Here is a 144,179-nt window from a genome sequence, read left to right on the forward strand (position 1 = left end):
TGCTTTAACCAACATGATCGGATGATTAAGCGTTGTCATCACTGATAGAAGAACACCTGGTTCTCAGTAGCTTAGCATAGCTGCAGCAGGGTTCTCATTGCTATAATGCCTCAAGGTTCTTTGGATTCAAATCTAAATGTATATATTTAGTTCGTTTCCTCTTGTATTTTCTTGAGAGGGATGTTACACCTTGAAATGCCAACCTTGTCCAGTAGGTGTCATCGGGAGTAAAGGGCACCACATGCACAAGTGAATCCAAGCTTGGGGGTTATTTCATGTTTCCATTAGTTATTTCATGGTTCCTGTTGGTTTCGGAGGCTTCAACAGTAAAGAGTTGACATGACCCCTTTAACAGTTCGGACTGCTAGTTTGCATTCTATCTGTCTATGTTTTCCTTAGAGCTGACAAAATGTTATCGAAATTGACAAGTCTGGCTTGTAGGTCGATTTAGTATGTTTCAGAAACTAACTTCATTTTCGTAAAACTCCCAAAACATTTATATAAATTCTATTAAATTTTTAAAGACTGCAAATGAGATATCAACACAATGTCAAAACTGGAGTCTTCGGACAATCCCTCCCACCACGGCTGTATAGAAACAAAGAGATAAAAAAAATCACATTTCTGTGAAATGTATCTGGAAAGTGTTGATTCATCGATGCCCAGTTGACAGAGAAGCAGTGCAACCTGCGCTCACTCGCTCCCATGAACACAGCAATGGAAACATCCAATCACCCAGCCCTTGGCACAGGACACTTGCCGAAGAGAGGTCTGTTACTTCCAAAGACAGGATGAGGCCTCAGAACACCTGGAAGCAGGAGAAGGAAAAGCAGGGAATGGATACCAGTGCATGGTTTGAGCCCTGTTGATGGAGCAGTAAAGGTGAAACTCTCTTTAACTTGGACGCACACTCTCAAGCGGACAGGAGACCTGGGATTGAAGGTGATGCGCTGAGTGTTAAAAGAGTGCACAGCAGATGCTTAGCTGACAGAACTCAAAGATTCCAGTGCAAAATATCCCCACAGTTGATTCTGAGACCAAGATCCGAGCTGCCAATTTTGAGGTAGCAGAGGCAGCGTTCAGGGAGGGATAGGGCTACGGATGATGGCACACGCTGAGTCTCAGGGATCTGGAGTGCGTTGTGGGATGTGGTGGGTAATATCAAGAGAGCAAACCGACCTGGGACCCCAATGAGCAAGCAACCACCCTGGCGTGCGCAGTTGAAATTATCGATATGTCCCATGGCCACACCCAGTGCATCTGCAGGACCAGAGACCAATTTGGCATTTTGCCAATAGAGCATGTGTGGGGCTGAATCAGAGATATTGTGCATCGGGTCTGAGGGATCCAGGGGGCCTTGGGTTTGAATTCAGAATGAAAATCTTTAGGATCTGCTACATTCATAACCTGGGCTGAGATTATGGTTTGGTTTGAGGCACAGGATTTGCAACAGCTCTGTGGTTGCATTCGTGCACCCGTGCCACAAGGATGAGAGGACAAGGAAGTGTGGTCCAAGACCACAGCGTGAGAAGAGGAAGGATTTCCTTCAGTTTATCTCTCAAAAGCGAATGCTACATTTTGTATGGCACCGGCACGGTTCGGCAGCGAGGACACCAAGTTCAGGCTGCGGGATCATTCCAGCAGGCCCTGATGTGTGACATCCATAGATATGCTTCCACTGGTGTTTCTGCCGACAGAGAAGCTCTTGGAAGTACTGGTTTCAGTGGGACATTCCCGTGGCACTACAAAGCACAAGCGCACACACACTCTGCCCTTCTGGAAACACTTCAAAATAACATAGAGTAGAATGCAGAGCTGAGAACCTTTAGATGCTCCATTTCCACCAGAGGAAGTGTCCTGTGCTCTTACAGATTTGTGAGATAAGCGTAATCAAAATGAGGTTATCCTAATCGAAATAGTATGGGGAGTTCATCACATCAAAGGCAACACCAGCAATTGGAGATAGACCAGTCAACACACACAGGAACAGGACATGGCATCAAAGTCTAGGAAAATTTTTCCTCAAAGAAATCCCATGCAATTGTGTAGAGCCAAGAGTCTAAAATTTTCACTTAACAAAGCCCTAGAAGTCTACATTAGATACCTGAAATTACCTGACCAGTAGAGATGAAGAAATACAGTAAAAGGAAAAGGAAGATCCATTTTCAGTTCCAAAGAGATTGAAGGCCCTAAAGATAAGCTTTCAGACAACTAGACTGCAAAACGCTCTCCAGAGCAAGTATTGAAATGGAGTTGAAGGAAACACTGAAGAACAACAGTGTCTCAGAATCACAAAAGGCAGAATACCAGAAAAGGGGAAGAGAAAGCCTAAAGACGAGCCAAAAAATATCAGAAAACTCAGTGGATGAGAAAATATCAGGGCTAAAATTCCGTCCTAAGCAGACTAGATATTGCAGAGGGACGCGTGAATGACTTTGAAGACAGGGGAACAGAAATCCCTCGGTCAGAAGCACACATAGGAAAGCAAGTGCAAACCAATGAAAACATTGCTGTTGAATCCTGGTTGAAGACAAGGCATGAAAGACTAAAATTCGAAAGAGTCCCAGATGGAAAAGCAAGAGATAAAGAAACAAACAATGTTTGAAAAGTTATGTGTAGAAAAATCAGACTGAAACTTGCTGAAAGCCAAGATAGTATCATCTAGGCGAATTCAGGAAGTACACAGCGTCCAAAAGAGGTGGAATACCAATAGACTTAGCAGCAGCTGTATGATCCAAATCAACAAAGTTCATGAGCATCCCAGTGATTTAAAATGCACCTGGAGGAATGCAACATAGTCACAAGAGAACCTCCAGAGGGGTTTCAGCTGCTATCTCAGCAGTAATATTGCAGGACAGGGAGGAGTGCCAGGACATAGACCATAGCTTGAATGGCAAAATGCTGCCATCTAGGGTAGCCTATGCCACATGACCACCATTTCTAATAACAGCAGAGCTAGAGAATGCCACAGACCTGCAAATCTTAAAAGAATTAATCAGTTCGAAAATTATCCTAAAAGAAAGGTTGAGAATTCTCCCCTGAAGGGATAAGCAGCAAGATGAAATGGAAAGAAGAAAACCCTTACTGGAAATGCAAGAAGAGCATGAGTGGAAAAGAAGAAACAAGAAGAAAGCAAGGAGGACATCAAAACCCTAAAGAAGGGAGAGGGAAGCAGGAAATCATAGGGGAATGGAAGCACTATCTTAAGGGATTCAGCTTATATGACTCTCTGTTGGAAGCAAACGGAGAGATGCATGGCCTGACGTGTTTGCAAAACAAACGAGAAGCAGACCAAGAAAGAATCAAACAAACAAACAACAAAAATAGGGTAGGGGATCATGACTATTCAAAAGAAATTACTCAAGGTGATGTCAAGGATCATTCAGTACGCATCGACCCAGTATCGCGGCTTGAATGTACTCAGCACACCTGTATTCGGAAATCAGAGGCGTGCATTTATATTCGTAAATATTGATTCATATGAGCATATCGTGACCTAACCCAAATGCCGATTTGGAATCCAATGGATTCCTAGTCCGTGATATAGACTTGCAAGTCTTCCAACAGGATGAATGAATGCCATATTCTACACTACGTCGAGAAGAAATGGCACAAGCCTATAATAAGGAAAAGTAGCTCCGCAAAAGTGTACTAAGATCAAAAGAGACAGGCAGTAAAGTGCACATTGGGGATTGTATCATTCCTAGGAATTTCAGCCCCCTTGAAACAAATGGGTAGATATCCCGTGAATGCGGGTTTTTCAGCAGAAATCAACTGACGGCTATGTATTGCGGGTGTGCCCAAATTACAGGAACAATAGATTCCCTTAGTGTGTCTCTGTGTACCGTGAACTGTTAGAAAGTTTAAAGACGTGTGAAACATTCAACTGAAAATGGACACACTTGCCTCCGTTGCTACAGTGCATACAGATCTGAACAAAAGGAAAGAGGGAAGAACAAAGGCCCATGGTACGCTAGTGGGTAGAATCACATTTACCTTAGGAACCTCTCGTCGGATGCAGCCCCTCCCGCAACACTGACAAGATGCAGCAGCCATTGGGGATGGCACTTAGCCGTTGGATTCCAGGTGGAATGTTGGTGTGTACCGCGAGGCTTGTTGTGGCTGGTGGATCATAGGTAACCGGGCAGAGTTCTGTGGGTGGATCAGTGCGATGGAGGGGCCGCCACCCTCTGTGGAGCTTGGCTTATTTCTTTGGTCCGGGAAGCTGTGTCAGTTCGAGATACTGCTGCTGCCCAAAGACCTGAGCTCACGGGTCATTTTCCAGAATCTGAAAGGGCAGACAGTGGAAGATCTGCCAGTCTTCAGCTTACTGGAGAGGCTCCGAGGTCCTTTCAGACTTGCCCAGTCCTGTTGAAGTCGACTTTATGGGAGACACGAAGAGAAGCTGGCCGAAAATATGGCTGCACGGATTGAGGAGAGATGCGAACACATTGATGAGGGATGTTCTGCTACAGTAGAGAATACTGGCCTGGAGACAGCTGTTGAGGATAGCAGGCATTCATGAGACATATTGATCCTCGCTGATACTAGCAGAAACATACGGAGGGCCAACGTGGACTGGAGGAAGTTCCTCAATTCTCTGCTCCAAGAACGGGTCCAAGATCCCTGACGTCTAAAAAGAAGAGATGGCAGAGATGATAAAAACGCTCATGTTCTTGAAAGAGGTCAGATAATCCACACGACCCAAGGGGTAATTCCAAGCCATTAAGATCAAAGTGCACAAAGACCAGGTAAGCCTTTTCCCAGGTTTGGGCCTAGCTCTTAAGCACCTGCTCTTCCCTCCCATCCACTCAGGCATCCATTTAGAGGGATCAGTACCTGAGCTGCAATGAAGCCAGTAAGAGAAGAGCAAGCCCCTCCTAGAATCACAGTTCCTCTAGCTTCATCTTCTGTGAACAACAGGGAAACCCATAAAGGTCAAATACTCTCGTATGAAATAGATAGGAATTGAATCCTTAGCTCCCACAAAGAAATGATGGCCTTCCACTAGATTCAGCAAATGCTGGGTTTATGTCTTCTCTGGGGTGAAGGGAGTGTGGTAAGTGAGGGGAATCTTTGACTGAACTTGAATCTGTATTAGGCCTCCGTTTTTCAAGACAGTCTAGGTAAATATTAGAAGTCAGATAGTGAACTGAACTGTAAAAGTCGCCAATGACATGAAAGACACAGCTTATGTGGACCGTCTTTCAATTGAGTCAAGCCCCCGGGGGCAATCTATCATGGGGTTGCAGACTTGGTTGCATTCAAGTGCTTTAACCAACATGATCGGATGATTAAGCGTTGTCATCACTGATAGAAGAACACCTGGTTCTCAGTAGCTTAGCATAGCTGCAGCAGGGTTCTCATTGCTATAATGCCTCAAGGTTCTTTGGATTCAAATCTAAATGTATATATTTAGTTCGTTTCCTCTTGTATTTTCTTGAGAGGGATGTTACACCTTGAAATGCCAACCTTGTCCAGTAGGTGTCATCGGGAGTAAAGGGCACCACATGCACAAGTGAATCCAAGCTTGGGGGTTATTTCATGTTTCCATTAGTTATTTCATGGTTCCTGTTGGTTTCGGAGGCTTCAACAGTAAAGAGTTGACATGACCCCTTTAACAGTTCGGACTGCTAGTTTGCATTCTATCTGTCTATGTTTTCCTTAGAGCTGACAAAATGTTACCGAAATTGACAAGTCTGGCTTCTAGGTCGATTTAGTATGTTTCAGAAACTAACTTCATTTTCGTATAACTCCCAAAACATTTTTATAAATTCTATTAAATTTTTAAAGACTGCAAATGAGATATCAACACAATGTCAAAACTGGAGTCTTCGGACAATCCCTCCCACCACGGCTGTATAGAAACAAAGAGATAAAGAAAAATCACATTTCTGTGAAATGTATCTGGAAAGTGTTGATTCATCGATGCCCAGTTGACAGAGAAGCAGTGCAACCTGCGCTCACTCGCTCCAATGAACACAGCAATGGAAACATCCACTCACCCAGCCCTTGGCACAGGACACTTGCCGAAGAGAGGTCTGTTACTTCCAAAGACAGGATGAGGCCTCAGAACACCTGGAAGCAGGAGAAGGAAAAGTAGGGAATGTATACCAGTGCATGGTCTGAGCCCTGTTGATGGAGCAGTAAAGGTGAAACTCTCTTTAAATTGGACGCACACTCTCAAGCGGACAGGAGACCTGGGATTGAAGGTGATGCGCTGGGTGTTAGAAGAGTGCACAGCAGATGCTTGGCTGACAGAACTCAAAGAATCCAGTGCAAAATATTCCCACAGTTGATTCTGAGAACAAGATCCGAGCTGCCAAATTTGAGGTAGCACAGGCAGCGTTCAGGGAGGGATAGGGCTACGGATGATGGCAAACGCTGAGTCTCAGGGATCTGGAGTGCGTTGTGGGATGTGGTGGGTCCTATCAAGAGAGCAAACCGACCTGTGACCCCAATGAGCAAGCAACCACCCTGGCGCGCGCAGTTGAAATTATCGATATGTCCCATGGCCACACCCAGTGCATCTGCAGGACCAGAGACCAATTAGGCATTTTGCCATTAGAGCATGTGTGGGGCTGAATCAGAGATATTGTGCATCGGGTCTGAGGGGTCCAGGGGGCCTTGGGTTTGAATTCAGAATGAAAATCTTTAGGATCTGCTACATTCATAACCTGGGCTGTGATTATGGTTTGGTTTGAGGCACAGGATGTGCAACAGCTCTGTGGTTGACTTCGTGCACCCGTGCCACAAGGATGAGAGGACAAGGAAGTGTGGTCCAAGACCACAGCATGAGAAGAGGAAGGATTTCCTTCAGTTTATCTCTCAAAAGCGGATGCTACATTTTGGATGGCACCGGCACGGTTCGGCAGCGAGGACACCAAGTTCGGGCTGCGGGATCATTCCAGCAGGCCCTGATGTGTGACATCCATAGATATGCTTCCACTGGTGTTTCTGCAGACAGAGAAGCCCTTGGAAGTACTGGTTTCAGTGGGACATTCGCGTGGCACTACAAAGCACAAGCGCATTCACACTCTGCTCTTCTGGAAAAACTTCAAAGTAACATATAGTAGAATGCAGAGCTGAGAACCTTTAGAAGCTCCATTTCCACCAGAGGAAGTGTCCTGTGCTCTTTCAGATTTATGAGATAAGCGTAATCAAAATGAGGTTATCCTAATCAAAATAGAATGGGGTGTTCATCACAACAAAGCAACACCAGCAATTGGAGACAGATCAGACAACACACACAGGAACAGGACATGGCATCAATGTCTAGGAAAATTTGTCCTCACAGAAATCCCATGCAATTTTGTAGAGCCAAGAGTCTAAAGTTTTCACTTAACAAAGCCCTAGAATTCTACATTAGATACCTGAAATTACCTGACCAGTAGAGTTGAAGAAATACAGTAAAAGGAAAAGGAAGTACCATATTCAGTTCCAAAGAGATTGAAGGCCCTAAAGATAAGCTTTCAGACAACTAGACTGCAAAACGCTCTCCAGAGCAAGTATTGAAAATGGAGTTGAAGGAAACACTGAAAAACAACAGTGTCTCAGAATCACAAAAGGCAGAATACCAGAAAAGGGGAAGAGAAAGCCTAAAGACGAGTCAAAATATATCAGAATACTCAGTGGATGGGAATATATCAGGGCAAATATTCCGTCCTAAGCAGACTAGATATTGCAGAGGGACGCGTGGATGACTTTGAAGACAGGGGAACAGAAATCCCTCGGTCAGAAGCACACATAGGAAAGCAAGTGCAAACCAATGAAAACATTGCTGTTGAATCCTGGTTGAAAACACGGCATGAAAGACTAAAATTCGAAAGAGTCCCAGATGGAAAAGCAAGAGATAAAGAAACAAACAATGTTTGAAAAATTATGTGTAGAAAAATCAGACTGAAACTTGCTGAAAGCCAAGATAGTAACATCTAGGCGTATTCAGGAAGTACACAGCGTCCAAAAGAGGTGGAATCCCAATAGACTTAGCAGCAGCTGTATGATCCAAATCAACAAAGTTCATGAGCATCCCAGTGATTTAAAATGCACCTGGAGGAAAGCAACATAGTCACATGAGAACCTCCAGAGGGGTTTCAGCTGCTATCTCAGCAGCAATATTGCAGGACAAGGAGGAGTGCCAGGACATAGACCATAGCTTGAATGGCAAAATGCTGCCATCTAGGGTAGCCTATGCCACATGACCACCATTTCTAATAACAGCAGAGCTAGAGAATGCCACAGACCTGCAAATCTTAAAAGAATTCATCAGTTCGAAACTTATCCTAAAAGTAAGGTTGAGAATTCTCTCCTGAAGGGATAAGCAGCAAGATGAAATGGAAAGAAGAAAACCCTTATTGGAAATGCAAGAAGAGCATGAGTGGAAAAGAAGAAACAAGAAGAAAGCAAGGAGGACATCAAAACCCTAAAGATGGGAGAGGGAAGCAGGAAATCATAGGGGATTGGAAGCACTCTCTTAAGGGAGTCAGCTTATATGACTCTCTGTTGGAAGCAAACGGAGAGATGCATGGCCTGACGTGTTTGCAAAACAAACGAGAAGCAGACCAAGAAAGAATCAAACAAACAAACAACACAAATAGGGTAGGGGAACATGACTATTCAAAAGAAATTACTCAAGGTGATGTCAAGGATCATTCAGTACGCATCGACCCAGTATCGCGGCTTGAATGTACTCAGCACACCTGTATTCGGAAATCAGAGGCGTGCATTTATATTCGTAAATATTGATTCATATGAGCATATCGTGACCTAACCCAAATGCCGATTTGGAATTCAATGAATTCCTAGTCCGTGATATAGACTTGCAAGTCTTCCAACAGGATGAATGAATGCCATATTCTACACTACGTCGAGAAGAAATGGCACAAGCCTATAACAAGGAAAAGTAGCTCCGCAAAAGTGTACTAAGATCAAAAGAGACAGGCAGTAAAGTGCACATTGGGGATTGTATCATTCCTAGGAATTTCAGCCCCCTTGAAACAAATGGATAGATGTCCCGTGAATGCGGGTGTTTCAGCAGAAATCAACCGACGGCTATGTATTGCGGGTGTGCCCATATTACAGGAACAATAGTTTCCCTTAGTGGGTCTCTGTGTACTGTGAACTGTTAGAAAGTTTAAAGACGTGTGAAACATTCAACTGAAAATGGACACACTTCCCTCCGTTGCTACAGTGCATACAGATCTGAACAAAAGGAAAGAGGGAAGAACAAAGGCCCATGGGACGCTAGTGGGTAGAATCACATTTACCTTAGGAACCTCTCGTTGGTTGCAGCCCCTCCCCCAACATTGACAAGATGCAGCAGCCATTGGGGATGGCAGTTAGCCGTTGGATTCCAGGTGGAATGTTGGTGTGTACCGCGAGGCTTGTTGTGGCTGGTGGATCATAGGTAACCGGGCAGAGTTCTGTGGGTGGATCAGTGCGATGAAGGGGCCGCCACCCTCTGTGGAGCTTGGCTTAGTTCTTTGGTCCGGGAAGCTGTGTCAGTTCGAGGTACTGCTACTGCCCAAAGACCTGAGTTCACGGGTCAGTTTCCAGAATCTGAAAGGGCAGACAGTGGAAGATCTGCCTGTCTTCAGCTTACTGGAGAGGCTCCGAGGTCCTTTCAGACTTGCCCAGTCCTGTTGAAGTCGACTTTATGGGAGACACGAAGAGAAGTTGGCCGAAAATATGTCTGCACGGATTGAGGAGAGATGCGAACACATTGATGAGGGATGTTCTGCTACAGTAGAGAATACTGGACTGGAGACAGCTGTTGAGGATAGCAGGCATTCATGAGACATATTGATCCTCGCTGATACTAGCAGAAACATACGGAGGGTCAACGTGGACTGGAGGAAGTTCCTCAATTCTCTGCTCCAAGAACGGGTCCAAGATCCCTGACGTCTAAAAAGAAGAGATGGCAGAGATGATAAAAACGCTCATGTTCTTGAAAGAGGTCAGATAATCCACACGACCCAAGGGGTAATTCCAAGCCATTCAGATCAAAGTGCACAAAGACCAGGTAAGCCTTTTCCCAGGTTTGGGCCTAGCTCTTAAGCACCTGCTCTTCCCTCCCATCCACTCAGGCATCCATTTAGAGGGATCAGTACCTGAGCTGCAATGAAGCCAGTAAGAGAAGAGCAAGCCCCTCCTAGAATCAGAGTTCCTCTAGCTTCATCCTCTGTGAACAACAGGGAAACCCATAAAGGTCAAATACTCTCGTATGAAATAGATAGGAATTGAATCCTTAGCTCCCACAAAGAAACGATGGCCTTCCACTAGATTCAGCAAATGGTGGGTTTATGTCTTCTCTGGGGTGAAGGGAGTGTGGTAAGTGAGGGGAATCTTTGACTGAACTTGAATCTGTATTAGGCCTCCGTTTTTCAAGACAGTCTAAGTAAATATTAGAAGTCAGATAGTGAACTGAACTGTAAAAGTCGCCAATGACATGAAAGACACAGCTTATGTGGACCGTCTTTCAATTGAGTCAAGCCCCCGGGGGCAATCTATCATGGGGTTGCAGACTTGGTTGCATTCAAGTGCTTTACCCAACATGATCGGATGATTAAGCGTTCTCATCACTGATAGAAGAACACCTGGTTCTCAGTAGCCTAGCATAGCTGCAGCAGGGTTCTCATTGCTATAATGCCTCAAGTTTCTTTGCATTCAAAGCTAAATGTATATATTTAATTCGTTTCCTCTTGTATTTTCTTGAGAGGTATGTTACACCTTGAAATGCCAACCTTGTCCAGTAGGTGTCATCGGGAGTAAAGGGCACCACATGCACAAGTGTATCCAAGCTTGGGGGTTATTTCATGTTTCCATTAGTTATTTCATGGTTCCTGTTGGTTTTGGAGGCTTCAACAGTAAAGAGTTGACATGACCCCTTTAACAGTTCGGACTGCTAGTTTGCATTCTATCTGTCTATGTTTTCCTTAGAGCTGACAAAATGTTACTGAAATTGACAAGTCTGGCTTCTAGGTCGATTTAGTATGTTTCAGAAACTAACTTCATTTTCGTATAACTCCCAAAACATTTATATAAATTCTATTAAATTTTTAAAGACTGCAAATGAGATATCAACACAATGTCAAAATTGGTGTCTTCGGACAATCCCTCCCACCACGGCTGTATAGAAACAAAGAGATAAAAAAAAATCACATTTCTGTGAAATGTATCTGGAAAGTGTTGATTCATCGATGCCCAGTTGACAGAGAAGCAGTGCAACCTGCGCTCACTCGCTCCAATGAACACAGCAATGGAAACATACACTCACCCAGCCCTTGGCACAGGACACTTGCCGAAGAGAGGTCTGTTACTTCCAAAGACAGGATGAGGCCTCAGAACACCTGGAAGCAGGAGAAGGAAAAGCAGGGAATGGATACCAGTGCATGGTTTGAGCCCTGTTGATGGAGCAGTAAAGGGGAAACTCTCTTTAAATTGGACGCACACTCTCAAGCGGACAGGAGACCTGGGATTGAAGGTGATGCGCTGGGTGTTAGAAGAGTGCACAGCAGATGCTTGGCTGACAGAACTCAAAGAATCCAGTGCAAAATATCCCCACAGTTGATTCTGAGAACAAGATCCGAGCTGCCAAATTTGAGGTAGCAGAGGCAGCGTTCAGGGAGGGATAGGGCTACGGATGATGGCACACGCTGAGTCTCAGGGATCTGGAGTGTGTTGTGGGATGTGGTGGGTCCTATCAAGAGAGCAAACCGACCTGTGACCCCAATGAACAAGCAACCACCCTGGCGCGCGCAGTTGAAATTATCGATATGTCCCATGGCCACAGCCAGTGCATCTGCAGGACCAGAGACCAATTTGGCATTTTGCCAATAGAGCATGTGTGGGGTTGAATCAGAGATATTGTGCATCGGGTCTGAGGGGTCCAGGGGGCCTTGGGTTTGAATTCAGAATGAAAAGCCTTAGGATCTGCTACATTCATAACCTGGGCTGTGATTATGGTTTGGTTTGAGGCACAGGATGTGCAACAGCTCTGTGGTTGACTTCGTGCACCCGTGCCACAAGGAAGAGAGGACAAGGAATTGTGGTCCAAGACCACAGCGTGAGAAGAGGAAGGATTTCCTTCAGTTTATCTCTCAAAAGCGGATGCTACATTTTGGATGGCACCGGCACGGTTCGGCAGCGAGGACACCAAGTTCGGGCTGCGGGATCATTCCAGCAGGCCCTGATGTGTGACATCCATAGATATGCTTCCACTGTTGTTTCTGCAGACAGAGAAGCCCTTGGAAGTACTGGTTTCAGTGGGACATTCCCGTGGCACTACAAAGCACAAGCGCACTCACACTCTGACTTCTGGAAACACTCCAAATTAACATAGAGTAGAATGCAGAGCTGAGAACCTTTATAAGTTCCATTTCCACCAGAGGAAGTGTCCTGTGCTCTTTCAGATTTGTGAGATAAGCGTAATCAAAATGAGGTTATCCTAATCAAAATAGAATGGGGTTTTCATCACAACAAAGGCAACAGCAGCAATTGGAGACAGACCAGACAACACACACAGGAACAGGACATGGCATCAATGTCTAGGAAAATTTGTCCTCACAGAAATCCCATGCAATTGTGTAGAGCCAAGAGTCTAAATTTTCTCTTTACAAAGCCCTAGAAGTCTACATTAGATACCTGAAATTACCTGACCAGTAGAGATGAAGAAATACAGTAAAAAGAATAGAAGTACCATTTTCAGTTCCAAAGTGATTGAAGGCCATAAAGATAAGCTTTCAGACAACTAGACTGCAAAACGCTCTCCAGAGCAAGTTTTGAAATTGGATGTGAGGGAAACACTGAAGAACAACAGTGTCTCAGAATTGCAAAAGGCAGAATACCAGAAAAGGGGAAGAGAAAGCCTAAAGACGAGCCAAAAAATATCAGAAAACTCAGTGGATGAGAAAATATCAGGGCTAACATTCCGTCCTAAGCAGACTTGATATTGCAGAGGGATGCGTGAATGACTTTGAAGACAGGGGAACAGAAATCCCTCGGTCAGAAGCACACATAGTAAAGCAAGTGCAAACCAATGAAAACATTGCTGTTGAATCCTGGTTGAAGACAAGGCATGAAAGACTAAAATTCGAAAGAGTCCCAGATGGAAAAGCAAGAGATAAAGAAACAAACAATGTTTGAAAAGTTATGTGTAGAAAAATCAGACTGAAACTTGCTGAAAGCCAAGATAGAATCATCTAGGCGAATTCAGGAAGTACACAGCGTCCAAAAGAGGTGGAATCCCAATAGACTTAGCAGCAGCTGTATGATCCAAATCAACAAAGTTCATGAGCATCCCAGTGATTTAAAATGCGCCTGGAGGAAAGCAACATAGTCACAAGAGAACCTCCAGAGGGGTTTCAGCTGCTATCTCAGCAGCAATATTGCAGGACAGGGAGGAGTGCCAGGACATAGACCATAGCTTGAATGGCAAAATGCTGCCATCTAGGGTAGCCTATGCCACATGACCACCATTTCTAATAACAGCAGAGCTAGAGAATGCCACAGACCTGCAAATCTTAAAAGAAATCAGCAGTTCGAAACTTATCCTAAAAGAAAGGTTGAGAATTCTCCCCTGACGGGATAAGCAGCAAGATGAAATATAAAGGAGAAAACCCTTATTGGAATTGCAAGAAGAGCATGAGTGGAAAAGAAGAAACAAGAAGAAAGCAAGGAGGACTTCAAAACCCTAAAATGGGAGATGGAAGCAGGAAATCATAGGGGATTGGAAGCACTATCTTAAGGGAGTCAGCTTTTATGACTGTCTGTTGGAAGCAAACGGAGAGATGCATGGCCTGACGTGTTTGCAAAACAAACGAGAAGCAGACCAAGAAAGAATCAAACAAAAAAACAACACAAAAACGGTAGGGGAACATGACTATTCAAAAGAAATTACTCAAGGTGATGTCAAGGATCATTCAGTACGCATCGACCCAGTATCGCGGCTTGAATGTACTCAGCACACCTGTATTCGGAAATCAGAGGCGTGCATTTATATTCGTAAATATTGATTCATATGAGCATATCGTGACCTAACCCAAATGCCGATTTGGAATCCAATGGATTCCTAGTCCGTGATATAGACTTGCAAGTCTTCCAACAGGATGAATGAATGCCATATTCTACACTACGTCGAGAAGAAATGGCACAAGCCTATAACAAGGAAAAGTAGCTCCGCAAAAGTGTACTAAGATCAAAAGAGACAGGCAGTAAAGTGCACATTGGGGATTGTATCATTCCTAGGAATTTCAGCCCCCTTGAAACAAATGGATAGATATCCCGTGAATGCGGGTGTTTCAGCAGAAATCTACCGACGGCTATGTATTGTGGGTGTGCCCATATTACAGGAACAATAGTTTCCCTTAGTGGGTCTCTGTGTACTGTGAACTTTTAGAAAGTTTAAAGACGTGTGAAACATTCAACTGAAAATGGACACACTTCCCTCCATTGCTAGAGTGCATACAGATCTGAACAAAAGGAAAGAGGGAAGAACAAAGGCCCATGGGACGCTAGTGGGTAGAATCACATTTACCTTAGGAACCTCTCGTCGGATGCAGCCCCTCCCCCAACACTGACAAGATGCAGCAGCCTTTGGGGATGGCAGTTAGCCGTTGGATTCCAGGTGCAATGTTGGTGTGTACCGCGAGGCTTGTTGTGGCTGGTGGATCTTGGTAAACTGGCAGAGTTCTGTGGGTGGATCAGTGCGATGGAGGGGCTGCCGCCCTCTGTGGAGCTTGGCTTAGGTCTTTGGTCCGCGAAGCTGTGTCAGTTCGAGATACTGCTGCTGCCCAAAGACCTGAGTTCACGGGTCAGTTTCCAGAACCTGAAAGGGCAGACAGTGGAAGATCTGCCTGTCTTCACCTTACTGGAGAGGCTCCGAGGTCCTTTCAGACTTGCCCAGTCCTGTTGAAGTCGACTTTATGGGAGACACGAAGAGAAGCTGGCCGAAAATATGGCTGCACGGATTGAGGAGAGATGCGAACACATTGATGAGAGATGTTCTGCTACAATAGAGAATACTGGCCTGGAGACAGCTGTAGAGGATAGCAGGCTCGAAAGGCATTCATGAGATATATTGAACTTCGCTGATACTAGCAGAAACATACGGAGGGCTACCGTGGACTGGAGGAAGTCCCTCAATTCTCTGCTCCAATAACGGGTCCAAGATCCCTGACGTCTAAAGAGAAGAGATGGCAGAGATGATAAAAACGCTCATGTTCTTGAAAGAGGTCAGATAATCCACACGACCCAAGGGGCAATTCCAAGCCATTCAGATCAAAGTGCACCAAGCCCAGGTAAGCCTTTTCCCAGGTTTGGGCCTAGCTATCAAGCACTTGTTCTTCCCTCCCCTCCACTCAGGCATCCATTTTGAGGGATCAGTACCTGAGCTGCAATGAAGCCAGTAAGAGAAGAGCAAGCCCCTCCTAGAATCAGAGTTCCTCTAGCTTCATCCTCTGTGAACAACAGGGAACCACATAAAGGTCAAATACTCTCGTATGAAATAGATAGGAATTGCATCCTTAGCTCCCACAAAGAAACGATGGCCTTCCGCTAGATTCAGCAAATGCTGGGTTTATGTCTTCTCTGGGGTGAAGGGAGTGTGGTAAGTGAGGGGAATCTTTGACTGAACTTGAATATGTATTAGGCCTCCGTTTTTCAAGACAGTCTAGGTAAATATTAGAAGTCAGATAGTGAACTGAAATGTAAAATTTCCAATGACATGAAAGATACAGATTATGTGGACCGTCTTTCAATTGAGTCAAGCCCCCGGGGGCAATCTTTCATGGGGGTGCAGACTTGGTTGCATTCAAGTGCTTTACCCAACATGATCGGATGATTAAGCGTTCTCATCACTGATAGAAGAACACCTGGTTCTCAGTAGCCTAGCATAGCTGCAGCAGGGTACTCATAGCTATAATGCCTCTAGGTTCTTTGGATTCAAAGCTAAATGTATATATTTCGTTCGTTTTCTCTTGTATTCTCCTTGAGAGGGATGTTACAACTTGAAATGCCAACATTGAACACTTGGTGTCATCGGGAGTAAAGGGCACCACATGCACAAGTGAATCCAAGCTTGGGGGTTATTTCATGTTTCCATTAGTTATTTCATGGTTCCTGTTGGTTTCGGAGGCTTCAACACTAAAGAGTTGACATGACCCCTTTAAAAGTTCGGACTGCTAGTTTGCATTCTATCTGTCTAAGTTTTAATTAGAGCTGACAAAATGTTACCGAAATTGACAAGTCTGGCTTCTAGGTCGATTTAGTATGTTTCAGAAAATAACTTCATTTTCGTATAACTTCCAAAACATTTAAAAATATTCTATTAAATTATTAAAGACTGCAAATGAGATATCAACACAATGTCAAAACTGGAGTCTTCGGACAATCCCTCCCACCAAGTCTGTATAGAAACAAAGAGATTAAAAAAAATCACATTTCTGTGAAATGTATCTGGAAAGTGTTGATTCATCGATGCCCAGTTGACAGAGAAGCAGTGCAACCTGCGCTCACTCGCTCCCATGTACACAGCAATGGAAACATCCACTCACCCAGCCCTTGGCACAGGACACTTCCCGAAGAGAGTTCTGTTACTTCCAAAGACAGGATGAGGCCTCAGAACACCTGGAAGCAGGAGAAGGAATAGCAGGGAATGGATACCAGTGCATGGTCTGAGCCCTGTTGATGGAGCAGTAAATGTGAAACTCTCTTTAACTTGGACGCACACTCTCAAGCGGACAGGAGACCTGGGATTGAAGGTGATGCGCTGAGTGTTAGAAGAGTGCACAGCAGATGCTTGGCTGACAGAACTCAAAAAATCCAGTGCAAAATATCCCCACATTTGATTCTGAGACCAAGATGCGAGCTGCCAAATTTGAGGTAGCAGAGGCAGCGTTCAGGGAGGGATAGGGCTACGGATGATGGCACACGCTGAGTCTCAGGGATCTGGAGTGTGTTGTGGGATGTGGTGGGTCCTATCAAGAGAGCAAACCGACATGTGGCCCCAATGAGCAAGCAACCACCCTGGCGCGCGCAGTTGAATTTATCGATGTGTCCCATGGCCACACCCAGTGCTTCTGCAGGACCAGAGACCTATTTGGCATTTTGCCAATAGAGCATGTGTGGGGCTGAATCAGAGATATTGTGCATCGGGTCTGAGGGATCCAGGGGGCCTTGGGTTTGAATTCAGAATGAAAAGCCTTAGGATCTGCTACATTCATAACCTGGGCTGTGATTATGGTTTGGTTTGAGGCACAGGATGTGCAACAGCTCTGTGGTTGACTTCGTGCACCCGTGCCACAAGGATGAGAGGACAAGGAAGTGTGGTCCAAGACCACAGCGTGAGAAGAGGAAGGATTTCCTTCAGTTTATCTCTCAAAAGCGGATGCTACATTTTGGATGGCACCGGCACGGTTCGGCAGCGAGGACACCAAGTTCGGGCTGCGGGATCATTCCAGCAGGCCCTGATGTGTGACATCCATAGATATGCTTCCACTGGTGTTTCTGCAGACAGAGAAACTTTTGGAAGAACTGGTTTCAGTGGGACATTCCCGTGGCACTAAAAAGCACAAGCGTACTCACACTCTGCACTTCCGGAAACACTCCAAAATAACATAGAGTAGAATGCAGAGCTGAGAAGATTTAGAAGCTCCATTTCCACCAGAGGAAGTGTCCTGTGCTCTTTCAGATTTGTGAGATAAGCGTAATCAAAATGAGGTTATCCTAATCGAAATAGTATGGGGTGTTCATCACAACAAAGGCAACACCAGCAATTGGAGATAGACCAGTCAACACACACAGGAAAAGGACATGGCATCAATGTCTAGGAAAATTTGTCCTCACAGAAATCCCATGCAATTGTGTAGAGCCAAGAGTCTAAAGTTTTCACTTAACAAAGCCCTAGAAGTCTACATTAGATACCTGAAATTACCTGACCAGTAGAGATGAAGAAATACAGTAAAAGGAAAAGGAAGTACCATTTTCAGTTCCAAAGAGATTGAAGGCCCTAAAGATAAGCTTTCAGACAACTAGACTGCAAAACGCTCTCCAGAGCAAGTATTGAAAATGGAGGTGAGGGAAACACTGAAGAACAACAGTGTCTCAGAATCACAAAAGGCAGAATACCAGAAAAGGGGAAGAGAAAGTCTAAAGACGAGCCAAATAATATCAGAAAACTCAGTGGATGAGAAAATATCAGGGCTAACATTCCGTCCTAAGCAGACTAGATATTGCAGAGGGACGCGTGAATGACTTTGAAGACAGGGGAACAGAAATCCCTCGGTCAGAAGCACACATAGGAAAGCAAGTGCAAACCAATGAAAACATTGCTGTTGAATCCTGGTTGAAGACAAGGCATGAAAGACTAAAATTCGAAAGAGTCCCAGATGGAAAAGCAAGAGATAAAGAAACAAACAATGTTTGAAAAGTTATGTGTAGAAAAATCAGACTGAAACTTGCTGAAAGCCAAGATAGAATCATCTAGGCGAATTCATGAAGTACACAGCGTCCGAAAGAGGTGGAATCCCAATAGACTTAGCAGCAGCTGTATGATCCAAATCAACAAAGTTCATGAGCATCCCAGTGATTTACAATGCGCCTGGAGGAAAGCAACATAGTCACAAGAGAACCTCCAGAGGGGTTTCAGCTGCTATCTCAGCAGCAATATTGCAGGACAGGGAGGAGTGCCAGGACATAGACCATAGCTTGAATGGCAAAATGCTGCCATCTAGGGTAGCCTATGCCACATGACCACCATTTCTAATAACAGCAGAGCTAGAGAATGCCACAGACCTGCAAATCTTAAAAGAATTCAGCAGTTCAAAACTTATCCTAAAAGAAAGGTTGAGAATTCTCCCCTGAAGGGATAAGCAGCAAGATGAAATGGAAAGAAGAAAACCCTTATTGGAAATGCAAGAAGAGCATGAGTGGAAAAGAAGAAACAAGAAGAAAGCAAGGAGGACATCAAAACCCTAAAGATGGGAGTGGGAAGCAGGAAATCATAGGGGATTGGAAGCACTCTCTTAAGGGAGTCAGCTTATATGACTCTCTGTTGGAAGCAAACGGAGAGATGCATGGCCTGACGTGTTTGCAAAACAAACGAGAAGCAGACCAAGAAAGAATCAAACAAACAAACAACACAAATAGGGTAGGGGAACATGACTATTCAAAAGAAATTACTCAAGGTGATGTCAAGGATCATTCAGTACGCATTGACCCAGTATCGCGGCTTGAATGTACTCAGCACACCTGTATTCGGAAATCAGAGGCGTGCATTTATATTCGTAAATATTGATTCATATGAGCATATCGTGACCTAACCCAAATGCCGATTTGGAATCCAATGGATTCCTAGTCCGTGATATAGACTTGCAAGTCTTCCAACAGGATGAATGAATGCCATATTCTACACTACGTCGAGAAGAAATGGCACAAGCCTATAACAAGGAAAAGTAGCTCCGCAAAAGTGTACTAAGATCAAAAGAGACAGGCAGTAAAGTGCACATTGGGGATTGTATCATGCCTAGGAATTTCAGCCCCCTTGAAACAAATGGATAGATGTCCCTTGAATGCGGGTTTTTCAGCAGAAATCAACCGACGGCTATGTATTGCGGGTGTGCCCATATTACAGGAACAATAGTTTCCCTTAGTGGGTCTCTGTGTACTGTGAACTGTTAGAAAGTTTAAAGACGTGTGAAACATTCAACTGAAAATGGACACACTTTCCTCCGTTGCTACAGTGCATACAGATCTGAACAAAAGGAAAGAGGGAAGAACAAAGGCCCATGGGACGCTAGTGGGTAGAATCACATTTACCTTAGGAACCTCTCGTCGGATGCAGCCCCTCCCCCAAGACTGACAAGATGCAGCAGCCATTGGGGATGGCAGTTAACCGTTGGATTCCAGGTGGAATGTTGGTGTGTACCGCGAGGCTTGTTGTGGCTGGTGGATCCTAGGTAACCGGGCAGAGTTCTGTGGGTGGATCAGTGCGATGGAGGGGCTGCCGCCCTCTGTGGACCTTGGCTTAGGTCTTTGGTCCGGGAAGCTGTGTCAGTTCGAGATACTGCTGCTGCCCAAAGACCTGAGCTCACGGGTCAGTTTCCAGAACCTGAAAGGGCAGACAGTGGAAGATCTGCCTGTCTTCAGCTTACTGGAGAGGCTCCGAGGTCCTTTCAGACTTGCCCAGTCCTGTTGAAGTCGACTTTATGGGAGACACGAAGAGAAACTGGCCGAAAATATGGCTGCACGGATTGAGGAGAGATGCGAACACATTGATGAGAGATGTTCTGCTACAATAGAGAATACTGGCCTGGAGACAGCTGTAGAGGATAGCAGGCTCGAAAGGCATTCATGAGACATATTGAACCTCGCTGATACTAGCAGAAACATACGGAGGGCCACCGTGGACTGGAGTAAGTTCCTCAATCCTCTGCTCCAAGAAAGGGTCCAAGATCCCTGACGTCTAAAGAGAAGAGATGGCAGAGATGATAAAAACGCTCATGTTCTTGAAAGAGGTCAGATAATCCACACGACCCAAGGGGCAATTCCAAGCCATTCAGATCAAAGTGCCCCAAGCCCAGGTAAGCCTTTTCCCAGGATTGGGCGTAGCTATCAAGCACTTGCTCTTCCCTCCCCTCCACTCAGGCATCCATTTTGAGGGATCAGTACCTGAGCTGCAATGAAGCCAGTAAGAGAAGAGCAAGCCCCTCCTAGAATCAGAGTTCCTCTAGCTTCATTCTCTGTGAACAACAGGGAACCCCATAAAGGTCAAATACTCTCGTATGAAATAGATAGGAATTGAATCCTTAGCTCCCACAAAGAAACGATGGCCTTCCGCTAGATTCAGCAAATGCTGGGTTTATGTCTTCTCTGGGGTGAAGGGAGTGTGGTGAGTGAGGGGAATCTTTGACTGAACTTGAATATGTATTAGGCCTCCGTTTTTCAAGACAGTCTAGGTAAATATTAGAAGTCAGATAGTGAACTGAACTGTAAAAGTCGCCAATGACATGAAAGACACAGCTTATGTGGACCGTCTTTCAATTGAGTCAAGCCCCCGGGGGCAATCTATCATGGGGGTGCAGACTTGGTTGCATTCAAGTGCTTTACCCAACATGATCGGATGATTAAGCGTTCTCATCACTGATAGAAGAACACCTGGTTCTCAGTAGCCTAGCATAGCTGCAGCGGGGTTCTCATAGCTATAATGCTTCTAGGTTCTTTGGATTCAAAGCTAAATGTATATATTTCGTTCGTTTCCTGTTGTATTTTCCTTGAGAGGGATGTTACACCTTGAAATGCCAACATTGACCAGTAGGTGTCATCGGGAGTAAAGGGCACCACATGCACAAGTGAATCCAAGCTTGGGGGTTATTTCATGTTTCCATTAGTTATTTCATGGTTCCTGTTGGTTTCGGAGGCTTCAACAGTAAAGAGTTGACATGACCCCTTTAACAGTCCGGACTGCTAGTTTGCATTCTATCTGTCTATGTTTTCCTTAGAGCTGACAAAATGTTACCGAAATTGACAAGTCTGGCTTCTAGGTCGATTTTGTATGTTTCAGAAACTAACTTCATTTTCGTATAACTCCCAAAACATTTATATAAATTCTATTAAATTTCTAAGGCTGCAAATGAGATATCAACACAATGTCAAAATTGGAGTCTTCGGACAATCCCTCCCACCACGGCTGTATAGAAACTAAGAGATTAAAAAAATTACATTTCTGTGAAATGAATCTGGAAAGTGTTGATTCATCGATGCCCAGTTGACAGAGAAGCAGTGCAACCTGCGCTCACTCGCTCCCATGAACACAGCAATGGAAACATCCACTCACCCAGCCCATGGCACAGGACACTTGCCGAAGAGAGGTCTGTTACTTCCAAAGACAGGATGAGGCCTCAGAACACCTGGAAGCAGGAGAAGGAAAAGCAGGGAATGGATACCTGTGCATGGTCTGAGCCCTGTTGATGGAGCAGTAAAGGTGAAACTCTCTTTAACTCGGACGCACACTCTCAAGCCGATAGGAGACCTGGGATTGAAGGTGATGCGCTGAGTGTTAGAAGAGTGCACAGCAGATGCTTGGCTGACAGAACTCAAAGAATCCAGTGCAAAATATCCCCACAGTTGATTCTGAGACCAAGATCCGAGCTGCCAAATTTGAGGTAGCAGAGGCAGCGTTCAGGGAGGGATAGGGCTACGGATGATGGCACACGCTGAGTCTCAGGGATCTGGAGTGCGTTGTGGGATGTGGTGGGTCCTATCAAGAGAGCAAACCGACCTGTGACCCCAATGAGCAAACAACCACCCTGGCGTGTACAGTTGAAATTATCGATATGTCCCATGGCCACAGCCAGTGCATCTGCAGGACCAGAGATCAATTTGGCATTTTGCAATTAGAGTATGTGTGGGGCTGAATCAGAGATATTGTGCATCGGGTCTGAGGGATCCAGGGGGCCTTGGGTTTGAATTCAGAATGAAAAGCCTTAGGATCTGCTACATTCATAACCTGGGCTGTGATTATGGTTTGGTTTGAGGCACAGGATGTGCAACAGCTCTTTGGTTGACTTCGTGCACCCGTGCCACAAGGATGAGAGGACAAGGAAGTGTGGTCCAAGACCACAGAGTGAGAAGAGGAAGGATTTGCTTCAGGTTATCTCTCAAAAGCGGATGCTACATTTTGGATGGCACCGGCAAGGTTCGGCAGCGAGGACACCAAGTTCGGGCTGCGGGATCATTCCAGCAGGCTCTGATGTGTGACATCCATAGATATGCTTCCACTGGTGTTTCTGCAGACAGAGAAGCTCTTGGAAGAACTGGTTTCAGTGGGACATTCCCGTGGCACTAAAAAGCACAAGCGCACTCACACTCTGCTCTTCTGGAAACACTCCAAAATAACATATAGTAGAATGCAGAGCTGAGAACCTTTAGAAGCTCCATTTCCACCAGGGGAAGTGTCCTGCGCTCTTTCAGATTTGTGAGATAAGCGCAATCAAAATGAGGTTATCCTGATCGAAATAGTATGGGGTGTTCATCACAACAAAGGCAACACCAGCAATTAGAGATAGACCAGTCAACACACACAGGAACAGGACATGGCATCAATGTCTAGGAAAATTTGTCCTCACAGAAATCCCATGCAATTGTGTAGAGCCAAGAGTCTAAAGTTTTCACTTAACAAAGCCCTAGAAGTCTACATTAGATACCTGAAATTACCTGACCAGTAGAGATGAAGAAATACAGTAAAAGGAAAAGGAAGTACCATTTTCAGTTCCAAAGAGATTGAAGGCCCTAAAGATAAGCTTTCAGACAACTAGACTGCAAAACGCTCTCCAGAGCAAGTATTGAAAATGGAGGTGAGGGATACACTGAAGAACACCAGTGTCTCAGAATCACAATAGGCAGAATACCAGAAAAGGGGAAGAGAAAGCCTAAAGACGAGCCAAATAATATCAGAAAACTCAGTGGATGAGAAAATATCCAGGCTAACATTCCGTCCTAAGCAGACTAGATATTGCAGAGGGACGCGTGAATGACTTTGAAGACAGGGGAACAGAAATCCCTCGGTCAGAAGCACACATAGGAAAGCAAGTGCAAACCAATGAAAACATTGCTGTTGAATCCTGGTTGAAGACAAGGCATGAAAGACTAAAATTCGAAAGAGTCCCAGATGGAAAAGCAAGAGATAAAGAAACAAACAATGTTTGAAAAGTTATGTGTAGAAAAATCAGACTGAAACTTGCTGAAAGCCAAGATAGAATCATCTAGGCGAATTCAGGAAGTACACAGCGTCCAAAATAGGTGGAACACAAATAGACTTAGCAGCAGCTGTATGATCCAAATCAACAAAGTTCATGAGCATCCCAGTGATTTACAATGCGCCTGGAGGAAAGCAACATAGTCACAAGAGAACCTCCAGAGGGGTTTCAGCTGCTATCTCAGCAGCAATATTGCAGGACAGGGAGGAGTGCCAGGACATAGACCATAGCTTGAATGGCAAAATGCTGCCATCTAGGGTAGCCTATGCCACATGACCACCATTTCTAATAACAGCAGAGCTAGAGAATGCCACAGACCTGCAAATCTTAAAAGAATTCAGCAGTTCGAAACTTATCCTAAAAAAAGGTTGAGAATTCTCCCCTGAAGGGATAAGGAGCAAGATGAAATGGAAAGAAAAAAACCCTTATTGGAAATGCAAGAAGAGCATGAGTGGAAAAGAAGAAACAAGAAGAAAGCAAGGAGGACATCAAAACCTTAAAGATGGGAGAGGGAAGCAGGAAATCATAGGGGATTGGAAGCACTCTCTTAAGGGAGTCAGCTTATATGACTCTCTGTTGGAAGCAAACGGAGAGATGCATGGCCTGACGTGTTTGCAAAACAAACGAGAAGCAGACCAAGAAAGAATCAAACAAACAAACAACACAATAATGGTAGGGGAACATGAATATTCAAAAGAAATTACTCAAGGTGATGTCAAGGATCATTCAGTACGCATCGACCCAGTATCGCGGCTTGAATGTACTCAGCACACCTGTAATCGGAAATCAGAGGCGTGCATTTATATTCGTAAATATTGATTCATATGAGCATATCGTGACCTAACCCAAATGCCGATTTGGAATCCAATGGATTCCTAGTCCGTGATATAGACTTGCAAGTCTTCCAACAGGATGAATGAATGCCATATTCTACACTACGTCGAGAAGAAATGGCACAAGCCTATAACAAGGAAAAGTAGCTTCGCCAAAGTGTACTAAGATCAAAAGAGACAGGCAGTAAAGTGCACATTGGGGATTGTATCATGCCTAGGAATTTCAGCCCCCTTGAAACAAATGGATAGATGTCCCGTGAATGCGGGTGTTTCAGCAGAAATCAACCGACGGCTATGTATTGCGGGTGTGCCCATATTACAGGAACAATAGTTTCCCTTAGTGGGTCTCTGTGTACTGTGAACTGTTAGAAAGTTTAAAGACGTGTGAAATATTCAACTGAAAATGGACACACTTCCCTCCGTTGCTACAGTGCATACAGATCTGAACAAAAGGAAAGAGGGAAGAACAAAGGCCCATGGGACGCTAGTGGGTAGAATCACATTTACCTTAGGAACCTCTCGTCGGATGCAGCCCCTCCCCCAAGACTGACAAGATGCAGCAGCCATTGGGGATGGCAGTTAGCCGTTGGATTCCAGGTGGAATGTTGGTGTGTACCGCGAGGCTTGTTGTGGCTGGTGGATTCTAGGTAACCGGGCAGAGTTCTGTGGGTGGATCAGTGCGATGGAGGGGCTGCCGCCCTCTGTGGAGCTTGGCTTAGGTCTTTGGTCCGGGAAGCTGTGTCAGTTCGAGATACTGCTGCTGCCCAAAGACCTGAGTTCACGGGTCAGTTTCCAGAACCTGAAAGGGCAGACAGTGGAAGATCTCCCTGTCTTCAGCTTACTGAAGAGGCTCCGAGGTCCTTTCAGACTTGCCCAGTCCTGTTGAAGTCGACTTTATGGGAGACACGAAAAAAGCTGGCCGAAAATATGGCTGCACGGATTGAGGAGAGATGCGAACACATTGATGAGAGATGTTTTGCTACAGTAGAGAATACTGGCCTGGAGACAGCTGTAGAGGATAGCAGGCTCGAAAGGCATTCATGAGACATATTGAACCTCGCTGATACTAGCAGAAACATACGGATGGCCAACGTGGACTGGAGGAAGTTCCTCAATTCTCTGCTCCAAGAACGGGTCCAAGATCCCTGACGTCTAAAGAGAAGAGATGGCAGAGATGATAAAAACGCTCATGTTCTTGAAAGAGGTCAGATAATCCACACGACCCAAGGGGCAATTCCAAGCCATTCAGATCAAAGTGCACCAAGCCCAGGTAAGCCTTTTCCCAGGTTTGGGCCTAGCTATCAAGCACTTGCTCTTCCCTCCCCTCCACTCAGGCATCCATTTTGAGGGATCAGTACCTGAGCTGCAATGAAGCCAGTAAGAGAAGAGCAAGCCCCTCCTAGAATCAGAGTTCCTCTAGCTTCATCCTCTGTGAACAACAGGGAACCCCATAAAGGTCAAATACTCTCGTATGAAATAGATAGGAATTGAATCCTTAGCTCCCACAAAGAAACGATGGCCTTCCGCTAGATTCAGCAAATGCTGGGTTTATGTCTTCTCTGGGGTGAAGGGAGTGTGGTAAGTGAGGGGAATCTTTGACTGAACTTGAATATGTATTAGGCCTCCGTTTTTCAAGACAGTCTAGGTAAATATTAGAAGTCAGATAGTGAACTGAACTGTAAAAGTCGCCAATGACATGAAAGACACAGCTTATGTGGACCGTCTTTCAATTGAGTCAAGCCCCCGGGGTCAATCTATCATGGGGGTGCAGACTTGGTTGCATTCAAGTGCTTTACCCAACATGATCGGATGATTAAGCGTTCTCATCACTGATAGAAGAACACCTGGTTCTCAGTAGCCTAGCATAGCTGTAGCAGGGTTCTCATAGCTATAATGCCTCTAGGTTCTTTGGATTCAAAGCTAAATGTATATATTTAGTTCGTTTCCTCTTGTATTTTCCTTGAGAGGGATGTTACACCTTGAAATGCCAACATTGACCTGTAGGTGTCATCGGGAGTAAAGGGCACCACATGCACAAGTGAATCCAAGCTTGGGGGTTATTTCATGTTTCCATTAGTTATTTCATGGTTCCTGTTATTTTCGGAGGCTTCAACAGTAAAGAGTTGACATGACCCCTTTAACAGTTCGGACTGCTATTTTGCATTCTATCTGTCTATGTTTTCCTTAGAGCTGACAAAATGTTACCGAAATTGACAAGTCTGGCTTCTAGGTCGATTTAGTATGTTTCAGAAACTAACTTCATTTTCGTATAACTCCCAAAACATTTATATAAATTCTATTAAATTTTTAAAGACTGCAAATGAGATATCAACACAATGTCAAAACTAGGGTCTTCGGACAATCCCTCCCACCACGGCTGTATAGAAACTAAGAGATAAAAAAAATCACATTTCTGTGAAATGTATCTGGAAAGTGTTGATTCATCGATGCCCAGTTGACAGAGAAGCAGTGCAAACTGCGCTCACTCGCTCCCATGAACACAGCAATGGAAACATCCACTCACCCAGCCCTTGGCACAGGACACTTGCCGAAGAGAGGTCTGTTACTTCCAAAGACAGGATGAGGCCTCAGAACACCTGGAAGCAGGAGAAGGAAAAGCAGGGAATGGATACCAGTGCATGGTCTGAGCCCTGTTGATGGAGCAGTAAAGGTGAAACTCTCTTTAACTTGGACGCACACTCTCAAGCGGACAGGAGACCTGGGATTGAAGGTGATGCGCTGAGTGTTAGAAGAGTACACAGCAGATGCTTGGCTGACAGAACTCAAAGAATCCAGTGCAAAATATCCCCACAGTTGATTCTGAGACCAAGATCCGAGCTGCCAAATTTGAGGTAGCAGAGGCAGCGTTCAGGGAGGGATAGGGCTACGGATGATGGCACACGCTGAGTCTCAGGGATCTGGAGTGCGTTGTGGGATGTGGTGGGTCCTATCAAGAGAGCAAACCGACCTGTGGCCCCAATGAGCAAGCAACCACCCTGGCGCGCGCAGTTGAAATTATCGATGTGTCCCATGGCCACACCCAGTGCATCTGCAGGACCAGAGACCAATTTGGCATTTTGCCAATAGAGCATGTGTGGGGCTGAATCAGAGATATTGTGCATCGGGTCTGAGGGATCCAGGGGGCCTTGGGTTTGAATTCAGAATGAAAAGCCTTAGGATCTGCTACATTCATAACCTGGGCTGTGATTATGGTTTGGTTTGAGGCACAGGATGTGCAACAGCTCTGTGGTTGCCTTCGTGCACCCGTGCCACAAGGATGAGAGGACAAGGAAGTGTGGTCCAAGACCACAGCGTGAGAAGAGGAAGGATTTGCTTCAGGTTATCTCTCAAAAGCGGATGCTACATTTTGGATGGCACCGGCACGGTTCGGCAGCGAGGACATCAAGTTCGGGCTGCGGGATCATTCCAGCAGGCCCTGATGTGTGACATCCATAGATATGCTTCCACTGGTGTTTCTGCAGACAGAGAAGCTCTTGGAAGAACTGGTTTCAGTGGGACATTCCCGTGGCACTACAAAGCACAAGCGCACTCACACTCTGCTCTTCTGGAAACACTCCAAAATAACATAGAGTAGAATGCAGAGCTGAGAAGATTTAGAAGCTCCATTTCCACCAGAGGAAGTGTCCTGTGCTCTTTCAGATTTGTGAGATAAGCGTAATCAAAATGAGGTTATCCTAATCGAAATAGTATGGGGTGTTCATCACAACAAAGGCAACACCAGCAATTGGAGATAGACCAGACAACACACACAGGAACAGGACATGGCATCAATGTCTAGGAAAATTTGTCCTCACAGAAATCCCATGCAATTGTGTAGAGCCAAGAGTCTAAAGTTTTCACTTAACAAAGCCCTAGAAGTCTACATTAGATACCTGAAATTACCTGACCAGTAGAGATGAAGAAATACAGTAAAAGGAAAAGGAAGTACCATCTTCAATTCCAAAGAGATTGAAGGCCCTAAAGATAAGCTTTCAGACCACTAGACTGCAAAACGCTCTCCAGAGCAAGTATTGAAAATGGAGGTGAGGGAAACACTGAAGAACAACAGTGTCTCAGAATCACAAAAGGCAGAATACCAGAAAAGGGAAGAGAAAGCCTAAAGACGAGCCAAATAATATCAGAAAACTCAGTGGATGAGAAAATATCAGGGCTAACATTCCGTCCTAAGCAGACTAGATATTGCAGAGGGACGTGTGAATGAATGTGAATACAGGGGAACAGAACTCCCTCGGTCAGAAGCAGACATAGGAAAGCAAGTGCAAACCAATGAAAACATTGCTGTTAAATCCTGGGTTAAGGCAGGGCATGAAAGATTAGAATTCATAAGTGTTCCAGATGGAAAAGCAAGAGATAAAGAAACAAACATTGTGTGAGAACTTTTCTGTAGGAATATCAGACTGAAACTTGCTGAAAGCCAAGAAAGTGTCATCTATGCATATTCAGGATGTACACAGCGTCCAAAGTAGGTGGAATCTCTATAGACCTACCAGCAGCGGTATGATTCAAATCAACAAAGTTCACGAATATCCCATTGATTTAAAATGCACCTGGGGGAAACAACATAGTCACAATGGAACCTCCAGAGAGGTTTCAGCTGATATCTCGGCAGCAATATTGCAGGACAGGGAGGAGTGCCAGGACATAATTCACATCCTGAATGGGAATATGCTGCCATCTAGGGTAGCCTATGACACATGACCGCCATTTCTAATTACGGCAAACTAGAAAATTCCACAGACCGCCAAATCTTAAAAGAATTCAGCAGTTCAAATCTTATCCTACAAAAATGGTTGAGAAATCTATCCTGAATAAAAAATCAGCAAGGTGAATTGGAAAGAAGAGACCTTTATTGGAAATGCAAGAGGAGCGTGAGTAGCAAAGAAGAAACAAGAAGAATGCAAGGAGGACATCAAATCCCTAAATTTGGGAGAGGGAAGCAGGAATTCATTGGTGATTGGAAGCACTATCTTAAGTGAATCAGCTTATATGACTCTCTGAAGCGAACCGAGAAATTCATGGCCTGATTTTTTTGCAAAACTAACGGTATGCAGACCAACAAAGATTCAAACAAACAAACAAACAAGCACCAACTGTGTATGGTTGGCTGACATATACCAAAGGATCCATGATTATTCAAAAGAAAATACTCAAGGTGATGTCAAGGATCATTCAGCACGCATCGACCCAGTATAGCGGCTTGCATGTACTCAACACACTTGTATTTGGAAATCAGAGGCGTGCATTCATATTCGTAAATATTGATTCTTAAGAGCATATCATGACCTAACCCAAATGCCGATTTGGAAGAAAACAGAGTCCTAGTCCGTGATATAGACTTGCAAGTCTTCCAACAGGATGAATGAATGCCATATTCTTCCCTACGTAGAGAAGAAATGGCATAAGCCTATAACAAAAACAATTAGCTCTGCAATAGTGTACTAAGGGCAAAAAAGACAGACAGTAAAGTGCACATTGGGGTTGGTTTCATTTCTAGGAATTTCAGCCCCCATGAAACAAATGGATCCATGTCCTGAGAGTGCGGGTGTTTCAGCAGAAATCAACCGACGGATATGTGTTCCGGGTGTACGGATATTATAGGAACATAAATTTCCTTTATTCCTCTGTGTGCTGTGAACTGTTAGAAAGTTTAAAGACGTGTGAAACCATTAACTGAAAATGGACACACTTCCCTCCGTTGGTACTGTGCATACAGATCTGGACCAAAGAAAGAGGGAAGAAGAAAGGCCCATGGGATGCTAGTGGGTAGAATCACATTTACCTTAGGAACCTCTCGTCGGATGCAGCCCCTCCCCCAACACTGACAAGATGCAGCAGCCATTGGGGATGGCAGTTACCTGTTGGATTCCAGGTGGAATATTGTTGTGTACCGCGAGGCTTGTTGTGGCTGGTGGATCCTAGGTAACCGGGCAGAGTTCTGTGGGTGGATCAGTGTGATGGAGGGTCTGCCTCCCTCTGTGGAGCTTGGCTTAGGTCTTTGGTCCGGGAAGCTGTGTCAGTTCGAGATACTGTTGCTGCCCTATGGCCTGTGTTCACGGGTCAGTTTCAGAAACTTTAAGAGCAGACAGTGGAAGAAATGCCTGTCATCAGCTCACTGGTGATTCTCCTAGGTACTTTCAGAATTGCCCAATCCTTTAGAATTTGACTTTATAGGAGACACGAAGTGAATCTGGCAGAAAAGATATCTGCACGGATTGAGGAGAGATGCGATCTCATTGATGAGATTTGTTCTGCTACAATGAATAATACTGGCATGGAAACAGCTGTAGAGAATACCAAGCTTGGAAGACATTCATGGACATATTGAGCCTCGTTGATACTGTCATTAACATGTGGAATGTGAACGTGCACTTGAGGAAGGTACTTAATTCTCTGCTCCAAGTACGTGTCCAAGATTTCTTCCATCCAAAACATAAGAGAAGATAGAAATGATAGAAGCTCTCATGTTCTTCGAAGATGTCTTGAAATTCCAAACGTTCCACGGGGCATTTACAAACCACTCAGACGACCAAGCACCAAGCCCTGCTAAGCCTTTTCCCAGGGTTGTTCCTTGCTCTCAAGCACTTGCTTTTCCCTCCCCTTCACTCAGTTATACATTTCAGAGAATCAGCCCTTGAACTGCATTGAAGCCAGTAGGAGCACAGGAAGACCCTCCTAGACTCAGAGTTCCTCCACCTTCACATTCTGTGCAAAACAGTGAAGTCCTCCATGGTCAACTACTCTGGACTAAAATAGGTTGGTTTGAATTCTTAGCTCACACTGTGAAATGATGACCTTCCCCCAGGTTCAGATCATGCTGGGGTTATATCTACTTTGGTGTGAAGGGTGTTTTGTAAGTGAGTGGATTCTTTGCCTGAATTTGAATATTTATTTATCCTCAGTTTTTCAAAACAGTATTTGTAACTATTATAATTCTGTTATTGAAATGAAGTGTAATTGTTGGCATAGATATGTAGTGACACATTTTTTGTGGACCATTTTTCCCTTCAGGCATGTACCGGGTGCAAATATGTGGTTGCCATATTTGTCAGGTTTAATTGTGTTTCTCAACATAATTGGATGATTAAACATTCTCATCTTTCATAGAAGAGCACATGATTCTCAATAGCCTAGCAAAACTTTTGCAGTGTTCTCGTATCTATAATGTCTCTAAGTGCTATTGAAACCAAGCCTATATAAAAATACATTGTTTGGGTTTCTTTGTGCTTTCCTAAATAGTAATGTTGCCCCTTGAATCGCCAACATTGACCAGTATGTGCCATTATTAGGAAAGGGCACCACATGAACAATGGAAACCCATGGTTGTGGTTGTTAATGATTCTAAGAATTATTTCATTTTTTTTCTTAGTGTTGGAAGCACCAAGAGAAAATTGTTGACCTGCCTCCTTCATGACTTTTGGCTGCTAATTTATATTTTCTGTGTATTTTTCTTATTTGGGTATTTCAAGCTGAACCTAAATATGGCAACTCTGTCTTGTAGTTAGATTTAGTATATTTCTAAAATTATCTTTATTTTGATACACTTCCCATAGTATGTAATTCAATTCTGTTAACTATTTGAAAGTCTGCAATGGAGGTATGTACACATTGTCAGACTTGGAATCTTTGAAAACATCCTTCCACCATTGATATAGAGAAAAATATCTAAACAAGGATCAAGTGTCTGTGAGTTATGTCTAAATTGTGTTAATTTATCTATGCCAAACTGGCAGAGTACCAGTGCAAACTTCGCTCACTCTCTCCCATATATACAGCAAGATAAACATCCACTCTCCCGGCCCTTGGCTCAGGATCCCTGCTGAATAATGGCCAAACATCTCTTACTTCAAAAGTCAGAAAGAATTCTCACATAACCTTGAAAGAGTAGAAGGCAAAGTAGAGAATGGAAATCAGTACAGGTCCTGACCTTTGGTGAAGGAGCAGTAAAGGGGAAACTGTGTTTTACTGGGATGCACACTCTAAAGTGGACAGGTCATTTAAGATGGAAGACGATGCGCTGAGGGTTAAAAGAGTGCATAGTGGACGTTTGATTGACATAACTGAAAGCAATAATCACAAAATTTCTCTGCAATTGATTCCCAGACCAATACTCCATCTGCCAATTTTGAGTTAGGAGTGCCTGTGGAATCTGTGTGTTAGGGGTGTGGCTGATGTCACAAATTTATTCCCAGGGGTTTGGAGATTGTTTTGGGCTGTGGTTGGTACTATCTAGAGAACAGATCTGCCTGGGTCCTCTCTTAATATTAAATCTGCTGGCATATGTGTTGTGGATTAGCTTAGTAACCCAGGGACTTTGTCACAGTCTTTTCACATCCACAGTATAACTGCTCATTTTCTCCATAAAGGAGAAATGGTCTCAATCAGAGCCATCTTTATCTGGTTTCTAGAATCCAGGGCAATTTAGTGTTGAAATAAGATTCTATAGCTAAAAGATCTGCAACTTTCATAGGCAGGATTGAAATTTCTTATTGTCCAAAGCAGAGGTTTTTGAAATGCTCCATGCTTGCCTTTGAGTTCCCATGCCTTATTGACAAAAGTTCTTGGAGCAGAGATCTGATGAAAAATAGGAGAATTTGAAGCCTTCCCATCAACCTTGCCTACCACATGCTAATGCAACTATAGTTGTGGTGCTGACCCAGTACTACACTAAGGACCCAATTGTTGCACTGCAGGATTGTTTCAGCAGGTTCTAATGCGTGACATCATTAGATTTGTTTCCACTTTTGTTTTTGTTTGCAGAGAACCTGAGGGAACCCATTATAAAATTTTGACTTTTCCGTGGCAACAGTGAGGACGAATGCACTTTCATGAGTGTGTATTGGAACAATTCCCTCTCCACATATCCAGCCTGCAGCCCAGAAACCATTTGGAAACCTCTATTCCAGCAAAAATTAGTAGTCCCAGCACTGTCAGAGCTATGATAAACATTTAACCAAAATGACACTCTGCTAACTTTACTAGAATAGGTTATATTCACCACAACAAAAACCACAGTAGCAATCATAGATATAACAGGCAACAGACACAGAAGGAATGCATGGCATCATTACATACCAAAAACAATCCTCACAGCATTAAAACTAAATGGGCACAGAAATGATTTCACTTACAAAAGCCGTTCAAGTCTATAATAGATAACTGATAATCCTTAACCCATAGCGATAGAGAGATATAATAAAGTTAAAAGAACTATTCCAAATTTTCAGAAAACAGGAGTCTCCTGAAAGAACATCCAATGTATTAGACCCCCAAAATTTAATAGAACATGACTTGAAAAGGGAGGACATAAAAACATTGAAGGAAATCTTGAGTCTATGAATACAAATGCAGGCTAGTATAAATGGAAAGAGAAACACTTTAGATGAGCCAAATATAATCAGAAAACTCAATGGTGAGAATAGCTAAGCTAAAGACAGTCCAAATCGGACTAGATAATGCACAGGAACAAATAAATGACTTAGAAAACAGGATAACCGCAATCACTCAGTCAGAACACGGCATAGAAAAGCTAGTGAAAACCAATGCAAGCAATGCAACTGAAACCTGGGATAAGAGAAAACATACCAGTGTATGACTCATAGGGATCCCACATGGAAAAGAATAAAGACAAATGGTTTGAAAAGGTATTTGAAGAAATCAGACTGAAATTTTCTTAAACCAAATATAGAACCGGCTATCTCAACACAACAAGCACAGAGTGTCCAAGCATAACGAACTCCAGTAGGCCTACGACAATATATATTCTAATTTAAATGGCAAAAATTGATAATAAGGAAATGATTCTAATTGCACCAAAATAGAAACAAGTGTATTGCAAGAGAACTTTTTAATGTCTTCAGCTGATTTCTCAACAGATAGATTGGTATTTTTTTCTTCCCTCTTTCCTTTTGTGTTGATCTCTATTCCAAGAACTGATGAAAGGCAGATTCCTTCAGTCTAAACAAGATGAATGGGCAGAGATTCTAAAAGTGTTCAAGTTCTTGGAAGAGGTCATCAGAATCAACACATCTCAAGGGTCTTTTTCAGACAATACAAGAGACCATGCACCAAGCCCTGTTTATCCTTTTCCCAGGAGTGGGCCAATGTATTAAGACTTGCTGTTCCTTCACACTAAACCAGCCATGCAGGTATACCCTCAGTCTGCTACTGCAGGAGAATTAGATCCAGGTCCAATTTTACCAATACTGTAGGGAGAACCTGAGCCTGCTACTGCAGGAGACACAGCACTGTGTCCCATTTCACCAATCTTTCAAGGAGACCCTAAGCCTACTCCTGCAGGAGACTGAGAGCCGAATCACATTCCACCAGCTGCGTAGGAAGACCATCATGCCTTCACTTGCAATGGATCCAGGAATGTGTCCAATTACACTAGCCTTGTAGGGAGACCTTGAGCCTGTTCCTGCAGGAGAAACAGATCTCTGTCATTTTCCACCATCCCTCCAGGAAGATGCAGGGCCTCCTCCTGCAGGAGACTCAGGAATTGGTCCAATTTTTCACCAGTCCTGCAGGAAGACTCTGAGCCAATTCCTGCAGGAGACCCAGGACTGGGTCCCATTCCATCAATCATGCACTAAGACCTTGAAGTGGGTCCAATTCCACTAGCCTTGCTGGGTGACCCACAAGCCTGATCCTGCAGGAAAATTAGAGATATGTCATATTCCAGAAGCCCTGCAGGAAGACTGAAAGCCTGCTTCTGCAGGAGACCCAGGAATAGGTCCAAATACGCCAGCCTTGCTGGGAGAGCACAAACCTGATCCTGCAGGTGATACACAGTGAGGTACAATTCCAACAGCCCTGCAGGGATATCCTGAGGCCACTTCAGCAGGAAACACATGACTGGGTCACATTCCAATACCCCAGAAGGGAGACCGTGAGCCTGCTACTCCAGGAAACCCAGAACTTAGTCCCATTCCACCAAACCTGCAGTCAAACACTAAGACTGCATCTGCAGAAAACACAGTGCGGGTCACATAACACCAGCCCTGTAGTGAGACTACAAACCTGCTCCTGGGGGAGACCAAGCCATTCACAGAGAATATGAGCTAGCTCCTGCAGAAGAACAAGAGTTGTGTGACATTCTACCAGCTCTGCAGGTAATCCATAGGCTTGCTCCTGCAGGAGACAGACATCCCAGTCCAATTCCATCAGCCTCTCCAGGGAGAACCCCAGCCTCCTCCTGCAGGAGAGCCAGAACTAGATCCCATTCCACCAACCCTGCATGGAAACACTGAGCTTGCTCCTGCAGCATACCCACAGCCAAGTCATATTCAACAAACCCTCCAGGGAGACACTGAGCCTGCAATTGTAAGAGACCCAGGACTGGGACCAATTCCAACAGCTCTCCAGGGAATCCCTCACCTGCTCCCATAGGAGACTAAGAGCCATCAGTTCTGGTGGGGTCCCTGAGCCTGCATCTGCCAAAGAACCACAGGGTGGAGTCATATTCCACCAGCCCTGCAAAGAGAACAGAACCTGCTACTGCAGGAGACACAGGACTAGGTCCCATTCCACCAACCTTGCAGGGATATCCTGAGCCTTGGACCAAGGAATGGGACAAATTCTGCTAACCTTCTAGGGAGACCATGAACTTCTCCTGCAAGAGAACCAGAGATGGGTCATATTACAGTATTCTTCCAGGAAGACCCAAGGCCTGCTCCTGCAGGAGATGCAAGAACAGGCCCAATTCCACCAGCCTGAAGGTAGAGTCCAAATCTGTTCTGGCAGGTGACCTAGAGAAGGGGCCCATTCCACCAGCCCTGCAGGGAGACTCTGAGCCTACTACTACAGGAGACCCAGGAATGGGTCCCACTAAACCAACCCTGAAGGGAGACACAGAATCTACACTTGCAGGAACCACAGAGCCAGGACACATTTAATCAGCCCTGTAGTGATCCCTGAGCTGGGACCAATTACACTATCCTTGCAAGGAGACTCTGTGCCTACTCCTGAAGCAGAACCAGTGATGGGTCATGTTCCAACAGCCCTGCAGGAAGACCTGGAGCTGCTTCTGCAGAAGACTCAGGACAGGGTCTGATTCCACCATCCCAGCAGTGAGATAACTAGCCTGCTCCTGCAAGTGACCAAGGTCTGAGTCATATTCAACTAGCCATGCAGGAACGACATAAGCCTGCTGTTGCAGGAAACTCAGAACCATGTGCCATTCCAGCAACACTGCAAGGAGACTCTGAGCCTGCCCCTGCAGGAAACAGAAACCCAGTCACATTCCACAAGCCCTACAGGGATACCAGAGCCTGCACATGCAGGAGACCCAGGCCTGGGACCAATTCTACCAACCCTGTGGAAAGACCCTGAATCAGCTCTAGCATTAGACTAAGAACCATGTCACATTCCACCAGCCCTACAGGTAATTTATCAGCCTGCAACCTACACCTTCAAAAGACCCAAGAATTGGACCAATTCCAATGGCACTGCAGGGAGACCATGAGCCATGTCCAATTCCACTAGCCCTTCAGGAAGGTCCCAAGCCTACTCCTGCAGGAGAACCTGAGATTGGTCATGTTGCAACATGAGCCTGCTCCTCCAGGAGACCCAGGACTATGTCCCATCCACCAGCCCTGCAGGGAAACCCTGAGTCTGTCCCTTCAGGAGAACCACAACTGGGTCACATTTCACTAGCAATGCAGGGAGACTTAGAGCCTACACCTTCAAGACACCCAAGAATTGCAACAATTCCAGCAGCACTGCAGGGACACCATTAGCCAGGTCCAATTCCACTAGCCCTGCATGTAGACCCCGAGCATGCTCCTGTAGGAGACCCAGCACTGGGTCTCATTCCACAAGGCTTGCAGGGAGAAACTCTTCCTGTTTCTGCAAGAGACCAACAGCTGAGTCACATTTCACCAGCCCTGAAGGGAGACCCCAGTACTGCACCTGCAAAGGACCTAAGACTGGAACAAAATCGACTAGCCCTTTAGGGGACCCTGAGCCTGCTTCTGAAAGAGAATCAGAGATGGGTCATATTCCAATAACCCAGCAGGGACAGTCCAAGCCTGCTCCTGCAGGAGTTATAGAGCAGGGTGAAATTGCAAAACCTTGCAGGGACACCCTGAATCTGCTGCTGCAGGAGAAAAATGATGGGGTCTCATTCCACAAGCCTTACAAGGATACCCTGAGCCTGGTCTTGCATGAGATCCTGAGGTGGCTCCTTCAGGAGACCCAGGACTGTGTCCCATTCTAACAACCCTGCTGGGGAACCCGAGCCTGCACCTGCAATACACACAGGACCGTGTCACATCCCACCAGCTCTGCAGACTGTAGGACTAGCCCTACAGGTGACCTAGAGCCAGGTTACATTACCAGTCCTGCAGGGAGACCCTGAGCCTGATTTTGTAGCTCCTCCTGCACCGACACACATACTTCTATGAGGCCCAGAGCCAATTCAGGCATCACCACCCCTACAGGCTGAGATGTCTCTGCAACCACCAACACTGTCATCTAATTCTAAGAATCAACCCACTCCCAGACCCGAACTTTACGTCCCTTCTCCTGGCATTATTTTTGTTTCTTTTTTCTGTCATTTCCTTGTTTTCTTTCATGTCATTTAGAGTACCATCTATTTTTATGTTTTAAGCTTACCATAATAAAATTTAGATGTTTTTTCCATTTTAAATTGTGCAATTCAGGAGCATTAAGTGCATTCACAATGCTGTGTAACCATCGTCACTGTCTAGTTTCAGACTGTTTCTTTCCTCAAAATAAAACCCCGTATCTAAAGCACACATTCTCTTTTCTCCCTCCCCCAACCCCTGACAAGCTCTAATCCTCTTTCTCTCTGTGTGTCTTTCCCTACACTGGATGTTCCCTATCAATTAAATCATACAAAAGATGGCTGTTTGTGTCTGCTCTCATATTTTAACAAGGGATTGGTGTTTTTTTTTTTTACTTGAAGTAGCATTTTGGTTATTTCAAAGGGAAATACAGGTGGATTAAAGATGAGATGTACAAAATGAATATTTTTAGTAACTATGTGCATAATCTCGAGATAGGCACTGCTATTCTTTGTGTGAAACCAGAGCCAGGAGGGAGATGCTTAGCTCTTCCTGTGGCAAAACATAACCTAACAAAATAAAAAATAATAATAATAATCAAAATCCATGAAAGACAAACCACAACATGGAAATATCATTTTTCATAACCTAAAGTCAGAGAAAGGTTTCACATCCCTGTGGTCCAAAAATATCTTGAAACACTGTGTTCTAAACAGAAACAGAACAAACACATGCAATTCCAACAAGAGGCAATGCAGGTGGCCAGTGTATATTAGAGATGCTCGACCTCGCAAGTGACAATGCAAGATGTTCACACTTCGGAGACAGCATTGGTCAATATCACACTGGCAGGCCTTTAGCCTGGTGACAACCAGCTCTAGTGACAACATGAGGAGACAGAGGCCACAGTAGATCCCCTGGAGGGAAGAGTGAGCAGACTATCCTCTCTGGGAGAACAGTATGCAGGATGCATCACAGATCCACATGTGCACCACTTTTCGAGCAGTGCTAATGCTTACCGTTGATCATACTAAAATTCTTGCACAATTTTTCAAAGATGTCTTTTCAAGGATGTTCATCACAGTCCTGTTTAAACTACTAGGGAAATGGAAGCAACACTAATGTTCATGAAGAGGGGGTAGGATTCATCAGTTCTGGTTCAGATGGAGGAATGATTGTTGTGCAGCTGGAAAAATGAGTGCTAGGTCTTTACCTGATGTCAAGGAAGCCCTCAGTTTGGATGCCTGTTAATCCATCATCTACATCCAAGATGCCATCTCTATGACCATATATGTGTCAAATCATCATAGATGTAAATGAATCTTGTGGTGTGTGAGACACAGAGGCAGAGAGAATGAGAGAGATAGAGACTGAGAGATGGTCACCAAACCATTAATGACGGTCACTTCTGGGAGTGGGATTTGCAAATCTCTGCACTTTTCCTTTAGGCAACATTTCAAGCCTTTATAATGTATCTATGTTGTTTTACTAATTCTAAGGTATTAAAAGCATATGTTACTTGAGATTCATTCATATTTCATCTATAGAATAAAGTTTATTATTTTTATTTTAAAATATTTGTTACAAGTACAATCAGCATTTATGAGAGTAAAATGATAAATTCTAAAGAATTAAGAATCAGATAAAGAACAAAACCTTTTGGTGACTCAGACACAGGCCAGCTATTTGGCAGTAAATGGCAGGGTGGGACAGGTTTCTCCAGAAGGTTGTGTATGTTCTGTATCAGCATCCAATAGAGGCAAGGAAAAATTACAAGACATGTACGCTGAAAACTACAACAGCTTGTTAAGAGTAATTAAGAAAGACCTAGCCCTATTTTAAAATTTGAAGGAGCCAAAATGGCAGAGTAGACAGACTCACAGCTTGACCTCTCCCACAAATACGCAAAAAATTACATCTACAAAAACATTGAATTGCACAGAAACCTCCTGAACTCTGGTAGAGTGTCTCTTATTTTGAAATACAGGAAGATTCTCACAAAATATGGCAAGGAGTAAAAAGAGAAAAGAAAAATTCAGTGCAGAACTGATCCTGCAGGGAAAGAGTAGCATAGGAAGAAAGGCACACTCACACTGGGACACAACCTCTCTAGCTGGGAGATCAGCTAGGAAAGAAGCAGAGCTTCCAAGGTTTGGAGGAGACAGTGGCAACTGCATGGCACGCAGAACTGGGGAAAACTGACACAGAGGGTCCCTGTGATGACCAGCCCTAGACATGAGCTAGCAGGGATGAGCCAGAACTGGCTACTGGAGTCAGTGAAGAGCCCAGGCAGAGGGCTGGGTCACACTGCAGAGAGGCAGCCTCAGGAAACTAGAGGGCAGTGTGAGCTCTGGCTGTGTGTGTGTGTGTGTGGAACAGAACAGACTGAAACTCTCATAAAAAAGCACCAATGTTGGTATAATGGGGGAGGAATGAAACACAGCTGTGCCAAAGTCACTTTCTCCACTTGGCTCCATTGTTGGTGTGTTCTCATGAGAAGAGAAATGGGGCTTGGTGATAGCCAACACTGCTGCACAAAGGCAGAGCTGAATGTTGACTCCATACCCTGTGCCATTGCAACTTCACAGGCAGGACTGAGATTTGTTTACAGCCCCAGGCAGAGAGGGTGGATTTGCTGTATCTGGTCACTTTGTGGATCCACACCTCTGAGACTTACAGGCAGTGAGTGGAGTTCTGACTCAAGAAGGGTGGCCAGTGAGGGTATTTACAACAGGGTGGTGTATGGTTCCATATGTGGGTGCGGGATTAGGGTTTGAGCTGAACCTGTAGTGGACCACAAATTCATGTGTGTGACTGCACACTTGCTAAGGCAGGTCCAAGGGACTGACACTGCTGGATCTGCACTGATGTTTCCTGGGGCTCAGAACCTGAGGGGCACCAGAGTAGGTGGCTGACATTCCCATAGCTAAGGCAGGGATAAAGCCAACATCAACAAATAGTACTTTGTAAGTCTGCATAACAAGTGACAGGCAACACCACAGAGAGAACTCCCCAGTGAACATCTTCTGCCTATTCTTCTTCACAACTGAATTGCTCCAACCCTGCCTACTACATATCACAGCTCAGAAACGGGTCTAAAAGTAATACATAGAGCCAGAGAAATATAAGTAAAATAAAGAAGCCGAGGAACCACTTTCAATTAAAAGAACAAGAGAAATCCCCTGAAAGAACAATCAGTAAAATAGACTTTGATAGTCTACTAGACTTCAAAAAGGAAATGATCAACTCACTGAAAGAAATAAAAGAGACTATCAATAGAGACAGAAAACTTTAAAAAGAAAATTTAAACTATAAAGAAGAGCTAGTTAAAAATAGAAAATTCAACTACAGGCAATCAAAAGAAGACTAGATAATGCAGAGGAATGAATAAATGGCTTAGGAGACAAGATAAAAGAAATAACCCAAAAAGAACAGCAGACAGAAAAGTCAATAAAAACCAATTAAAGCAAGATAATATAAAGTGTGCCAGCCTATGCATAATGGTGAGTCCCAGAAGGAGAAGAAAGAGAAAGGGGGATTGAAAAGTTAGTTAAAGAAATCATGACTGAAAACTTTCCAAACCTTAAGAAGGAAAGAATTATCCAAGTACAGGAGGCACACAGGGTCCCAAACAAGGAGAAACCAAACAGACCTACACCAAGACATATTATAGTTAAAATGGTTAAAGTAAAATAAAATATTCTAAAGGCAGTGAGAGAAAAACAAAGTGTTTGTTACAAGGGAGTCCCATAAGAATTCAGCAGATTTCACTACCTAAAATCTTCTGGCCAGAAGGGAGTGGCAAGATGTATTCAAAGTCCTGAATAAGAAAAAGGCTGCAAACTAGGATATTCTATCTAGAAAAACTATCCTTTAGAACAGAAAGAGAGAAAGATTTTCACAGACAAGCAAAAACTAAAAGAATTCAGCAGTACTAAATCTATGTTAAAAAACAATTTGAAAGTTCTAATCTAAATAAAAAATAAACAGGAAGCTATAGAAATTAAGAAACCATAATTGGAAATGCGATAAATACAGTGAGTTGCAAAGGAAAACATGAGGATATAAATAAGTCAGTAAGTCAATAAAGAAAACAAGAAGGCAAACAAGAAAGAGAGAATAGCAAAATCATGAAAGGTGGAAGAGGAGAGCAAGAGAATATATATTTTTTCTCTTTTTATTCTTTTTTCTCTTTGTCTTCTTTCTTTTTAGGATGCACTTGAGCCCACATGACTATCAACTAAAACCAAACAGATGAAGTAAGGGGTTACCATACTTGAATGACAAGATAACCACAAATCAGAAGTATATAATAGAGTCATAAAACCCAAAAAGAAACCAAGCTAATAGAAAAGGAATTTATCAAACCACAAAAATAAAAATAATTAAAAGAAAGAAACAAATAATTACCAAAATCAACTGGAAAACAAATTTCAAAATAGCAATAAACCCACATCTATAAAATAGCTACTATAAATGTCAATGGACTAAGTGTTCCAATCAAAAGAAAAAGAGTGAAGGAGGAGGAAAGATGGTGGAGTAAAAAAGATGCTCAGAGCTCACCCTCTCCCACAAATTCACCAAGAGTGACATCAACAGACACACCCACCACCCAGAACACCTGCTGAACTTTGACAGAATATTGGCTTCTTCAAAAGATAAAATTTTCCACAAATCTGGTGGGAGAACAGGAGAAAAGAAGAAAAAGGAAAATAGTTCTGGACCATTCCAATGGGGAGGGAGCTGCAAAGGAGGAATAGCATTAATACACTGGGTCTCTCCAACTCCAATGGCCAGTTCAGCAGGATGGAGATGGAACCTCAGAGGCTCAGATCTGTATAGAATAGACTTTGACTGACAGAACTTAGTTAATGGGGCACAAAGGGTCCCAACGATCCCCAGCCCTAGATGCGAACCAGCAGGTGTGGGATGGGACAGGCTGCCTGAGTTGAGCAGAGGACTCGGGCTGACTCTACAGAGGAAACCTTGGGGGACTGCAATGTTCTGTGTGCCATGGCTGGGAGAGTATACAGAACAGCCTGGGTCCCCCATAAAATAAAAAAAAAAGGCAGAAAACACTGCTGGTGTGCCCTGGGGGGAAGGGTAGCCATAGCCTTTGTGTCCGCAGACCCACAGTGCCATTATTGGAGACTTCTTGGGAGAAGAGAGTCAAGGCTCAGCCATAGCCACTATATTTTCTGGTGCATGGTTCCCAGGTAGAGGAGGGGTCAAAACCCAAATCCCTACCTAGGGGCTCCACAACCTCATAGGTGGGACTGAGATTTGTTTACAGTCCCAAGAAGGGACCATTACACACCGATGCTTCTCTGAGTTGGCCCTTCCAAGACAAATGCACAAGAAGCAGTGTTCTGGAACAGAGCAGGGGTGAAGGCTAGTGAAGCTGTTTCCTCTGAGTCCACTTACAAAGCATGGACCTAATGCGGCAGGGGAGCTACCTGCCAACTACCTTGCACAAGTGTGGTCCTGGGACCAGGCATCTGGTGGGGGGTGCAGACCACCCATTTAATGATGCTGGGACACAGACCAGGGGCACGACTAGACGGCCTCTGGAACCAGCAAGTGGAGTTTTCACAGCAGGATATGGGCAGGAGTGTGACAACCACAGGAAAAAAAGGAGCTCCTGCTCAATAGCCAGGGCAGATTCAGGCCACCAGAACACCAGCCACACCACCAACAAAGGGGATAACAGGCAAAAGGCGTGGAAGGAAGACTTGGCAACCACCCATAGTTAAAAATAACCTTATGACAAAATTATTAAGAGTGTATATTCTTGCAGAAAGGCCAAGATAGTGGAGTAGAAGGATGCTTGTATCTTATCCTCTCCAATAAATTCACCAAGACTGACATTCACAGACACACCCATCCACTCAGGATATCTGCTGAACTTTGATAAAACATTGCCATCTTCAAAAGACAAAATGTGCCACCAATCTGGTAGGAGAAAAGGAAAAAAGAAGGAAGAAAATGCAAAATGGCTTGGGGTTGGTCCTTTGAAGAGGGAGCAGCAAAGGAGGGATAGTGCTGGTTGACTGGGTCTCCCTCTTTCCAACGGAGAGGTCAGCAGGATGGACAGGGAACCTCTGAGGCTCAGATGTGTACAGAACCACCCTTGACTGACAGAATTAAGTTAAATGGGCACAAAGTGTGACAACAACCCCCAAACCTAGAAGTGAATCAGGGATGGGAAGGGACAGGCTGCTGGATCCAGGCAGACTCTGGATGTCTGTACATAGGTAACCCTGGGGGACTGCAGTGTGCTGTGGACAACTGCTTGGATTGTATACAGATCAGAACAGCCTGGGCCTCCCATAAAATAAGAAAAAAAATAAAGCAAAGCAATATTGCTGGCTTGCCTGGGGGAAGGGGTGTTTCGTCCTTTGTTTCTGCTGACTCATGGCAACATAACTGGTGATTTCTCAGAATAAGAGAGATGAGGCTCAGCCACAGCCATCATATCCACCCAGGCAGACATGGGGTTGAAACCTGAATATGTACCTGGCAGTTCTGCAACCTCATAGGTGGGACTGAGACTTGTTTACATCCCCAGACATATAGGACGTTTCTGTCCTGGTGCCTCTACGAACTCACACCTCTAAGACAAATGAACAAGGAGCAAAGTTCTGGCAAAGAGCAGGGACTAGGGCTGGTGTGGCCATTTGCCTCAAGCCCACCCACAGAGTGTGGAACAGATGTGGAGTGGGGAGTTGCACTGAATATGGGAGCAACCAACCCAACTATTGTGGAGGACTGCTGCACCTGGACACGGCATTGGGAAGGGGCACAACCTGCCCACCTACCATGCAGGAGTGCAGCACCAAGATGCAGCACTGGGAGGAGAAGTGACATGTCTACCTACAGGCACTGGGAGCAGCACAGACCAAGGGTGTGACCAGAGGGTCTCTGGAAACAACGAGCTGAGTTCATGAAGCAAGGAAAGGGCAGGAGCTGTGACAACCACAAAACAAAGAGGAGTCCCTATTCAATAGCCAGGGTAGGCTCTGGTTAACAGGTTAATGGCCACATCATTAACCAAAGGGATAACAGACAAAAGGCACAGAAGTAAGACTTGGTAACCACACATATTTAAGGACCTCTTGATAAAATTACTAAGGGCACACAATCTCCACGGGAACATACTCTTTTCTTTTTCTGTTCCATTTTCTTTTACTTTTTAAATGTTACTTCTTAAATATTTTTTTATTTCTATTTTTAATCCCTTTTAAAATTTTCTTTTAAAATACTTTTATTATTATCTTTCAATTTGTCTAATTTCATTTTTATCCTTGTTTTGTTCTTCTATTGTGATTATACTCTGTTCTCAAATATATTTTCTTCCTTTAATATTTTAAAAATCCATCCCAACTCAATTGTTATCTTGTTTCAATATGTTCTTCTGTTATTGATTATACTGCTTTTAAAACTAATTTCTTTGTGCTTAGTTTTATTTCTGCATCCATTTTATATAAATAAGTAAACTCTTAAAAGACCACAGTAGATAATTTATACTCCATAAGCCATAGTGCCACAGAGATATAAGCAAGATAAAAAAGCAGAGAAACCTGTCTCAATTAAAAGAACAAGATAAACCCCCTGAAAGAACAATCAATGAAATAGACATTGATAGTCTACTAGATGATTTCAAAAAAGGAGTGATCAAAGTACTGAAGAAAGTAAAAGAGATTGTGTATAGAGACAGAGAATATGTCAAATAACGAAACTGAAACTCTAAAGAGGAGCCAGTGAAAATTGGAAAACTCATTTGCTGAGATGAGAGCTGAGGTAAAGGATGTAAAATGTAGGCTGGATAATTGAGAGGAATGAATATGTGACTTAGAAGACAGGACAACAAAACAGCTGAGAGACAACAAATAAAAACCAATGAAAGCAATATAAGGGACCTATGGAATAACATAAAGCATGCCAACCTACTCATAATGGGGGTCTCAGAAGGAGAAGAACAAAGGAGATTGAAAAGTTATTTGAAGAAATCATGACTGAAAACTTCCCAAACCTAAAGAAGGAATCAGATATCCAAGTACAGGAAACACAGAGCGTCCCAAACAAGGAGGACCCAAACAGACCCACACCAAGACATATTACAATCAGGATGACCAGGGTTGAGAATGGGAAATGATTCTAAAGGCAGCAAGAGAAAAACAAAGAATGAGATACAAGGGAACCCCCATAAGACTTTCAGCTGATTTCTCTACAAAAACAGTAAAGGCCAGAAGGGAGAAGCAAGGTATATTCAAAGTCCTGAATGAAAAAATGATGCAGCCTAGGATACTTTATCCAGCAAGGGTATCCTTTAGAATAGAAGGAGAGATAAAGAACTTCACAGACAAGCAAAAACTAAAAGAAGTTAGCAACACTAAAACTATGCTAAAGGAAATATTGAAAGACTTACTCTAAATAGAAAAGAAGCAGGATGCTACAAAAAGGAGAAAACCATAATTGGAAAGGTGATTGCTACAATGAATTACAACAGAATAAACATGAAATCATAAAAGAGGGCATCTAAATCATTAAGGGTGGGAGAGGCGAGCAAGAAAATATACAGGTTTCTCTCTCTCTCTTTCTCTCTGTCTCTCTCTCTTTTTTGTTCTTGGTAGGATGGGTTTGAGCTTATATTACTATCTGTTTAAAACAAACAGATATAGTAATGGGTTAATATATGTACAAAGTAGGGTAACCACAAGCCAAAAAGTTACAATAGAGTCACAAAACTAAAAAGACACCAAGATAATAAAAAGGAAAATTATCAAACCACAAAAAGAAAAAGTAAGGAACAAAGAGGAAATACAAAATGAACTGCAAAACAAAGTTCAAAGTGTAATAAACACATTTCTATCAATAATTAATATAAATGTCAATGGACTAAATGCTTTAATCAAAGGACATAGAGTGCAGAGTGGATAATAAAGCAAGTATCTACAATACGCTGTATAGAAGAGACCCACGTTAGGGAGAAGGACACACATAGATTGAAAGTGAGAGGATTGAAAAAGATATTCCACACAAATGGAAATGACAAGAAAGCAGGAATATCAACAGTGATTTCAAATAAAATAGACTTTAAAACAAAGATTATAAAGAAAGATTAAGAAGGACATTTTATAATGATTACAGGAGTCATAGATGAAGATATTTCACTCATTAACATATATGAACACAACATAGGAGCACCTAAATACATAACCGATAACAAGAAAATACTAACAGATAAAAAGGGAAAATTTGATCGGAACACAATCACAGTAGAAGACTTTAACAATCCATTAACATCACTGGACAGATATTCCATACATAAATTTAATAAGACAACATAGAAATTAAATGATACAATAGAACAATTTGTCTTGGGTAATATTTTCAGAACATTATATTTCCCTAAAATAGAACATACATTCTTCTCAAGTGCACATACCACATTTTCTAGGATAGATCATATACTTTGTCACAAAAGAAGTATTAACAATTTGAAGAAGATAGAAAATATTTGAAGCAACTTTTTCTGACCACAATACCATGAAACTAGAAATGAACTACAGAAAAATAAAGGAGAAATAAATGACAGTATGGAGGTTAAACAACATACTACTTTAAAAAAAAATGGGTGGATGATGAAATCAAAGAAGAAATAAAAAACACATTCAGACAAATGATGATGAAAACACAACCATACAGAACCTATGGGATCCAGAAAAGGCAGTGCTTAGAGGGAAGTTTATAGCGAGATAATCAGGTCTACCTCAAAAACGAGGAACAACTGCAATAAACAATCAAACTTACCACCTAAAAGAATTAGAAAAAGAAGAGCAAAAATAAGAAAAGTAAGCAGAAGGAAGGAAATAATAAAGATCAGGGAGGAAATAAATAAAATAGAGATATAAGAAACATTTGAAAAAATCAAGCCAAGAGATGGTTTCTTGAAAGAGTAAACACAATTGACAAAATTATGTTCTATGCTGGAAATTGACACAACAATGCAAACTGACTATAACTCAATAAAATAAAATTTAAAAAAATAAATATATTAACAAAAGAAAAAAGAAAAGGTAGTTTCTACTCACCAGACTGGAGGAGGGGACTGCAAACCATGCGGGGTCACACCCCATGGGAAAGCCTGGGGTCAGGATCGGAGGAGCAGGGTTCTGTGGACATGATCTTCACAGGGTTTCTGCAGGAGGGGAGTGTGAGGCATGTGAGCAGGCTGAGGACTGGCCATTTGAGTAAGTTCATGGGCTCTGGGGTGGAGGGGCTCCCCCAAGTTTCTGGACTTGACTCTGGGTGAGTTGGGCAGGTGGACAGTGGCTCAGTGTGAGTCCAAGTCCAGTGGAGGAGGTAGTGAGCTAGATCTAGAAGGACTCCTTCTGGGGTGGGAGGGCCCACAAGGGAGGCAGGAGGCCAAGTCCAGGTGACTGGGAACAGGGTGTGTCCTGCATAGGGCTGCAGGGCAGATGAAAGCATCCAGTCTACAGAAGGTGGAAACACGGTCCATACAAGGGCTCAGCTCAGATGTCACCTCCTCAGAGGAGCCTTCTCTGCCTGCACAGTCTACAGGGACAGCCTCCTCCACGCACATCTCCCCAGCAGACACCTGCTCCATTTCCTGCATAGCATTCAGGACACGGGCCCCTGCTCCGTACCCAGCCATGGTTCCGCTGCCCTGAGGAAAAGCCCTCACAGGAGCCATAAAGCCCTACACGACCTGGGCCCCACCTCTCTGTCTCCTCTGGCACCACTGTCTCCACCTGGCCCTCTTCTCCTCCACTCCTGCACTCCTGACTTCCCCCAGCCCTATGTGCTCTCCAGAGCACAGGTCCCTCCTAACATGCTGTGTGTGCTCACTGTGTCTAATCCACTGTATGCCTCCCACCCAGGTCAGTATCCAGCACACAGTAGGGCTCAGTAAGTAGAGAATGAATGACTCTTACCATGACTGCTGGGAAGGCTTTTGTCTGTGGCCTACAGTGATCACACACCAGTCACACAATCTCTGAGGTCCTACTGTGTGTTGGGTGGGTTCCAGATACCGGGCACAGCAGGTAGTGAAGCAGTCAGGTCTCCATCCTCATGCAGCACACAGCCTGGTGGGGGACACAGAGAAAATTAAGTAAAATATACACAATGTCCGGAGGTGATATGTTCCATGGAGAAAAATAAGGTCAGGGAGGACATTTGAGCAGATTCCTGGAGGTGTTTAAGAAGCAGGCGGAGAGAGATCCTGGCTGAAAGAGCAGCCATCCCAAAGGCCCTAAGGGCAAAGTGGGATGTATGTGGAGGGTCTTAGTTATCCGTGTGAGTTCTTAGTCCTGCCTTGAGTATGTATGTTGCTTTCATTTGTAAACCTTGATTTCACCTTTATAGCAAATTAACCTGCATCATCAGTCTGCATAATTTAGATAACTCTGTTCCAGGTGTTGTGGGCACAATGGCAGGCTAATTACTTGGGTTGGTAAAGAATTTCCAGCGTCTGAGAAGGGTTTAGGAAAGTTCAATAGGGACACTGCTATAGGCAACATCAGGCCACACAGGCAAGAGGTGCCTACACGAGCGCCAATGTTCAGTGTGTGGGGTCTGTTATTGGGGGGGTGCTGTGTACACAAGGAGGAGGGGGCTGCATGATCAATTCATGCACAGGTACCTGGTTGGTTGTGAGATCTGTCAGGGGCTTCTATGAACAAAAGGCTTTACCACTTTAATAAGGGAAGGATGTGAGTTCTCTCTTCCTGGGGCAACGAGGTTTCATAGGGTAAACACACAGCAAGAGAAGATGTTTTATAGCTTGTGGAAATGCAGGTGTGCAAAGGGTCCTGCAGTGGGGAGTGGGAGGTAAGGGGCCACTGGGCTCTAGGCACACAGAGAGCCCATGGGTGAGGGTGTATGACTCTGAAGAGTGCCTGCTGGCTTCACACCAGGGACTTTATGTGGAAAGAGGAGAATCTAGGTTATCGGCACATGTCTACTCAGTGACCTCCCTAAGCCTAACTCTGTCAGGCACCAGGTGGCTATGAAATGAACATGAAGGTCCCCACCCTGAGGACCCCAATGAATGAACATCTTGATATCCTCAAGCCCCTTCCCCTGCACCACCGCCCCACCACATCTGGGTCTCAGGCTTTGACTCTGACATCAGTGGCAACTTCGTTCCCTACATCCAGCTCATTTGGACATCTCTGTGATGAGCTGTTCCATGTCAGCAAGCCCCAAACTGAGCTCTGCCTTTACCCCATGATTGCTTCCTTCCTGTGAAGCCCCTCGTGAAGGAGCCACCACTAGCAGGATCCTACAGCTCTGAGGTTCTGCCTTCCCCACCCCTCTGATGTCTCCCAGCCCATGATCCCCTCTGGAGGTCCCTATTATCCTCTCCCTCCCACTTCATTCTTGGGCTGCACACCAAATCCCTCTTCACAATCTCCCACAAGACAGGTCCAGGTCCACTTGGGGACACTGAGGTGACACAGGCGGGTGTTGCTGGGAATGAAGAGCAGGATACTTTAGCAGAGGAGAGGAAAGGGCTCCCAATCCACCAGAACGCATGCTAAAGTGGTGGCAAGACACCCATAAAGGGTGAGGCAGGCATCACACTGCAGCCCCGCCCTCTGCTCCCCCAGGGTGCCCTGTGTTTCCTGCTTTGGCCTAGGGGACTCCCCCCTCACTCTCTGTTAGAGGGGTGCCCATTCATTCATTCACACCCTCATTAACCATGTACATGGGTCCTGCTCAATGCCAGGCCTCAGCTAGATGACAGCTCATCCTTGGGGACACAGCTCAGATCTTACCTCCTCCATGAAGCAGTTCTGGATTCCCACCCCCCCTGAAGCTCCTCTGGCCTCAATTGAGACCACTAGGGCTGTGACCACACTCTGATTACATCCTAAATCTGTGATCTCTGTGAAAGCCCTGGGCCCAATGTAGAAAGAGACTCAGAAAAATGGGGTCAAAACGGGCTCAGAAAAATGTTACTAGTTCTCTATTACAGAGAAGGGCACTGAGCAAAGAGAGGGCAGTGTCCAACCAAAGCCACAGAGGAGGGTCTCAGTGAGCCCTCCCATGGCCCTGTTACTAGTTCTCTGCTACAGATGAGGACACTGAGCCACAGAGAGGGAGCAGAGCCCTGCTATAGCCTTGGCCCCACGGCCTGTGTCCTTTATGACTAGCTCCATGCTGCCAGCAGGGGTGTGGGCCTGGAATGGACGTTGAAAGCAGCCTGACCCCCAGGCCCCCTTCATACACAAAGTCAGTCTCAGGAACACCCCTCAAGACCTACCCTATACCCCTGGGATTGGGACCTGATTGCTGTTCCTGGAAGCTGTCTGGGCTTCCCTGTGAATTGTCCCAGGAGATGCTTGGGACAGCCACAGTGCCCCTGAGGCTTCCTGTCCCCAGCTGAGCAGCTCTGGTCCCCTTGACTGTCCCTGGCCCAGGCCTGATTACACAACGTTTTGGCCGGGTAGCCAGCTGTGGAGATGAGGAAATGGGGGCAACATGCAGATACATGCAGAGGTTCAGGTATTCACTCAACAATCACTGATTCAGGCTTTGCAATGTGGCTGGCCTGGGCCCAGGCCTGGGTGCCCAGTAGTGAATACAGTCAACCCCTTGAGCCTTCTGGGAAAGCAGTCCTCAGAGAAACGGGCCCTCAGTGCAACCACCCTGCTCCCCATGAACAATCACACTGAGATGAGGCTGCGGCCATGGGTCCCAGTGGTGGATGAAGGGAGGAGGAAAACCCAGAGTGGGCACTGACCATGAGCCTGGACACTGGAACCAGATAACCTGGGCTCTGTAATCTGGGGTAGTCACCTCACCTGTTCTCTCTGTGCCTCAGTTACTTCTGCAGAAATGGGTGATAATGCCTGTCCCTGCCCCACAGATTCATGAGGAGTCAGTGAGCTTCTCTGAGGCGTGTAGGACAGTGCCTGGCTATGGGTCAGGATCCTGCTCACCTCACAAGAGTCTGTCCCACTTTAAAGATGATAAAGTCAAAGCTAAGGGGGTTATGAGACCAGCCTGGGCTAGCCCCCTTCTCATGGTCTGCTGTCCATGTCTCCTGCTTTTACATCATACCTCTGCCCCCATATCCACCCAGCAAAGTAGGTACTGAGAATCTGAGCAAATCAGAGTATGAATGGAGGCACACCCTCTCCCCATCTTGGGCACTTGTGGTGGTGGGCAGGTTGGGGATATTGGGCTTCTCCAGACTGTCCAGGAGGCCCAGCATGTCAGTCACCTCATTTCCACTCAACACGGAGTAGGTGTGTGGCCAAGGGCCAGAGGGCGCTGGAGTAACCCAGGGTGAGTGGATGCTAGGTAAGTGTGGGAGGCACAAAGTGGCCCCTGGAAGACAGTGTCCAGGCAGCCAAGGTGCGATGAATGAGGGTCCCCAAAAGGGGCAGAGGACAGAGTCCAGCCTGGACACCACCCCCTGCTGGACCCTGATCTGGGGTGAGAATTGGGACAAGCCAGTGCCCCTCTGGGACTCTACATCCAGCAAAGAGGTGAGGAAAAGTTAAGGTGACCATGCTCCCTGTGTGAGGGCGCTGCTTCCAGGATCCTGGATGTTCCATAGACCCTTGTGAAGTGGCTGCTGTTTGCAGCCCCATGTGGGCAGAAGAACTGAGGCAGGGAGGACAGAGTGACTCAGGACAGAGCTAGGATTCATCCAGGAGTGTGTGCTGAGCCTCTTGCTAAGAGCAGCCTCTGGGCATCATGGACTCAGGAAGTGTCTTGTCGTCCCTCTTAAGGCTCCTGGCATGTTAGGCAGGAAAGGTCCCAGTGCCCATACCTGGGTCTCTCTGGGTGATTCTGACATGTGGGATCTTGATGGTCCTGAGAAAGGAGAGAGAATGTGGGCTGGGCGTCAGGTCTGCATCAGACCCTAATGATGCCCCTAATGTTGTGTGACTTGGAAACTCCCTGACCTCTCTGTGCCTGGCTTTCCAGCCCTGACTCAGAGGACTGCTGTGATTGGCACACAGTAGGACCTCAATCAGAGGAAAAAGCCAGCCCTTCCCCAGGAACCTCTCCTCTTACATTCCCAAAGCTAAGCCCATGTTCCACACATCACCAGAGCTGAAACTTGACAAACAGGGCAAGTGAAATCCAGCAACTCCTCCCTCCTGCCTGAGGCCCTTCCCTCCTCAGTGACAGTGGGTCAGAGCAGGTCTCTGCATCCCAGAAGTCTGAACTGAGCCTTGTGACCTGAAGGAGTCCCTGTTCCACAGAACTTTGTTTCCAGGTCCTTCCAACAAGACACAAGAGTACCTGGTCGGTGTCTTAGCTGCAAGGTCCTCCCTTTGCAAATTGCCCCATCACATCCGGGCTAGATGATGTGAGTTCCAGAGCACATGACCATCCAAATGATGACTTCAGGGAAACATCCCTGCCCACACTGCACTCTTCAGAGCCCACCTTCTAAACTAAGGGGTAGTGACCCACGGTTGTGCACACTTTTATCAGAACACAGCCCTCACCCACCCACCATTGGAAACACGTGAGAAGCAGAGATTCCCAAGTGCCTGGACCCCTGTCATCCAGAAAGCAGAGGGTAGGATAACAGACAGAAGGGGAGAAAGTACTTTCAGACTATATATCTGATAAGGGGTTAACACCCAAAACATATAAAGAACCCTTACAATTCAACAGCAAAAAACAAGCAATCTGATTTAAAAAGTGGGCAGAGGAACTGAATAGACATTTTTCCAAAGAAGGCACACAGATGTCTAACAGGTACATGAAAAGGTGCTCAACATCACTCACCATCAGGGAAATGCAAATCAAAACCTCAATGAGATACCCCCTCTCACCTGTCAGGGTGGGTGTCATCAAAATACAAGTGATAACAAATGATGGTGGTGGTGTGAAGAAAAGGGAAACTTGTGCAATGTTGGTGGGAATGTAAATTGGTGCTATCACTCGAGAAAAGAGTAAGAAGTCTCCCCCAAAATTTAAAATTAGAACTTCCATATGATCCAGCAAGTCCACTGCAGGAAATATATCCAAAGGAAATGAAATCACTATGTCAATGAGACAACTGCACCCTCATGTTCACTGCATCATTATTTACAATAACCAAGATATGTAAACAACCTAAGTGTCCATCAGCAGATGAATGGGTACAGAAAACGTGATGCATATATATGTATATAAAATGGAATCTTATTCAGACATTAAAAAAGTGAAATACTGCCATTTGTGACAACTTGGGTAGACCTTCAGGGTATTATGCTAAGTGAAATAAATAAGACAGAAAGACAAATACCTATGATCTCATTTATATGTGGAATCTACAAAATAAACCGAAACACATAGAAACAGAGATCAGGTTGGTGGTTGCCAGAGGTGAGTCAGGGGGTGATTGAAATTCGGGAAGATAATCAAAATGTACAAACTTCCAGTTAGAAGATAAAAAAGTCCTGGGGACATAATGTACTGCAAGGTGACTGTAGTTAACAGCACTGCGTTGTGCATTTGTTAGTTAAGAGAGTACCTCTTAAAATTTCTCATCACAAGGAAAATAGTGTGTCACTATGGGTGATGACAGACGTCAAGTAAAGTTAATGAACTGATCATTTCACAATATGCACATGTAACAAGTCATTATGCTGCACACCTAAAGCCAACAAAGTTAGTGAAAATTGTATCTCAGGAATACTTATGTCAGGAAGCGGGGGTGCGAGCCTGGACTACCTACTGCAGGAACTGCCTTTGCCCTCCAACAGCAGAGGGTGGTAGTTGTGACAGAGACTGTAGGTCCCTCAAAGCCTAGAATGTTTACTGTCTGGACCTTCACAGGGAACGAGTGCAGACCCTGCCCTGGAAGACAGTGGTCATGGCAGCAACAAAGGCCTGCCTGTATGCAGGCTCAGCCCAGACAGCTCCTGTGCTCTGCTGTCACCGCATTTACTTCCCTCCACACCCTCAGAGGGAGAGGCTTCAAACTTCTCATTTTACACGTGAGAAAACTGAGGCTCATTTGCTCTGAATTGACAAAGTGGTGGGGGAAGCTTTGAATTCCAGTGTTCTGATTTCAAAGCCACATCTCAGTCCTGATTTTTAGAAGTTGGAGGTCCAGGCACTGGGGACCCTCCACCTTCCTCACTTGTAGTCGTACTCCAGGGCTGCCACCCCCAAGGCCTCTGGGTGAACACATTTAATCCGCTTACTCTGCACCAGCTGAGCCCTTGGCTGCCAGTCTGTTGTCACTGCCTGAAACCAGCTGAGGTTTTACAAGTGAACCATCACCCCCTGCCAGCCCACCTGCCCTGCCATGTGGAGAAGACCCCTCCTAGCCTGGACATTCTAAACCCTTAGCTCGCACATTTGCACAACTGCATCAAAAGGGCCCTACTCCCTGTGTGGAGATATCGACAAGGGGAAGGGAGGGGAGTTTGGGGTGGCCGCTTACTGTGAAGGTGACACATGACAGAGACATGTTCATGTCCATAATGGCACTGAATTTGAAGCTTAGAACATGGTCACAGCGAGGGGTAAAAGCTGAGAGGCTACAAGGCTGCCTAGAAAGAGGCTTGACTATTGAATTGTAAATGTGTAATTTAATTTAAACTTTAGCCCCCTGGGTGATAAGAATTTGCCCCTAAGGCCAGAATTGGCCACCTGACCCCTGGGAACCCCTCAATTCCAGGATGTAATCATCTGAGCATGGAGGGGGCTTAAATTGGAGTGCTGTCCTCTCAGTCATGGTGCACCTGCCCACGTGTGCACCCATGATCTGCAGTGCTCACACATCAAGGAGGTCCAGGTCATAAGGAAGGGATGACAGACTGTGAGGTCACACGTGTGCCCCTGCAGGGGTGAATGTTGTATAGAGAAGAGCCCCCCACTCTCACCTCCAGGAGGGGTGATGGAGGGAACAGGACTCCTGAGCCCCTAGGCTTAGCAAGCATCCTGGCTGAGGGTGGGGAGGCTGTCCACTCCAAAGTCATAGGTCAGATGGTAGATTGGGGTCCCACCCCCACATCTCACCAGTGAGAACGTCTAGTCTGTTTTCTCTGTAAACTGGAACCCAGTCACCCTCACCCTCAGAACTGGGGGCAGCCTGTGTAAATTACAACACAAAGCCCTGGGCTGTTTCAGGTGCCCGGGGGTGTCCAGCCCCCCTAGGCCCGGCAGGTGGGAGAGGAGTGGTGTGGGTTAGCAGGTGTGACAGCAGAGTTGAGACTTGGCTGAGTGCATGCACTCTAATATCCAGGAACTGGGAGCTACCAGTAGCATATCTTTTCACTGAGGCCATGTGTACTCTCCCTTGTCATTTACAATCCCCTGTTTGAACAGAGGCCTCTGGAGTCTATTTGCCACATTGTTGCCTGTCACCTCACTGTTGCAGTTCCAGGGTCTCCATTTAGCCAGCTTGAAGGAATAGTCAAACTTTTTCTTAAAACCAGTGACAGAAAACCAAAGTGGCTTTAAGAAGCAAACAGGGCAGGAGAGAATGACTTACCTAACTGAGACGTCCACAGGGAGATAGCTTCAGGCAGGTCTGTACCTGGTGCTCAGTGACATCAACAAAAGTCATCCTTCCCCACCTCTGGGCTCTGCCACTGGTGTCATCTTCACATGGCTCTGCCTTTATAAAGCAAGATAGTCACCAACTGCCACAGGCTGACATCACCACCCCTCAACTCCCAACTGAAATAGAACTTCTCTGCTCCCAGGATTCCAGCAACTAGGCCTGACCTCCGTGGAGCCTGATTGGGCTGGTGCCCAGCCTTGAGCCAATCACAGTGGCCAGGGAGGATGGAAAATTCTGATCGGCCAGATCAAGGCCATGTGACCATCCTCTTCAGGAAACCTGTGAGCTGTTCACCTGTTTCCAGCTTGGGAGAGTGTGATGTCTCCCAGAGGATTCTGCTTCTAGCACAACCTGCTGGTGGCACAATGAGCTGGAATGAGCCTGTCTGCTTGGTGACAAGTGACAGGTCACTTAGTGGTTCCTTGCTCCAGGGAGGGAGGCATGTCCACACAGTATTGGGGCTTCAGAGCCAGAATGTAGTAGAAAAGCCTCCTGGTCTCCCAAAAGGTGGGAAAGTGAGCAGTGACACTGGAAAGGCACTCCTCTCTGTGGCCCTTGGCTTTCTCCTTGTTACAGTGGAGAGTGCAGTGCTGCCCCTGACAGCCCACTTCCCTGCTTGGAGGCCTTTGCAACAGGTTAAGAGTGCTTGGAAAAGCCCATTTATTCTGAGGAACTGTTATTGCTCCTGGTGGGATTATTATTTTCATGTCACTTGTGAGGTGGGCCCTGAGGGGTCCCTGATCTGGGGGCACAGACACCCACACAAACTTGGCCCAGTATTGCTGTTCATTCAACAATGTCTTACCAAGCACCTACTGTGTGCCAGATTCCCAGGGTAGAGCAGTGATGTTGACAGCACAGGTCCCTGCCTCACCTCATCTCTGCATCCCAGGTGGGGTCACCAGAGTGAGAGTTCAGGAAGCAGAGGATGTGGCCGAAGCCTTGTGGGAACCCCTGGGTTTTTCTCTGTGCTGAGGACACAAGCAGCACACCGATTGTGGGACTCAGTACCCGCAGGACCCAGCATTGATGGGTAAAGGAGAGGGGCATTTCTACAAGCCCATCCTCACTAACCCCAGGCTCTGGAGGGCAGCTCCAGTCTGCTCAAACCCAGGGGGCATCTTCCTCCATCCTGATCACCCTCTGGTATTACTCCCCGCTCAGATGCAATTTTCCCTGTGGTAGCTACACTCAGAATATGTGTTTGTTTCTCTCCCATGTGGTTAAGTGGACTTCAGATGCATGATAGCGATGGAGTGGCTAAGCCTCTGGGCATATTGCTGGGTGACCCCTGGAACTTGCTGCACATGGTGAGCTCCCTTCTGCCAACCAATGGGCCAGGCCCCACCACTGTTCTGTCTGTTCTACCTCACTTAATCTGCACAGACACTCTGTGCGGGACATCCTGTTATCCCCCAAATCTGCTGACCGTGGGTGGACAAAGCTTGGGTTTGAGAAAGTTGCCCAGGTCACATGGTTGACAAGTGCGGAGCTGGGGATTTGCACCCTGGTCCCAGGAGTCTGGATCATGGAAAGGGCTGGGTGGGGCAGCTTATTGCAAAGGGAAGTCCTGCCCAAGCCCCTCCCATGAGAGCCCACCCAACAGCACATCTAGGAGAGTCAGCATTTCCTGGACCAGATGGACAGAACCTCAAAACTTCTTTGCAGATAGTTTCCATGTTCTTTTGCAAGCACAGAAAGGCCGCAGACCAGGGAAGGATAAGGCCAAGAGTGTTTTCACTGGGGAGAGTGAAGGACAAGTGTGAAGACACACAGCACTCCCAGCAGCCCTCTCGGCAGAGCCTGCCACTGGGTGAGCAGCTACCGTGACTACCTACCATAACCCTGTGAGGTTCATGCCTGTACAACTCTGCCTGTGAGAAGAGCAAAGTGAAGCTCAGAGAGGTGTGGGGACATTCCAAAAAGAAACAGATAAGGTGGGATCATCACCACCATGCTGTGCAGGTGTCACACTGTCACACTGCTCATGCATGGCCTGCTGGGAGTAGTGAAGGCCTGATAGGAGCACAGGAACACTGTGGTGAAGGTGACGTTTCTACCTGGGACAGCTGGTACCGGGGACTCTAGCTGGTTCTTCATTGTGCCTGCTTTGAGTGTCAGCGTGTTGCAGCCTCATGTAGGGGAAGGGCTGTCTCCTTTCCACAACGGTGCAAAAGGAAGAGCATGTACACACTGGCATCACCATAGACCACCGGCAGGATCAGGATCTGGAGCTCAGAGCAGAAACTGCCAACACCTCAGGAACTGGTGCAAGAGGAGGACCTGAGTGCCCCCTGAAATATTTCTAGTTTTAAAAACATACTTCATTAGGGGGAAGTGATAAACAGTTGATCCCTTCAAAATATTCTGTTATCCAAGGAACAATAGCACCTCAGCATTGTAAGAGGTTTAACTCAGTCATCAATAACCATCACTATAGGTATGAGAAAACAGAGTGTTAGGAGTTACAAAAGGGTCTCAAGATCATGCAGGTCAGAACTGAGAACCATCCAAAGCATGTGCTGCATGATAGCCTCTCTAAGCTACCTGAGGCTTGGTCTGCTCCTGACACAGGGCAGATGGTTCTGAGAAAACCACACTCCTCAGGGGACCCCAGGGAGTTGACAGAGTTGAGTTTGGGTTCCTGGTCATCTTCTAAGTCTGGAATTTTGAGATTCTTCTGCACCTGTCCTTCCTCCAGAACAGAATCTGATTCAGGCGGGATTCCAAGGACTGAGGCATGTGCCAGGCAAGAGAGCAGGCATGGCTGGATGAGAGCATCACCAGTGCCATTAAAAAAGAGGCCAGGGCACTGAGATTTCCAGTGATTTAGCATCATGGCTGGGAGGGGTCATGTGTTCTACAGTGAGTTCCGAGTATCCTGCACCGCCCTCGAGGACCTGCAGGGGGCGAACGAAGCCAGCGTGTCTTAGGTGGCGGTGCGCATGCGCAGTCCGCGTCAGCAGCCAGCGTCTTCCCTGGGGGCGGAGCTTGCTTTCCTCAGGGCTGAGAGGGCGGCGCCAAGGAGGCTCCGGGACAGCGCTGCCTGCGTGTCTGCGGGAGGATGCTCCCCGCTCTCTGTCTGAAGTTATGCCGGTTTCCCACGGCCTGAGCCCGCTTCCTGCCGGGGTGTGTGTGGACCTGACCGAGCTGGGGCCCCGGCCAGCAGGGCAGGAGGGGACGGGTGCGCTGGCGGGCCCGCTTCGACTATTCTCCTCGCCCGCCGGGAGCGGGTGAGTGTCCGTGTCCATCGGGGCCGCTGGGGTGTCCGCGCCCCTGGTCCTCACCGCCCGGGTCCCCCCTTCCCCCGTGTGATCGTAGGTGTGTACACCGCGGGTCAGGAGCGGGGATGCGGGTGTGAGTGTCCGTGTCCATCCGGGCCGCGGGGGTGTCCGCGCCCCTGGTCCTCACCGCCCGGGTCCCCCCTTCCCCAGTGTGAACGGAGGTGTGTACACCAAGGGTCAGGTGCGGGGACGCGGGTGTAATGGGAAAGGGGCTGAGAAAGTACTGAGAGTTAAAGAGAAGTGTGTAAAATTACATTATGTTAATTTTTATATTTTAAGTGTGTCAAAGTCAGAGTTTATCATGCTTTTACTTTCTTGTCTTTAAAGGAGTGCTATCATTTAGTTTATACTTAAAATATGCTTCTCAGCTTATCTCATTTTCAAGTCAAAATACTGCCACGGTTGACATTTTCTCATAATACAGTGACAATCTTAAACATGTGTGAATATAAACTCATTGAAAAAATCTTGCAGTATTCCATGGTGAGTTGTCTTGTTAAAAATAATATCCAGGCCATTGCTAAATTATTACAAAAATATAAATTTTTTGAAGCACTTTTAGAAGTTCCACACACAGTGGTATTTTTAAAACACCAACCACTGCATAGTGCTTAAGATCATTTAAGATGAAATATATTCAGACCTAAAACTTTAGAATACTCAAAAGGCAGGGTAATGGCTGCTTTTTCATTGCAAATACATTTTTTTCTTCATAAGTGCAAAATACGAAGGTATTCAGCTAAATTTTGTATATCTTTATTCAAAAGGTGAAATTAGAATATAATCTCCTTATTTTTTATTTTAAGGCTATTTCCCATAAAAATTGGTATTTTTATCTGTAGGACCTTAATTGTCTATTCATTTGTTTTTTTCTTTTCGTTTATTTTCTTTAACAGAGAGTGCATTCTTGTGTCTTGTTAGAGTTTTTAATTCTCCTAACTTATTCCAAGGCTTTCTGACACTGATAGTAAATAATGGGAAAGGCCTTATAGTAACTGCATCTTTTCATGTAGTCAGGATTTTTTTTTTTTTTGGAAAACTTTTTTTTACAATTTCCACTTGGTTCACAATATTATCCCATTATGAGAACTCAATAAAAAATTGTAATCTGTTTACACCAAGACACTTATGTCAGCACAGTGCTTTTGCTGATATGATTTTACATTAGATTATAATATAATATTTGATTTGATTTACATATAGACTAATACCTATTTTATATATTTACACACATATATGAATATCTGCTAAATGTCATTAATTTGCATGGCGTGGTAGCTGATAACATGTGATCTTTCTGACCATTGGCTATTCTTATGTGTGTCTAACGTACTTCTTAGAACAGATACTAGAACATCACACCTCTCATTATACAGTATTTTAAAGGTTATATTTTATTTTATTTATTTTTAAACATTTTTTATTGAGTAATAGTCATTTTACAATGTTATGACAAATTCCAATGTTGAGCACAATTTTTCAGTTATACATGAATGTACATATATTCATTGTCACTTTTTTTTTTTGCTGTGAGTTACCACAAGATCTTGCATATATTTAAGATTCCACACATGAGTGATCTCACATGGTATTTCTCTTTCTCTTTCTGTACTGCTCCACCTTGAATAACATTCTTCAGGAGCATCCATATCTCTGCAAATGGCGTTATGTAGTCAGTTTTTGTGGCTGAATAGTGTCCCATCATATAAATATCCCACATCTTTATCCAGTCATCTTTTGATGGACATTTTAGGCTGTTTCCATGTCTTAGCTGTTTTAAATAGTGTAGAAAAATCAGCTGAAAACCTTATGGGGGTTCCCTTGTAACTCACTCTTTGTTTTTCTCTTGCTACCTTTAGGATCATTTTTTTATCCTTGAATCTGGCTATCTTGATTAGGATATACCTTGGTGTGGGTCTGTTTCGGTTCTTCCTGCTTGGGACCCTCTGAGCCTCCTGTGCTTGGATATGATTCCTTCTTTAGGTTTGGGAAATTTTCAGTCATGAGTCCTTCCCATACCTTTTCAATCCGCTTTGTTCTTTTTCCCCTTCTGGAACTCCTATTATGCATACATTGGCACAGTTTATATTACCCCATAGGTCCCGTATATTGTTTTGTTTTTCATTTGTTTTTCTCTCAGCTGTTCTGATTGGGTGCTTTCTGTTGTCCTGTCTTCTAGGTCACTTATTTATTCTTCTGTATTTTCTTGTCTGCTTTGCACAGCCTTTAGGTCAGCTCTCATCTCAGCCAATGAGTTTACTAATCCTACCTAGTTCTTCTTTATAGTTTCTATTTCATTTTTGATACATTTTATATACCTAAACACTATTTCTTTTAGTTCCTTCAGTACTTTGATCACTCTTTTTTGAAATCTTGATTTAATAGACCATCAATGTCTATTTCTTTGTTCATGCTTTCAGGGGATTTCTCTTGATCTTTTCATTGGGAGTGGTTTCTCTGCTTCTTCACATTGCTCATATCTCTCTGGCACCGTGGCTTAAGGAGTAGAAGTTACCTACTTGTCCTGGAGATGGTGTGCCCTTAATGATTTTATCGAGAGGTCTTTGTGTCTTTGCCCTGCTTCATGAACTCAGCTTGCTGTTTCATAGGCCTTCTGTTGGCACCCTCATCTGTGCTGCTCTCAGTGGCTGTTGGCCAGCAGATTGTGCCCCCTCCTAACACTAGGTCAGGAGCTGAACTCTTATCTAGTGGGTGGGCAGGTCACTCCCCCTCCTGATGCCACAGTCAGATGCTGTGCTTAGGGGGAAGCAGGTGGGCAGATCACACCCTGTCCCAGCACTGTGGTCAGGTGCTGTGTTCCTGCCAGGAAGGTGGGTGGCTGCCCACCTGCCCTCTCCTGGTGCTGGTCGCTCCGCTGCTCTGTGCAGCTGCCTGCTCTGCCTCGGGTAGGTGGTCTGTAGGTGGGCTCAGGGAAGACCACGGAACAGCCCCGCCTACGCTCTGTGCCAAATCTGAGCTCCTTGTTTCCCTTGGCGGCACAAGTTCTCTGAGGTGTGAGGGTAGAAAAATCCTCTCTGCCTCAGGCTATAAACAAGACTCAGTCCTGCCTAAAAGGTTGTGGGGCCCCCACGTGCAGATTCAGGTCTCAGCCCTGCCCCCGCCCTGGCAATATGCACAGGAGGAGATGGTAGCTGTGGCTGAGCCCTGCCTCTCTTCTTGCGAGATGTGCCAGTGATGGCACAGGTCTGAGGAGACAAAGGCTTCAGCACCCCTCCCCCTAGGGCACATGCCTGCTTATAGTTTTGTTTACCTTCTGAGTTAAAATTTACCTGACAATGAAATGTATAAATTAGGCTTTTGAGGTTCATCCTTGTATCAGTAGTTGATTCTTTTTTATTGTTGAATTGTATTCCATTGTTTGAATATACTATCATTTGTTTTATCCATTCTCCTACTGATAAATACTTAGGCTTTGGATATCTTTTTTTGCAAGCAAAGATTTTTTTTAAAAAATGCAAATATAATATACATGCTTACATGTGAACATATCTTAAGTATACAGCTCAGTGATTTTTCACAAAGTAAACACATCTATGTAACCTTCATCCAGTCAAGAAACAGAACATTGCTGTTCCACTTTGGGTTTCTTCCCAGATACTATGGCACCCCTTTGATGGATTCACCATCCTAAATTCAGCCACCATGGATTGGTTTTTTTGCTTTTGAAATTTTTAGTCCCGTACATTCCACTCAACATTATGTAAGATTCATCCACTAGTGTTTTCTGTAAACTAGTATATTTATTTTTATTGCTTTAAAGTATACAACTTGTATGCATGTGCCACCACTTATGGTTATGTATTTATTGTTGACAGGTGTTTGGGTCATTTTCTATTTGGGGCTATAACAAATAGTGATTATGAGAATTTTCTGGATGTCCTTTTGTGCTCTGATGTAGAAGCTTCTGAAGGGTACACAGGGAGTGTGTGTTTGTATGTATGTATATGTGTGTGTGTGTACATATATACACACACACACATATACATATATAACTTTCATTCAAAAAGCCTACTTTCAAATTATTTTTAAGAATTTATATTCCCACTGGCCATGTGTAAGAGTCCCCATTGCATGTTACCCTCACCAATGCTTCATATCACTTAACAACTAACTATTCTAGTGGATGTCTAATGGTGTTCCAAGTGTGGTTTTAGTACGTATTTTTATTATTACTAAAGAGCTCAGCCACTTTTCATAGCTTATTTGGATTTTTCTTTTTGTGTGTGAAGCACCTGTTCAATTTTTTTGCACATTTTAATATTGAGGTTTTGCCTTTTTCTCCACTGGTTTTTGTTCTCTATATGCCCTAGATACAAGTCTTTTGGTGGATATAGATATAGCAAATATATTTTCGCACCATGTGGCTTTTCACTTTCTTAATGGTATCTCTTGATAAAAATAATTCTTTATTTTACTGAAGTCCAACTTAAAACTCTTCTTTTATGTTTAGTGCTGTGTCCTGTTTAAGAACTCTTTGCCGCTTCAAAGTCATTAAAATATCTCCTACACTACTTTCTAGATGCTTTATTTTGGTGGGGGATTAGGTTATTTATTTTAATGGAGGTACTGGGAGTTGAACCCAAGACCTTATGCATGCTAAGCACACATTCCACCTGAGCTTTACCCTCCCCCAGATGCTTTGCTTTTTGTTTCAAATTTATTAGATTTATAATCTATCTAAAATTACTGTTCATGTATGGTACAGGGTTTAATTCAATACTGTTCCATTGGTCTATATGTCTAACTTTAGGTAGTTATCACATAGACTTAATATTGTTTTATAATAAGTTCTTTAACATTGTTCTTTAATATCAGCTTGGCTATTGTTGGCTCTTCAAGCTTCTCTATGTATTTAGAATCAGCTTGTCAAGTTCTACAAAGAAACAGTAACAACAATTAAGTTTTGGGGATTTTGATGTGCACATATAAATTTTTGAATCAGTTGAAGGGGAACTGACATCTTTAAAATGTTGAACCCTCCAATCCATAAATTTGGATTACCTCCCCTATACTTATTTTTATCACTGCTGTTACAAATTATCACAAATTTTGCAGCTTAAAGCAACACAAACTTATTATTTTATGATTCTGTAGGTCAAGTCAGGAACAGGTATCACTTGGCTAAAAATCAAGATGTCAGCAGGGCTGTATGCCCTTCTGTAAGTCAAAGGAAGAATATATTTCCTTGTCTTTTCCGGCTTCTAGTGTTCACCCACATTTCTTTACCCATGACCCTTCCTCTATCTTCAAAGCTAACAGCTTTACAGCTTTCTAATCCTTCTTCCAAAGTCATATCTTTCTGACCACATCTGGGAAAGATTTTCAATTTTTAAGGACTCCTGTTGTTAGACTAGGCCCATGTAGATAATCCAGGCTAATCTCCCTGTCTCAGAGTCCTTAACCTGATACATCTGCAAAATACCCTTTGCCATGTAAAATAACATATTCACAGATTTCAGGATTAGAACATGGATATAGGTAGGGGTCAGTGTGGTGCACTATTCTGTTTATCAGACTGTTTAACATTTGATACTTTCTGACAAACGTATAAGATAGAAGATCCTGATCATGTTTAGAATGCTTCCTCTGCAAAATATTGGGCACTGAGTTTATTTGAAAGGACTGAAAATAATATTACCACAGGAATGGTTTCCTAATTCTACTGACATTTACTTACTTTATACTTAAATACCCAAAATGGTCAGCCAGGAGTGGGATCTTGGCAAATAAAATAAAAGTATAATTCAAGCTTTTATCACTGAATTTATTAGCTAATTCTATTTTAGAAACAGACAGAAAATAAAACAATTTAGAGTAAGCCTGCTTACTTATATATTAAGTGAAAATAAAGTTTTAAAAGCATGTCTGAATATGGGATAAAGTGAGCATCATAAAATGTAATGTTAATATTTAGTACCTGGAAATCTCAAACTCCCAATTTATAAACAAGTTCATACTGTATAGCACAGGGAACTATATCCAATAATGTTTTGTAGTAACTTATGGTGAAAAGGAGTATGAAAATGAATATATGTATGTTCATGTATGACTGAAGCATTGTGCTGCACACCAGAAATTGACACAAAATTGAAAACTGACTATATATATATATATATATATATATATATATATATATATATATATTTGAAAGGACTGAAAGGACTATATATACCAAGAAAAAAATTAGATTGCTAACCAATAAAAAATCTGTCAGTAATATAATGCTAGAAACCCTGAGACACAAAAGAAAATTTCAGGCATACATCTGTTTATAGAGTCATAGAAAAAATAGTGCCTATGCCATTCCCTGATAAGCATGAGAAAATAGGAAAGGCAATATAAAAGTTCAAAATGCTTTGCTATGTAAGAGCTGCAACATGACTCAGACACAAACTTCAGTGGTCAAAATATCTATATAATTAATGATAACTTAAAGTAATTGAGGGCATCATTTTAAATGAGATAAAAATAGCTGCTCAATTTTCATATTACTAACCAAGTCATTTCTGTTTATAGTAGGTTTATATTATTTTTATATGTATTTATATTTTATAAAGACATATCAACTTAGATCCTGGCAGATAACTGACAGTGGAGCAACTGATTGATTTAAATGGGCATCACAGGCTTATCAGATTTCATATGCTTTAAATATACATTAGATATTAGCTGTCAGGAAGAGTTGAATTTTCATTTATTCTAACATAGCTGTGCCACAGGCAGGTTACTCTGTATTCACAATGGAGGATCATGATAGATATGAAGATATCAAGCCTTATTGATCTTCATAGGGGTGCTTTTATAAGAAAAGGAGAATAAAATAAAAAAAAAATCTAAAATACTACTTTTTTTTATAGTGTTCTAACAGTTATATCTTTTATTTTTTAACTGAGTTATAGTCCATTTACAATGTTGTGTCAATTTCTGGTGTACAGCACAATTTTTCAGTCCTTTATGAATATACGTATATTTGTTTTCATATTTTTTCACCATGAGCTACTACAAATTCTTGAATATATTTCCCTGTGCTATACATTATAAGCTTGTTTATCTATTCTATATATACCTGTCAGTATTTACAAATCTTGAACTTCCAGTCTGTCCCTACTCACACCCCTCCCCCCTGTAAAATACTATTAAATCAACATATATTTTTGAAGAATTATGAAAAATGGGAAACTATAAGTTGTTTCTTTAAATTGGAGCAAAGAGAACTACTTTAACTGGAAAAATACTTAAAATCTGGCAAGTTTTATGATTTCATGTTCACCCCTGACAGCTTTTCTTTCCTCCTTTCTCCTTCAATCTTTATTGGACCTTCTAAAGAATTAAATTACAAAAAAAGAAAAAAAGAAAGAAAGAAAGAAAGAAAATTAAGAAACAGCTCTGCATCTAAAATACCCTCCTAACTGGAAAGATGGTATACTTTGTGAAAAATTTACAGCTGCCAACTTATGATCTATGTCTCTGTCCACACTGCCTTACTTGTTAGGGAGGGTCTTAAAAAAAAAGTAAAGAAAAATAGCAAATTATAATGGCTTTTACATTTTAAATGCTTTTCTATGTGTCTACAATCTGCTCTATCATGAGTTATTAAGATAAACATTATCAGCTATACTCTACTTTCCTATCATGCACATTGTGACTCTAAGAAGCACGCACGCTCTAACTTACCATCTGCTGGTGGTGTACAGGTTAATGCAGTTCTTTTGACAATATATGGTTTTGTAGTCTAGTTGTCTAACTACTACATAATGGAAAAGATGTAGAACTACTGGTACCACTGCCCTCGGTCTCTGTCATTTACCTTAAACATACCTGGAAAAGTAGATTCAAAAACTCATTGGCAAGAACATTTTTCACACTCCAGATCTGATATTCTTCTAGAGTTAAGATGGCCATTCTGAAAGAGAAACAATATTTAAGAATATCTTAAATCTTCATTTTCTTATATTATTTGAATTAAATTTGTTTTATTAAACTTGCAATGGTCATTTGTCTGAAAGAAAACTAATGATTTAATGTAGATGCTGTGTATTCATCCGAAAGTAGGCCAGCAAGAATAAGTTCAAAAGTAACCAAACTCTGAAGTAGTCAGTCATAACGTGGGCAATTTATCACCAAAAATCTTCCTCCAGTAAGACCTGGGAAATAACTCACAGTATCTTCTGGTTCAAGGTGAAGTTTACTAACAGAACCCACAAAAGGTTCTGGGTAGAGAAAAAGGACTATTTACTAACTTTGAAAGCATTTTTCCAAACTCTTTGGATTATGCCCTTTGACCCTAACAATTTTCTAAGATCTTTAAAACATCTGGCAATATTATTAGACTTCTTAAGAGATTTAAAAGAACTAAATATATATAATAAATGAGTATCTATATTAACATTTCCTCAAAATAAAATGTAACATTACTTTCACAAGTTGAGTAAAGCAGTATTTTTTTTTTTTTGGTGTCAAAGTGTACCAAAAATTACATTTATATACAGTAGACAATATTTCTTGGCAGGCAAAAATATAACCAAATGCTTCTTACTTCATGTTTTGAACAATCACCTTAACAATCCTAGATGAATAATAATGTTCTTAGCGTTTATTACTTAATTATATTTTTATTATCTAATGATTTATTATTTAAAGATATTTAATAATATTTACTATTAATGATATTCATGTATTCATTCAATATATATTACCATTTATTACAAGAAAAGATTTTAAAGCACTGTGATGGTAATTAATGGCTTTCATGATGCAACTTCCATTGAAGTATATTAACACCAATGTAATGGTACAAAATAATGGGTAATATTGTCACCGTCTAGTCACCAGTGAATATGGGTGATAGGTTTCGTTGAAAGGTCCAAAATCTATTCTAAATTTTTACCATTTCATTATTATGGTTACACGGAGATGGAGCAGCTAAATGATCTTTTTTTTTAATGTTCAAAAGTACAGCCATAAGAAGAAACTCGGTCTTATATAAAAATAGACAGCAATGATAACCTCCATACTTATCAAACACACAGAAGAAAGGCGATGGAAATTGTATCTCTACAGAAGGTATTTCCTAATAGAAACTTTCCTGTGTTTCTGTTTTCATATATACCAAATAGAAATGGCTACCTTAGTTTTGGGCAGAAAAGTAAATGAAGACGGTTATCTGAATTGCCAAACAAAGATCAAGCCCTGAAAAATTCATTTCTATTATTTATTTCTATTGAGTGTCAGTTAATAAGACTATGATGATTTCTTCTGGATTTGTGATTGAAAAAAATGTTACTTATTTTTCAAAGCCTGTGTAAGGCCACTATGGTCTACATCCTACCATTTGCAACTTGGTACATGTCAACATTTGAATAGAAAGGGTCAAATTAACTCATATGTGTCTCACATATATGGATTATCTTCAGTTTCACAGGGATACATAGACATTAAGACAAACCTATTATAATATCTTTAATAAATGTTTTGAATCTAAAAAAATTCAAGGCTTTATTCTTTGTAAAGTACATGCTTGTTTCTGCTATTATACACTTATTCTGGCTGCTATTAAAGAACTTAGGACAGACCCTCACCAATATTATTGAAAAAAAAATTTAAAAACTATATACACCACCCAGATTGAGATGAAAAATAATTTCCATTATCCCAGATATCCTATGCTCCTTCTCAGTTAACTCACCCATCTCCAAAATCACTATTGTAACACTTATTAACATTAGTTCTGTCTCTGTTCTAGAACTTCATATAAATTAAATTGTACAATGTGTTCTTTTATTGTGGCTTCTTTTGCTCAATATAAGTTTTGTCTTACCATAATGTATTAAACTGGGAGAAGTAAAGATTATAAACTACAGATGGCAAGGGCTGTCTCTACTTAAGTTTTACAAAATGCCTAGCTTATAAAATATAATGTTTTTATGTAAATAACACTTAATGGAGTTGTTTAAAGGTCGAATGGGCTTTCCTTAGGGACAACTTGGAGTTATTGTAACCACAGGTCCAAATAAGCATTTAGCAGGGATGATGCAGAAGAGATTCAAGTATGTATATGTAACGTATGTATACCAATTCAGAATATAATGTATTTTTAGAAAAGAATAAATTAGTCTCTGCTAGACTCACCTTTGTGGTGTCATGTGCATTCTATGTGTCTCTACAATGTTGGATAGATCCACAAGTAATTCCTTTAAAACCAGAAACCCAAATCAGTAGTTAGGAAAGAGAAGGTATCATTTTTATTAGACAGTAGCTGAAGTATAAAATATTTTTTCGGTCAAGTTTTGTTTTTTTTTTAATTCCAGAAATAGATTGCTTGTTTACCTTAAAAATTTATGACAATTTTCCAGTGGTTTCATTTTTTTTTTACATAATACATTCAGTTTATTAAATTTTCTAAGGTAAATTCTCTTCCCAATTTTGCATCTTTGGCTATGAATATTTTGAGTAGCATAATATAGAACCTAGAAGTAGTAAGAAATCTTTTTCTCAACCTCTTTTAAAAAATTCTTCACTCTATGTTCCTGTTGGAAGTTTACATGCAAGAAGATGTATACAATCAGACTTTACCAGGGTACCATCGGTGCAGTTGTCCTTCCAGACCTCTGTGCAACCACGTGTCTCTCAGTTCAACCCTACAGAGAACTCCATCACCATCAACATCAAATACCTTGAAGCAAACTAAAGAAAAGAAACTCTTATGGAGGAAAATTACTTTTATATTCTGAAGTATAATACATTTTATTACAACCTGCCCTAGTGAAATTACTTAGTTCCTCAAACAACTACATTCTGGATTAAGTTCTTATTTGGAGGAGATTGTGTCATTAAAGTCCTTTGAACTTGTAGGAATTCCTGTACACTTCACAAGTCTCTCTCCTTATATAATTAGCCAGCTTAGAGAACTCTATCCTTCATCTAAATCTAAAGTTAAATTTCTTGCAAACTGAAAAAGAAGGGCCAAGTTACTATACAATATCTCACAGATTTTGAGAAGGTAATTCAAGCTTTTAAATTAATTTCTAATATTTATAACTGATCACTTCAGAGTTGATTCTTACAATGCTGAAAATATTCCATCTACATTAAGAATCAACAAAAAGCTGGTACAGTCAGCTCCCCGTATCCATTGGTTCTGCATTCACAGGTATAAACAATAGATCAAAAGTATATATGTGTATATATATATATATATATATATATATATATATAAATTTTCCCAGAAAGTTCTCAAAAGCAAAACTTGAATTTGCTATGCACTGACAACTATTCACATATCATTTACATTGTATTTACAAATAATTACATTGTATTAGGTACTAAAAGTAATCTAGAGATGATTTAAAGTATACAAGAGGATGTGCATAGATTATATGCAAATACTATGCCATTTTACATAAGGACATGAGCATCCATGGACTTGGTATCTGAGGGGGTCTCAGAACCAATCCTCAGAAGATAATGAGAGATGACTGTATAAAGATTTTGCCTCTCCAATGTAATTAATGTGCACCCAATATTTTTGCCTAAGAACAATTTCAATTCTTCAATGAAGTTTATATACAACAAGCTAAAAATCCAAAATATCAGCACTTTGCTAATTAACATCAATATCAGCAAAATTGCTAGTTAGTCTATTTGGTTAACTTCCACTAGTCCACTGGCAAAAAAATAAATTTAAAAAAAATTTAAGACAACAACCTCAATTGAGAAACAAAGACTTCAGCCTCTTTAATACCAGAACTTTAATGTGAACAAATAATCTATCACAAAGCCAGGTTAGAGTAATGGTATACTATCAGGGAAGATAAAAGAAATCTAAATTTTTAAGATTAAATAATTATCTACTTCACACACCCATGTAATAATTATGCTATTAAGTTAACTGAGTGCATCACAGTACAACATTATTAAAGAATATTGAACTATTAAGTATCATACCCAAAATATGCAGTATTTGTGAAGCTGTATTTTAGAAAGATGCAGAGATAATGACCCTAGTGAATATGTAAGAATTAGGTTCCAATTAAATGTAAACTGCTGCATTTTCCTAACAAATATGGTTAAGATTTAGGAATGTAATATGCTTATAAATTATGCCATAATATTTTAGATAGGTTTAAAAGATAAATTTAGTATTTAATAAAATTGTTTTATCATAAATTTAATTTTGCTAATAAAATATCAATATACACAGTGATAGAAAATAAGTTGAAATTCAAGTTAAGCAAGACAAATTTTCTATATAGACTACCAGAAAATATTTTCTATATGCTTAACATTTTCAAACACATCATGACTGATGTAGTTCATTTATCATGAATTGTACATTTATCTGGAAAATCAACCATTATTAATAACAAAGATCTTAAATTACTCCACAGTAAAAAAGAATAGATGATTGAACCTTTACACTGACTTCAGTAAAACCTTAGCAAGAGATTGCTATTTGCAAAAGGGATGAAAATTCAAGCCTTAATCAGATGATTTTTTACATGAATGGATGCTAATTTTTTTCTCTGTATAGCTTCCAAATTTTGTGATGTTTAACACACTTACATTTCTGTCTTTCAGCCAGAGGTCCTCTGCAACAAGCTGATAGCCCACAGGATATCTCCTTAAAATCTATGTGGCTGTCATGATTTTCACCAAAAGCATTAAATAAACCTGTAAAATAGGAACACAGACAGAATAAATCACAGCCAACAAACTTTCTGTTAATAATGACATGCCTATGAAAGGAGGCATGACTCGCATAAACTGATTTAGTTTTTAGAAGTTATCAGTAGTTTCCACTGTCTTAGGAAGTTTTTCCCCCACCCCCTGGCATAATTATAACCAACATTTAACTTCCTAGAAGAAAATACTATCATTTAGTGTTTGGTTTTGTCTGCATACCTGTCTCTATCTTATATTAATTCCAAAAGTCAAAAGTGATTGTAGAATGTAAAAAATAAAGATGTATTTTAAAAATTTAACTGGAAAAATGTCAGAGACCACAATTATCCTAATTTGGAAAGACTAAGAAGAAAAAGGAAAAAAGAAGAAGAAAAGTTGAACTCTATCAAAGATATACTGTGTTGTTATTAATGAGATTCATACAGCTCCTTCATGAAGCAAAGAAAACTAACACACTATATTATAAGAGACAGAAATTCTGTACTGCAGTCTTCATTGTACCACTTAATCTGTATAACTAAATATATTAAATTTCAGAAATAAAGGGCAATTTATAATCTAATCCTGTGGTTTTTAAACTTTTCATAAAAAATAAATGGAATCATTTTATTTTCAAATGAAATGATTTCTCAATCTCTAATTATAAAAAGGTAAAAACATAACTGCACTGCTGAAGTGGAAACCCTGTCTGTTCTAGCTCCCCTAACAAATAAATATTTCTAAAACACACTAGAAATCTGAAGAATACAGACTGTCTATTTCAAGAATCTAATTCTGTGCTCTCAAAGAGCAGAAAATTGAAGCTAAGAAGTAGTTAAATGACTTGCTAAAAGTAAGAAATTTTTTTTAAAAAGGTCTGAATCAGAAGAAGAACCCAAGCTTTCAGATTTCAAATACAGTTTTTGTGATTATCACCCACAACTGCTCCTTGTAAACCTCATTTAAAATATATATATATATATATATATATATATATATATATATATATATATATATATGTATATATAGTAGTGAAAAGTTTAGAGCTAAGTGGGGACCTTAGAGATGGTCTAGTGGTTTCTTAATTTTTTAAGGGTGGGGGAAGTATACAGCAGTGGAACCTTCTTCTATATAAAAGAAATACAATAGACACTCCTCAGCTGAGGAAGAGGTGGGGTCATGTGTGGAAGCTAGAGCTTTGCCTATTCAGTGTCCACCACCCTGACCCTGCACCAGATGCTGAGGCACCACACTGGAGCACACTTTCATAATGATTGTCTTGGTCAAACTGATTTTATATATGAGAATATTCAAGTGCAGAAAGGTAAACCGACTTACACAAGGCTCCAAAGGTGGAACAAGGCTCACGTGTTTAGCAAAGAACATTTGTAGAAAATAGAAGGATTCCCACCTTCACTCAGAGATGGACGAATTGGTGGTGAAGCCAATGGGCCAAATGTCTCTAAATCAAATCATCCAGTTCGGGATTGAGCCCTCAGCAACCAATAGCATTTCTCCAGATGAATGATGTCTGATTCTTCCACTGACAATCAAATCAAACAAGATTATAAAATCTCACTCTTCTCTTCTGGACAATTAATTAGTTCATCCTGATAATGTAACTTCTAAATATACATTTTAATTTCCCAGTTAAACTGTTAAAAAACTACCTAAAACAAAAACTCTGAAAGTCAAATATATTGTATCTAAAGTGGCATGAAAATTAAATACAAATTAATGTAAAAGAGGCTTTAGAATGGGAAAAAATTTGCAATTTCCCATTAAGCAGGCTGTTTAATTCCAACATGTAAAATAATAAACTAAGATACTTATTTTTTGCTTCCCACACTTTTATCTGTATACCCTTTGGTTATTTTAATCTCTATCTTGGATTTGAAAATTCTTGATCATAGTCTCTCCTGGCTACACAGGTAACACACTAATAGCAGAAACTATGTTTGATTTATCCTGTCACTATGGTAACCACTTACACATTTAATACTTATTAAATAAATGTACAAAGGGGATAGACCTAAGCTTCTCCTTCTTGGCCCTAAAATTCTTACTACCCCTCCTATAAAGGCAGGAGCCTCCTCTGTAGGACAGAGAGTAAATGTATCTCATGAGAAGGATTCCCCAACAAGGGCTGTCTTTTCAGCGTGCTTTTAGATGTTTTTATGGGACATTTCAATAAAAGGATCAAGGACCTAAGCTTCCCAGTATGGTGGGCGTTGTGATGGGCATGGGAGGATGCTCACTTGGGAGGATGAGATGTTAAAGACACTAACAGTGAAAAGGACAGGGCAAGATGAAGGGCGATTGGGAAACAGGACCACAGAGATGTGACATCTACTTCCCACTGTCATCTAAGTGATACCTACTTGAAAGAAACATTTCTACAGTTAAATTCTATAATGGGGGTTATTTAAATGAAGCACACATATACTCAATGAGTAGATCACATAATTTTTAGAGATTCAGAGTGCAGTAGCATTTTCAGAGTACTTTTTACATCAATAACTAGTATTTATAAATTCCTGTGTGCTAAATAAGTATGTGGAGTTATTTCCATTTTGCTTTTAGACTTACTACAGCTTAACGTATTCACTGCACTGATACAGAGTAATTTTTCTAATGAATAAAAATGATAATGTACAACCTTGTTAAAGATTCTTTAATTTCACCATCACCAGATTTATGAACATTTAGGCCTATGTGTCAGGCCCCGTTTCTTACCAGCTTTTTCACCAACACCTTACATTGAGGTTATATTGCATTACCCAGAAGTCAGGAAATGTTCTTTCACACATCCACATCTTTATTAGGTCCTGTGTCCTCTGAGGAGAAACATTCTCCCCACTTTCACATCCTTCCATTTTACAGCCTAACCACTAATCCTTCTCTAAACACCTTCTAATGCTTTCCAACCTCACCAGCTACCCTAGGATTTTAACTTCTCTCTTCTGCAACTGTCCTCCACTGTATATAGTATCCAATATTCAAGTGAAGTATGAGTCCTCATTTACAGGTCTGTGGCCTCTCTAGATTACAAAGTATTTGGATTCAGTAACCTTGTCCTTTTATCACTTTTGCTGCTAGAGTTCCTTTCATAGGACCTGATATATAGTAAACACACAATAAATACTTCCTGAATGAATGAATGAATGAATGAATGAATAGCCAAGGCAATCTTCACAGCCAAGGCTTCCCCAACCCAGCTCAGTATTCTTTCTGTTATATCAAAGAGACTCTGCCCCATGAAACAATAGACCCTGCACATTTTAACAAATGTATACAATTATTAGGAACTATTATTAGAACAGAGACTAGCACTACTGTTCTCATAGTTATGTCACATAAGTAGTGTATTAAAGCTCGTTCTGATTTCTTGTTTATACAAATCAGCTATGTCTGTCACCAGTTTAAATATTAGTAATTTAGAAAACAAAAGTTATTGATTTATCTACTCATCAGAAATCATTACAACAGATCTATTTACATACCTCTTTTGTCAGTTTATATACCAACTGGAAAAGAAGGGGTGTACAGTCAACTCTGAGAGTATAATTGCCTGCAAAATAAATAAGAGAGAATTTTAATACCTCCAAATGGACTACAAACCTGTATTTAATTCTAACTTTATTTTCTAATTATAAACAATATATAACAGATTTCAAATTCAAGGCATCATTCCTGGAGAATTAAAAATAGGGTGGACCTTACAGATTATCATATTCAGTGAAGTATGTCAGACAGAGAAAGGCAAATATCACATTCTATCACTTATATGTGGAATGTAAACAAACAAAAAAATGATACAAATGAACTTATTTACAAACCAGAAATAGACTCATGACATAGAAAAGAAACTATGGTTACCCAAGGGGAAAGGGGGAAGGGAAGAGATATGTTAGGAGTTCAGCATTAACAGATATACACTATTATATATGAAACAGATAACCAACAAGGACCTACTGTATAGTACAGGGAATTATATTCAGTATCTTATAATAACCTATAATGGAAAAGAATCTAAAAACAATGTATATGTATATGTATATGTATATGTATATGTATATGTATATGTATATGTATATAACTGAGTAACTTTGCTGTACACCTGAAACTAATATTACAAATCAAATGTACTTCAGTAAAAAGAAATAAATAAAATTTTAGAATAGACAGATAGGTAGGGAGATAAATAGACAGGCAGACAGTCTGGCTAAAACTAAAACACAAGGTGGAAATAACTCTTCAGGAGCCAGAGAGGCTGCAGCACACACTCAGGATAGGAGACTGCAGAGGCGGACTCTGCTGCTAAGGCTGCAGCTCCTGCAGTAAAAGTAAGGGTCATTGCTCATTACGGCAGCAGTACCTAGGGGTCTTTGGCAAAGGAAGTGGTAAGGCCATAATGTTCATGTTTTTATTCATTTATTCAATTCAATATGAAGACTGTAGACTAGAGCATGTCAGTAACTAACATGTGTCCTGTGACACTTACCTAGAAATAACCATAATACGATGAAAGCCTACAGATGCACATGCCACATGTCAGGGTCAAAAGGAAGTCTGTAGTGGGTGCTTATTTCAGAGTTGTTCCAATACATACAGGAACTATTTCTGTATGAAATATTTTAGCCCAACTTTTAAAAATAGCTCCACAGGAAGAATGTCAAAAGTACTAAAGTTTTAAGTAGTAATCCAAGATAGGCAAATGGTAAATATACTAAAGAAATTAGGATCAATAGCTTAGTTATGAATCATATTGATTCATTTGAATCATAATAATGTTCTCTCTGGTAAAATGGAGAAATGGAGGTATTATTGAGGCATCTCATAGAAAGAGGATAATCCTAGTTTATGAGTTGGAGTTGATAGACTTAAATACTGGTATACTATTTAATGACAATCTGAAATAAAATTTACCTTCTGTGTATGAGTCTGCATTGATATATGCAACCTCTCTCTCCTGGAGTGTTTTCACATTCTCCTGTAGTTGAAGCAAAGCAGTCACTTAACTCACAGCATTTACAATTTTGGAAATACAAGCAAAACAAATTAATTCAGTAAAAGAGTGGTTTGCAGATACCATTATAAATCAAACACCTATGCTTTTGACCATAATTTTAAGAAAATGCTATTAACTGGTTGATAATATTAATGCAATTAAAACAAGAAAGAAAAATATTAGTGATGCTGTAGCCACTGTTAATAGCAACAGCAGGGAGACCCAGAGGAAAACTGCCCCTGATCCCCTGCACCATAATATGAAGGGGGAAGGCTCGGAGATGCTCAGCCTCACCCTGGATCTACTGGAAGAGGACTGCTCAAAGTAAGGCCTGGAAATCTGTATTTTTAAAAGGTGTCTCTGGAAATCCTTACAGACATTAAAGTATGAGATCCCTTGATGTTGGGGATCCAAGTAACTTTACCATATTAAAAGTGAGGAAGTTGGAAATTTGATTTATCAAGAATTTTTTGAAAGAGAAGATATTGATGAAAAAGAAAAATATAGGAGGGGAGGATAGAGAAAAAAACTCGAGGGAGAGAAGAGTGGCTATTAGGACAAAGACAAGACATTTCTCACACATACATGCACACACGCACACACATTCTAGAAAAATACAGCAGAAGAAGACTAATGCCATCACACAACATGGGAATATGCAGAGAGAACTCTTTTCTTCTCTCTGTTTCTCTCTCTCTCTCTAGCTTGATACCTTATAAAAGCAGTTACAGTAAAAACATTTAAAGCTGTGAGTGGTCATCCCACAAATGAGAATTCTCACTTCTGCACTTGACCACATGGGATAGATGACAGCTGATTCTGTGGCAGAGTTTCCATTATTACAGAGCTACAGTAGAAATAAAAAAGATTCCTTAATTATATGTAAAGGTAAATGTGCTGCTGAATATGATCAAGAAGCTAGTAGAAAATGGGAAACAATATTCAAATTGTCTTTTAACTCACATGAATTTAAATTAATGCAAGGCATATTATCTTATATCTTGGATTTATTTTATCTGTATTTTAAGCTGCTTAAATTATAAAAAGACACATGTATTTCTATATACATGTGTTCACAAGAAATTACATATTTCTAAAAGTAAATGACCTTAATGAATAAGCTCTGATTCATCTAAATAAGTGTATTATGAAATGCATGTTCATAACAACAACATAATAATAAGACTTTGCCATATAAATGGAATCAAATGTGATACAAGTAAATGTGATTTTATTCCCATACTTATTTGATTCATATTATTATTTTAAAGTATGCAGAAATGAGTCAGAAGGAAAGCATTTTAAAAACCATTCACAATAATAAGAAAGATATGACATTCTTTAAATCAATTCTATAAAATTTGGACTCATAAATGAACAAAACAGAGGATAGTCACAGGAAAGTGCTTTTTGGTGCGCCTGCCTTTAAAAAAAATACACAAGCCTACCTTGAACATGTAAGAACTTAGAGTTACTGGAAAGAGAGACTAAGGGAAGAAGATGAAAGAAGGGGGTCTATGAGAGACACTTTAAAATAAAGCATTAAGAGCCAGTGACAAATGAAAATTAATCATAATTGAATTAAAAATAAATCCTTGAAATTTTAGAGTAATTCAATTTACAAAATCATTGTATTACACTTCCCAACCAGGCACTTTTGTAAATGGTAAAATATACCTATGGTTACAATTTAGTGTTGAATCCATAAAGGAGAGACTATAATCAGAGTATAGTCATCTAAAAAGAGCATGTTGTTTTCCTGGATAGAAGAAATCCAAGGAAACTGTAAAAACTTGAAAATTAATGCCAAGGATCTAAATCAGATTTTCAATAGGCTAATTCACTTGTCAGAAGCAGTTTCCTAGGTTTGACTATTTTCTGAGCTTACAGATTTTACTTACTTATCACAAAACCAATATAAATAGAAACTAAAATATTTTAAAAATAATGAAAAAATTGGTTTGTGCTTAGTAATTAAGAGGTTGTTCTGTTTTGCCAAACTGATGTAAAAGCAAAAACAAACTCTATTTCTTAAATTTTCTTGTTTTTATCCAATTTAAAACAGTATCAGGTAATGGAACACATCTGTGATTACCCTGAGATACATGTTGACCAAGAAGATATGTTTACTGTCTTAGTTACCTCAGCCCATTTGTGGAACCCAGAAGTCCAAATTTTTCTGCATCCCAGCTGGCAAAAATGGCAGTTCTTCTCAGTCTCCAGCTTGAAATCATTGTTAACATACATGGTTAGGTACATCTGCCTAAAAACAAAGGAAAATTCACTGAAGTCACTTTCTGTCATCACTTGCCATGGAAACATTATTTACCTCTACTAATCAGTTTTCCAAAATTCTGGACAACTTCTTATAAATCAGCAGTTCCACTGGTTAGGTCAATACCTCCAAATACCCAGAAGTCCTGATGATCTCCCAGAATAACACATCTGTCTGGAAAGGAAGGCATTCAAAAGAATGACAACTTAGAATGTATTATAAAGAGCAGTAATTTATGTTTTTAAATTAAACTTCCTCCTGCTTGAGTTTCCTCCATAGAAAACCATCAAGGTACTGTCTCCTTTTAGAATTTACCTTTTTTTCCCCACATTTAATTATATCACATCAACCAGGAAAAAAATATTAAGAGTTGATTAAGATTTACCTTCTCTTACTCCTGTAATCTTTGTAAAAACAAAATGTTTTAAGACATTTTAAAAAACTCACCAACTCAGCAAGTTTCACAGATCCTCAGGTAGTTCTGATTACATCATAAATGCTTGTGACTTTCTTGAAGATATGAACATGCATTTTAACCTTCCTAGAATTTCACAAAGGGAACAAATTACTTCACATAGAGCATTATGTCTAACAGGTTCCTTCCAATGTTTTATTATAAGTCTCAGAAGTACAGAAAACTGTTTAATAGGATGATAAATTCCCATATGCCCACCACCTAAATTCAATCATTGTTAATACTGTTGAACTATTTGCAAGCGAGTTGTGCAAATCATGACAGTTGTCTCCTATGTATTTAAGAATGCACCTCACGGTGAAATCAAATAAAAAAATCAGTATTTTATATTTTTCCTCCCTCATAGCTCTATTGTTGGTATTTATTTAAACTCCAAAATTATTACTCAACATGAAAAAGAATCTTGTTCTTAGCAATTTAAAAAAAAAAATGTGTATTTGTCCATTTAGAGCTCAAATCAATTAAGGGATATAAGCCCCAGGTGCTTTTTTTGGTATTTTGACCAGGGAAGATTTCTGTTTCTGACTTTTCTCTTAAACTGTTACTGAAGCTACATGCTCTGTTTTCCTTGTGTCTCTATGTATCTGTTTATAAATCACATTTTTCATTGTGTACCTCTAGAGGGTATTAATACATAAGATAATAAAGTCTCCTATGTTAAAGGAACTCTGTTCTAATTGAGTTAAATAAACACTTTTTAAAAATTCTTATAAAATAAAACTGAACTTCTAATACCTTAAGAGTTCTGAAATTTTAAAACAAGCTTCTTAAAGAACTTATAAAATACTTGCAGAATCCAAATTCAAATTGCTAAGGCAAATCATTAATCAACAAGGCTCATTCAACCATTTTAGTTTAATAAAAAACAGCTATCTCCTCTCTGATTCATCAGTGTGAAGTTTCCCTTTCCCTCTACATTTCAAGCCAGTCAAACTAAAGTTCTGATCATGCCATGCTCTTTCCCAGCCCTGCACAAGCTGTCCTCTGCAGCTGGTGTTTACTGCCTGTCTTGATTCCGTGGAAAACTTACTGTTTGTGTAAAATTAAGCTCAATGAGCACATGTTCTGTGGTCATGCCTCCTTAATACCAGAACTGTCTTGGGTTAGTAACGGTAACGACTATGATGGTAAGCGCACTGGGCCATGTAGCAGTTACGCGTTCACCACTGTGACCACTTAACCCTCCCCCGCAGAAGTGACCGGTGAACTTCGCTCCTTTCCCCCTTCTCTCCTACTCCTTCCCTTAAGTTAACCTAGTATTTTGCATGTACAGTGTTTTGACAGTTATCTGAAACACTGTTTTAAACCGTCAGTTGAAAAGGGAAGACAAAATGTTACACCTGGCCCAGAGGAGGAGAGGGGTGGGGAGTGGCTCAGAGGAAGCCGAACAGGACGCGCGGCCCCCGATCACAACACAGCCCCGTTCCTTCCCGAGTTTCGCAGGCGGGAAAGCAGAGGCGTGGGGCCCGGACCGCTTCGGGGCCTTCGTGGGAGGCCGAGGGAGGGACGGAGACCCGCGCAGGGCTGGGGAGGGGCCCGCAGGGACTCACCGTCTGTGCAGCGGCTCCTGACCCACAGCTGGGCGGGCGGCGGTGGCGGTTGAGGCGGCGGTGCCGGCTGAAGGGGCTGAGGCGGCAGCAGTGGAGGTACCGGGTGAGGGGGCCGAGGCGGCGGCGGCGGCTGCGGTGCCGGCTGAGGGGGCTGGGGGGTCGGCGGCTGCGGTGACGGCTGAGGGGGGTGGGCGGGCGGCGGTGGCGGTAGAGGCTGCGGTGCCGGCTGAAGGGGCTGAGGCGGCATCGGCGGCGGTACCGGCTGAGGCGGCTGTTCCGGCTGAGGGGGCCAAGGCGGCGGCGGCTGCGGTGCCGGCTGAGGGGGCTGGGAGGGCGGCGATGGCGGTTGAGGCTGCGATGCCGGCTGAAGGGGCTGAGGCGGCATCGGCGGCGGTACCGGCTGAGGCGGCTGTTCCGGCTGAGGGGGCCAAGGCGGCGGCGGCTGCGGTGCCAGCTGAGGGGGCTGGGCGGGCGGCGGTGGCGGTAGAGGCTGCGGTGCCGGCTGAAGCGGCGGCGGTTGCGGTGCCGGCTGAGGGGGCTGGGAGGGCGGCGGTGGCGGTTGAGGCTGCGATGCCGGCTGAAGGGGCTGAGACGGAGGCGGCGGCCGTGCCTGCTGAGGCGGCATCGGCGCCGGTACCGGCTGAAGCGGCGGCGGCTGCGGTGCCGGCTGAGGGGGCTGGGCGGGCGGCGGTGGCGGTAGAGGCTGCGGTGCCGGCTGAAGGGGCTGAGGCGGCATCGGCGGCGTTACCTGCTGAGGCGGCTGTTCCGGCTGAGGGGGCCGAGGCGGCGGCGGCTGCGGTGCCGGCTGAGGGGGCTGAGACGGAGGCGGCGGCCGTGCCTGCTGAGGCGGCATCGGCGCCGGTACCGGCTGAAGCGGTGGCGGCTGCGGTGCCGGGTGAGGGGGCTGGAGGTTCGGCGGCTGCGGTGCCGGCTGAGGGTGCTGGGCAGGCGGCGGTGGCGGTAGAGGCTGCGGTGCCGGCTGAAGGGGCCAAGGCGGCGGCGGCTGCGGTGCCGGCTGAAGGGACTGAGGCGGCATCGGTGGCGGTACCGGCTGAAGCGGCGGCGGCTGCGGTGCCAGCTGAGGGGGCTGGGCGGGCGGCGGTGCCGGTAGAGGCTGCGGTGCCGGCTGAAGGGGCTGAGACGGCGGCGGCGGCGGTACCGGCTGAGGCGGCTGTTCCGGCTGAGGGGGCCGAGGCGGCGGCGGCTGAGGTGCCGGCTGAGGGGGCTGAGGCGGCATCGGCGGCGGTACCGGCTGAAGCGGCGACGGCTGCGGTGCCGGGTGAGGGGGCTGGGCGGGCGGCGGTGGCGGTAGAGGCTGCGGTGCCGGCTGAAGGGGCTGAGACGGCGGCGGCGGCCGTGCCTGCTGAGGCGGCATCGGCGCCGGTACCGGCTGAAGCGGTGGCGGCTGCGGTGCCGGCTGAGGGGGCTGGGGGTTCGGCGGCTGCGGTGCCGGCTGAGGGGGCTGAGGCGGCATCGGCGGCGGTATCGGCTGAAGGAGCTGAAGCGGCGGCGGCTGCTGGACGGACTTGAGGGACTCGAAGGCCTTCACCATCTTTTCCAGGGTCGCCATGGCGGCCTCCCGCCACGCAGGGACAGCCCCCGGAGTCGCCGATCCGACCGGCGTCTCTGGTCAGCAGCGGTGGCAGTGAACGGGGCTTGGGGCCGCCAGCAGTTGCGGACCCCAAGCGCGCGGCCATCTTGGAGCCGTTCAGACAGTCCCCGCGTCCCTGCGTCCTGCCACACTAGGCCGGTGGGGCGAGGCCGGGCCGCGGGATTCACAGCCGGAGGCAGAGGCTTCCGCCAATGGCTGCCTCGCTCGCCCCTTGGGCTGAAAGAGCCGCCACGGCTGCTGGAGTCACTGCCGTTCTTCCCGGCGAGGGGCGGGGGGTACTGCACGGGGATCGGGAGGGCGGTTCGGGGGCGGGGTTGCAAGGCACGGCGAGGAGGGTGGGGAGGGCGGGTGACTTGTGATTGAGGGTCTCTCTTGGCGAGGGGCTTCCCCGGATGATGCATAGCATGTGGCAGGGAGGCCGGGCAGTGGGCTGGGAGCCCGAGACCCCTGCGGGGCGCTTGCCCACCCCGCGGCGCGGGCGGAGGGCCGGCTCGCCGGACAGCCTGCTATAATATGTTGACTGTTACATATTTGGCCTTACCCTTGTTAGTAGCCTCAAATCACTCCTTGTTCACCTTCAGGATCATTACCATAGATATACTTCTGACAATCCTCGTACTTAACTATGTTCCCTCATGCTACAGGGGCATGCACATGCTATTCTCACTCTTAGAAATAATCTTTTACAGATCAATCCCCTACTCCCCTCAAGGGATTTGCCTATCTAATTCCAATCACTCTCATTGCTCAGCTAATTTGTGAATTCATAAAGCCTATTACATTAACATAATTCCTTAACACCATGTAATTCTCCTTTATCACAATTATTAAAGTATACTTTATAATAACATAAAAACTCTTCCATGCATGAAGGTTGATATTCAACAATTAAGTTCACTGTATGAAGTTGTATACATATACTGTATATTATGAAAAATGTTAAGGAATTACATACTATAGTTAAATTCATTCATATTTTTTCATAGAAATATGGAAATATTTATTCCAAGTTGGATCATCACTATATGTGTGTGTGTATATATGTATATATCTTTCATCCTTCATTCACATTATAAGTTCTGATAAAATATTGGCCAACAATTAACTTTTATACCAAGGAAAGAAAGAAGGAAAGAGGAAGGAAGGAAAGAAGGAAATGGAGGGGTTTTAGAACTCTTGAGATTGAGACATATTAGATAAAAACTCAGATCTGTACATTTGTATATGATAATTATTTTCCTGAAATTATATAAAAAAGCATAAAGAAAACTGAAAGCTAAATATAAAATTATTTACAACCCAAATTTGAGGTTAATTTATATCTTCAAATGATATGCATTTTTTTAAATTTAATACTACACTGTTCCATTGCTATAATCAAATTCATAAACAGAAAACTATATATGATATATAATCCTCTCACCATTTATAACATCTCTGAAAGCATTTTTGAAGTAGAATATTTTATATTTAAAGTTTTTATCATTAGAAAGGCTTTGAATATTTTAACACTATTAGATTTAATTTACTTCATCGTATTATTTTTTCCAATACATGTGAAATAATATCTTATATGGTTTTGATTCATTCTTTAAGTAGTTTGTTAATATTGTGTAATAAGTGAATTCATGGAATATTGTTATAGAGTTAGACATTTTTATTTGAAGATGTCATCTTTTGTAGTATAATAATAAGGCCATTATTGTAGGAATGTGAAGGAGTTAGACATTGCTTTTAGTTAAATCATCACTCTAACGGGCATATTGGCAATAGCAGCATGCGGTTAAGATCATGTCAATTTTTTGTAAATCTTTAACAAATTCTGAAATCACTCTGGTTGCTTGCAAATTTATAAAACACAATTACTTAGTGGAAGAACAAGGCTGTAGTCAGTGCATGACAAAGGAATGCTGCTTAATAAATAAGTGAGAAGAATTAAGTTTAATTCAAGGAAAGCAGCATTCTTAAAATATTTTGAATTGATTCGAGAAACAGATTTTATGATTATTTAGCAGAGCTTATATAGACATTTATGTGTGTGTATGTATCCTTCATCTCCGTATCAATTCAAATAAGATTTTGCCAAAAAAATAAATTTTAGAGCCAAAAAACCCAATCAAAAAGAAAGAAAAGAAGAGGGAAGGAAAGCAGGAAGGCAACTTAACATCAAAAAATTTCATCATTATTTAGAATAAAGATCTATATCAACTAAACATTTGTATTGTGACCTCCACATTCCACTAAAACTTATGCCATTTACCTACAAATATAAGCTTTTATTTGCTTCTACAATAAATAATACATAAATTTAATGAAACTGCAGCTCAAAAGACGGAAATAGCATTAGAAATTCAGTCATCCAGTGCAGTAGCTAAAGCATGGGTATGACCTGACTCTAAGCAATCAGAGAACAACCAAGAAAATGTGCCAAACTGTTGGATATCCAGATTTGTTCCCAGGGCAGGGAAATAGGCATATCAAGATAAGTAAAAGAATATACCATGTTTAAAGCTTAATTATAATGCAAAATAGATATATATCTATATCTATTTCAAAATGTTAAATTTAAAAGTGGACCAGAAAAAAAACAAAAAACAAAATTACTTCTATAGAGAAAACAAAGAATAGCCTTGTCTTCTTCTATTAAAGACTGACTAGCCACCAAATATTATGGAAATAGCTATAAAGCTGTAAGAAAAAATATTATAATTCTATAATTGTGTTACCACTAATGTTGTTATGTTTGTAGTTAAGCCAAAGTAATACCAAGACATTCAAAGAATCAGAAGGAATGGTAACTATATATTTATCCTAAAAAATAAATATAAATACTAAGAAAAGGATACATTTTTTAAAATTTAAGAAGTACGATATGATTATATAAATGCTATGTTAAAGGGTATTGAATCTACAGGTAGACAAAATAAGGATCACGTCTATTTTGAAAATATTTCAAAATAAATGCCAATAAATAAAAGTAATTCTTAAAATGATACTTCCGTCTAACTTGTTTGATTTTGTAAATGCATGTTACTTTATATCAATTTGCATTATTGATTATTATATGGTTAATAACACAGATACAATTAAAAGAAAATTATAAAAAAGTTGAGATAGCAAAAATAACTTTCTTTTCTAATATTTACAAATAAAAGATTTAACAGTGAATTTTTATCAATCATAAGTCTTTATATTTTAAGTATAATATAAAATTATAATGGAGAAAAAAGTAAGCAAAAAATGATTCAAATAAAAATGTTAAGGGGAATAATCGTTTATAACATTTGCCATCTACCTCTGCTTGGTACTATAACCAATCACAAGCCACTGTAGCCGCTGACCTCCAACACTCCCTAAAAGTTCACAGTGGAGATCAGGAATGGAGCACTTTGTGCTGTGGGAAAACTGACAAAATAGAGCTTCAGATAGATGTTTTCAGGAGAAGATTTTATAAGCCCCAACTCTTGCATCTCCTTATATCTAGAAGAGCACAAAATTCATTAATGGTGACGTCTGCTCCTCATAACTGGCAAAAGAACTCAATGTGTGTTTGATTGCACGTAATCCCCTTCACTAAAATTACATATATAATATTGAATTTCCCCCTGCCTCTTCAGAAAAGATCCTCAGAGCCATCTGAGGTGCTGTCTCCTAGATTATAGTCCTCATTTTGCCCCAAATAAAACTTAATCCACAACTCTCATGTTATACAATTTTATTTTAGTAAACAGCATGTATATTAAAATAGTTCAAAACATTGATGTAACAATTGGTGAAAAGATACCTCTGCCTATATAATTTCAAATTGAAATAAAAAAAAAAAACTGGGCCACCATGATAATGAATCTGTGTAAGGAGAGACATTTTCAGCATGATGAAAGGAAGATAAATCACTCTAAGCTTAAAACTATGCATCTGGACAAATTAGCAGTTGTGAGAGTAATAACCAAATATACTTCTAGAAATAAAAAGGATGAAAAAAAATTTACACCCAGACATCTTCACAGAGAGAATTTCTGGAGGATGTACTTCAGCCCAGTCTGCTTGATGATCCATGAACTGGTCCAACACAGACGGGAAGGAGACCATAGAAAGAAGCAGAGCCCTGCAGCTTAGTGGGCAGCAGGTTTTATCAGCAAGATAACTTAATTATGAGACTTGTCTTGAGCAGCCACAAGAGTCTCCCTGTAACCCCACCAGAATCTTAAAAGTTTATATAGAAGCCTTAAAATACTGTCCGATGGTCTCGGCAACAAGCACATTACTGTCGCAAGGCTGAGTACTTGGTGGGACTTCTGCAGGGAAGGCAAGCGAAACACATTCCAGTAGTCATGTCCTCTTGATGATCCCTTCAAGACTGATCCCTATCAGGTATAAGTAGTGGGGAAAAAGAAGAAAAGGAAAACAGAGTTAATAACTTCTTGGATATGTAAAACATTTTAAAATTTCTGTGCAAAATTTATAATTAAAATAATGAGTATATTTTTAATGATAGCATTCTGGAAGTCTCTATATCAAAGATTAAATTTAGTTAATTATGGGCTTGTGAGTAATATTTTTTCTGTTTCTATATTTCATAATCTATATTATTCACTAAAGATTTTTAAGAATTTAATTACAAAGTTAAAATCATTTCAAATGTATAAATAAAGAGATATTAGAATGGTTATTTTAATAGAAAAATTACAGTGTGAATCATTAAAAACAATGTAACAACATCAGTAAAGCTGAGTAATTATATTTCTTATGGTTTTCACAAATAAAATGTTACTTTGTTATTAATAATTATATTTACAGTCTTTGAAAACAATCAGGGATTCTCAATATAGAATGTCTAATGTTCATAAAGCAAAATTGTGTGCATAATTTGATTCTAGGACAAAAATATACATATATATAATATACACACACATAATACCCAGGAATTACATACAAAAAAGAATGTTTAATTCTTTATTTGTTACATTACAGTAAGATTTGATTACATTTTTTATTTGCATTTCTAAATTATGAAACATTTGATACATACAGGTTATGATTATAAAATATTTATCCATTACTCTACCACCCAAACTGAGAAATAAAACATGACATTTCCAATATATTTACCCTTGCTCATTTATGTTGCTTAAAACTAAAACTGATATAACTACATTTTATAGTAATAGGTATTTCTTTCTGGTGTTTCTTTTTCTATATTTTTATTTTCAATAATTTTTGCAGCATGTTTAAGTGTTCCTCTTGCAAATATCCTAGAGATTCCCCCCAAATATCTGAGAATTTATGCATTTTAATGTCTTTTAATAGGAAAATTGACTTAATTTAGGCTTATCCATATGTATTATTGACTAATTTATTTATGACCTTATTTTGTTTTCCACATATAACTTTGTTCATTAATTTTCTTTTTTTTGAGTGACTTTCTTTTGTTTTTCCTTCAGATGTGTTTTTCAGGCATTAAACACCTCATTCATTATACCACTGAAGATAATTTCATTTATTTCATACTTGTATAATATTTTGGCCTTTTCTAGATTTTAAAATTCAGGATGACTTTTCTACAAAACATACATTTCAAGAAGCTGTCTTCTAATCCAGTTTTGCCAATATTATATAAAAAAACAACCTGTTTATTGTTATTTTCTGATAGTTATTATTCTATCCTACACAAGGATAGTTAAATTTTTTCTAATTATATATTTTTATATATATTTTCTACTTTATATCAAGAAAATAGTCATGTTAACTGTTTTTTATATTATAAGTTCATTATGGTATTTTGCTCCATCTTTGGAAATTAGTTTCTGCTATTTAAAGGATTATCTAGTCCATATTTTGACTTTGTTCACTTTACTTTTTGATATACCATCAAAGGCATGATCAATGAAAGGAATAATTTCTAAGCTGAACTTTAAAAAAAATTACAATTTGTTTTCTTTGCAAAAGACATTGTCAAAAGAATGATAAGACGCCACAGATTAGGAGGATGCATATTCAAAAGATATATCTGATAAAAGGCTATTAGCCAAAATATACAAAGAATTCTAAAAAGCTCAACAATAGAACATTAAACAACCTGATTTAAAAAATGAGCAAATTACCTGAGCAGATACCTCACCAAGGATGATGACAGATAACAAACATACGAAAATATGTTCAGCATTGTATGCCATTAGGAAACTACAAATTAAAACAAGAAGATACTACTACATACCTATTAGACTAACCAAATGTAGAACACTGACAACACCAAACATCCTGCCAAGATGTAGAGCAACAGGAACTCTTACTTATTGCTGATGGAAATACAAAATGATTAAAACAGTCTGGAAAGTAGTTTGGCAGTTTCTTACAAAACTAAATGTGCTCTTACCATAAAATCCTTCAAGTCTACTCTTTACAGTTTACCTAAGGGAGCTGAAAACTATGTCCACATGAGAACCTACACAAGGATATTTACATCAGATTTGTTTGTAATTATCAAAACATGGAAGCAACAAAAATATCCTTCAGTAGGAGAATGGATAAACCATAGCACAATCAGACAATGGATTATTATTCAGTGCTGAAAATAAATGAGCTATTAAGCCATAAAAAGATAATATAGATCCTTAAATGTATAATGATAAGTGAAAGAAGCCAATCTACAAAGGCTATGTATTATATGATTCCAACCTCATGATATTCTGGAAAAAACAATACTATGGAGATAATAAAAAGATGAAAAGTTGCTAAGTGTTATGAGAAAGGGAAGATTGATTAGGTAAAGCATAGAGGATTTTTAGGGCAGTGAAACAATTGTGTGTGGTACTGTAACAGTGGATAAATACCATTGTACACTTGTCCAGACACATAGAGTATTCAACACCAAGAGTGAGTCCAAAGGTAATTATGAGTGATTATAATGTGCCAGTGTAGATAAGTATATATTTATATATGCTGCTGGGTCCTATAGATCCCAGGACATGGGCTTTCTCTGGGAAGAATGATTGTTGCATCAGGGTCTTGGTCCTCTCACATATGTAGATATAGGGTAGACTGACAAAAAAAGAATGTCTGGATACTGAGAAACTCAAAATTAAAGTGAGAAGATTTACAATAATAAAAACCAACTAATCCCTTGAAGATTTCTAGATTAATTAGACAAAAAAGAACAGGGAGGACTTTCTTATAGAGTTTCCAACCTTTGTCTAACAATTTGTACACCTCACAGAATATATATTTTTAAATGTACATATAAAAATGACAAAAAATAACTATATAGTAAGTCAGAAAGGAAGTGTCCACAAATTTCATGATGCTAAAGTTGTACTATTTTCATAAAAATAAGTAAGATAAAATTTAAACAACAAAAATGGCTAATTGTCTGGCTAACTGAAATTTATCAACCTTCTTTTTGAAATTAACTAAAACATGTACTTTATTATTAAAGCCCTTAATGTGCTTTTATTTTATCCTATTTACCTCTCTTTCTTCACTACGGAGTATCCTGAGATTTTAAAATGCATTCTCCTGCTTTTCTTTATAATTTCTTGAACACACTTATATATCAATAAAATGATATCATTTAGTTTAAGTTGCCATTTATATTTATTAAATGTTATATTGTTGTCCAATTTCCCCTGAAACATTCTCTTTACTGCAATTTTTATATTTAGAATTATTAATTTTTATAAAACTGAAATTTTTAGAATGCAACTTAAAAATTACTCCATTAATCCATTTTCCAAAAAGTGGATGTTTGAGTTATTTACGATGTTTGATTACTATAAGCAATGATGCTATAAACATACTTGTATATTTATCTTGGTGCACACTGAACACAGGCAGAAGGTTGAAGGTAACTTAGGAAAGAAATTGCTAGAGTTTGTGTGTTGAAACCTTTAATTTATAAGGATATTATAATTTTCTGAAGTTAATGTAATAGAGGAGAAAAAATCTGACTCTATATTAGATCTGTTCCTTTAGCTTTGACCACTGTGCCCTGTTTCCTAGGCTTGGTCTTGCTAGCTTTGCACTCACATAAAGATAACAAGCTGTAGAATAGAGAATAACATTTGTTTTTTGGAGGTTTACAGGGACACCATGAACTGCCCCTCATGGACAGCTGCAAGAACAAAGAATTTCTACAGCAAGATGTTTGCAACAACCTACCATACACCTTCCCTTGTTTTTTATTTGTTTGTTGTTGTTGTTCGTTTTTGTTTTTGTTTTGTATAAAAGAAGCCTGTATTGTGACTAGACCTGGATGGTTCTCCAAGACATTATTCAGCCATCCTCTCGGTCTGCCAGCTTTCCAAATAAAGTCGCTATTCCTTGCCCCAACACCACATCTCTTGTACTTAAAGTTTAAAGTTTAAACTTAAAGTTTCAAGTTTGGGTAAGTGTTTTTCTAACTTTTCTGCTAAGTGTTACTGTCTAATATTTATGGCTGGAATTTACACTCACCTAAATTTCTTCAAGAATAACTTGACTATCATTGGCTGTGTCTTTTTCCATATAAATTTTAGAGTAAGTTTGTTGAGTACCATTCAAACCTCTGCCAGCATTTAATCATAGAGATTAAATCTGTGAATCACTTTGGTAAGATTTTATATGGTTAAAATATAGGCTTTCCATATTCATGAAGAAGCTATATTTCTCCATTTACTTTTGTATCTTTAATGCATTTCCACACAGTCATTTTTTTTTCTGATGGCTCACAAGACATTTACTTGGTGAATTCCTTTTCTTCATATTTTCTGTGGTTAAAATTGTATCTGTTTATTGTATTTCTAACATTTTGTTTCTAGGCATAGAAATACACCTGATATTTAGTCCCTGAAAACTACTCTTTTATATTTATTTTTTTAAACATAAACAGTTTAGATTATTTCTTTCAGATTCTAGTAAATAATACATTTGATTCTGTTTCTTACTAAGTTCTTATGTACCTCCCTTACAATGATGAATGGAAGAGGTCATAGAGGATATTGTTATCTTGTTTCTAATTTTGAATTTAATGTTTTTACCTTTTTTGTATTAATCACAATAGTTTACTTTGGGTGTTTTTTTTTTCCAGATATTCTTTGTCAGAATAAAGAAGTTCTTTCATTTCTTGTTTTCTAAGAGTTTTTTATCAGGAATAGTATTGGACTTTAATCACGTACTTTCTCTGCATCTTCTGAAATGATCAATTGCTTTTCCCCTTGTAGTTTTGTAATCTATTAATGTGCCATAATACATTAATTTATTGTATACAGGCAAACTAATTTGCATTGTTGGAATAATCCCATTTATTTTTACAGGTCAATTTTGCCTACAGATTCATATTTTTCTACTGTATTTACTTATTTTTGTTCTGTTATTTTGTGTGATAGTAAATATGAGACAGTTTACGCTTTAAGAATTAAATATGCAATGCTGAATCTCACTTTTTTCATAAGGGGTACCTGAGCTCAAACTATTTAAATTGTGAGTTATGAACAAGTAACATTTAGTCAACCTGTGATGAAAGAGTCATGGTGAAAAAACGCCCACTATAAAACTATGTAAAGTGAACGCTAGGTCCTTGCTTCACCTAATCCACATAACTGGATATTTACATTTGCTTTTCTCACAGGAGGGTACATCCTTCTTTTAATTTTATATTTATATATAATATGCTGGAAGGAGCATATTCTTGTCAGAGATTTTATAGTTACTAAAAATTTAATCTAATTTTAAGGGGGTCGATGTCAAAGTGTACCAAATAACTACTTCCAGAGATTTGAGGTGTGACCATAATCACTGAAAATACACAGTTAATTTATGCCAAATGACTTTCTATTATTAATGTACATATGTACATGAAAAGGTTGTTTTAGTAAATTTAGTACATTATACAAGGACTAACAATACAAAGGTCCCTAAACATTTAAATTTTCATTAGTAATATATTTATGTGTGATCATTGTTTTAATCACGTAAGACTATTTATTGCTCATACATGATATACCAAAATCATGAAAGACATAGCTCTAAGGACTAGAGGTGTATAATATAAAATGAGTGTGCTTTATTTTAAGGAGTTAACAGTTACATATTAATGGCTTTAAGTCTAGCATATATTTCTTTCTCTTAGTGGCCTTGAATTTTTATATTTACATTGCCTATTTGTCATTTTTTGAGCCAACTCAGATCAAACACAAACACAACTCTAAAAAATTACCTAAACACACTGACACAACTTTTTTTTTAAATCAAGAAGCAACTCCATCACTGTCTTCCATGTTTATGTAAACTGGTTAACTACACAGGGAGCTTACAGGGCCTTCTGAGGAGAATAATTTGCCTATACTTTGATGATCACTTAAGAAATTATCATGGATACATTTGGTAGAATATAATCATTCATATTATTACATTTATACCATTGATGTTTTCACTGTTTCTGCCTTTGTTGCTTGGTTCTTAAATTATAGTTAAATAATGATGAAGCCTCTGTTTCCTTAAAACAGGGAACACATATTTATACTCCTGTAAATATTTTTAAATAGAAGATCTAAAAAGAAAAACATATCTGATATTGCAATCACTGTAAAACACAGATTCATTTGTGTCTGTCAGCTATGGGTCTGCAACAAAACATCCCATAACTTAGAGGCTGATAAAGATAAATATTCTTATGCACTGACTAATTGTTCAGCTGGGGTTCTAACTCAAACTGCTGACCCACTAGGCCAGCTCTGCTGAGACCTCTGATGCCCTCACTTTTGTTTAGTTCTAGGACATGGGTTCAGTTCAGGTCTAATCTTAAGTGCCTTTGATTTGTTTGAAACCAATCAGCCTACTCAGCATGTCTTCATGGTAGAGGTAGAGTACAAGAGAGAAAGCCCAGTGCATAGGCACATTTCAAGCCTTGGCTTGCATCACATCATATCTGCTGATAGCCTAAGGGCCAAAGCAGGTTACAAGTTCAAGCCCAAAAGTAGGAGAAGATAAATACTCCTCATGTGGAAATATAATGGCAAAGGATATTCTAATATGCACCATAACCTTCCCTGACCTCCACTCAAAAGTTCCCCACTGATAATTAGAAGCTTAATTGTAATGGTTAGTAATTTTAAAAAAGATCTTTTTTAAAAAAAGGACTCTATATTAACACTTTCTATATCACTGACATTTAAGACAGTGCTGGTCACGTATTAGGCACTCTCTAAATGTTTACTGGCTAGCTGGCTGGGTGACCTGGTGTCAGACACATAGACATGTTATCAATATAATAATGTCCAACTAAAATAAAGTTACATTATTGTACCAAGAACTGGATTGTCTTGCCCACGCAGTTTTTAAAAAATATGCATATAAAATACAATATACAGTATAATTCACTCAATTCACAATATGAAACACAACAATGAAGGTAATATTCCCACTGGATATTCCCCGTTGACATTCTCTGATGTATTAACTCTCCTGGAAGGAGTTGCATTAATTATTAGATATTTAATTAGATTTTCACTAATGGTGTAAAAACAATATGAAAATTGACTTTGATTTGCATTGTCATTTAGATTCATTAATCAACTGAGAGATATGAACAATCATGGCAGGAGACTGAAACTTCAGCATTGAGGGGTTTTTAAAATATGCTTGGCATCATTAGATGAACATATAGTCTCGATTACAGAATGTGAAATTCCATTAAATTACCCCATATGAGTCAGTGCCCAGAGGACCATTTTTGATCAGGGTAGAATAACTCATTCTCTAGGACCTTAGGATGGAAAATTTTATATTTTAATGAAAAGTAACATCATGAATACTCTTTATTCCTTCACTGTAAAAGGCAGGAACTGTTATTCCCCTTCAGTAAGTATAACAGTTGCTTGAAAGAATAAACAAACTTTGAATTTAAAAACTAGAAAAATTCTTTGTTTTTGTTTTTGTGATTTAGATTCCACGTATGAGCGATCTCATATGGTATTTTTCTTTCTCTTTCTGGCATACTTCACTAAGAATGACATTCTCCAGGAGCATCTATGTTGCTGCAAATGGCATTATGTTGTCAGTTTTTATGGCTGAATAGAATTCCATTGTATAAATATACCACATCTTCTTTATCCAGTCACCTGTTGATGGACATTTAGGCTGTTTCCATGTTTTGGCTTTTGTAAATAGTGCTGCTATGAACATTGGGGTGCAGATGTCATCCTGAAGTAGATTTCCTTCTGGATACAAGCCCAGAAGTGGGATTCCTGGGTCATATGGTAAGTCTATTCCTAGTCTTTTGAGGAATCTCCACACTGTTTTCCATAGTGGCTGCACCAAACAGGACAGAAGTAGACTCACAGACAGAGAATACAGACTTGTGGTTACCAGGGGGGTGGAGGGTGGGAAGGGTAGACTGGGATTTTAAAATTGTAGAATAGATAAACAAGATTACACTCTATAGCACATAGAAATATACACAAAATGTTATGATAACTCACAGAGAAAAAAATGTGACAATGAGTGTGTATATGTCCATTTTTGACTGAAAAATTGTGCTGAACACTGGAATTTGACACAACATTGTAAAATGATTATAAATCAATAAAAATGTTAAAAAAAGAAAATAAAAAAATAAAAAATAATAAAAAACTAGAAAAATTCTGTACTTTTTACCTATTTTGCCAGTGTTTTTCTTTACAATTATTAGTAGTAAAAAATCACAAAGTCACTTGGGATCTATTGTCCACCCCCTTTTTTTTTAGTATTGGCTAAATGAGCTAACCCTGCAAAATACACATTATCTTTGCCCACAACAGGCATGTGTGTGTGTGCCCCCACATACAGAACACAATATATCCACACACCCTCCTTACTACTATTTATTGTAGTATAAAATCTCCTAAGTTTAGGACCAAAGTCATTATTTTGAACTCTATGTCTCTGATGAAAACACAGAAATGAATCCTTCACTGCCTCTCCTATGAAACAGTCATTGTCAAACACTTGCACTGCTCTGTAACTACTGACTACATGTCTTTCACTAACTTAATAAGACCACATACTCCCAACATCAGGCACTGTGGTTTGAACCTCAGTCTATATACCGTGTACATAACAAGGCCTAGCCCAGATTTGTTTAAAATCTGTTTTCTGCAATAGGGCCATAGGTTTGATTGGGATAGTCTCTTGCAAATTCTCCTTTGATTTTTGTTTAAAATGAATTTCTAATTCCTCAGTTGTCTTAGTTATGATAAGGTTTGCAAACCCAAATGAATTTGGAATACACCATAATCAACATTTGTATGAATGAATCATAGAAATATGTGCACAATTGGTAAAATATATACCACAGTGGTTGGTGTAAGTAGTCAGTTGTATTACAAAAAACAATAATAAAATAAAACAGGCACATGAATAGTTCAGTAAATTATACAAAAAGTTTATTTATGATCTATATAATTTTTCTTACTTTGGGTAATTTTCTATTTTATCTATCAAATGATAGGATTAAGAAAGATAATTTTGAAATTTCTCTTCATTTCCAAGAAAAATATAGTAGAACTTTAGAAATCTATATATTAATGGCATTTGCATTTATTTATACACAGTTCCTATGTGTTTCTGGCTAGAAGTAGAAATTACTGGCTTAAATGTGTGCTGGTTTCCACTGTTCACTAGCTAAAATTGAAGTAAATAACTATTAAAAATAATAACTATTTAAAATTCAAAGTACTGAATTTTCTTCCAACTAATTTTATCAGAGCAGCAGTTACATAAGATTCAAATCTATATTTATATTTTTCTTGGTAGTACATGAACTTCAGAATTCCATGTAATAGAATATGTAAGCTATCCACCTCTTTGTATGTGTCATGAATATTAAATTATTAATATATTATCTTAGAAGTTAAAAGTAAGGATTTAGTTAACAAATGATTATTGAATTTTTTATGTAAATTTTGTGTCCTGCACTGTAAAAATTTGAAATCTACAATCATAGACTATAGAACAAGCAGATATACACAAGACAAGTTAAGCCCACACTGTTTCAAGAGGCTTCTATTTTTAAAATGTATTAAATATTTATTTTCACAGATTGATGTGTTTAGGCAAATCGTTTTAAAATATGTTGTCACAATTACTTTGGAAACAACAATAATTTTTATCACTATCCAAATTTTCAGTGTATATTCACATGTGATTCCAACAACTATGACACTGAGTTGCTGAAGCAAAATCAAACATTTTAGAAATAAAGAAATTAAAGTATAGGAAAATTAATTGACTTGCAGCAATTTTTTGCACTGTCATCTTGGCTAAGCTAGAATAGTTTACAAGAATCCCCTATCCTGTATGATACTTTGTTAACTGGCCCAAATAAGAAATTCTTTTTACAAATTTTGGAAGGGGAAAATAAAGCAGCTCATCTGAAATCTGTTATTTTAGAGGTACGAGTAACAAACAAACAGATACATGTGGATTCTAGCTAGTTCTTGCTGTCTTTCTCTCCACACCCACATCATCTTCCCAAATGAAAATCTTGCTGACCAAGAGCCACTGAGACCCAACAGATAATTGGAGACAGCAGCTTTCCATAATCTTTTCCACCTTTGCAGACCCACTTGGGCAGCCCAAACTGCTTTATTTCAAAGGGTTGGATATCGTCTTTTCTCTGATCCTCCAATTCTCCCTTTTAGAAATTTATGACCCCAGCAATACACACAATTTGGGGAAGTGCTATCACATATCTAACCCTTTTTTACATAATACTCATATTTTTTTTCATTTTCAGATTGAATATGACTGAGACATAACTTTGATGAGATAACACTGTTATTAAATGTCAGTATTGAAAATCAAATATTTCTTACTATATCTCAATCTTGAAAGAAAAAATATTTCCAAAAAAAAAAAAAAGAGGATTTGTTAGGGTATGTATTTACTCAAAAAGAATTTGGGAGCAAGAATAAGAGGTTTCAAGAGAGAAAGAAGTGAGAAAAAAGGAGATAATCTAGCAGGAGAGAATAATTCATGCTTAAGAATGTTTTCATGGTACCCAATGCTAACTGCCAGGTGGCTGGTTATATCAGAAAATACTGGTATAATTGATAACATGGAAAACTTTCAAAGTTTCATGCTCTTAAATTTCATTGAGGATAAAAATGTCCTGATTTTGTATATAGGCTAGGTATACTCATATGTGTGTGTGTGTGTGTGTGTGTGTGTGTATGTGTGTGTGTGTACACACACACACACATATATATATATCTCCAAATTTCAGTGGATTAAACAACAAAGATTTAGAATTTACTCAAGCAAAGCCTGTATCCAGATAAGAAGCGAGATGAACTGTTCCAAAACCAGAAACTCAGTGATTCAGAACAAGGAAATTACCACCATCTTGAAGCAACACCATATGGAGCTTACTGCCTCCTCATGGGCATCTCAGAAAAAGAGGCACCTGCAGAGCCATTGCTGGGTTTTCCATGCTTTGTGCCAAAACTTATACATGTAAATTTGACTCATGGCCATTGGACAAAGCTAATTACATGACCTCAATTATCTTCAAGTGGATAAATAATATAGTCTTGCTTGTGCACAGAAAGGATACTAATGAACACTGATAATAATTTTTCAATAAAGCTTAATATTTGAAATATTTGACTTTGGCATAGGGCTTTATGGTATTGGGTATATTATCTGTTAAATTATCTGTTCCTCAATTTTCTCACTAATAAAATGGAAGGCAGTAATATTCCACTATTAGAACAATTAGGGAATCAAATGCAGGCATATAGCACTCAATAATATTAAACATTATCAAAATCATCATTATCATCATCATCATTCTCTATATCTCTAGTCTTTGACAACATGTATCACTGAGGCTGATAGATTTTGACAAAAAATAAAATATTAGAGTTGAAAAGAATTTTAGAAATTACGTACTCTGGTCCTGTCCTTTCATTTATGAGAAAAGAGATGTCCATCAGTTAAGTGACCTTCCTGGGCCCAAATCTCCTTAACAGCAAAATTGAAAAAAGATGTCTAAGTCCAGTGTCCTTTTTTCTCAAGATAGGGAAATTAGAACTTTCTATCAAGCATAGACTGAAGATATCCAACTCTTTTGTATATTGCTAAATCTGTTCCATGTTACCTTTGCCCATTTTACTCCATCGATTAATTGACATTTTGTAATTAATTAAAATCTTCCCAAAGGTGCAAGCTTAATGACTTTATAAGCATGGCAGAAATATGTTGATATAGTAAAGTGCTTATTGCCTGAGCAAATGCATTTTACAATTTCTAAGAACTAGTCACCCAAGGAAATTTTGCTTACTGTGCTAAAAATTAGGGATATTCATGGGGGGAAATGAACAAGAAAAAATTAAAAAGAGAAACTGTTAATAGATAAGTTTACTTAAAATATTTCATTATTGAAAGAAAGTAGTATTTGACTTATAATGATACAAATGATTTTTTATTCTCCCATTTCCATCAAAACAGAAAAAAAGATGCTATTAGAATTGTATGGATCAATAAAACCTTACAGAACACAAAATAAAGAATATAACTAACATTCTTGCCATTATGAACTTTCATTGGGGAAGAAATTTGTACCATCTGGAAATATATGAATAAGACAGAAAAGGCCAGGTGACAAAAACACATAAAATTGCTTAATAAATGGATAAAACTTAAAATGCTAAATGCCAAAATGTCAAAATTCCACTTCAAGTTTAGAAATGCTATTTTAAAAGACATTCCAAAGCATTTTACCACTTTTCTATGAAATCAAAAATTCCCTTTTAATCACCTACAGATGCACAAGAACCTCATTTAGACTCATAAAAAGACCAACCAAGAAATATGTTTGCTATATCCATGGCATGTTGCTGACACAAAAGAGAAAAAAAGAGAGTGATGACTTTGTGTGTGTGTGTGTGTGTGTGTGTGTGTGTATGCATGTGTTTGGGGAGGGGAAGGAGGTTTGAAGGTGAAGTAGACAGGGAAAAAGAGGCTTTGATTATGGTGTTTTAAACTTAAGAGATAATAAAAACTCTGATGTAAATTTATTTAAATCTGCAATGTTTCATCATTACAAAGAATGGAAATCAAAATGCATTAAGATTAAAGAAACCTAGATGCTAAAAATAGATAGATGTTTTGCATAAATGAACTGCATCTAAAAACTGTTATTCTCATTAATGTGTATTAAGAAACACAATTTCAATTTATTTGTCAATTATTCCTGAGTTAAATAAAAAATAAAATTAAAAAGTCACAATACACTCTGTTATATCTTTCAGAACAGAATGGGTCTTTAAACAGAACAACTTTCAAGCAATGAATTGGGGGAAGTACATAAGGCAGAAGTCAGAAATGCTAGGTAGGAAAGTACTGTAGTTGACCAGGAGAGAATGTAAAGTGTTATAAAAAGCTGGATTTATTGAAGAATTTTTAAGGAGATAGAATTGATGGGCTTATGTACTATTTAAAATTAGGACATGAAGTTGACAAATATAGATTGACCTTCATTCAAGATTCTTGCTGGAGTAACTGAGTCAAAGGAGTGACTTACAACAATAGAGAGAGTGGGGAAGAGACAAGAAGATAGGGAAATTCACCAAGTGTAGTGAATTCAGTTTAAGATATGTTGGGTAATCTGTGCCTGATTTTAGAAGGCATATGCAATTTCGGTATATAAATGAGTACTAGTTTAAACCACAGATTTTGATATTATTCTAAAACTGTATATAAAGGACGATCCTCAAGAAGACCAGCATTTTAGGCATTATAGGGGATGGTAAATTCAAATTTTTTAGAGACTCTTAAAGAATCATAATAAAGATGAAAAAGCCTGGAAAGAATAGTGGATTTGATAAAGAAAAGAAAAGGCTATATATTAACCGATGAGGCCTGCAAAATACCACAAACTAAGTGGCTTAAGCAGCAATTTATTGATTAGGATACTAAAAGTCTGAGATCTAGGTTTTAGTGGGGCTGATTCCTTCTAGGGTTTCTCCCCTAGTTTCTGGTGGTTTTCTGGCAGTCCTGAGAATTCCTTGGTGTGAAGAAGCATTGCCCCAATCTCTACCTTCATTTTCACGTGGCATTGTCCCTGTGTCCATGTGTATTCATGCTCTAATATTCCCTTATCACAGGGACTCCGGTCATATTAGGTTAGAGGCCCACACTAGTCCAGCATGATTTCATCTTCACTAATCACACCTTCAACAGCTCTATTCCATATAAGGTCACATTCTGAGGCAGCCAAATTTTAGACTTCAGCATACAAATTATACAGGGACACAGTTCATTCTATAACAAAATTCTTGCTCAGTGGTAGAGTGCATGCTCAGTATACACAGGATCCTGGGTTCAATTCCCAGTATCTTCATTTAAAGACACAAACAAACAAACAAATGATAAATAGATAGATAGATAAACAAATAAATAAATACCTCCCCCATCAAAACAAAATTTAAAAAATATGATCACAAGGAAAGTCATTTTTTCTAACCAATTTCAATTGGTGGTATAGGCTGATGTTGAAAATCATTTACTTAGTTTAAAACATAAACTAGAGACAATAAATTTAAACTCATTTAAAAAGGCACTTGGATTTGAAGTGAAGGCCAAATATAAAGACACGGTTAGAAGAGGGAGATTGATCTTGAATTAAATATGAGAAAAAGATAGATGTTCATTTTTTTATTTAATTTGGCCTACCTTGAAATTTCTTTTGAGAAAGTATTCTGTGGAGATAGACCTGGGCTGCCTGGATCTATTTCTGGAAGTAGCATGGTCTAGCAGAATGAGTAAGAGATTTTGAGTCACAAGATTCACTGTGTGGTTCTGGATCTGAAATCTAAACTGTGCAACTTTGAACATGTTTACTGACCTCTCTCGGAATCACTTCTCTTCAATTGTAGATAATAGCATTCCTGTACCAGAATGTTATGAAAATTAAATATTATAATGTTGTCTAAATCACTTTTATCAAAATATTATATGTGTATAATATTTTTTATATTGTCAGCATCATTTTATACTGTCTAGCTATAAAGCTTTTATAAACATTTAGAAAATGCAGAATTTGACTTCCTATGATTACCAGAGCATAAGAAGGATTGTTAGAAACATAACCATCTTTCCAAAATAGTACAACTTTTTGTCTTAAAATACTAAAGGAATGTATTACTATAAAAATGTGTTGTATTGTGGCAATGGCAGAAACAAATCTTAAGAAAACTTTGTGAACATCACTCAAGACACAGAATGTGAAAACCCAATGGGCAGCAAAATAGAAATATTTTTGAATTTAATAAAATAGTACAATTGCATTCTGGTGCATGGACATCAACCCACAGGAAATATTAATAGCTATTATACTCACATTTATAATTCAATAAAATGTAATTTTATATCCTTTTTAAAATCAGAAAACACTAATAAGATGGATTGATTAAATTAGATGTGAGTAATGACTATGATGCCATTGAGAAAATGGTAAACCACAATGTTGTTTCAATCACAAAAGCCCTCGGTGTTTGCTTCCCCAAAATAAAGCAGATAGTGCCCTTTAAAGATTGATATGAAAATTTTGAAATTGTGAATTTTCTCATCTTAAAGTGCTCTTTTCTATACAGTGAATTAAAATGTGTTAAATTTATATTCTATTTACCTGTAACATCAGGTTGTCTGACAGACTATAAGACTGCATAATTTATCCAAAAGTTTTATTGAATTAAACTAAATATCTAGGGAGATATATTATATATATATCTATATATATTATAATATTATATATATGTATATGTATATAAAAATACTAAAAAGTAGCTTATTTTTTGGGGGGTGCACATTGTAAGAGGAGTAGAAATCTATCGTGTCATATTCCGGAGCATTCTGTGCCCACCATCCCCTCCAGCCATCCACAGGTAGTGTGATTGCCCTGATCACCTACTCCAATTACCCCGCAAGCAAGCTTCATGTAAGGAGCATGACCTCAGTGTTTCACATACAAAAGGGAAACTTAAATCTTCTTAGTGCTGTACTTAGACATTTACACTGAATCTGTCATTCTAGCCAGTGGCAGAAATCTCCAGTTGAGTATGCTATGGAGTTTCCTATTGAAACACTCATCTTCACCCAGCATCTTCATGATGTGTACATGTTAGTGATCAAAATGCTCAAGTACACTTCTACAAGAAAGTACATGTATTGAGGAACACATAAAAAAAGAAGTACCCTAAACTCATTTGCCTTATTGATTGAGTATATTTACATGTTGTCTCTTTCCCGAAACAAGTGGAAACATTTCTTCTTCTACTTTCCCTTTGAATGCAAATTACTAAGGATTTATCTCCTGGAAAATGGGAAGAATGTATTACTCACCTCTACAGTAAAGTGTATAGTATAATACATTATAGTATAATATAATATGTAGCATATATGTTATAGCATGTATAACATAACATATTCTATATGTGGCATGTGTATGTGTGGTAAAGCTGTTCATGCTGGTTGTTGAAATACTTGTCATCTTCTCATTGTACTATGGGTGCCTGGGGGTCTGTAACACATCACAATTTTATGTATATTTTGTTCTCTCCTAAAGTAATTATCAGGACTAACACAGATCTTCATATGCATTAAGTCCGATCAAAATTTACTCAATGAATAGTATCATCCAAATATATTTAATATAAAATACAACTACCTGTCCCATGCTCTAAGCTTAAACTTAAAGGAACCAAAAATAATTATAACAATCTCATAACATCCTGAAGGCCTTCAGTGTCGAGGACTGAGAAGTGTCTAAAGTTTCTTTAGAACACAGTTCATCTCTTTCACAATAGATCAGTTTTGCTTTTGGCATCTGATAGTTTCTCCTCTGAATGAGCAGCTGACTTACTGAGAGCAAGTGATGTTAGAGCAGAGGAAGGCAGGACACAAATGCTTACTCTTGATTCTGAAACTCACTTTTCTTTTCTGTGAGACAAGGGTTGAGAGTCATAAAACTACAGGCTTATAAGAGGATTTACACTGATTCTTTGTTAAAGGAGTTGTGGGCCAGACTGCCAGTTTTCTATCATTCAATGTCTGCTGCTCCTTTCCTGGGTAGAAATGATAGTTGTTCTTATCTGGGAACATTTCCCAGCATGACTTGTAGCTAGATTTAGTGACTAAATTGTAGTCAGCCACATATAAAAGTAAGTGTTACTTGTTCTTTGAGTACAATTTTAAAGGGTTTCAATGCCCTTCTTCATCCTTCTTCTTTTCAGCTGCCCCGGATACATATGCGCTGGCTTGAGGACCAGCATATTGAAAGAACTTGAAAATGGAATCCCACCTCCACCCTACTGCCCTCCTTAACAGAAAAGCAACAGGACTGGTTCCTGACATTGTGCCCTGTGGAGCTGTCATTACAGCTTAATCATTCCACTCACCAGAGAACTCGACATATCACATCACATGTCTTAAGACTATTTAGGATGATGGCACACATTCCAAGCCAACTTTATGATTTCCTTATTGGTGATCTCCTACTATTGAAAAGTAAAATGTCCTCCCAAAGTTTGTTTTCTGACGTTGGTTAATTGTCCACTATCAGATTGCCATTCTCCCCTCTCTTTTCTCATGTTCTCCTCTGAATGGATAGCCATCCCTTTGTCATCATTTTGTCTAGTTTTCTAATATCCTAACCATTCTCTTAATTTGCAATTCCATCTCCTGTATACAAGGAACATTATTCTGGAAGACACTTCCCTGAAACATGAGTTTCAACAGAAGCTTGGGGGCAAGGGTTCTGCCCATACAGTGAGAACAAGCAATTATAACCTTAAGAGAGCATGGGAATTCTGATGTCACTACTCCATGATTCTTTATTTTCAGTCAATAAATAACATGTACCTCTAATGATGGCTGTATGGTCAGGCAACTCAAGATGGCTGCTCTCTATACATCTCCTGCTTGACTGGTGCCTGCTTCACCTACACACAACTCACATGTCTGATCTTCCTTCATATTTGCCCCAGGCCCCAGCTAATGACTGTTCTAGATTTAGAGCAGAACTCACCACTATGCTTATCATAGGGGTGGTAAGAGCCATGACCCTCTGCTGATTACCCTGGTAACCAATGAGCCAACCTGACATCAACTCCCCTATAACTGGTAACCTTTCCTTCCCCACCAGAAGCAAAGACTGCCATCATGTCCTGCCCTCCAGCTCCCACACATGGCAGGATTTTGCTCCAGGACTTTGCTTCAGATGTGCAAGATCACCCTAATCATTAAACTATTGATTATCTCTGTTGCTGACTCTGGGCTTTTTCTCAGGTCTTGAAGCTGGGCAAGTACAGGGCTTGTAGACCTGCAGGGTGCAGTCCAGTGCTGACATAGCTAATTAATATCCTCACATAAAACACTTTGTTTTTATAAACATAATGTAACTAGTAGCCAAATTGGGTTCAAAAGAATAGAAATACATGGAGATCAGAAGCAACCTTAGCTCTAGGGTCCCTCAGTGGGATATCATGTTACAGCACAAGGCTTGTGGGGAGAAATGAATAGCAGGCACAGCTTTGTCCATCTCTTATCTAATTCTCAATAGTTCCTTCCGCTATTGGACCAACCTGGGATGTGTCTATGTCCATCCAAATACTATCCCTTTCTGAAACTCTTATGAAAATTTCAGTGCAAAGTCATGTTAATTATGATGTTTCACTCATGATGCCACTTAAACATATCATCATCTTGCATTGTTTCAAAATATTGAAAGTATGTAATTACTCTAATTATTTATGTTGCCTTATTTTAGTTGTAATGGCTATATGTTTTTCCAGGTTTATATTCTTCAATTGTAAAACTGTCTGCTCAAGCAAAGTAGATCTACCCTGTGTTTCACAATGATACCCTGTACACTTTGCCTTCCCAAAATGTTACTTTAAATATTCTATTTGAAGAGTTTTCTCTCTCTTCTCACTCTGTGTGAATAGTGTTCATCCTTCAAAAAGCAGTCAATGCCGGTGACTCCAAAAGTGTCATTCCTCTCACAAAAGAGTATCTGACCTTGTGACTATGCTTATTCTCAGAAAAAAAACATGAATTTGCATAATTTGTTTGGAAGTTTCTATATACAGGTATATCTTATTTTATTGTGCTTCACTTAACGGTACTTTGCAGATATTGAGTTTTTTCCTTACAAGTTGAAAGTTTGTGGCAACCTGGTCTCTGGAAGTCTATCACTGCCATTTTTCCACATTGTATCTCTCTGTCACACTTTGGTAATTTTACCAGTATTTCAAACTATTTCATTGTTATTATATTTGTTATGGTGACCTGTGGTCTTTGATGTTACTACTGTAATTGTTTCAGGGTGCCATGAACCCCACCCACATGAGATGAAAACCAGATTCACAGATGATGTGTGTGTTCTGACTGCTCCATTGACTTGACTGTTCCCCCCTCTCTCTTTCTTTTCTTGGGCCTCACTATTCCCTGAGACACAATAATATTTAAATTAGATGAGTTGATAAACCTACAGTGGCCTCTAAGTGTTCAAGTGAAAGAGGAATCAATCAATGTTTCACTATCAATTATTATTTATTGTTATTTTAAGAAATTGCCAGACATCTCAACTTTCAGCAACTGCTAGCCTGACCTGCCAGCATCGAGGCAAGACACTCCACCAGTAAAAAAATTATGACTCACTGAAGTCTCAGATGATGCCTAACAGATTTTAAAGTATTTTTAATTAAGATATGTGTATTGCTTTTTAGATATAATACTATTGCAAGCTAAATAGACTACAGTGTAGTATAACATAAATTTTATATGCACTTGGAAACCAAAAAAATTATGTGGCTCATTTTACTGTGATATGTGCTTTATTGTAGTTGTCTGGAATTGAACATGCAATATCTTTGAGATATTCCTGTATACCTTCTTCTGTCATGTATCTACTTATGTCCCTATGAATCTAGTTTCATATCTACCTGTATATCACTTAGTTTGTAAGTGCTAAGAAAGTGAATACAATTTTAGGTACCACTTCGCACCTACCAGGATAGCTATCATTAAAAAAAAAAAGACAAGCAATAACAGGAAAGAATGTGAAGTAATTGGAAACACCATACATTGCTTTGAGTCGGGGGGATGTAAAATAGTGAAGCCAATTTGTAAGGCAGCTGGTTCTTCAAAAAGTTAAAGAAAGAATTATCATATGATCCAGCAACTCCACTGTTATGCCCAAGAAAATTTTAAAAATACGTTCAAAAATTTGTACACAAATATTCACAGCATCAATATGCATGATAGCCCCAAAATGAAAACAAGCCAAAGTCTATCAATAAGAAATTGGGTAAATAAAATGTGGTATATCCATACAATACAACATTATTTGGACATAAAAAGAATGAAGTTCTGATTATGCTAAGTGAAAGGAGTCATACACAAAAAGCCATATATTGGATTCCATTTATATGAAATGTTTGGAATAAGTAGGACAATAGAGAGAGAAAGTAGGTCAGTGACGGTCAGGGGCAATAACCAATTGATATATGGTTAAATAGAGGACTGACTAAATTATAAATAATAAGATAAAGGGGTACTTTGAAAAAAATCCAATCCAATTTTCCTCTTTTTGTTTATTATTTTTGTTGGCCTTCTTTATCCCTTTTAAATTTTTTAGTTTCTTTCTTTCTTTCTTTCTTTCTTTCTTTCTTTCTTTCTTTCTTTCTTTCTTTCTTTCTTTCTTTCTTTCTTTCTTTCTTTCTTTCAACTGAAGTAAAGTCAGTTTACAAAGTTGTGTCAATTTTTGGTGCACAGCATAATGTTTCTGTCATATATGTATTCATACATATATTTGTTTTCATATTATTTTTCATTTTAGGTTGCTACAAAATACTGAATATACTTCCCTGTGCTATAGAGAAGAAGCTTGTTGCTTATCTATTATATATAAAATAGTACATATATCTACAAACTCCTAATTTATTCATTCCCACCTCCTTTCACCCTAGTATCCATAAGTTTACTTTCTATGTCTGTGAGTCTTTTTCTGCTTTGTAAAGAAGTTCATTTGTGTCTTTATTTTTAATTTGTTTTAGATTCCACATATGAGTGATATCACATATAATTTTTTTTTTCTTTCTGGCTTACTTCACTTAGAATGATAACCTCCAGGTCCATCCATATTGCTGCAAATGACATTCTTTTATTCTTTTTATGGCTGAGTGGTTTTCCATTGTATAAATATTCCACAGTTTCTTTATCCAGCCATCTGTCAATGGACACTTAGGCTTCTTCCATGTCTTGGCTACCTGTATATATTGCTGCTATGAACACTGGGGTGCATGTATCTTTTTGAATTAGAGTTATCTCCAGATATATGCCCAGGAGTGGGATTGCTGGATAATATTGTAACTTTATTTTTAGTTTTTGTTAAGGAATCTCCATATTGTTTTCCGTAATAGCTGTACCAATCTACATTCTCACCAGCAGTGTGTGAGGGCTCCCTTTTCTCCACACTCTCTCTTGCGTTTATCATTCATGGACTTTTTAATGATTGCTTTTGGTAGTGTGACCATTTTAACAATATTAATTCCTCCAATCCAAGAACATGGGATATCTTTTTATTTCTTTGAGTTATCTTTAATCCCTTTAATTAATGTTTTCTAGTTCTCCTGATAAAAATCATTCCCCTCCTTGGTCAGATTTATTCCTAAGAATTTTTTTTATTTGGATGAGATTTTAAAAGAGGTTGTTTCTTTATTTTCCTTTTCTGATATTTCATTGTTAGTGTGAAGAAATGCAACTGACTTGTCTATGTTAATCTTGTATCCTGCTACCTTGCCAAATATTTTATCAGCTTTATTAGTTTTAGTGTAGAGCCTTTAAGGTTTTCTATATATTGTATCATGTAATCCACATTTAGTGACAATTTTACTTCTTCTCTTTGAATTTAGATTCCTTTTATTTCTTTTTCTTGTCTAATTGCTCTGGCCAGTACTTCCACTACTCTGTTGAATAAAAGTGATGAGAATGGGCATCTTTGTCTTGTTCCGGATTTTAGAGGGAAGGTTTTCACCTTTTCACTGTTGAGTATTATGCTGGCTGTGGGTTTGTTATAAATAGCTTTCATTATGTTGAGATATGTTCCTTCTATGCCCACTTAGGTAAGAATTTTTATCATAAATGATTTTTGAATTTTATCAAATGCTTTTTCTGCATATATTGAGATGATCATGTGATTTTTGTCCTTTCTTTCGTTGATTTGGTGTATCACATTGTTTGATTTGTGTATATTGAACCATCCCTGTGAAGAATCCAACTTGATCATTGTGTATGATCTTTTTATGTGTCATTGGAGTCTGCTAATATTTTGTGAGGGATTTTTGCATCTATGTTCATCAATGATATTGGCCTATAATTTTCTTTTTTGGTAGTATATTTACGTGGTTTTGATATTGGGTGATGGTGTCTTTTTAGAATGAGTTTGGTAGTATTCCCTCCTCTTCAATCTTTTGGAAGAGTTTGAGAAGGATCAATAGGAGTTCTTCTTTGTATGTTTGGTAGAATTCCCCAGTGAAACCAAATGTAAATTATCTTTGCATTCTTCATAGGATGTGTTAGAGCCTTTATGACTACCACTCTAAAGCAAATAGATATACTAATGGGCTAACATAATTAAAAAACTGGGTAACCACAAATCGAAAACAGGGTACACAGACCTACGGTTGATGCCAAACACATCCCCAATGTGCACCAAATCTCCACTCATTTGTCTTAGAGGCACAGTTCTACAAAGGCACCAGGAGACCAAATCCACCACCTCTGCCTGGGACTAGAATGACAGTCTTGCCTGTGATGTTGCAGGGCCCCTGAGTAATGGTTCATGTTTCAGCCCCTCCTCTGCCCAGAAGACGAGCACCAGCAGTTGTAACGCTCCAGAGCATGCTGAGAAGATGATTGTGACTGAACCCCGCCTCTCTTCTCACAAGAATGCTCATCAACATTGGTGCAGAGCAACACCCTGTGCACTAGTAGAGATGGCAGCTATGAAGGTTGCAATGCACCCCTCATCCCACATGCAATGGTGCTTTCTATGGAGGGACCCAGATTGATTTGCACTCTCTTCTAGCCACAGCCCGCACCACACTCCAGGCTCCTGAGGCTGCCTGTGTGCAGTCAACCCCAGTCCTCTCCCCAGGCTCATCCGTGTAAGCCTGAGTTCCAGCAGCCCAGCCCAGCCTGTCCCCACTGGCATGCATCTTAGGCTAGGATTCAAAGTGACTCTCACTGCTGGTTTCTCTTAGTTCTTTCTGCTAAGCAGCTGTTGCTGCCTCCTCTAAACCTCTGAAGCTCCTGTTCTGTCCCTGTGGATCTCCTTGCTGGAGAGGGAGCTTCCCAGGGTGAGGGCACTATTCTTTCTATGCTGCTCTCTTTCTGTGAAGAATATCATGCACCAATTTTCTTTTTCTTTCTTTTTTTTCCTCTACCTGGTTTTGTGGGGCTTTCCTTGTATTTCCAAAGTAAGAGAAATTATGTCAAATTTCAGGAGTTATTCTGTGTGAATTGTTCTGTATTTGTATATAATTTTTGGTGTGTTCATGGGACAGGGTGGGCCATGTGTCCTTCTACTCTTGTCATCTTGTCAATCCCTTTTCTGGTTTCTAATTGCCATACATTTTCTTAACAAATAACACCAACTGTAAGTGCATAGCAGTTTTATGACTGTCCACTGCTGAGCTTCCCTAAAGAGTCTTAAAGAATGTGAATGGATCTACACTTAAAAGTGCAAGTTTTCAATCTTTGATCTCAATTTTTCAAAGGCATTCCTTGCAGTTGCAGTCAGTGCTTGGCTGTGTGGCTGAAATGCATGAATTCAGTTGGTGAGTTTATTGACGTTGAACAGCAGGAACTTGTAAATACAGACAGTTGAAATTGTCAGTTTACTGATAAACCCTTGCATGGGTAAGCAGTTGAAAGTCCCCTGCAGTCAGCCTTGCAGAGCAATCTCTAGTAAAATGGTAGAATTTCTTAACTTTTTCTCCCCATTTTCTGCCCTAAAGAAGTCAAATACAATTCCTTGGTTTGACCCATTTTAATTATTCACAAGAAGTACCATGCACAAAATTTTGCAAATGTTGATTTAAGATTAATATAAAATAAGGAGAAACAAAATATGAGGTCAAGCTATGGCCAAAGGTGCTATTTTAAATACCAACATCTAAAATATAATATGGAAATATCCTATCTTTTGTTTCTAAAGTTATTAAATGGAAATAATTCACCTTATCCCACAGGAAAACCACATAACATTCAGATATGAAGATACAAATATGTCTAATTCCTTTTTAAGACTCAAATAAGCTGAATCATCTATAGAAGCAAGTACTGATATTGCCAAGTACTACACTTCTTTCCATTAAGGCTTTTTAAAATATGCTCATGACAGGTAGCTGAAGTATATTTTAAGTTAGTGTGTTATTTTTTCTTTCTAATTTGTTGGTAGAGATTTCATATCCTTTCACTCATATCAATTTTTATTTAACATGCAAAATCATTGCAGGGGAATGAGCAAACTGCATAAATGATGGTCATTTATTTAGATGGCCAAACTCCCTTAGCCAAGCACTTCCCTTTAGCATAGTTTAATTTAGTATAGTTTAATTTTGTACTGAGAAACAAAGCTGACCTTATGCTTGTGTTTCAGAATTTGCATTTATGCAAGTTTAGTAAAACAGGAATAATTCTATTTGTATTATATTATCACAACCTTTCAAAAGTGTATCTCAAAAAAGTAACTATTTTTATTATTAAGAGATATCCCAACAAGACGTCATTAAAAATGACATCGAGAACAGACTGTGAAATAAATATTTTAAGGAACAATTAGGCCCTTTGTCCCATTCAAATTCTTGCTGATTAATTTTAACTACCATTAATTGAATTTACCTTCAGCATGCTGAGTAAAAAATACCTTAAAATCAAATGTTTTGTATAGGAAATATTTTTTCTATTTCTACTGTTACAATGGTGAAATAAAGAGACATTACAACCTGAGTTTTTGCTGGTGATTATCATAGTTACAGGAAAGTGGGTAAATGATAAAAATAAATAGTAGTAAATATTTGTTTAATCAGTCTATGTTTAAGTAACTTTTGTTGTCCAGATATAATAAAAAGTCAACAGTTTAAAGTACTTTTTCTTCCTTCATTATTTATGTGTTCACAGAAAGTTTATTTAATATTCTTAAGCCTTGATGTTTTCACCTTGGGAAAAAAAAGCTAAAATAAATTCTGGGTACAATAGAACCAGTGTTGGAGAATTAAGGAAAGAATTTATTTTAGGGCCTGACATGTAACAATTTGACTGCAAATCGTTCCTTCCTTACCTTCTTTTTCTCTTTAACTCCCTCTCATCTTCCTCTTTCCCTCTCTTCCCTACTTTCTTCTTCCTTCCTGAATTTAATAATCAGATTTACTAGCTAGCAGGACCATTTTACTACCTCTGTAGATCCAGTCATCCACAATTATAGCCATCTTATTCCACATTATATTAGTGTGATAAGCACACATATAGATTACTTTTATCAAATATGCAACTTATAGTTTTGATTTTAAGTTAATTAGCTATTTAATTCAGATTGTCCATCATTTCTTAGAAGTCACTGAGTATTCTTTCCAACACTTAAATGAGATATGTAACAATGGAATTTTTTCAACAGAATAGTGAAATTGAATTTTAACAGTGACATGCAATAGTTTTATGGATATTTATTGATAGAATTTTGTAAGATCTCTTCTGTAATGTATACAGTATTTACATTTTTCCACCTGTCAAAGAACTCCAGGATTTGATAAGAGAGATTCTAATGGATCATGTGTTAAACTGCATTGGCTGCTTGATCCTTATAAAAGCATGTTTAGTCATTGCTGTTTTTGGTAGTGGCTTTACCAAAAATTCTGACAAATTTAATTGTGATAGTTAACAAATAATTGATAGATTATGTGTTAACATGTAACATAGAATGAATAATTGAATACAAAAAATTCAACATGACTACTTCTACTCTATTGAAGTGTTCATATTGACAACTACCATCTCCTTACACAATAGTTGCATTTAGTTAAATGTCTTGAAAAACATCATTTGGAAAACTCAAGGTCGTCGGGAGCCAGAACCTTTAATGTGCAATTCATTTTCACAATTTATGTTTCTAAGAGAGTTGCTCCAAGTCAAGATGAGGGAATCTGTTAATCAAAATTGGCAGAGAGGTACAGAGAGGATTGCTTCCAGGTAGTTTTCTTTTTTCAAAGATACACAGGCATTGTGTGAACAAGACACTACTGTTGTATTTGTTTTTGAGTTAAGATTTTATTGATGAATTCTGATCAAAATAATTTATACATTTTAAACTTGCACTGAATGAAGGGAAAATCTGCACAAGATGGATTGGTTAGATTGAACTTTGTATTCTCTTTTGACAAGTGTGTGTCCCTATACTTTTGCATATAGATCAAGAACAATATTTCAAGGCATTCTCACCAACAGCAAGCGGATCTCCAATTTAGAGTGTCTTGTCTTGCTTTTAACTTGCGTTTAGAGTGTACATTATTCTAGTTGGGAAGTTGTAGTCTCACTTCTGTAAGTGGAATAGTGAAGCTGTTTATATATCTGAACTTGTTATATGTTGGTATCATTGTGTCTGTTGGGGACTGGGAAATAAATAAGCTTAATAAATTGATTCAATTTTGAGTGTGTTTGAATTTAATGAAACCTAAATTGTACTGATTAATTTTCAACACTATAATTACAGGTTAATTTCAGATCACTGAATTGTTTTACTTACATCAGGGCATCACAGATAGGCTAGAATTATATGTTGTAGTATTTTGGATACAGTTATTTTGGTTTTCACACTAATTAAAAGTTTTACCTCCATCTCTGCCAAGGACAAAGGGACAAGAATACAGTTGTTTAGAAAATGATACATTTGTATACCATCTGATGTTTCCATAGAACTGCATGAGCATTTGCTTATAAGAAGGAATTATGCTCCTCTTTTTACTGTACAGATTAAAGACAAATCAGGAGAGAAAATATTAACACAGACAATGAGAGGGCAAAAGCAATATGATTTGTTAATTACTACAGGAATGTAAAATAAAGGTGAAAAGGTACATCAGTGAATGTTAACCTAAATCTTGAATTGTGAAACAAGCTATAACCATGTAATTAAGCTGAACTATTTACAATTGTTCAAATGCTTTAAATTTTTTTAATCTCAAAATCTTTGCTCAGAATGTTCTTGCCTGTTTCCTATTAGCTTGTTATTTATTTTGAAGATTTTTCAGAATTGCTCCATATTATCCTACTGTAACTCTCCTCTGAACTACCCTCAGTAGAGTTAAATGTTTCTTCCATTGTGCTCCCTTAGTAGCTAGTACATACCTTTATCATATAACTATTCAGATACTTGTTTATCTCTTCAGCTTGACCTTAATCCCCTAGAAGTCAAAGCTTTGTTCTATTTTTTCCATATCTCCATTTCCTAGTGCATGCTCCCAGATTTTATTCCTCTACTCAAACCTTACTATTGAATCTATACTGGAAGTATCTTCTCTAGACACTCTTTGGGGAGCCTGATTTTATGACTTATACTATCAGCCCAAGACATCTCTCATTATACCTCTAACTTCAATCTGATCACCTCCTCTGAAGTTTGACCTATACTCAGCTTTCCACCTGACATCTCTGCTTTAGTGCCAGAAAAGGTGTCTCTAACACACTTTGCAAACTCATCTCATTCCTTCCATAAACTATGTCCCCTGTTTTGCTGCTTAAGCTCAGGTTTAGGGGTCATCCTTGATACTTCTGTATTCCTTAGTCCTCACATAAAAAATACCACCAATTCCTGATAATTATATTTCCAAAAAACACCTTCCTGATCTTCAACATCATGGCCACCACCCAGCATCTTCTAATATCTTTCTCTCCTTTTATTCACTGAATTTCAGTTGCACTGGACTCTGGTGTACTGAAGACTGTGACTTTTACCCATCTCAGTACTTAAATGTGATGATATTCTATCAGAAAAACATGAATTTGAATTCTTGGGCATGGCTATATCCTTCTCTTCACTCAGCTCTTAGGTTGATTTACTTCTTTTAAGGACAATACTGGGCTACATATTCTATACAAGAATCTGCTACCCTGATTGTTTTCTTACAGAGAATTTGTCTCTTTCTTAGTGCTTAAAATCTCATTATTTTGTATTCAGGTCTGCCTTTATTATATAATATTCATTTCCCCATTCTAATTTAAAAAACACGAAGATAATAATCATCTCACCATTATGTACCAAACATGTAGAACAAAGCCAAGCACATAAGAACACCATAAATATTTGTTAAAAAGATGAATGCATAGATTGAGAAAGAATCAAGAGAAACACCATAATCAGAAGGATAGAGGATGCTATAATACAAGCTTCATGGAGGGAAGCATATTTTGTTTTAAACATTATATCCCTTTGTCTAAGGACATTCTGATGTGTTATATGTATTCAATATTTGTTGAATAAATGTAAGAATTTAGAAAGCAATGCTTAAAGCAGTTTTGAATGACAACATCAATGTCAGGATATAGATTCAAGAAAAATAAAATTAAATTCTTCCACATACATGAGACACTTCAGTTTTTACAAAATTTCTGCTAACTATATTCACTGCCTTATCAATCAGTGAATAAAAGGGGTAACAGCAGTTTTTTGTGTCACGGTATAAGATAATGTAATCAAGATAATGAAGAAGCAGAAACAACTTAAAATCAAGGAGCACAGTAATAAATGGACTAATTATCAAAATGACTTTCATGGAGAAGAAAAAATAACAAAAAGCACTCATTATAAATTTTGATTGGTAAGTAACAAAAGCAAAAACAAGAATTTAAAGAAAAAAATTAAGTATGCATTTAATGGTGTAAAACTTCTATTAATATTGGTTTTCTGTCATTTCATACAGTAGTTATCCAACATAAATTTGGAAAAGCCAAAAAAAAATTGTTGCATTACTGATTACAGACAAAAGTTTCTTTAAAACAAAGACCATAAAGAAAGAAAAGGAAGGACATTTTATAATGATTGAAAGAGTGATACAATATGAGGATAGCACAATCATTAATACTTATGCACCAAATAAAGGAGCACCTAAGTACATAAAATAATTACTAACAGATATAAAGGGGGAGTCATATTTGTAGATTTCAACACTGCATTAACATCACTAGATAGATCATCGAGACAGAAAATTAATTAGGCAACAGAAAAATTAAATAATACAATAGAAATTTTACACTTGGTGGATATTTTCAGAGCATTACAACCCCCAAAATAGGATATAAATTCTTTTCAAGTACACGAGGAACATTTTCCAGGATTCATGATGTACTTGGGCACAAAAGAAATCTCAGCAATTTTAAGAAGATAGAAATTACCTCAAGCAACTTTACTGACCACAATACCATGAAGTAAGAAATCAACAACAGAGAAACAAAGGAGAACAAAGGAAAAAATGGGGATTAAACAATATGTTAGTAAAAACCCAATGGGTCAATGAAGATATCAAAGCTGAAATGAAAAAGTACCTTGAAACAAAAGAAAATGAAAGCAAAACCATACAAAATTTATGGGACACAGTAAAAGCAGTGCTGAGAGGGGAGTTTGTAGTGATACAGGCGTTCCTCAAAAATGGACATCCACAAATAAACAATTTAACCCACCAGCAGAATGAACTAGATAAAGAAGAACACACAACCTAAAAGTCAGCACAAGGAATGAAATCATCAATAATGGGGAGGAAATAAATAAAATAGAGATTAAAAAGACCATAGGAAAAAGTCAACAAATCCAAAAGCTGGTTTTTCCAAAAAGTAAGTAAAATCGACAAACCTCTGTCCAAACTCAAAAAGAAGAACAGAGAGAGAGCACAAATTAGCAAAATAAGAAAGGAGAATGGAGAAATTACAACAAAAAATAGAAATATAGTATATCATATGAGAATATTATGAAGAGTATATGGAATCAAACTGTATAACCTAGAAGAGATGGACAAGTTTCTGGAAACATACTGTCCAGCAAGACAGAATGAAGATGAAACTGACCACTTGAACAAACAGAGCACAAGAAATGAAATCAAAATAGCAATATAAAACCTCCCAACAAATAACAGTCCAGCAGCGGATGGATTCACAGCGGAATTCTACCAAACAAACAAAAAAACTCATACTAGTCCTTCTCAAATTTTTCCAGAAGATTGAAAAGGAAGGAATACTCCCAAAGACATTCTATAAAGCCACAATCACCCTGATACCACAACCAGGCAAAGAAACAATCAAAAAAGAGGATTATAGGCCAATATCACTGATGAACACAGACGCCAAAATCCTCACCAAAATGGTAGCAAATACAACCCAACAACACAGAAAAAAATATTATGTATCATGACCAAGTGGGGATCATGCCAGGGACACAGGGGTGGTTTACTTAAGCAAATCAATGTAATACAGCACATCCACAAGAGAAAGAACCAAAACCACATGATCATCTCAATAGATGCAGGAAAAGCATTTGATAAAATTCAACACCCACGTATGATACATACACATACCAAAGTGGGCATAGAGGGACTATATCTCAGCATCATGAAAGCTATAGATATCAAACCTACAGCCAGCATAGTATTCAAAGTTGAGAAAGTCAAATTCTTCCTGCTAAAATCTGGGACAGTAAATGGATGCACACTATCACGACTCCCACTCAAGATAGTCTTGGAAGTCCTAGCCACAGCAATCAAACAAGAGAGACAGGTAAAAGGGATGAAAATTGAAAAGGAAGAGATAAATGTCAAACTATATGCAGATAATATGTTACTATTTATAGAAAACCCTACAAGATCCAGAATGAATTTACTACAGCTGCTCAAAGAATTCAGCAAGATAGCAGGTTACAAGATTAAGGTTCAGATATCAGTGGCATTTCTTAAAGCTAATGATTCAGATAATACTATAGAGCTACAGTCAACATGACAGCACTGTATTGGTAGTTAAACATACATATAGGCCAATGGCACAGAATAGAGAGCCCAGAAATGAAACCGAAAATGTTTGGTGAATTAATCTTAGACAAAGGAGGCAAGAAATTACAATGGAAAAGAGATAGTCTCTTCAGCAACTGGTATTTGGAAAACTGGACAGCAGCATATAATTCAATGAAGCTAGAACACCATGCACAAAAATAAACTCAGAATGGATCAAAGACTTAAACATAAGGCAAAATACAATAAACCACCAAGAGGAAAATATAGGCAAAACGTTATCTGACAAAAGTCTCGAAAATTTTCTCATAGAAGAAATAAAAGCAAGAATAAACAAATGAGACCTCATGAAACTTACAAGCTTCTGCACAGTAAAGAAACCGGAAGTAAAACAGAAAGACAACCTACGGAATGGGAAAAAATTTGCATATGAAACCGTCAAAGAGTTGATCTCCAGATTATATAAGCAGCTCATCCAACTGAAGAAGAGAAAATAAACAACCCAATGCAAAATTGGGCAGAAGACCTAAACAAGCAATTCTCCAAGGAAGGCAAACAAATGATCAAAAAGCACAACAGAAAATGCTCAATATCACTTATTATCAAAGAAATGCAAATCAAAACTGCAATGAGGTATCACCTCACACCAGTCAGAATGGCCATCACTGAAAAATCCACAAATGACAAATACTGCAGAGGCTTTGTAGAACAGGGTACCTTCCTTCATTGCTGGTGGCAATGCAGCTTGGTGCAGCAACTGTGCAAAACAGAATGGAGATTCCTTAAAAGCCTAGGAATAGACTTATCATATAACCCAAATCCCGCTCCTGGGCATAAATCCACAAGAAACCCTAATTCAGGATGACACCTACACACCAATGTTCATAGCCAGCACTATTTACAATAGCCAAGACATGGAAATACCCTAAATGTCCATCGAAAGTTGACTAGATAAAGAAGAGGTGGTATATTTATACAATGGAATAGTAGTCAGACTTATAAACTGACAACATAACTCCATTTTCAGCAACATGGGTGCTCCTGGAGAAAATCAGTCTACGTGAAGTAAGCCAGAAAGAGAAAGAAAAATACCATATGAGAATGCTCATTTGTGGAATCTAAAAACAAAACCAAACCAAACAAAAAACGCAAAATACAAAAGAGAAATAGACTTACAGGCAGAGAATACAAAGTTTTGGTTGCCAAGTGGGTGTGGTGTGGGAATAGATAGGCTTGGAGTTCAAAATTGTAAGATTGATAAACAGGTTTGTACTGTATAGGACAGGGAAATATATAAAAGATCTTACGGCAGCTCACAAGGAAAGAAATGGGACAACAAATGTATATATGTTCATTGTACATAAATAATTGTGCTCTACAATGGAATTTGAGACAACTTTGCAAAATGATTAAAAGTCAATAAAAATGTTAAAAAAGAAAAATACATGAACCTAAATATTACAGGTGTAAATATATATTAGAGAGAAATACAACTATGCAAAAGAGTAGTAAAACCAAAAATTTTGTTTTTGTTTTCTTTTAAAGATAAGCAAAATCAAAAAACCTCAAGCCAGGTGCATCATGAAGAAAAAAGAGATGCTCCAAAGAAATAAAGTCAGAAATAAATGTGGAGAAATAACAATTGTTCCATCAGATATACAATAAAGGGATTATTTTGTCAACACTTACATGCCAATAAACTGGACAACTTAGAAGAAATAGACAAATGTCTAGAAAGAGACAGGGATAAGAAGAAACAAATAATTTGAACAAACTGTTTACTAGAAGAATGAAAGAATCTGCATTTAAAAAAATCATTAAAAGTTAGTGCAGATTTAAACAGCTCCCATGGAAAACTGTACAAAAATTCAAAGCAGAACTTATGCTCTTCAAACTATTCAAAAACAGTGAAGATGTGGGAAACTCACAAATTAATTCTATGAAGCTTTCATCACCCTGATAGCAAAGCCAACAAACAAAGTACAGGCAAAGTGAATTTCAAGCCAATATCTTTGATTGATATAGATGTAAAAATTCTTAAAAATATTATTAGCAAGCTAAATCCAGCAATACCTAAAATGAATTATACACCATGATCAACTTTAATTCATTACAGGGTCATAAGAGAGGTGGAACACACATGAAATCAATCAGTTTGATACATCACATTCACAACAGAAAAAGGGAAAGTGACGTGGTCATCCCAATAAATCCATAAAAACAGTTCAAAAACTTCAACTTTTCCTCATTGAAAAAGCAGCAACAATAGCAACAACAATAAACAACAGAAACAACAACAACAGAAACCTCTTACCAAAGTAGGATTCAGGAAATATATCTCAACATAACTAAAGTCATAAATAACAGACAAACAGACAACATAATATGCAAATGTGAATAACTGAAAGCCAAATTAAGGAATAAGACAAGGATGCCCACACTCACCATTTCTATTAAACACAGTATGGGAAGTCCTTGCAACAGCAATCGGAATAGAAATAAATTTATTCAAGTTGGATTGAATGAAGTAAAACTGTAATTATTTTAGATGACATAATAACCTATATAGAGAACCCTAAAGATTCTCCAACCCAAAACAAATAAAACTAATAAAGACACTTAGCAAAGTAGCATGATTCATGATTTATATACAAAAACTGTCACATTTCTTTACACTAACAATTAAATATTCCATAATTTTAAAAAGTCCATATGATATCAGGTCAAAAATGAAAAACCTATTAATAGGTTTGAATGAACCAAGATAATAATATCAATAGGACACTGATAAATAAATTTGAAGATGATGCAAAACATAGAAAGAAATCTCAAGGTCTCAGTTTAGAGGAAATAATATTGTTAAAATATACATACAACAATGATATCCTCAAATATAAAGTGATTCATATCGAAATACATGATATATTCCACAGAAATTAGAAAAGTCCTAACATTTGTATGGAACAGCAAAAGTACCAGAACTTCAAAAGAAACAATGAGAAAATAGAAGAACGTTGGAGTCACAACCCATAACCCTCCCAGATATCAGACTCTATTACAAAAAATGTAATCAATACAGCACAATACTGGAAAATGAACAAACGTGTATATCACTGGAACAGAACACAGAGGCAGAAATAAAACATCACACATATGGTCAAATAAATTATGACAAAGGAAACAAAAATATACAATGCCTATAAGACAGTTTTCAGCAAGTGATTTTGAGAAAGCTACACAGCTACATGTAAATCAATGAAATTAGACCACTCCCTCACACTGTACAAAAATATACTCAAAATGTTTTAAATATCTGAATCTAATACATGACACAATAAAACTCCTGGAATCTAACATAGGCAAAACAAGACATAAATTGTAGCGAAATTTTCTTATGTCAATCTCCCAAGCTGAAAACAATAAAAGCAAAATAAACAAATAGGTCCTAATTAAACTTAAAACCTTCTACATAGCAAAATAAACAGAATGAAAATATGAACTTCCAAATGGGAGAAAACATTAGGAAACAGTGCAATCAACAAGAGGCTAATTTCTAAAATACACAAATCGTTCATATAACTCCATTTCAAAAATCTACAAACAACTGAGCCAGAAAATGAGCAGAAGACAATTCCCTAAAGAAGACACACAGATGACAATCAGAAACATAAAAACATGCTCACATAGCTAATCATTATACAAATGCAAGACAAAAATTTAATAATGTTTTAACTCACACTAGTGAGAAGGGCTGTCATCAAAATGTCTACAAATAATAAACACTGGGGAAGTTGTGGAGAAAAAGGGACTCTCCAACCCTGTTGGTGGGAATGAATATTGGTGCATCAACTTTGGAAACAGTATGGAAGTTCCTTTAAATAATTAAAATAGACCTATCATATGACACAGCAATCCCACTCCTGGGTACATAAAGCATAAAACATGAAAACAAAGAATCCTAGGGTAAAATATAAGAAGTACACTCTGACATTGGACTTAAATTGATTCTACATATGTCTCCTCTGGCAAGGGAATCAGAAGCAAAACTAACAAATTATGATTGTATCACTCTAAATAGATTTACACTGCAGAAGAAATGATCAATAAAATGAAAAGTCAACCAACACATTGGGAGAATATATTTGAAAGTGATATTTTTCAATTAAGTGTTAATATCCAAATATATGGCAAACTCTTATCGCACAACAGTGACAAAAACCAATCTATTAAAAAAAGTCCATAGGAAGTGAATAGATATATCTGAATCAATTATCTGTAGAAAACATACCATTGGCTAAATGACACATGTAAATATGTTCATAGTTATAAATTATTAGGAAAGTCATAAACCAAAATTTAGACAAGACCTCACAATTTTCAGAAGGTTCTCATCAAAAAATAAGAAATAGATTTTGGTGAGGTTGTGAAGAAAAAGGAACACCGTGGACACTCTTGATAGGAATGAAATGTATTGATTCCATTGCATATATACATCAAATTTTGTTCATCTATTTTTCTGTCAAGGAATGTTTGGTTTGCAGGCTCCAGTCTGAAGGCTCTAGAGGATAAGCCCATGGGCTGAACTGATAAACAAGCTGTGAGGAATGTCACATATCCAGGCTGGATAAGAAATGGCCTGCGCATTGCATGGCTGGAGAGCCTATGCTGGATAAGATCCTCATAGGAGGACAACCTAAGACAGGCACAGCCAGCTGGATAAGAGATGGCCTACTTAATGAAGTTCCGTGATGAACTTTAAAACAATCCTTGATCATTTCACATCCTGTGCTTACTGCAGGAGCATGGGGACATAAATAGCTAAAGATTATTAACATTGTTATAACTTAGATGTTATGTGAGGCATTGTGCATGTCATATATAAACCCTTTCTCTAAGAATCAATAAAAAGAGAAATGCTCCGCTTCTCTCCGCACAGTGTTTGTGTGTATTTGATATCGTGCCACTGACATGGTTAATTTAATTTGTTGGGAGTATCTTAAAAGGATGTTGCATTGTATACAATGCTCTTTTTGCACCTGTTGAAATGATTATGTGAGTTTTATTTCTCATTCTATTAGTGTGGCATGTCACCTTTATTGATCTGAGTATTTTGAAGTATCTTAAACCAAGGGATAAATCCCTTTACTCATATATGTGTATGATACATTAAATGTGTTGTTGAATTCATTTTCCTTCTGTTTTGTTGAGAATTTTGACACATATTTTCATCAGGGATAATATTCCATATTTTGCATCTAATGTCCGTTCTAACATTGTTATGCAAATAAACCAGGCATCATAAAAGAAGTTTGGAAACTTTCACCCCTTCAAATTCTTGGAAGATTTTTGGAAGAATTAGTGAAAAATTGTCTTCAAATACATGACAGAATTCACCGGTAAAGTCAACTTGTAAATTTTTTCTGGTTTGTGAGGTTTGGATTACTGATTTACTCATACACACTTTTGCCTTATTTAACTTTCTAATTTCTTCTTGATTCAGTATTGGAAGACATATGTTTCTGGGAATTTGTCTTTTGTTCTAGGTCATTCAAATTGTTGGCTAGTGTTAATTTCTTATGTGCTATGCATCTCTACAACATCAGTGGTAATATCTTCTCTATTATTTCTAATTTTATTTAAGTTTTTATTTTCTTAGACAACCTAAACGTTTGTCTACTTTATCTTTAAAGAAACAGACTTTGGTATTTATTTTATCTTTTGAATTGTTTCTCTTGTTATTTGCCTTACTCTCATTGATTCAATTTTCTTCTTTATTCTTTCTGTTTTCTCCTAGATTCTTGATGTGTAAAGTTAAGTAGTGTGAATATTTGTATTTCTTTTATTACATTATTAATTAATTAATCTATTTATTTATTTACATATTTATTTTTTTATTTATCATTGAAAAATGCCATTTATAATGCGTCAATCTGTGGTGTATAGCATAGTATCCCTGTAGATGCATATATTTCTGTGCCTATAAAACTTTACTTCACAATATTTAACATACTGCCCTGTGTCATACAAAAGAAATTTTAGAAAATATCTATTTTTATATATAGTGGATAAATTTATAAATATACTGCTCCCAAATATATCCTCTAGCAGCCCCTTTCTGCAGTAATCATAAAATTGTTTAGTAGATCTGCGAGTGTATTTCAGTTTTGTAGATGAAATCATTGTGTTCTTATCCAAATATTTTTTTAAGCTTCTTCATATGTAATGTCATGTATTATATTTCTTTCTTTTTCTGGCTTACTTCAATTAGATTGACACTTTTTGTGGACATCCATTTTGCTGCAAATGTCATTGTTTTAACATTTTTTATTGCAGAATATTATTCCATTGTGTAAATACGGCATAACATCTGAATTATGTCATCTGTTTTTGGACAATTAGGTTACTTCCATATTGTGGCTGTTGTATACAGCACTGCTAAGGACATTGTGGTGCAGGTGGCTTCTTGAAATAGGGTTCCCTTTGATATATACCCAGAAGTGTGATTGCTGGTTCGTATTTTAAGTTTATTTCTATCCATTAGAGGAAACTCCATCCTGGTTTCAAAAATGACTGCACCAAACTACATTCTACCAGCAGTGTGGGAAGGTTCCATTTCTCCACAGCTTCCCCAGCATTTATTGTTTGTGGACTTTTGAATGATGACCATTGTTACTACTGGGAAGTGATGTATCATTATAGTTTTGAATTGCCCTTCTCTGATAATGATAGCAATTTTTTTCCATATATCTGTGTGGCATTTGAATGGCTCTATTGGAGAATTGCTTGTTTAGGGATTCTGCACATTTTCAGATTGGGTTTCTTGTTTTTTTTAATATTATTAGGTTGCATGAAGTCTTTATATTTTGGAAATTAAGACTTTGTCAGTTGCATCACTTCTAAATATTTTCTTTAATCCTGTAGTTTGTCATTTTGTTTGGTTTTGGTTCCCTTTGCTGTGCAAAAGCTTATAAGTTTTATTAGGTCCCATTTATTAATTTTGCTCTTACATCCATTACCTGAGTAGGCTCTTCTAGGAGATCATTGCTGCTATTTATCTCAGAGTGTTTTGCCTATGTTTTCTTCAAGGAGATTTACTGTGTCTTACCTTACATTTAATTCTTCAAGATATTTTGAGTTTATTCTTGTGTATGGATTCAAGGAGTGCTCTAACTCCATTTCTCTGCATGCTGCTATCCAGTTTTCCCACAAGTTGGTGAAGAGATGGTCTTTTCTCTGTCATATTCCTGGCTACTCTATCAAAGATTAATTGAACAAAGGCCTGTAGATTTATTCCTAGGCTCTCTACTCTCTTCCATTGGTCCATATGCCTGTTTCTGTACCAATATCATGTCAATGTCATTATTGTAGCTCTGCAATAGTGTATGGAGACCTGATGGATTATTCCTGAAGCCTCTTTTTTTTACTTCAATATTGTTTTGGAAACTATGGTTTTTTAATGGCTCTATTTAAATCTTAGGATCATTTGTTTCAGTCCTAAAAAGAAATGTTTTGCATAATTTGATAGGAAATGAAATTTTCTTGCCTGATCATTGTGGCTAGGACTTCCAAGACAATATTGAATTGAAATTGTGAGAATTGGCAACCTTGTCTTGTCTCAGGTTTTTGTGAGAAGGGTTACAGTTTTTAACCATTGAGTATTTTGCTGGCTATATATTTGTCATAAATAGCTATTATTATGTTGAGATATGGTCCCTCTGTACCCACTGTGATAAGAATATTTTTTGCAGATAGGTGTTAAATGTTATCAAATGTTTTATCTGCATCTACTTAGATTATCATATGGTTTCATGTCCTCTGTTTAGTTGATAAGTTGTATCACTATTGATTGATTGATTTGCATATGTTACACCATCCTTGTGTTCCTGGGATGAACCTAACTTGATAATGGTGTATGATTTTTTTTACTTGATGTTGGATTCTGTTTGTTAATAATTTCTTAAGGACTTTTACATCTATGTTTATCAATGATATTGGCCTATAGTTTTCTTTTTAGGTAGTGTCTTTGTCTCGTTTTGTTATCAGGTTGATGTTGGCCTTATGGTGTGAGTTTGGGTGTACTCTATCCATATGAATCTTTTGGAAATGTTTGAGGAGGACTGGTATGGATTTTTCTTTGTATGTTTGGTGAAATTCCCCAGTGAAGCTATTTGGGTCTTAATTATTGTTTGCAGGGATTTTTTATTTTATTGATAATTGTATTCCATTTCTGGTGATCTGTCTGTTCAAATGATCATTTTCTTCTTGATGCAATAATGGTGGGCTGAATGTTTCCAGAAACTTCTCCATTTCTTCTAGGTTATCAAGTTTGTTTTCATGCAGTTGCTCATGGTATTACCTTATGATATTTTGCAAATTTGATGTACTCTTTTAGTTTCTAAATTTTCGTTTCTTATGTTTTTTGTGTTCTCTCTCTTTTCTTGTTGGTGAGCCTGTTCTGAGTTTTGTCAATTTTGTTGACTATTTCAAAAAACAGTTTGATTGATTTTTTTATATTTTTTAATCTTTATTTCAATTCTTTCTCCTTTGATCTTTATTTTCCCACTTTCTGCTGACTTTTGGTTTTGTTTGCTCTTCTCTTCGTGATTAGTTTAAATAGAACTTTAGATTAGTTATTTTAAATTGCTCTTATACTTTGAGGCTGACATTGTCAGAGTGAACTTCCCTCTTAAGACTGCTTTAACTGTATTCCATAGACTTTGTGTAGTGTTGTGTCATATTTCTCAAGATATTTCTTAATTTCTTCTTTAAAATCCTCACCTCCCCAACTTTTTATAGTAACATTTTTTTAATTTACATGCTGTCATTTTTTCTCCCTGTTTTTCTGTGATTGATTTCTAGTTTCATGGTATTATACTCAGAAAAGATGCTTGAAATAATTTTTATCTTGTTAAATTTGTTGAGGCTTTTCCTGTGCCTCAGTACATAAACTTTCCTAGAAAATGTTCCATGTGTTCTGGAAAAGAATATATATTCTGTTTTGGGGAAAAGTAGTGTTTTGAAAATATCAACCAAATCCAATTATTTTATCATATCTTTTGGTATCTTTGTTCCCTTATTAATTTTCTGTCTGAAAGACCAGTCTAGTTATGGTAATGGGGAGTTATATTCTCCTACTGTGATTGTGCTCCCATCGATTTCTTCCTTTTCATCTATTAGTGTTTGCTTTATGTATTTAGGTGCTCTTATATTGAGTGCATATATATTAATGAGTATAATACCCTCATTGTGTGTTGCTCCTTTAATCATTATATCATGTCCTTGTTTATCATTCTCTATGGCCTTTGTTGTAAAGCCTATTTTGTGTGAAGTCAGTACTGCTAGTCCTGCCTTCTTGTCATGGCCATTTGCATGGAATATATTTTTCCATCTTCTGACTTTGAATTGATGTGTGTTCCTCTTTCTAAATTGGGTCTCTTGTATGCTTCATAATGTAGGGTCCTGTTATATTATCCAATCTGGCAATATATATCTTTTGATTGAAGCACTAATTCCAATATCATTTGTAAAAATTATTGATAAACTGGTGTTTATTTCCATTTTGAACTTCATTTTCCAGTTGATTTGGTATTTCCTTTATGTTCATTTCTTTATCTTTCTGTGGCTTTATAAGTTTTCTTTTATTATCTTGGTTTTTTTCTGGCTTTGTGACTTCATTGTAAGATTTTGACTTATGGTTACCCTGTTTTGTATGTATATTGACCCATTACTATATCTGTTTATATTAACTGAAATGAATACAAACTCAAACGCATCATACAGAGAACAGAAACAAGAAGAAAATACTCTGTTTTGTCCTGTTTCATGCTCTGACACTTAAAAATTTTGATGTCCTTTTTTACATCATATTTATACTGCTGTAAGTCATTATATCTATTGCCTTTCTAATTATGCCTTTCTCCTTTCTATAGCATCCTGCTTCTTTATTTTTAGAGTAGATGTTTCATTATTTCTTTTTCTGTTACCAAATAGTTTTAGTATTTGCTTTTGTGGAGATTATTTAACTCTCCTTCTATTCTAATGGATACCTTACTTGATATGTTATATTAGATATCAGATTTCTTTCATTCTGGACTTTGAATTTGTCTTGCCACTGCCTTCTGCCTGTTGTATTTGTGTGGGAAACATTTTTCAAAATATAATGTATATAATTATATGTATGTAAAGAATAAGTTCAAATGAAGTAAACAAATTAGGAGAAAACCTATACGTTAAAAAACAGAAAGCATTGATGAAGGAAATTAAAATTTATCCAAAGAAATGAAAAGATCTCTTATGTTAATGATGTGAAACAATGTGGTTGAAACAACCATACTTCCCAAAAGAATCTACATTTAGTATGATTCATGTCAAAATACCCATGAGATTTTTCCATTAAATAAAAGAAATAATTTCAAAATTTATATGTAACCACAAAGATCTTCAGTTGCCAAAATAATCTTGAAAAAGAATTTAAATATAGTAGTGTAAAGTTCTCTGATGTTAAACAGTCCTACAAAGCTTTAGTAACTTAAACTACATGATACTCGCTCAAAAACTGACACCAATCAAAAGAAGAGAATAGAGTAACCAGATATATTCCCTCACACCTATGATCAATTAACCCATGAAAACGGAAGCAAGAGAATGAAATGAAGAAATGAGATTCTCCTCAATAAGTAGTGCTGGGCAGATTGAACAAGTGAAAGATAGATTAGAGTATTTCCTCACATTGTATACAATCAGTAAGCACAGAATTCCTTTCATTTATTAAGTTTACTTATATTCCCTGCACCTGTAATTTATAGATCTATGTTTAGAACTGTTGTTTCACTTATCAAATATATTCCTATTTTATTCTTTTTGGTATAAATTTACACACAATTGTTTTCCTAATTTCTCTTTCTGATAATGTTCTGTTCCTATATAAAAATGCAATTGATATTTGTTTATTGATTTTGTATTCTGCAAGTTTACTAAGTTTGTTCATTATTTCTATCAGTCACTGGAGGAGTGTATGGAGCTTTCTATCTATGTATATTTAAGTCATCTGTAAAAATTTTACTGCTTGTTTACCAGTTGAATGCCTTTTATATTTTTTCTTGACTAGTTATTCTTGCTAGAACTTCTAGTAGTGTAATTTAGGACTTGTGAAATTGAGGTACTTTTCTTATTACTGGACCAGAGGAAAAATTTCCTGTATGTTAATATTGAACTTGAAGATAGTCATGAGTTTTTAATATATGGCTTTTATTATGTCTTGTCATATTCTATCTAGAGCGAATTTGTTAAGAATTTTTTTAAAAGTTAAGATCAGATCTGTTAATAATTTTCCTACATATTTTGAGATTGTTATTTTCCAATTATTTGTTATTTAACAGATGGTATCACATTTATTGATTTGTGTATGTTAAATAAAATTTATGAATCAGGATTAAGTCCAACTTAACTATAATTTATAATACTTATAATATGCCATGAATTCAACTTGCTAATATTTACACAGAATGGAATATACAAATACTGAAGGAAAAATTTACATTGTAGATTGAGTGAACATTTAGTTATTTAAAAATTTTATCTCTCATTTTGAATTTGGCTTATGTTTAATGAAATTTATGTCTAAATAAAGAATACAAATTTTGGTAGAGCTGGATTTACTACAGTTTAGTGATACAAAACCTAGCTTTTATTAACAATTAGTGTACAAAACACTTGCCTTAAAATGCCGCATTATGCTAACAATGCCAACTGTTTCAGGTCTGAGAAACATATTGCTTCCTATAATGCATTACCTGGTCTTTTCCACCGAAACCCACATATACTGTTATTTCTTTGTTTTTGATTGTTTGTTTTCCCCTTAATGAAGGCACTGTTTATTGAACCCAGGATCTTGTTTATAAGTGTATTTATCAACCTCATTTTGGAACACTTAACAGAAGCCCCAAGTGTATGGATTATAAAGATGACAAGAAAATTTATTCCTTCTAGGACTGAAAAACTTCTGAGTGAAAGAATGGCAAAAGGTGATAATTCATGAATTACAAACAAAATAAATATGTTATTTGTTTTACTTATAGCACTGAATTACAATTTAAAACAAAAATTACCCCCTTAGGGATTTCTAAAGTTTGATTGATTACTTTAATCTATTTTTATTTCATAAATATTTACCATTTATTAATAAACATACCAAATACACTGATAATTATTCTGCTCATGTTTTGAATATAGAGCTACTTATTGTAAAGTAAGCAGATAAATAACTACTTCCATTTCCAAATAAAATTGTTTCACTTTAATTACAAATTATAATGTAATAGGTATAAATTTTCTGTACAGGCTTAACACAAATTTCACTTTAAATTCCATAACTTTAAAATTATTTTATATATTTTGTGCATTATTTATACTCTGTTCATAAATCTGGTATAAATTTGTGTACAAAAGTATGGAGATTGGTTTTATTTCATAGACCCAAAAAATTAAATTATTTAAAAAGATTTTGTGGGGATAATATTTGCAGATCACACTATAAAAATAAGTATCCTATATGTTTCATTTTAACTGGATGAATGAGAAATAAACACTGGCTTAATGTTACACTTGAGTTGCTAGGAGACCAGTCGTTTTGTGATGTCGCATCTTTTCAAGTTGAGAACCATTGTGATGGCCTAGCAGTTTATCTGTGCAGGCCTGCCAGAACAGCATTTTTAGCTGCAGTGCTCAAAAACATGCAGATTAGAAAAGTAGCAGTAGAAAAAGTTATTTGAGATGACACCTGTTTCTTCAGAAATTCAAGATGTGTCTCATAAAGACGGACCAACTGGTTCAGGAAACTCTGGTAGATCTCTATTGTGTGATCAAACAATCTCTGGGGACTTGTCTTGAAGTCTATGTTTGAAGAAAATGCTTTTCAGACTTTGTCTGAAGAATCCTTGATAAAAAGACCATGTTACATACATTGTGTCTCAGAATCAGGTGAAGATAATGATTTTCGTTCTCTGACATTTCCAGGAAAACTCTGGAAAATGGCTGGGAGTGACCAATTTAAATCCATCTGGTGGGGTTATACTGGATCTTCCATAGTGATTGGTGAAGCTGTCTTTAAGAAGGAAGTGTTGGAACGATAGGCCCCTTTCAGATTATTTGAAACTGGAAGTATGAAAAGTTTACTTAGACAGCTTAACATTTATGGGTTTAGTAAATTGCGGCAGAATTTGCAAAAATCTTCTTGTCTAGCTGACTTTCTGACAGAAGAGAAAGAAGTCTCTGTTTTAAGCAAGGAATTCAGTAATTGTAGTTATGATTTGGTAACGTATATATAAAATTTTATTTTGTATATCAAAATATGGTAATATAAATGTAAAGCAAGATTTTGAAATTCTATAAAACTACAAAGGCTGAAATTCTTTATTTTTTCTAAAAATTAAGACAGTGCCTTAACTATTCAAGATTATGCAAAACGTTCCTAGCAACTATGAATCTTAAAAGAAATCTAAATGAAGGTATTAAAGCTTTTTTTTAAAAAGTTGCTTTCACCGTTGCTGCAAATGCTAACTTCTTAAATTTGATGACTATTCTATTTAAATGTGTATATTCCAAATATGGAATTTCAAAATATAGTCAGCATTGTACACATTTTTATGATAATATCATTGCATAGTAAACGTGAAATCTGAGGTTTTATAGGTTAGGCTTAATATAGTCTTGTGTTTTGTTTTAAAATATTACTAAAATTTTTCTCCTTTGGTTTTAGCTACAGTTCTGCCATAATCGAAATCTTAAACGAGGTTGTCCCCAGGTTTTAGTGAGAATAAAAAGAAGAGTTGTGAATAAAAATGGCTCTCTGGTATTTTCATTGGCTTAAGATTTCAAAAAGAAGCACTTTAAAGCAGAGGGTAATGTGCATAACCATAATTCTGGTTTTGTGGCTGACACTAGTGTAGAAAGTTCATTTTTACTTTCTGCAAATTTAAACATGCCTCTAATAAGAAAGCCGTCTACTAGCCACGTACTTGGTGATACAACTAACCTGATCAGAGGTGATTTTTCTCCTCCATCATCAATGTCATTTAGACCACCAGAACAATATTGCAGTGGATCAACGTGCTATTTTAAATCAGTTGACCACTGTCCACGGGCACTCTCAAAGCAGCTACAATGAAGCAAATGGCTGTGGTGTGAACTTCATTACAACTACAACTTCTAGTTCTCAGTAAAGCATCTTGTCTCCCATACAGAGCAATTATTTTGGACTAATGGTGGAGCCTTCTACTTTTCCAAAAAGATATCACAACATATCTGCCAATGAAGGTCTTTTCCTAAACTTCAACTGGGAGTACCCCACGGTTTCCAGTGCCAGTGATAGCTGATCCATCAGCTACCTCTCTTTCAAGGCCAACTTATCAGCCAACCTCAGTTTATGAATGTCATGCTAATTACAACTGATCTAACAGAGGACTACCAGATTATGCAGGATAACAAAGATTAATATTGATTTGGCATATGTCGACAAATATCTGCAATTTTCTTATTTGAACAACAAACATAGATGTGTACCTGTATTTTCCTTACTTTTTTTGAAATAGAGTAAAGAGTTATACTGGAGACTAAGATAACATTTAAAGAAAAAAAGAGATATTTGATTGATATGATCATTTGATGGAACAATATGGGTATAATTTTAAATAATTTCTTGGAAGGAAGAATAGAAAATGGAAGAATTTGGAAAAAGAATATAAAATGGAGAGAGGTAAAAGTACTAAGTGATTTCTGGTTCATCCTGGAAAGTAATAAAAGTGTTAAGTCAGGGTAGTTTGGAACGGATGATAAATGCAGGAACCGGCCCAGGGATCATGGTCTCTTTTATGTGATTCTTGGAATCATAAAGGTCACATGATGTAGTCTCGGATGGCACAATCAGAATGTGGTAGAATTTAAGAAGTAATTTTATCTATGGTCTTCTCTGTGCTGTTCTCAAAGCATTCCAATTGATGCTTTTTTTCCTGCCCTGAAGAATCTATGCTCTATTTTATAGTCAATAATTTATGTTGCTTTTATGTTCCAGCCAAAGGCAACTTACATCCTCAGGGTGGCACTTAATGCCTTTCCAACTCTAAGCACACAAACTAAACATAATTTAGTCATTCCTTTATAGATCTGGCATCTGACTACCATAGCATTTCTTTATGTTTCACTATTTCTGGAGATACATCGATTGAAATACTTGTCAAGAGAGTTAGCTCCAAACTCACAACTTTTGCTCCAGCTAATCCTTGGAGTTAGGATGTACTCCTTTTACCTACTAAGATTTTCCCAGTCCCAGCACAAAAACCACCTCCTCCAGATGTTTTCTGTCTATCCCCCTTTCCTTGTCTAACTTGGATAATAACACAGTAAGCAAAGCACATGCCACAGGATGAGTTTTAGTATTTAGTGAATGAAAAATACATGTTGAATTTAAGCAAAATCTACTTTCCTGAAACAACAAAACTCTCATAGTTTTCAAACTATTTCGTTATGGTCTATACACTTCACCAAAAACTAGCTGTTTTCATAGCACAAGGACTATTCATTCAAGACAGTAAGTTGAGGTAGGTACAAGAGGTAAAGTATTATTTTCCTTTTAATTCATGCCTCCAGAGGCCTAAAGCATTCCATTCTCATTTGCTGGATTTTTTTCCTGTCTCTTCATCACCCACCCACACAAAAGCGCTGATTCTCTTCCCCTTACCAATAAATATACTGCCTTCTAATTAATTTACTTCTTAGAATCAGAGCATTGTCCAGAAGAGACCGTGTCATTGCAAACATTTAATGCAGGAATATACACCCCACATAAATTGTGTCCTTTCTAACATTCACACAGGAAGTACCTAAGTGATACTAGACCCTTGGTTGGGGTGGTCGCATTCAGTAACCAAATTGCAATCTAAAATGTGTGGACTAGAACAAGGTGAGGGTGGTAGAATTAAAAATTTGTCCAACTGCAAGAATACCAAATGTATACAGATTTTAGGAAATATAAAATATTCATGGAAGACTTTGATTATTTCCCATTAATTTAAAATAAAAGGTGAAGCATTTTCAGAATGTGAAATACCCTGAAATGCTGGAAAATTGTTGGCAAGGTCAGGGAGCCTAAGGCTTCTGCTCACAATCATGCAGAAAGTGTCAGCTGATAAGACTGGAATGGCAACATTGAGTCCTGAAAATGTGTCACCATTTGTGAATAAGCCTTTGATAATCTGGAGAATGGGCAAATGAGCCAGGGTAAGCTCTAGCAACATCTCACCAATATGACATCTACCAAGAGAAGAAAAGAGCCCATTTGCAGCAGGAGATCTGTGTCTGGACAGCAGTGGTTTCTCCTGAAATGAAACATCAAGCTTTTAAGTTTGTCAGCTGAACTATGATGGTGATTATTTTGTTGCTTACATTAGCAGTCTGGGGTTCAGATGGGCTGGTTCAGCAGGTAGTTTCCAGCTCTATTATCACACAGTGGGTCTTAATGTTATCATCATGACAAGTTTCTATACTGGTAAGTCAAAAGCTACACTTTAAATTCAAAATTAGAAATCCTAAAGAAGAATATTGTTTGTCCATCTGTAGTTTTCTACCTGGGAAAATCTAGACTATTGGCAAAAGTACAAAAGTTGACTGGTGTTTGAAAACTATACTCTGATCTCTGCCCACTGAATTCTTCATACTAAATACTACAAATATTTGTACCACTGTGTGTGTGTGTGATGATGGATTGTTAAGCAACTAAGTTTGTCTTAGTTGAGTCATCAGTGAATTATTCCTCTGCATCTGGCAGAATCTCTGTGAATTAAGAATTTCATTGATCCACCAGGTTTTCTCCTGATCAGAGAGAGGTAGATTATGTTTCTCCCAGTATACTATTTGTTACATGTTTATTGAATCCCAAGCTAATGCTAGGGCCAAGCCACTGAACCCTTGAATTGGACAGAGGCATATACAAACTCCAGTCCCCAGAGCCCAGCACAGGAATGTGTCCCCTTTTAATTTAAGCTTATATCAATTTTTTTTTAATTCTCATTGTTGACACAACTTATTTTGTCTTTGAACACCCCTTGAATAATTTATAGAGACTGAACCGCTGATTTATTCCCTTTAAGCTACAAATTGCAATAACCTTTCTTTCCTTGGACTACCTGGATTAGAGTGAGTGTAGTCATCATTTTGAAAGCAGCCCTCAGTACTGAAAATGCAGAACCTTTACACTTATTTGCCCAGCACTTGAGCGAAAATGTATGTTGTGGATCTCAGTTATTATCCTCACATCCCATAATGCAACCATGAGAAAACAGCACATTGTTATCCAAAATCAAGTTTTTGTCAGTATTGCATTCCCATTGAAAAACAGTTAAGAATTGTAGGAGTTCTGAGATTTTAACATTCTGAGATTTTTAGCAACCTAGCATGTTCATTTCTTACAGATGCTCTTGTGGAAATGAGACTTTCGGTCTGAGACAGTGAACTTTATCACTCACAGTAAGAGCAGTCAGTTTTAAATTTGTATCCATTCCCTAATCTCAGATGAATACACGAAATGAAATGTTGTTGCCTACAGAAGCAGTGGGCTGTTAACATGAAGAAAGTTTAAGGCATGGCAAAACACTAATTTTATTGGTATCCTTATGTATAATTTATTAGAATCACTTATTTATTAGTATCTTTACCTAGGATAAGTATATCATTACTAAAGTTTACTTGATGCAAAAAGAATCATGAGAAATGACATGGGAAAAAGTGACAATTGACTTTCCTTTTTTTCTTCCACTTTTATTGAGATATAAATTGCTTAAAACATTGTGTAAGTTTAGGTGCACAGGATAGTGATTTGATTTACATGTATCATGAAATAAATATCATAGCAACTTTAGGGAGAATTCATTATCTCATATAGATAAAATTGTAAAGTAATACAATGTGTCTTTTGGTTGTGATGAGAAACATTATGGTCTACTCTCTTAACAACATTGATATAGAACATAAAGCAGTATTAATTTTAATTTTCATGTTATTACAGCGCATCCCTAGAACACGATTATTTTACGGCTGGATGTTTATAGCTTTTGAGTACATTAATCAAATCCTCCTTTCCCAAACCCTGCCTCTGTTAAATACAAATCTAATTTTTTTCTATGTGTATGTTTGTTTGTTTTTGAAGTGTATTTTAATCTAAAACACTGTGTTAGTTTCTCTTACACAACATACTCTTTGCTGTTTTTAATATAATTCAAACAGATCACCAGAATATATCTAGATATGTTATGTTGCTATTTAAAATATTCAATAGTTATTGGCTATTTCCCATATAGTACATTTCTTGTCCCTGACTCATTTAATTTGCAACTGGAATATTTTCTTTCTTAATTTCCTCAAATTTTCTTTTCCACACCCCATTTCCCTCCTTCTTGTGAACAACCTCTTTCTTTCTATATCTATAATTCCTTTTCTGTGTTGTTACGTTCATTTGTTATAAATTCCAAATATGAGTAAAATCATTCACCATTTGTCATTCAATTTCTGACTTAATTCACTTAGCATATTATCCTCTTGGTCAACCCATTTGTTGCAAATGGCAAGAACTTATTTTTAGAGCTGAGTAATAACCCATTGTATTTTTATGTGTGTGTGTGCATATATATATATATATATATATATATAAAAATTGTGTGTGTGTGTATATATATATATAAATTAATCTGTACTTAAGATGGGTAGATATATATACTATAAACACACATCTTCTTTATCCAGCATCTATTGATGAGCAATTAATTTGCTTCTATTTCCTGTCTATTGAGGATAATGCTGCAGTGAATATAGGGTTGAATTTATCTTTTCTAATTCGTGTATTATTTTCTTGGAATAAGTATCCCGATATGTATATTTTGGATTATATTTCATTATTACTTTTTATTTAAAGCTCCATTTTGTTTTCCACAGTGGCATCACATATTTACATTCACACCAGCAGTGTATCAGGGTTGTTTCTCTTACATCCTAACCAACAGTTAAGTTTGTTATCTTTTTGATAATAGTCATTCTGCCAGGAGCAACATAAAATCTCACTGTGTTTTGGACTTGCATTTTTCTGATGTTTAGTGATGTTGAGTAGTTTCATGTGCCCGGTGGTTACCTTTAGCCCACTGTATATTCATTTTTTGTAATGGGCTTAATGACCATAATTGTCTGATTTCATTTTCAGGCATTCTGTTGTGTTCCATTATTCTGTATGTTCTGTGCCACTACCATATTCGTTTTAATACTGCAGCTTTGTATTATAGTTTAAAATCAGGGACAGTGATACATCTTCTTTGTTTTTGTTAAAGTTGTTTCTCTTTTTAGTTTGTTTCTTTTCTTTCCTTTTTTTTTAAGTGATTTCATCTCTTTTGGGTTTACATGTAAATTTTAGAATTATGTTTTGTAAGTTTCTGAAAATGCCCTTGGTATTTTGATAGGCACTGAATTTAATTTGTGTATTTCCATGGCTTATTCTGTCATTTAAACAATATTATTTCCTCATCTACGAACAAAGTATATTCTTTCATCTGTTTGCATTATCTTCAATTTCTGTTATAAATATTTTATAGATTTCTGAGTACAGGTCTTTTACCTCCTTGGTTGGATACATTTCTTGATTTTTTTTTTGTAATGCAGTTGTAAATGTGATAGTTCCCTCACTTTCTCTATCTGTTAGCTTGTTGTTAGTGTGTAGAAATGCAAGATTTCTGTATGTTAAATTTACATACGGAAAGTTTACCAAATGCAATGATAAGCCCTAGTTGTTTTGTGGCATCTTCTTTAAGATTTCTGTTTAAAGTATGTAATCTGCAAACAGACACTTTTGCTCCTATTCCTAATTAGCTATATTTTATTTACTTTTATTTTGGATAGCTATGGCTAGAATTTCCAACTATACTGAATTAAAGTGGTAAGAGTGTGCATTCTTGTCTTCTTCCTGCTTTTATTGGAGATGCTTTCAGCTTTTAATCAGTGAGTGTCATGTTAGCGGAGTTCTTGTCATATATGACCTTAACTGTGTTGAGGTGTGTTTCCTCATGTCCACTTTGAGGAGGAATATATTCATAAATAGATACTGAATTTGTCAAAACATTTTATGACTCTATTTAGGTGACCATATAATTTTTATTCTTCAGGTTGTTGGTGTGGTGTATCATACTCATTAATTTGTGGGTATTGAATCACTTTGCATCCCTGAAATAAATGGACTTAATCATAATGCATAATCCTCTTAATGTATTGTTTGATTTGCTAACAATTTAGTGGTGTTTTTGCATCTATGCTTACTAGTAGTATGTAACCTGTAATTTTTGGAGATATTTGTTCCAGTTCTAGCAGAAGTGTGATACAGAAATGTGGGATAGAAAGCCTCCCATCCTCTCGAAATTTTTGGAATACGCTGAGAAGTATAGGTAATAGCTCTTCTCTAAATGTTTGTCAGAAATCATCTGTGAAGCTGTCTAGGCCTGGAATTTTGTTTCTACAGAGATTTTTTTAAATACTTATTGAATTTCATTAGTGATAAACTGTTCATGTTTTCTTTCTCATTCCATTCTGGAGATTAAGTCTTTCTAAGAAATGGTCCGTTTATTCTAGGGTTTCCATTTTATTGGCATATAATATGTTGTATCATCATATGATGTTTTCTATTTCTTTGATATAAGTTGTAATTTCTCATTAATTTCTGAGCTTATTAATCTGTAACTCTCTTTTATGCTCATGTGTCTGGTTAAAGTTTATCAACATTATTTATGTTTCAAAAGCCATTATTTAGATTGATTAAATGTTTATATTTTTAATCATTATTTTATTTAATTATATTCTGTCCTTTCAGCTGACTTTCCTTCTACTAACAAGTTTTTTTTTATTATATTGATATGTCTTTTGGTGGTAAGAATATGTTATAAGAGAGAGATGTTTCTTATTTATATATGTGGGATTATTTTGCTATAAACATCCCTATTAATACTGTTTTTGTTATACCCCATGGATTTTGTTTTTCCTGTCATTTATCTTTATATATTTTTTATTTGATTTCTACAACAATCCAGTTGTTGTTAATAATGTTTGTTTTACCCTCCACACTTTAGTATTTTTCTCAGGTTTTTTCTTTTTATAAATTTCTATTTTCACAGAATCCATAAGTTTCTTCACAAAGCAAGGAGAAAAATAATAAAATTTGAACATATATCTGAAAGTCCCAAATTTTCTAAAATTATTTTGAAAAATGAATGAAGCTGTAGGTATTACCCTCCCTGAGTTTAGAAAATACTACAAAGTTACAGTAATCAATTCATCAAAATATGGCACTTATAGAAACACAGAGATCAATGGAACAAAATAAAGAGTCTGAAAATAAACCCACACACTATGATCAGTTAGTCTATAATGAAGGAGACAAGAGTATAAAATGGAAAAAAGGCAGTCTCTTCAAAAAGTAGTTCTGAGAAAACAGGACTGTACATGTAAAAGGAAGATGAAAAAGTACTTCCTTCCATAGTACAAAAAATGAGATAAAAATGGATTAATTACCTAAATGTAAAGCATGAAACTATAAAATATTTGACCAAGAACAGGAACAGAACTGACTTTGAGATAAATCATAGCAATCTTTATTTTTGATCTGTCTCCAAATTAAAAAAAAAGGAAAACTAACAATTACAGTTTTTAGTTTACTGAGGAAAAAATAGATGTATTCTGCGATAAAGGGATTCTATTTCTTTTATAAGTGTGAAATGCAAAAACTTTTGCAGAGCAAAGGAAAACATCAACAAGTCATATGATAACAGACAGAATAGAAGGAAAAATTTCAGACAATGAGAACAATAAGATGTTAAAATCCATAATATATATATAGCATATTAGACTCAATATTTAAAAATTAAAGACCTCAAATTAAAAACAGTTGAAGAATCTTCATGGAAACTTTTCAAAAATAGACATGTGGATGATTTTTAGACTGATATAAAGAAACATAACTTTGCTATTCATTAGGAAACCATAAATCAAAACCAGAATGAAATAATCTTACAGCAACCAAAATGGCTATTAACAAAATATCTACAAATGACAAATATTAATAAGAATGTCTATAAGAGGGAACCCAGGAACAATGATGGTGGAAATATAAATTGATGCATCCACTAGTGTAAAAGTGAGGACGGTGCACAGAAAACTAGAAATAGAAGCATTATATTTTGCAGCAATTCCAGTTTTTGGTATAAATCTGAAAAAAATGTAAACATTAACTTAAAGGATATATTACCCCCAGTGTTCTTAACATCATCATTTATAGTAGTCAGGGGTAGAAGCACAACTCAACTGCCCATCAACAGATGATTGGCTGAAATAGTTGTGAGATATAGATAACATAATAAATACTTCATCATTGTATAAGAAAAAGTAAAATTCTGCCATTTGGAACAATGTGACTGGACCCAGAGGGTGTTGCACATAGGAAAATAAGTCATACAGGGAAAAACACTCTACATTGTAACTTAAATTAGGAAAATAAAGATATAAGTGAAACAATCATAAGAAAACAAAAAAAGAATCACATATATATGTGTAGTGTACCAAGTAGTGGTTTCCTGTGGGGAAAGGGTAGAAGGATGGAGAAGACAGAAATGTTGAAGCTACAATTAATAAATTAGAGAACCAAAAGTACTATATTTACAGCACAGAGAATTATTTTAATAATTTAATTGATTTTAAAGAGATTATAGGGATATATTTTAGTAAAATGTGCATGTAGGTGGGTAAAACATTGAAGAAAGAACCCAGGAAATTCAAAATATTTTGTAGTACTATGATATTAAGGGAAGTGATTTGTTCACTTTCTTTAGTGTTCTTATAATTTCCTAATTAGAATTTAAGCTTTTAGTTGTAAAACTATATAATTTCAAATGTGACACTAGTTGAAACTATTTTTGACTCTCCCCTTACATCTACAGTCAGTAAAACGTTCACATCTGAACAAAAATAACTTCAACACAAAACAATACTCCAAAACACATGTGAACAGGTGAAGTTCGGTGGACTAAAACACACAAAGGAGGCTGAACTGAGGGAAGACCAGAGTTGGTGTCTGCAACCAAGGCCCCCTGAATAGGATATCTGAGTCCATAAATTCAAAGAACCCAGTAGAAACAGGATCTCAGTGGATCACGCAGATTCGGCCTCCAAATGCACCAGTACTCATGGTCACAGTTAATTAGGAGGGAGCCACAATGGAGACAGAATTTCCATCCTTCGGACACTGAGAGATTCATGAAACTGTCCCTACTCTCCATTCACAGTGGTGGAGACAAGTTACCTTGCAACACTGGACATGGCAAAGGCACTTGCCTGATTCCAAATATCCACCTTTCTTTACACCTTTCCTCAATGTGTACACTGATTCTCAAGGGATATCAGATAAAAGGAAGGGTTCTCCTTCCCAGTGACAAGAGTGGCATTAACTATCAGAGAATTCTAAGAAGTGACAATGAAAGCACATCTTTTATCCACACAGTAGCGTCAGGAAAGTGCTATTTTAAAATGTTATCAGAGGTAGCTCAGGTTAGTAAAACCAATAATTGTACAATATTGCAAGCTACCAGAGAACAAAAACAAGGACTCCAACTCCCAATCTGTTATTTAGTGTCATCAGAGCATTAATCTATCAAGATCAAGACCAATCACAGTAACTTTATAGGGCACGCTAACACAGATAGACACACACAGACACCGTCACAGACACAGACACAGAAGCACAAGCACACACACCTGCACACACACACACACACACAATGTCAACCCTGCAGGAAACAAAGTTAAAGTAATTGTCTATTGCCATATAATCAATAGAGAATCCAAATAGCTGTCATACAGAATCTCAATACAACAAACAAAACTGAGAAAGCAGTTTAGTGAGCTCAGGAATAAATGAAATGATGAAAAGAAATACATTACCAAAGAGACTGAAAATATAAAATAATCAAACATTATTGGAGGACCTGGAGAACTTAATAAATGAGATGAAGGATGCAACAGAAAGCATTCGAGGTAGAATGTCTTTGTGGAAGAGAGATTAGCAAACTCACCAATGAAAAACTAGAAATGATAGGAGAGGGCAGAGATTCAAGATATTTAAAAGTGGGGAAATTCTACAGTAGCCATTGTCTTCCTCAGGAAGTGCACATTAGTGTGGAATCCTGGAGGGGGTAGAAAGCTAGAAGGCAGCTGATGGTTTATTAAAAGAAGTAAAATTGATAACTTCCCGAACCTGTGCAAGGAACTGATATACAAGTCCATGAACCAACAAAACACCAATAACTTTAAGACAAAGGGACCTCCTTCAAGATACGTCATATGCAAATTGACAAGATAATGTCAGAGTGAAATTTTAAAGGCAGCCAAAAAAAGTTATGATAATCTACTAAGGAACCCCCATTAGGCTATCAGCAGATTTCTGAGCAAAATACATACGCCAAGCGTAAATAAGATTGTATTTTCAAACTACTGGAATAAGAAATCACTCACCCAATAATACTTACACTGTTATCACTTACATATAAAATGAAAGTAAAGACTTTAACTAACAAACCTGAATGAGATGAAAAAGCAAAACCGAGACACCTTATAAGAGGTGTAGAATAGAAGTCTTCTAAGAAATATAAAATGGCAAAAATATGCAAAACATTGACCAAATGCTAAGGAGAGACCACGAGAAACTTTCAACACTTTCTTTGGGTATGTTCTTAAATGCTACTATACTATATGGATTAAAGAGTGAAAAAGAGGTAATCAGGGGCAATAAATATAGATACTTCAAACTGGTAGCATGTTCACAAGAGTAAAAGAAATAATTTGAAACAGTAGTCATAAAAATTAAAGTGTAAAATAAAACAATATTAAAGGAAGATGCTATCAGCGGAAAAAGGACTAAATTATACAGGATATGTTTTATTTTTATTTGAATTACAGTAGATGTAAAATATTGTGTAGTTTCAGATGTACAGTGTGGTGATCCCAACCACTTTGTAGATTATATTGCACTATGAATTATTACAGTAATTGTAACTTACAATTATTTTAAGCTATTGTATATAATTCCATATTCTATACAGATTATCCTTCTTGCTTCTCTATTAATGTATACTTCTTTGTATCTGTCAATGTCCTACCATTGAATTATCTTTCCCTTCCACTTTGGTAAACATAAAATTTTTCCCATATCTTTGAGTCTGCTTAAGTCTTGTCTATCTAATCTCTTTACCACTCGATCATGTCTCTATCTATCTATCTATCTATCTATCTATCTATCTATCTATCTATCTATCTATCATCTATCTATCATGTACGTATGTATCTATACTTCTATTTTTCTGTCATCTGTCAATAGATAGCTATACAAAGATGTACACAGATATTTGTTATACTTTAGACTCCACGTATAAATTAAATTATATACTTTTGTCTTCGTCTACGTTACTTCACTAAGCA

At 38.8% G+C, this 144,179-nt stretch overlaps 2 long non-coding RNA genes across 2 annotated transcripts; one reads left to right on the forward strand and one right to left on the reverse strand.

Annotated features, from left to right (window-relative positions):
- Window positions 1-4,454: 4,454 nt before the first annotated feature.
- On the reverse strand, window positions 4,455-80,468 carry LOC140692577 (uncharacterized). Its single transcript, XR_012068143.1, has 14 exons — window positions 80,388-80,468; window positions 79,808-79,928; window positions 77,584-77,647; window positions 76,158-76,225; window positions 74,066-74,197; window positions 72,556-72,663; window positions 70,567-70,677; window positions 70,123-70,184; window positions 67,813-67,897; window positions 56,618-56,743; window positions 49,089-49,241; window positions 48,225-48,331; window positions 27,108-27,180; window positions 4,455-4,633 (listed from the first exon to the last, which is right to left on the reverse strand). It is a non-coding gene; the product is annotated as an uncharacterized lncRNA (long non-coding RNA).
- Window positions 80,469-131,358: 50,890 nt separating this feature from the next.
- On the forward strand, window positions 131,359-132,476 carry LOC140692580 (uncharacterized). Its single transcript, XR_012068147.1, has 2 exons — window positions 131,359-131,615; window positions 132,394-132,476. It is a non-coding gene; the product is annotated as an uncharacterized lncRNA (long non-coding RNA).
- Window positions 132,477-144,179: the final 11,703 nt, after the last annotated feature.

The sequence above is a fragment of the Vicugna pacos genome, unplaced genomic scaffold, assembly GCF_048564905.1.
Source record: "Vicugna pacos unplaced genomic scaffold, VicPac4 scaffold_13, whole genome shotgun sequence".
In the NCBI taxonomy this organism is placed as follows: Eukaryota; Metazoa; Chordata; class Mammalia; order Artiodactyla; family Camelidae; genus Vicugna; species Vicugna pacos.